Genomic DNA, 125,905 nt, shown 5'->3' with positions numbered 1-125,905 from the left:
CTGTACCTGAGAGGCCAGCCTTCCCTCTAGAGAAGACCTGCTCAGGGTGCCAGGCAGAGGAGTGCAGTTCCAAGGTTGTGGCCTTTTCTTCCCACCCTTATTAGCCTGGAGCTGCTTGCAGTTTTGTGACGCCCCCTCTTTCCCCTTCCACTGGCTGACACCCCCAAGCCCTGCCCAACACACTCTCCAAATTCCAGTCCTCACTTCCAGGAAGCAGCTACAGAGCCCTCAAGGAAGACTAATGTCTACTTTGTGCCGCTCCCTGTGAAGCTATGGACTGGCCTATTATCTGGTTAGGATGTTAAGTTTGGGCTCACAGAGTTTAGCATGATCTGGCTTAGGCCACATGCCAGGTCCACACTCAGGGAATAAATGAAGGCTGTCCACACTGGGCTACTCTGGCAGAACCTACCTGCAGTCCAAGCCTGAATTTCAGATCCCAGGTCGGGTCAGCATCCATCCTGACTTCCTTGGGACGCAGGGGAGTCTCCTCTGGGATGAGGGGAGGTCTTCACCTGAGAACTGGCCGTCTTCATGGCAGATCAGGTCTCCAGACAGGCTTTCGGTAGACGTGTGAATCGGGTACAGGAGTGAGTTGTAGAAAAGGCGGGGGATGGGGGGTGGGGGTGGAGAGATGGCTCAGAGGTTAAGAGCATTGCCTGCTCTTCCAAAGGTCTTGAGTTCAATTCCCAGCAACCACATGGTGGCTCACAACCATCTGTAATGGGGGTCTGGTGCCCTCTTCTGGCCTGCAGGCATGCACACAAACAGAATATTGTATACATAATTATTATTTTCTTATTTAACAAAATAAGAAAAGACTGAGGGAACCTACCTGGGATTTATGTCACCCTGTCTCCTCACAGGGTGTAGGCCCAGTAGCTACACTCTGCTGGCAACTGCCATTAGCAAATAGTCCAAGACCAAGGCCACCAGGCATGAGGGAAGAGATACCTAATAGCAGACCAGCTCTGGCTTCTCTTCCTTCTAGGCCCAGGGAGTTGGGGCAGGGACTAGACTCACTTGGATCTCTCTGTAACATAAAGGAACAGGTATGTAGCAGTCTTAGGTTATTTCCACTCTTCTCTTTATGTTTTATTAGGAAAACTTCCCATGTACTGTCCAAAAAGAGAGCAAATAGTATTGGGGTTCTCCTTGTGATCATTACCTAGCTTTAACTCATGGCCGGTCTTCCTCCTTCACGTAGTGTATGCATCTTAAAGCTTGTCAGTCTTCACGTTTAGATGAGTGGATTCTCACTTGAATTTTTTCACTTATTTATTTGTATGTGTATATAGCAAGTGTAACACAATTCTAATTGGTCTTAATAATAAAAACTGGAGTTGGGTATTAAGGGGTGAAAGTTGAGAGATCAGAGACGCAGTGCAGCCAGCCACTAGAGAGACCTTTTACCTCTACTGAATCCTGAGACCAAAAGGGCAATGCTGGCCTCAGACTGCCTCCCCAGACTGCTGCCTCAGCCTGCAATGAACTTCTCCTGTCTCTTCCAGCGGGATCCCAAGTGCTGGAACCAGCTTTCTGTGAGCTGTTTCTGTTAAAGACTGGATGGATTTCATGGAGCCCAGGGCGGCCTAGAACGAACAGATCCACCTGCATCCCAAGTCCTGGGATTAAAGGTGTGTGCCACCACTGCTGGCCTCTAGTGGCTTAGCTCAGCACTCTGATCTCCAGGGAAGCTTTATTTATTAAAACACAAACAAATTATCATTACAAGTAAATGTGGGACTATGGACACTTTCCCAATCAAAACTCAGAAAGGTGGGGAGATGCAACCAGACCTGGAAGCCTACAGGGACTGCAGACAGACAACTCTTAATACAAAATGGTTATTACACTGCCCCTCCGACCTGGAGAAGGTCGGAGACTTCAGAGTGAGAAACCTTCCAATTCTTAGCGAGCACAGCATCATCTTTGTTCTTTCCTCTTCTGCGTTTTCCTACCTCCTGGAAACTTTGATCGATGTCCACTGGACATACCAGACAGGGAGACTCCCAGAAGGCATGAAGGGCTCTTCTCCCAGGCCTCCTTCACAGAGGATTACTGAACTACCCTTCTCCTCACAGCCCATGAATAATCCCCAAGGAGAATTGGTGTGTGGGTCCCTCTAAACACTCCTTTCTTCTTCGTCACATTTCCCTTAGCCAACTGATGCCCTTAGCCAGCCCAGTTGGGCTGGGAGATAGAAATGAACGTAAAACATGAGAAGTGGGCTTTCCCAGTGTTTGGAATGTCACTGGGAACAAAGCCTTACCTAATTATTCTCGGTCTTGGTACCTTTGCTCCCCAGAAGACATTTGGCAATATCTTAAGACATTTTAGGTTGCAGGTGCTTGGAATTCCCACTGTCACCTAGTGCAGAGAGACCAGTGGTATTGCTGTGACCTGCAGTGCAAGACAGGCCCAGACAACAAGGAGTTGCACGGCTAGGAATGCAGGCAGCGCTGAAGTTGTTAAGCCCTGTACTGACCGAAGGGATAAGTCTCTAGTGGGGAACTTCTAAGCATCTTTCCAGGTCACTAAACCGAGGATGGCAGAGAGAAATCTTCTGGACCATCACATTGGGTTTATACACATAACAGAGCAAAAAAGGATGCTCTTTGCCATAGTAAACAGCTTATTTTTTTTTAATTAATAAATGACGATTCCATGTTTCTGGCCAAAGTGACTCTTTTTAAAAATATTTATTTATTTGTTTGTTTGTTTGTTTATTTATTATGTATATAATATTTTGTCCGCGTGTATGCCTGCAGGCTAGAAGAGGGCACCAGACCTCATTGCAGATGGTTGTGAGCCACCATGTGGTTGTTAGGAATTGAACTCAGGACCTTTGGAAGAGCAAGGCAATGCTCTTAACCACTGAGCCATCTCTCCAGCCCAGTAGATAGCCTTGTAGTTAGCACTAAATCTAAGAGTAAAGGAGTTCATTTAAGTGGGGGACTTGTTTTGATACTAGAAAGCATAAAAGCTGAAAAGGGAAAAGTGGAGGAAATTTCAATAAATTAACAGACCACAAATCGAAACAATCTACCTCAAGGCCCAGCACTACTGCTCTTGGGTATATACCCAAAAGACACTCAATTATACCACAAGGACATGTGCTCAGCCATGTTTATAGCAGCATTATTTGTCATAGCCAGAACCTGGAAACAACCTAGATGCCTCTCAGCTGAAGAATGGATAAAGAAAATGTGGTACATTTACACAAAGGAGTACTACATAGAGGTAAAAAATAATGACATCTTGAAATTTGCAGGCAAATGGGTGGATCTAGAAAAAAACATATTGAAGCTGGGCGGTGGTGGCGCACGCCTTAATTCCAACACTCAGGAGGCAGAGGCAGGCAGATCACTTGAGTTCGAGGCCAACCTGGTCTACAAGAGCTAGTTCCAGGACAGGCTCCAAAGCTACAGAGAAACCCTGTCTCGAAAAAATAGAAAAAAAATATTGAGTAAGGTAACCCAGACCCAGAAAGACAAATATAATATATTCTCACTCATAAGTGGTTTTTAGACATAAAGCAAAGAAAAACCAGCCTATAATCCACAACCCTAGAGAACCCAAGCAACAAAGCGAACCCTAAGAGAGAGACATACATGGATCTACATAGGAAGGAGAAAAAGACAAGATCTCCTGAGTAAATTGGGAGCGTGGGGATCATGGAAGAGGGGAGAAGGGGAGAAGGGGAGAAGGGGAGAAGGGAATAAGGGAGGGGAGTGAAGAAAAACATATAGCTCAATAAAAACAATAAAAAATACCACAAATCAATGTGCTATCTGAGGAAGTCAAGGCGTTTGATGTTTTCCAGTGCACATGCCTCTCTGTCAAAGATAAACCTTGGATCCTAGCCAAGATCTGCAGAGTGGGTCAACAAGTAGTGACCATTAAGTTGGGCATGGAAGCATACATCTGTAACTTTAGCACTTGGAGGATGAGGCAGGAGGATCACGAATTTGAGAGCAGTGTGGGCCCCATGGTGAGTATCTCAGAAACAAAACAAAAACAGTAATCACTAGTCACTGAAGTCACTGAGATAAATTAACCTGTTGCTTGTCCTCGGAGAACTCGTGAAATGACCTACACACATGTAGGCACGTGCATGTAAACACAGGTGCACATGTGGGCCAGTTCGTTAACAGGAAACATCAGGAGGTGTTGAGCTAGGCTTTCCTTGGAAGTGTGGAGGAGACAGTGATTCCTTCTAGTCTTCTGTCTCTGGGATAAAGAGGCAGGACGAGCTGTCAATCCAATGCCCACCCCCTGCAGACCCTAAAGGTTCACTTCCCAGATAGCCACTGCATAGTTTATGACCATACTAACCGTTGGTGGGTGGCTGGCATGGGGCGGGGAAGGCAGCCCCTTACTTAAGGGATGGTTTGGGAGCTGTGGGAGAGGCAACAGGAAGCCCTTGGAAGTGGATCTTTCTGAGACAAGGTAAAAAAAAAAAAATGTCCCTGACATGCCAGATGAGAGTCTAATCTTCTGGAAGTCAGGAAGGCAGCCTCAGACTTGGGAAACAACTCACCTCAACCGTGGGTGGCCCTGAGGCCTTCCATCTCCCATGTCTCCAGCACAGGGTAGATGTAGACAGGGACAGGGCCTTTGTAATGAGGCAGCCTGACACACCACTCATAGAGATTCACCTGCCTCTAAGGGATGCACCACTATGCCCAGCTTAAAAGTGCCTTTCAAAGACAAACAGTCTAAAAACAAAAATGGAGCCGGATTGTGGCGGTGCACGCCTTTTATCCCAGCACTCGGGAAGCAGAAGAAGGTGGATCCCTTGTGAATTCGAGGCCAGCCTGGTCTACAAAAGGCATTCCAAGACAGCCAGAACTGTTACACAAAGAAGCCTTGCCTAGAAAAAAACGAAACAAAACAAAACCAATGAATAAACAAACAAATAAAAATTTGTTTGAAGCGAAAGAGTGATGCCTATAATATGATAAGTCGCACTTAGGATTTTTTAAAGTTTTTTTTTTTTTTTTGTAAATACATGTGAACTGGCATGGTGTACATATCTGTAATCACAGCACTTGAGAGGCCGAGGCAGGAGGATCATGAATTCAAGGCCAGCCTGAGTTATAAAGCAAGTTTAGGTTGGCTATATGTTGAAACCCTGTCTCAATATACAACACCACAAAACATGTAAGTCTAAAAGATACACAGAAAGAGATGGAATGGATAAACAAGCCACAGTGGGTTCCTCTGGGCCGGGGAAAGAAAGAAATGGAACAACAGAAAGCTTTTGCTGTTTTAGGTACTTCTGCCCTGCTGGGAAACTATACCATGACAACAATGTATCTGCAGTCCCAGCACTTGGAAAGCTGAGGCAGGAGCACTACTGTGAGTTCCAGGATAGCATAGGCTACAGAAGGATCCCCTGGTTTGGGAGGGAAAGTGTGTGTGTGTGTGTGTGTGTGTGTGTAATATTTGAAATGGGGCTCTGACCAAAGTATAGTCCTCAATACCTTTTTTTCACAACAGGTTTGCCCTGGCCCATTCCAGATCCCTAAGACTATGGTCTCCAAGCCAAGCCACTCTTGGACTCTGTCAGGACTTGCCAGAGTCACCACGCTCTTCAGACCAGACTTTCTCACAGAGTTCTTGAGAGGAAAACTATTTGTCAGGCTGCCTTAAGCCAGTACTCGGGTTTCAGGCTCAGTTAGCAAACAGAAGAGGCAGGGAGGAGTTAGCTTCTCAGAACCTCACAGATCAAACAGCCAGGGCACCTGGGCAGCTTGCCTGTAGGACACTAGTTTAGGGGCTCGATTCAAGGGAGAATGGAGTTTCTTCTAAGGGTAGCTGGGGATGTGGAGGGGTGGGACCAGTTCAGAGACACACAGACAAGGAGACAGCGCCTCACGAGCTGATGGATCCATGGGCTTTGTGTGGGAATGACTGAGCCCCTCCTGGAGGTCTGGTTCCCTAGGAATCTACGGCTGGTCTGTCTCAGAAGGTAAAGGGCAGGAGGCCACCTCAGAGGAGAAGCTTTTTGAATTCTGCTTATCACTGCTGCCGTCTGGCTCTGAGACTTCAGAGAACTGGGTTCTTGTTTTGGAGGGTCACTTTCTTCATCTGAAAAATGAAGAAAGAGCCAGCCTCCCCCTTCTTACAGGAGGTTTCATGAACGTGTGTTAAGGCACATGTCCAACAGCTTAGCTAGCAGGTGGAACCCTGGTCCACAGGCTCTTGTTTTAAGGATGAGGGGAGGCGGACCCTCTTCTTTGTCTGGTAAACCCCTTGTTCTTCAAGATCCATCTGCTATGCCAGGGCACCATTTGAAATGTGTCCCTCCTCCTGCCTCCCTCAGGGTCCCCCAGCCCTTGCTTTTTATCTGTGCCCCCAGAGTCCTTATCTCACCGTATTTCAACTGCTTGTTCTGCAGACCCAGCTCTTCCCATGAGCTTCTGTGGGTGCTCAGGTCTGTGTTTGCAGGTCTGCGGTACAGAGAACACTTATATCTGGTGCTGCCGGAGAGAGGGTATGTGAGCACACCGGGGCACCGGGGCTGCCTTCCACAGGGCTCAAGCTTGGCTATCACTGGTTATCACCAGCAAACTGTGCAGAGCTTGAACCATGTGAAAGGCTCTCCTACGACTCCTCCCACCTCCTATTTTGGGGTCTGAGCATCTGAGGTTTCAAACTTGTCTGCTTACTACCTGATGCTTGCATCTCTCTCCGATTGCTGGGTTAGGTGGAGAGGAAGGTTTTGGAGAAAAACACATCCCCGGTGAAGTAGCCTCTTCTCCCTTCTAGGACAGTGTGCCCACCTTTCTTGCCCTGGATACTAGCATGGGCACAGCTCTTGCTCTCTCCCAGTGTCTGCCATCCCTGCCTGTCCCTGGGCTCTTAGTCTGTGCCCACAGAGCTCTGCCTGGCCCCCACGCCCACATTACCTCTGGTGCCCACATTCCTGCAACCCTGTGACCACAACAGGGGACATTACACATTCCTGACCTAGCAGCCAATGGTGTCAAAAAGAACAGAATGTCCTAGGACCTGGCCCAGCCCCCTGCTTCACCTGGGTCCCTCCCAGACCTGGACAGAGCCAGGTAGGTGGGGTGAAGAGTTCAGAGGGAAGAGGATGGAAAGAATACTGTGGGACCAACCGGTACTCCCAGTTTTGGGGGACCCCTTCTCCTTTTCCTCTGGGATCCTGGCTGTGAGGCTGACCTGGAATGACCTTCCTTGAGAGACCCAAAACAGAAGAGATCTTAGTTTCTGGAAGTCCACTTAAGTTTCTTTCCCCTGGCTATCTTGCCTGACAGGAGAGTCCCTGTGGCTCCCTCCTTTTCCTCCTCCTCCGTCCTCCCTCAGCTCTTTGCCCAGTCCTCCTGTCTGTCTCTCCACCTTCCTTGTTCTGGTGTCCCCACCTATACACAGTCATCCTCCTTCCGCTTTTGCCTTCCTGGCTTTTGTGTGTAGAATTCTTCCTCCCTTCTCAGGTTCTCTAAACCTCACCAGTCTCTATCCCTGGTCTCCTTGCCAGTCAGTTCCCCCATCAATCACTGACCCAAACTCTTAAGCAGGTCCCCGATTCACCTGTACCCAAGAGCCCTGCCCTCCCCGCCCCCCCCCACCGGGAGAGCTCCCAGGTCAGACTCCTCCTCCGACCCTCCCCCGGCGAAGCTCACCTTTAATTGAGATGCTAATGAGGCTTCTGCGGTTCCCATCCCTGGCTGACGGGCGGGCGGGCTCCAGGGCCAGGCACTGCACCTGTCAGGTGAGAGGGTGGAGAGGCTCGGCTGCCAGATTCAACTGGAAAGGAACCAGTCACTGCCCAGCCACACCTGGGAGCTGGGATCCGGAGGCAGCTCAGGCCTCCTGCAGCCCTGCGGTTCCCGAGGCAGTGGAGGAGGTAGCAGGAGGCTGGAGGCCAGGGCTCGAGAAGAGGGCCCAGCAGGAGATAGGGAAGGCAGGGGAGGAAGTGAGGCAGGCTCAGAGAACCTGCCACAGAGAGGGAGACCCAAAGAGAAGCAGGAGGCAGCTGGGCCAAGAGGGCGTCAGAGCTGGAGCCAGTCACACAGTCAGGGAGGTAAAGGGCAAGAGGGAGAGGCTGCTAAGCCAGGCATTGTGCCTGCTGTGGAGACCCAGGAGGCGCTAGCGGGCAAGCGAAGGTGGCTGAGAGGCTCTGTGGCCAGACAAGCTCAGTGCTGCCTGGTTGGCCCGAACTCCAGAAGGTCAGCTGGCTCCTGGAAAGGTGGAGGAGGGTGGGAGGACGGGGGGAGAGTGGCCTCAGCGTGGGATGCGGGCACGGTCAGGGGCCGCCCCGTTCTGCCTTCATGCTGATGATGCTGGAACGCACCAGAGCCCCGAGCTCAACCTTGACCTAGACCCTCACCTCCCCAATTCACCTAAGGGCTCCATGGAGGGCGACAAGTGCAAGGGGCAAGACCCTTGTCCTCTTCAGTCCATGCAAGAGCTGGGGAAGGGAGCCAAGCGGGAAGAGCAGGGGCTGGGCCCCGAACCCTCGGCGCCCCCACAGCCCAGCGAGGAGGAGGAGGCGCTGATCGAGTTCCACCGCTCCTACCGAGAGCTCTTCCAGTTTTTCTGCAACAACACCACCATCCACGGCGCCATCCGCCTGGTATGCTCCAAGCACAACCGCATGAAGACGGCCTTCTGGGCAGTGCTGTGGCTCTGCACCTTCGGCGTCATGTACTGGCAGTTCGCCTTGCTGTTCGAAGAGTATTTCAGCTACCCGGTCAGCCTCAACATCAATCTCAATTCAGACAAGCTGGTCTTCCCTGCTGTCACCGTCTGCACCCTTAATCCCTACAGGTCAGTCAGCCCCGTGCTGTCTTCGGGGCGCCGTGGGTTTATGTTGCGGTGTGTGTGTGGGGGGGGGGGGGGCTCAGTGGTACAACACATGCTTAGCATGCCCAAGGCCCAGAGTTCCACCCTCGGCAGCACAAAAGCAAGCCAGTCCCACAATAAACAAGAATGGTGATGGAGGAGAGAGGCCGGCGAGCTGAGCGGAGGTCCAGGTCTTGAAGGTGCTGTGGAGGTGGATAAGATCTTCGTGTAGAAGGAAGGTTTGCTGTACTGGGGAATGAGTAGGTAATATGTGGGGTGAAGGGTAGGGGAGTGGGATGGGGAAGTCTGGTTGTCACATGTCCTCCAAGTCCCTGGCTGATGTATGCAGGTGAGCCACGTCCTGGTGCCTTAGCCTCCTGCCCAGGGCTTTGGTGTGTTCTGAAGTTTGGGGTTTCATCGGAGCTCTTTGCCAGGTTGGGTCTGGAAACTGGACTGTTAACCATGGGGAAGAGAGGCGGGCAGGGCTGGGCACTTCTACATACCATTTGAACCCACTGTTAAACCAGATGCGGTGCTGGGCACCAGGCGGGAGAGGCTTGGTGATAATCCAGCGACCTTTATGGAGGGCCAGGTGCTGCCCTAGCTACTGGAGACAGAAAGCTAAAACAGGGTGGGGGAGGCAGGAGTGTAAACAAACGCTGAGCGCTCCGTGATTAGCGCTATAAAAACCGAGCCTGACTGCCTTCAAGGAGTGTGAGGTCTCTTACAAGTGTTTGAATGAGGGTGAACGGGTGTGAGCACACATGTCAGGAATGCAGGCAATTATGGAAGGCTGGGATTGGTCACACGCTGCTGCGGGTGGAGGCTCCCTCAGGTAGCCTGTCAGGCCCAGAGTTGGGTCATGGATTAAGAAAGGCTGGGAAGTCCTGTCCTGGAGAGACAAAACTGCCCCCATATAATGAACACAGTAGGAGTCACTAAGCTGAACAGGACCGGCTGCTAGAAGTCCTCTGCAGTCTCCCGTGTCATTCGCGAAGACGTGGGACGGGACGGTATTATCCTCGTTTTACATATAGGGAACTGAGGCCAGGAGAGACAAATCAACAGTCATCGATACTGACACAGTCCTGATCATCCTGTTAGTTTGGTCCCCAAACTCGGCCTTGTCTTATACTCAAGAAGAGAGACTTGGAATAAGCGAAGCTTCCCATCACTTGTTCGCCTTCATTTCAAGTCTTGGTTGTTCCTTCCCTTAGTCTCCTTTGTCCATCGGGCCTTCTGAGCTCTTTTCACCTTAGGCCGGGCAGGGTGAGGGACAGAACAGGCAGAAAGTACTGGCAGGGGAGGGGCCAGGGCCTGGAAGTTGGTTGGAGACACTCAGTAAATATTTGTGAGCACAAAGATGAGGAGATATGGAGAAGGCCAGGGTGAGCCTGTGAAGGTCTACATATTTTCTAAGATTCTGCTGGGTGCTTGGCCCTGGACAGGCCAGGAGAAAACCCCAGGGAGTGGACACATGCTGCCCCAGTCTGGGGAGCAGTTGTCCTTACAGAAAATGTCCCGCTTACTGGAAGGTGACTGCAGGGGGAGGAGGGAGAGGACACACAGAAGGGAAGGAGGGTCGAGGAGAGGACTCCCAAATACAGGAGGAAACTGAAGACCTACTATGTGCCCAATTCAGTGTTGGGCGATGTTTTAAACACTAGCTCCTTAATTCCACAAAGTCTAGCGAGGTGGGCATTTTTATGTGTTTCCTTTGTTGCTTTCTTTTATTTTTCTCTAAAGACAAGATTTCAATACAGCCCAGGTTGGCCTTGAACTCCTGGGATATTAGGGCACTTGCTACCACACCTGTGTTGTTTCCAGTTTTTGGATGAAGATGAAATCCTTAGCTCCACAGCTGTGTAGCTGATAATGAAGAGAAATGGCAGTGGCAATACTGTCCACACAGACTTATCCAGATGGTTTTCCAGATGGACCTAAACTAGGATGAAATCTTAGTAAACGGGCCAGGTATGGTAGCTTACGCCTTTGACCCCAACACTCTGGAGGCAGAGGAGGCAGATCTCTGTGAGCTACAGGCCCACCAGAGCTACATAGTGTTGTTAGCTGTCCCCAAAGGCAGGCTGAAGGTATGTAGGTGATTTCTGCTCAGCTGCCCTGCCCACCTACCCAAGTGCCTGACCTTGAAGAAAAGAAATATTATTAAATGGCTTAATCCTCACAACAGATTTGGGAACTCTATACCCTTATCGCCTCCATGTTATAGGTGAAGAAACAGAGTTATACTCAGACAGGAAGTGGCGAAACTGGGATGCAAAGTCGTTTCCACCTAAGAGCTAGCGCCTCTCTGGATAGCAGTCAAGTCCCAGCTCAAGTGTGACGTCAAAGCTCCCTCTCACATGACAGCAAGCCTTCCCAAGGTGGGGTGGCTGGTAGGATCCCAGAAGGAAGAGCAGCAGAAAGAAGGGGACTCCCGGCTAGGAGTGCAGGGGAGGGAATCCAGGGCCGGTGAGAGGAACAGAGGCAGCAGACAGGGCTGGGGCAGCCTTGTGCTGGCCGACCTGAGTGTGAATCATGGCTGTTGGCTGGGATGAGGGGATGATAGGAAGAAGAAGGCAGTCACCAGAGAGAGCCTGGAGTGGAGCAGACACAGTAGGGTGTCCATCTGCTGAGGGACACAGCTGAGCTGGCAGAGAATCTAAGAAGGTGGCCCTGGCTGCTGGGCTGTGCTGGCTCTCAACTCTAGTCACTAGGGGAGTGCCAGTCACCTCCACATGCATGGGAGACCGAACCCACAAACATAAGGCACTTGGGGCTAGATCTAAGGAAGAATTTATCCAGGCCTGGTTAAATTTATCCAAGCCAGTGATTCTGTGATTGGGAAATAAAGACAGGAGAATCAGGAGTCCTTGGTTAAGCCTGGGTACAGCTTAAGTTTGAGGCTGTATCCTGTGGGATCCTGTGCCAACAACAACAACAAAATAAAACCAAGGAAGAACCTAAACAGTGAAGACCATGGTCTCTCTCTTCTGGAGAGAGCAGAGCAAGGGGCTTGGCATCAAGAGTGGCCTAAGAGAGGGCCATTTCCTCAGAGAGCCACAGAAGGAGGTGGGGCTCTCAATTGCTAAGCCACCCTTGACCTGCACTCTTTTCAGTCTAGACGGCAGGCTTTATTCAAGTGTCTGGCAGGGAGAGCCCAGACTGAGGCCCGGGTTGGCCAATGCTCAGGCCCTTCTGTCTGGCACTCTGGCACTGGGGCCGGAGTGGTTCAGGGCAAGAGCTCCAGCATAGGCAAAGGTGTGTGTGTGTGTGTGTGTGTGTGTGTGTGCGCGTGCGTGCACGGGTGGGGGCTCAAGTGTCATGGTGCCAGTTCTCTCCTTTTTACCTGGGTTTATCTGGGTGATTTGGCTTGCCAGCAAGCCATCTCACTGGCCCCTGTCAAGCTTCCTGAATAAAAAGGGCTCCAAGAACCTAAAAGTAAAAAGAAGCTAAAAGCCAGCAGCTGTTGAGAGGAATGAGAATCAGAATCTAGGTCTTTAGTATCTTTTGGGCCTTTGTTACAACCATGGCAGGTGAGTGGCGGACATACTCCCTTGTGACGTCACTTATCTCTAATAGTGAATAACCATGGTAATAAAATACCAACTGCAGTTGCATAGTCCCCACCAAGAGTGGTCCTTAGTCCTTTCCACTGGGAAGAGAGACTCTTTGCCATCTACTTCAATGACAAGGAGAACACTCATTGTATTGCTGAGGAAAAAGTTTTATGAGTTGTTATTTTGGGAACTGATTATCCATAAAAGACGCCTTAGGTCACTAGGGATTCGACTCTATGTAGCCTCGGCCAGCTCATTAAAATGTGGAATTCTACATAGCATCATTCTGACAGCCTAAGGGAGACTGCAGTTAGGGTTTGTTATGGCCAACTCTTCCTAAAGAAAAAATGGATCCTGTTGCCGAGAGGCAACAACAGTCCTGTTCTGAGGCCAGAAGAGCTCAGCGTACCCATCTGTCTAAGCATGGCACCCGCATTCACCACCCTGGCAGTCCTTACCCTCCACAGTTCGTGGGCACCTTTGGCTCTTAAGTCACCATCGCTGGGACTGAATTCCATGTGTGTTCTCAGAGCTCAGAACCCACTCATGAGGGAGAAGGGCTACTTGTTGGACATCTACATGTGAATGTATTGGGGTACAAGCTGGGGCTGTAGGGTCTGTGTGTGTGCCCCTTACCATTGTTCAGAGATACAAGCCGGGGCTGTAGGATCTGTGTGTGTGCCCCTTACCATTGTTCAGAGATACAAGCCGGGGCTGTAGGATCTGTGTGTGTGCCCCTTAGCATTGTTCAGAGATACAAGCCGGGGCTGTAGGATCTGTGTGTGTGCCCCTTAGCATTGTTCAGAGATACAAGCTGAGGCTGTAGGGTCTGTGTGTGCCCCTTAGCATTGTTCAGATATAAGCCAGGGCTGTAGTGTCTCTGTGTGTGCCCCCTTATTATTGTCCAGAGCTGCTCGGGAGACCAGGGCCTGGAAAAGTGATTAGAGAAACTCAAGACTTTCCTGGATGAAGCAGAGAGTAGGGCTAAGCACAGGGGCACACACCACCAAGGAAGGAGACGGGTTTGTCTCTTGTTCTCAGCTCTACAAGTATTCCAGAACGCCTACTGGGAATGCTTTAGAGGTTCCTGGGTGGGTGTTTGGGAGCCTTTTAAATATATCAGAGATGCAGGAGTAGACATAGATGGGAAAATAGGTGGGCCAGTCCCAACCTCTCAGGATTCCTGTATCCTGCCAGCCTGTCCTTTTCAAGAAGGAGAGTCAGAGGGGAGGGGAGGCTAGCTTCAGAGAAAGGAGATGCTGATGGTCAATTCTGAACACTTCTTAGCCAGGAGTAGTGGGAAAAAATCAGGGACTGTGGAAACCAACAAGCCTGGGTTTGAAGCTTAGCATCAATATTTCCTGGATGAGTGACCCTAAGATAGTTGCCTATGGCTGGGTCTCGGTTTCCTGAGTCGTGGAATGAAGATAGTAAGGTCTGGTAGAATTGGAGTAGGGAGTTCACCCACCTCCCACAGGTGGGTTGCCTGACAGACAGACAGACAGACAGGAGTGAGGGCAATAAGCATGGCCCAGGAAGGAAGTCAAGGTTACATGGGGTAGGTCATCTCGAGAACATCCCATCAGAAGTGTCTTGACTTCTTTGTCTAGCCCCTGGTCTCAGGACAAGTCCTGAGTGCTTACTGTGCTTTGACTAGTGCCCGTCCAAAGCTCGGAATCCTGTCACACAAACGTCTTGTGACAAGATGTTAGAAAGGTGGGTGACATGGGAATGCTATGGAGAGGAGTGTCCTTGGGGAGGGAGAGATTCCTGCATGGAACTTGACGCGGGTGCAGGATCAAGGGTTGGGAGACCAGACTGCTGGGGTGTGTGTTCATAGGCACCCAGTCCAGAAGAGGCCAGAGGAAGCCGACTGATATGGGCTCAGTGGGGAAGAGTTTGGTGAAGACAGAGAAGTGGTAACATACTGATGAGGAAGAGGGAGATGAAGGCGGTGACCTGTATCACAGAAATAATCCCAGCAGAGCTGGGGACCTGGATTCTTCCTGTATGACACTTCCCTGGGCTCCTGCTTGTCTTCCCCAGGTCTGGCCATCTTCACTTTGTGTCCCTGAGCATTCCCTCATTTCATCTTTCCAGAACTTTCTGTGTCCATTCTACAGACAGGCAGCCAAGGCTGGGAATCACAGACGTCAGATTCCTTACCCAACATTATATAGCTGGGACATCAGTGTGCCCTTCCAGCAGGGGGCAGTGTGTGTGTGTGTGTGTGTGTGTGTGTGTGTGTATGTGCTCTAGTGGTCTTTATGGGACAGAATAGAGGACACCCACGTCTGGGACACGTTCTGACTCATGTCTTGGCCATTTTATCTTGGAAAAGGGCATCACGATGGTATTAGCTCAGATCATCATGCAGTATATGTAATGGTTGTGCCTGGCTCCTCAAAAGTGCTCATGTGAGCCGGCACAGCCATTCTTAAAATCATCAACGCCATTTCAGTCTCTCAGAAGGCCTTGGGCACGCACCTTGGATCTGAGCTCTGTTTTCTCCTGAGAAGGGATATGGGGCTGGGTACAAAAAGGAGGATGACTAGGGTTCAGCCAGCTGGACTTTCAGGATGAAAACAGAGCCCAAAGGAGAGGACTGGGAGACTTTAAACTGAACGGTGGTACATTCGGACCATGGATGAGCTTTTAAATAGCCTGGGCTGCAGGTGTGGCTCAGTGGTGGTGGACAGAGGCAGTGCCCAGCATTTATGAGGTCCTGGGTTTGATCCCGGGCACCATAGAGCAAACAAAAGAAAACGGTATTTGTGTATGATCGCGCGTCTCTGGCAGTAGCAGGCCATTTCACTAGTGCAGGAAGTTTGTTTCCTTTCTTTTCTTTTTGAGACACAGTTTCTCTTCTCACAGCCCTGGCTGTCCTGGCACTGGCTCTGTAGACCAGGCTGGCCTCAAACTCAAAGATCCTCCTGCCTTTGTTTCCTGAGTGCTGGATTAAAGGAGTGTACCGCCACACTTGATTCTTGAATTTTTTCTTTAAGTGACATTTAATAGTCAAGATATTGGACATTTCCAGTCAATTTCTCTTTTACATATATTATGTATGTTGTTTTTTGAGACAACGTCTTACTATGTAGGCCTGACTGACCTGGAAATCACTATGTACATCAGGTTGACCTAGAACTCGAAGATCTGCCTGCCGCTATCTTCCCAACACTGGGATTAAAGATGTATGCCACCATGTCTGGCACAGTAAATATTTTAAAATTATTACTATTACTATACTTTAAGTGTATAAGTGGTTTTGCTTGAATGTACGTCTTGGCACCATGAGCATGCAGTGCCCATGAAGACTAAAAGAGGATCAATAGCCTGGAACTGGAGTTAAAGATGGTTGTGAGCCACCATGTGGGTACTGAGAATTGAACCCAGGTCCTCTGAAAGAGCAGCCAGTGCTCTTACCCTCTTGAGACATTTCTCCAGCCCCCTTTACAGTAAATATTAAACCCAGGTAGTGTAAATCCTCCAGCTTTTTTCTTTTCCACAGTTGTTTTGGCCACAGCAGGTTCTTTACAAACAAGCATTGTCCTTGCATGTACCTGTAAGCTCAGCTGCTCCTGAGGCTAAGGCAGGAGGATTCCAAATTGGAGGTCAGCCTGAGCTGACTCTGCGTTTTCATAGACCTTCGAACCATCTTCCACTTACTTTTAAAATGTTTGCTGAATTCGGGGTCTGGATTGTATGGACTCTGAAGATCAAGTTGGGAGACCCGGTGACATCTAATGCATGAGCAGCTGTGTGATTCCTTATGTTTGAACTCTTGGTCTTTAACAGGGTTTCAGTGTGCTCTGTAGTGGAAGAAAGCTAGCTTATCTTTTTTTTTTGAATCAGATTTACTCCTAAGTTTATCAGATTTATTTAAAATTCTATTTTTAAAAATGTTTTTATTTATGTGAATATGCACATGTCTGTGAGTGTATGCCACATGTGTGAATGTGGTTGGGGGCCAGAAGAGGGAGTCAGATTTCCCTGGAACTCCAGTTACAGGGGTTGTGAGCTCTCAATTGTGGGTGCTGAGAACTGAACTCAGGTTCTGGAAGCACATGAGTATCCTTAATTGCAGAGCCAATCTCCAGCCCCAGCGTGCTGTTATTTTCATTTTCTATTTCTTTCTTGCTATTTAGAAATACAATCAATATTTGTGTATTGATTTTGCATCCTGCAGCCTGGTTTAATTTGCCATCTGTGTTTTGTTTTGTAGACTGTCATTCTAAGGCCAGCTATGTGGATGTCCCCCATGCAGATAATAAGATGGCCAGTACTGGGAATGAGGAATGTAGGGATTTATATGGGACAGTGTTTGGGTCCATTCCAAATCTCATTAAAGCGAAGCCTCTGGAGAAGGGAAGGGTGGGTACTACATTTGGTATTTTTACAGCAGTTCAGGGAGATTCTGAAAGTGCATTTGCTGAGAAGTCTGGATTTGAAGACACAGTTGACAGGCACTTCCGAAGGCCACCTTCCCCAAAGGGGATGGGGCAGGATGACCTGAGCTGCCAGGCTAAGGAAGTGAAGAGCCCCTACCCATCCCGGGCAACAGGTAGCAACAAAGTCCTGGCCTAGGCTTCCACTGCGAACACATCTGTTTATACACTTACTCCCAGACAGTTCTCGAGCCATCAGAGCAATCACTGATTCCTTCCGCTTTTGGAGAAAACCATGGCCCAGCCGCGGGCCACCCCTAGATCGACCTCCTCCCCATTGGCCATTTCAGATACACTGAAATTAAAGAGGAGCTGGAAGAACTGGATCGCATCACGGAACAGACGCTCTTTGAACTATACAAATACAACTACTCCTACACTGTCAAGGCTGGGGCCCGCCATCGCAGCACCCGCAACCTCAGGAGTACTCTTCCGTACCCCTTGCAGCGACTATACGCACCGCCTCTGCCCAACCCAGCCCGCTCGGCACGCAGCTCGTCTTCCAGTGTGCGCGACAACAACCCCCAAGTGGACAGGAAGGACTGGAAGATCGGCTTCCAACTGGTAAGCCCCGCCCCTCGGTCCAGGGCCCGCCCACGCGCTCACCCGGCCCAATGGCCCCGCCCACTCTGTCAGACCGAGAGTAGTACAAATGGATGGATGGATGGATGGATGGATGGATGGATGGATGGATGGATGGATGGATGGATGGATGGATGATGGATGAATGGATGGATGGATGGATAGATGGATGGATGGATGGACGCAAAAAACGAACGCTACAGCCACCTGTGCCACTCTGCTGGCAGCTTATGTGGCAAGGGATAAGTGGCGGGAAGTAAAGTCTGTTGAAGAAAATATACATTTCTAAATTCTAGTCCTTATTGATGGGACTCATTTGAGACCCTCTGGTGACAGAACGGAGAACTGAGGTTCTTCAAGCCTGTAACAGAGAGCAAGTAAATTAGACCCCTTAGTAAAATGAGATGTGTGTGTGTGTGTGTAACCCAGGTCCTTGCCTATATTTAACAAGGGCTCTTCCCCTGAGCTACATCCCCAGACCCTAAACTTGTAGACTAAAGGAGGAAAGGGGAGAGGGTCAGCGAGTGAAGGAGAAGGGGAGGCCCTGGAGAGACGGGCTGGACTACCAGCATACGGGAGATCTAGGTCATCTCTATTGTGGAAACAAACCTTTTGATTCCCGAGTTTTCACACCAGTGAGAGGGGAGAATTCTTGCTTCTCTTTCTGCCTGGTTGTGTAAAGAAGCTTCAGTGAGACCCTGCCTACGACTGCCTGGGTCCTGCGTTCCTCTGGTCAACTCTCCTACGGGCGACTGTGTTTCTCCCTTTCTATTGTACCTACACCCTGTTCCCTAGACCTGCTCATCAGCCCTCGGGACACCTCACCTCTCTCTATCTTTGAACTTGGTGGCTCCCTGATGGGCACTGACATTCCGATCTCTGTGTGCAGTGCAACCAGAACAAATCAGACTGCTTCTACCAGACGTACTCATCCGGGGTGGATGCAGTGAGGGAGTGGTACCGCTTCCATTACATCAACATTCTATCCAGACTGCCCGACACCTTGCCATCCCTAGAGGAAGAAGCCTTGGGCAACTTCATCTTCACTTGCCGCTTCAACCAGGCCCCCTGCGACCAGGCGTGAGTAAACCCTGGTGGCTCAGTTCTTCCTGGGGCCTCCTGAGGGCTCAGGAAATGCTTGCTGGCTAGGTGAGGGAAGACACGAGATGGGCAACCCACAAGCCCTAGTCAGAGGCCCGAGTCTATGCCCAGCAGGTCCCCTGTAGACAGCAGTGTGCTGAGATCTGTGGGCTGAAGGTCTCAACCCGGGTCCCCTTTGTGCTTCCGTCTCTCGGCCTGGTGACTCTCTCGTTTCACACCATTCTTCAGAACCTTTTCTTTGTAAAGGGAAACAAATCAAAACACAAGAAAGGAGGTTTATTCAATAAACGTTTCTGTGTGGCCACGTGCCAGACTCTATTGTAGGCATGTGGGGTATAGTTCATACATACATACATACATACATACATACATACATACAGTCCTTGCCCTCTTGGCGTTTTTACTCAAGTGATGTGAAGGCAATGACGCTAATACCTATTTTAAGAGTGGCATCCATTGTGTGAGGTGGCAGATGTGAGGGCCCTTTATACGCTCCAGGGCATGCTGGGGTCAGCCCTCTTGCACCTAAGCAGGAGAAGCGACATGCCCGAGGCACAGGCTGTCCTAAGGATTTCCACACCCCACTGTCCCTCGGGGATTTCTGTTAGGACCCCTGTCAGAGTGTCCTTCCAAAGAGGTCACGGTCAATTATCCAGCTCTCTGAGAGCTGGCAGGAGGTGCAAGTAAGGGGGTTTCTTTCTGTCACCTCTGCCTCCTACTCCTGCTTCACCTCTGTTCCTTGGTGTGCAAGGGCTTTCTCCTGCGTGGCTGAGGAAGGGCGCTGAAGCAATAGCTCTACTCTGCAGGGGGCCTTCCCTCCCGCGTCACCAGAGCAGCAGCAGGGCCAGGTGTCACCTGCCCCATGCACTCACGTGCACCTGCCCCATGCGCGCTCACGTGCGTCCATACCTGTCTGTACTTTCTGTTTGTCTAAGGATGAAAACCAGCAGCTGGGGAGTGAGGCCGCTAAGCCTGGGCCAGCCACACCTGTCACCAAGCCTTCCTGGCGCCTTCCACCTGGAGTTTTTGTCCCTGTCCTCTGCCTTTGTCCACTCCAAGCTCTTGCCTCCCTTCCCAGCGAGCCCACAGTTCATCTTTGTCTTGGCATGCAGGTTCCTTCCTCAGCTTAGAGTCCTATCCTTTCTCAGCAGGACTGTTGAAACAACCCTGCAAGCTGTCTGACCTTCTGCCTCCACGTCCTCCTCCCTCCGTTCTTCCCAGGAAGTCTTTGCCCATTTCTCTTGCTGGAACAGAATACTACATACTGAGTGACTTGTGAAGAAAGACGTCCGTCCATTTCTTACAGTACTAGAGGGTGGGAAGTCCAAGAGCCTGGTGCCGGAACCTGACTGAGGCTCCCACAGCGTGACAGAGCTAAAGAGGAAGGGAAAGTGAGCATGTGAAAGAGAAAGCAGGAAGGGACCCCACTAAATACTATCCCAGTCTTACAATAGCTAACCCTCCCTTGAACTCGATCCATTTATGAGGGTTCACCCCGTGACCCTATCTCTTCCTATTGGATCCCATCTCCAACACATTGGGAAGTCATTTCCCAAAACAAGAATGGAGATGCACCTTTGAATCATAGCAGGGAGCTTGACTTTGTTATATTAACTATTACAGTCAGTCCTGTGCAGAGTCCTCTGAAGAAGGGGCTGGAGAGATGGCTCAGCAGTTGAGAGCACTGGCTGCTTTTGCAGAGGACCTGGGCTCTGTTTCTAGCACCCACATGCAGCTCACAGCTGTCCAGAGCTCCAGTTCCATGGGATTCGGCACCCTCTTCTGGTCTCCACAGATACCAGTCATGCATATGGTATACAGATACACTGCAAGCAGGCAAAGCATTCATATACATACCATCAATACAATACAACCCTCTGCAGTTCCTGTGGCCTTGCGAGGCTAACTGAACTTTCTTAGCACGGCCTTCTGGACCCTTCTCTTCTCCTTCTTCCCCTCTTTTGTTTTCCTTTTTTTTTTCTTCTGGCTTTGTTGTTGTTGTTGCTCTGAAGATTGAGCCCAGGGCCCTCACAACATGCAGGCAAGCACTCAGTATCACTGAGCTACATCCTCAGACACAATCTTTTCCTTCATGACATGTAGTAAGAGTCTTTCTTTCCATACGTACAGTTTAGTGGTTTTAAAATATCTTTAGAGTTGTGCAAACATTGCCACTGTCTAAGTTTAGAGCCTTTTTCCCACTTACCAACAAGAAACCCGTTTACCCATTAGCATTTCCCCATTCCATCTAATTCAAGCCCTGGGAGCCACTAAACTGCTTCCTGTCTCCATGGGCTGCTCTTTTGGGCATTTCATACAAGGAACAGGGATGTAGTTCAGTGGTAGATTTATTGCCTAGCATGTATTAGGTACATATATATAGCATGTGTCAGAACTCATGTATGAGCAAATAATGCCGTGTTGTATAGACATAGCACAACCTTGTGATATGGGACACACCTGCTCTTTGGCCCTTATGAATGACACTGACCTGTATGTGCCTGAGTGAAGTTGCACACTGATAGTGTTTTAGTTTCCCCTGGATGCACGTAGGAGTGGCGTCCTGGGTCACATCACTGTTTCACCCTCAGAAGCACTGCTGGACTTGTGTACAGGGACACACTTCTTTATCAGCAAATCCTGAGGGATCTAAATTCCCCACGCCTGCCACCTGTTATTGTCTATCTTAAAAAACAAACAACAACAAATTGCCTTTAGTTATTTGTATATGTGCATGTGTGTGAACAGAGGACAATTTCAGGGAGTTGGTTTTCTCAACCTTAGGGCGACAAGCTTGGCAGCAAGCACCTTGGCCACCTGAGCCATCTTGCCAGCCCTTGTTCTCTTTTTTCCTTTAGGCAATTTGATGAATCTCTGGCACCTTAATGGGAAGCTAATACAGTTCTTACTAAGTATTAAGACTTTAACTTAGCCCTCAGTGCCCTTTTTTTTGAGCCTTTTTTTCTTTTGGACAAGGTCTCAGTCTTCTCCCAGGCTGATCTCGAGCCTCATGCTAGCACTGGGATTACAGAGCGTACTGCCACAGCTGGATGGGCTTTGTTCTTTAAAATTGGTTTATTGTGCCGGGCGGTGGTGGCGCACGCCTTTAATCCCAGCACTCGGGAGGCAGAGGCAGGCGGATCTCTGTGAGTTCGAGACCAGCCTGGTCTACAAGAGCTAGTTCCAGGACAGGAACCAAAACCACAGAGAAACCCTGTCTCGAAAAACCAAAAAAAAAAAAAAATTGGTTTATTGCATTTGTGTATGTAAGAAAGAGACTGTCCGTGGGAAATATGGCCAGCTCAGGGCCACATGACCAAAGCCACACTTACCTCTGGTCAGTGTCCTTTCTTACTTCTCTACTGGTCTCTTGTCCCGTTCCCACTGCTATCTCCAGACAGCAGGACGTAGGTCTGCTCTCCCCACATAGCTCTTGGAACCTGTGATTTGCTGTCAATCTGTGTTTCTACCATGGCAGCAGGGCCTGTGTGCTTTTCTTCTTGTTTCCCAGGCCTGTTTTAGACCATCTTTGGACCCAATAATCTGATATATGCAGGTGCACTGAAGCCTCTGGAAAACACGGCTTCCTTTCTTCCCTGTGTTCCGAACGTCTTCCCTGTGCTCCGTGCTCGCTGTGGGCTTCACCCCCTCCTCTAATGCTGTTTTCCTCCATCTCTCCATTTCTCTCATGAACGCACTCAGTAACTAAGCATTAGTGAACTCCCGTGTTGTCTGCATGCCAGCAACCATGTATCTGACCCCAGAATAAGACAAAAATGAAGAGGTGTGGTTCCTGCCCTCACGGACGTCACAACCTGAATGGAGAACCAAGATTTAGATGCCGAGAAGTTAGGAGCACTGTAGATGTCTTAATATAACACAGGAGGACACAAGGAACCAAGCAGTAAGATCAGAGGAGGAGAAGCTGGGCTCTCAAGGAGATGCCCAGGCCCATCCTCACTGTGCAGCCTTGGAATCCCCACCAGCTGGGAGGGAATGTGGGGGTTCACTCTATGTAACAGGTAGAACCAGTGGATCTAATGGGGCATCATGGGCGGATCTTAAACATAAAGCTTAGGAGACTTGTTTTGATTTTTAGAAAAAGATAAAATAAGATCTATAATACACAAGATCACTTATATAATTCCCGGGTCAGCCATACTGTCGGTGTGGCCTGTCTTGTGTGATGTATTTGAGGCTGTTGGCCGGAGTGACCGAGGGAGCATGGCCGACCTCCCAGGGTTGTGTGGACACACAGGAGATGACAGGAAACAGATGCTCTTGAAAGTCTGGGGGGGCAGGATGATTTCTTCTCCCTCACCTCACGCTCCGCTCACCCCCTGTACTCCCCTCTCTGATCCTGTCGTCCTCGCTCTCTTACCCATCAGGAATTACTCTCACTTCCACCACCCCATGTACGGGAACTGCTATACTTTCAACAACAAGAACAACTCCGATCTCTGGATGTCCTCCATGCCTGGAGTCAACAATGGTGAGCAGCTCCTGTCCCCACTTTGCCCTTCCGGCCAACCTGCCCCATTCATGTTTACTCTCCCTGGGCTTATGATCTAGAGATGCTGGGTACCTTCTCGGTCCCCCCTTGATATGCCCCTCACTATTCTGGAAGGGTCTGCCTGTCCTTTCTCCCAAAGGACAAAGCCCCCTCCCCCATAGCCCATTCTAGGCATGGAAGGAATTCTGTGCTTTAAGCCTGGCCCAGGATCCAACTCTGGGTTCCCAAGTCTACCTGAGGGGCTTACAGGCCTTGTTCCACCAGGAGATATAGGGCTCTGCAAGGGTGAGGGGGTGGGTCTCCATCCCCAACTCTTCTTCTACTGCATCCTCAGGTCTGTCTCTGACACTGCGCACAGAGCAGAACGACTTCATCCCCCTGCTGTCTACAGTGACAGGGGCCAGGGTGATGGTGCACGGGCAGGATGAGCCTGCCTTTATGGATGACGGTGGCTTCAATGTGAGGCCTGGTGTGGAGACCTCCATCAGCATGAGGAAGGCAAGGATGCTCTGACTGGGAACCTGGGAGGAGGGCCTCACTGGCGGGAGGAAGATGGGAAATGAGAGGTGGACTTGGTAGCCAGGAGACCGAAGGGGGGTCACGTGAGTAGTTTCACGATGTGGAGGTCTTCAGGAGCGGAACTGGATGGAGGGGCTAAGCAAGGGGGCCTGGGAAACAAGGCTTTGAGGAGACCCCCATTGCTAAGGAGGGTTCAAGACATCCTTAGGATTCCAGAGAATGCTTTGGACCCATGCACAGGCTAGAAAATAGTACCAGGAGGGGTGTTTGGGGGTGTTGGGGCATGCTTTGAGATGGGGAGGCTGACGGGTTGCTGGCAGGGTGTGAGTTAGTAGTTGAGATTGAGGGAAGACTGAAAAGCCAGGGCTGTGCCCCCTCACCAGTGCTCTCTTGACATCCACGGGTTCACAGGAAGCCTTGGACAGCCTTGGAGGTAACTATGGTGACTGTACTGAGAATGGCAGCGATGTCCCTGTCAAGAACCTTTACCCTTCCAAGTACACGCAGCAGGTACACAGAGCCTGCTGCAGCCATTGGGGGCTGCACAGTGGTCAGCAGGGTGGAGGGATGGAGCAGAAAGGGCCCTGGTGGAACAGTGGTTCAAAGGGCTCAGCCTTCCTGCACTTGGGGCAGGGTGAGGTTGGGCCAGGCCTGAAGCCTCTTGCCCCTCCCTTCCTTCCAGGTCTGCATCCACTCCTGCTTCCAGGAGAACATGATCAGGGAGTGTGGCTGTGCTTACATCTTCTACCCTAAGCCCAAGGATGTAGAGTTCTGTGACTACCGGAAGCAGAGCTCTTGGGGTGAGCTGGGGAGCCCCTGCCCTGTCCACTGCTCACCTCCACTTCCCTATGTGCCTGGCTCCCGGAGCCCTTGTCCGGGATGGCTCCCTCCCACCTGCCCTATTTTCCACCTCCTTCCTTCCTGCCATGGGCTTTTGTGCCTGTGTGAAGGGATTGTCCTTTTTAAAAAATAACCTGCAGCAGAAGGAAGGAAGTGTGTGTGCCTAATGAGCTCTCCGGCAGCCCCTTCATTCTTGGGATGCTCAACAGGGGTGGGGGAGTGGGATGGGGTTAGGTAGAGCACCCAACAACTCCCTGGGGCCCAGGAAGAAATTATTAGGAGTCCTGTGCTTCCATCTCATCTCTTGGTGCTTTAGAAACTATCTGTTCTATCCTTTCAGCATTCCAGTGATGCAATTTGTGAGTGTTTTTTTAAATTAATCTTCCTTTCTTTTTTCCTCCCTCTCTCCCTCCCTCTTTCCTTGTTCCTTCCTCCCTGCACACCTGTGTGTGTGTGTATAAGGGGGCGGTGCTCACAGATTCAACCCCGATCAGGCGCAGGGCCTTTGCCCACTGAGCCACCTCTCCCCCAGGCGTGTAATTTATAAATCAAATGCACATTCCTTTGTTAGAGAATGTTTTTACCTGGAGCAGGGCACAACCAAACAAGTTGGAGAGCTCTGGCATGTCCTGCTTATCCGGCCATTGTTTCGGACACACCCTTTTCCTTTCCACTGTGGCAGAGCTACGCTAGAATGCAGGGAGAAAGATGTCCTACCAGGACACTGTGGATGGCAGGAGTTCCTCATGTTCCTGATCTGTGTGCTCTCATCTGCACAGACACTTGTCCTTCAGACGCTCCTCCAGGGCCCCTTTAACCTCTTCACCCAGGGACCCCTTAGCCCCTCCCAGGGGCCCCTCTAACCCCTCCTCCCAGGGCCCCCTCTAACCCCCTCCTCCCAGGAGTCCCTTTAACCCCTTCTTCCAGGGGCCCCTTAGCCCCTCCCAGGGGCCCCTCTAACCCCCTCCTCCCAGGGGCTCCTCTAACCCCCTTCTTCCAGGGGCCCCTTAGCCTTTCCTCCCAGGGGCCCCTCTAACTCTTCGTCCCAGGGTCCTCTCTAACCCCTCCTCTTAGGGACCCCGTTAACTCCTCCTCCCAGGGGCCTCTTAGCCCCTCCTTCCAGGGACCCTTTTAACATCTCCTTCCAGGGACCCCTCTAACCCCTCCTCCCAGGGGCCCCTTAGCCCCTCCTCCAGGGGCCCCTTAGCCCCTCCTCCCAGGGGCCCCTCTAACCATCACCCCAGCTTTACATACCCAGCTCTCTAGCAGGGTGAGAAAGGGAGGAAGTGGGCCACAGCCGTTGTTGGAGGGGACAAGGCACTAGCAGCCGTGGGCACGTGGAGGACTCTCTGGAGTTGTTCCACCTCGGGCCTAGTCCCACCTGCCTGCTTTCTTGCCTTGGATTGCTTCTGACAGGACTTTTCCTGTCACTTCTCTTGTTAGGGTAGTTTCCTGCTCCTGCTCCTGCCCCTTGCCCCCAGCTTTCTGATCCGGTTTCCTGCCCCCTTGCCCCACCCCTGCCCTCTGCCTCTTGCCCCCTGCCTCCTGCTCCTTGCCCCTTGCTTCCAGTCTCTGCCCTCACAATCTTGGAGGGAACTCAGAGGCTACTTGGTATCAGCTTCTTTCTCAGATGGGTAGGCGGAAGCCTCGAGAGCAGGGAGGACATGAGTCCCAGATGAACAGGGCAGTGGGTGGCCCACTTGGTAGGCCCTCTTCTATTTCCCTGCCTGCTTTCCAGCAATTCTTTCCAAGTTCTTTGTCTTGTTTTTGTTGAGACGGGGTTTCTATGTAGCCCTGGCTATCTTAGAACTCACTGGGTAGACCAGGCTGGCCTTAAACTCACAGAGATCCACTTGCCTCTCTCTGGGATTAAGTGCTAGGATTAAAGGCATATGCCACCCCCACCGGCCTATGTTCATTTATTTATTTATTTATTTATTTATTTATTTATTTATTTATTTATTTATTTGCTTACTTACTTACTTACTTACTTACTTACTTACTAGGATGGGGTCTTGATACATAGCTCGGCTGTCTTGGAACTAACTATATAGACCAGGCTGGCCTTGAACTCAGAGATCTGCCTGCCTCTCCCTTCTAAAGCTGGGATTAAAAGTATGTTCCACCACTGTCTGTCTCAATAATTCTCTTAAGATTAAAAATGCTTGGAGCTCCTCAATCCCATTGGAGGGCCCCACGCCCCATTCTTCTCCTCTTTTTCATCTTGTTTTACTGAGGTAATTTGCGTCTTAGAGTTTACTCACTCAAACTATAAGGTTTTAGTTAAATACAGTTGCCGTTTTTGGTGTTGGGCTTTAATTCTGGTTCCATGATCACCACCAATTTTAGAATTCTTAAAATCATTCCCAAAGAAACTTTGTACCTATGAGTAGTTCCCCAGGTTTCCCAGCCCCCAATGCCAGCTGCTGGGAAGTCACTAGCCCAGGTGTTGAACATTTCATGTCGATGGAGTCATGAGCATATGACCTTTGCCCCGGCTTCTTTCACGTAACATGCTTCCAGGGTCCAACCATGCTAACACGCACGCATTGTGATAGAGTAGTCTCCTGTTGCAGTTATAATACTTTTGTTTGTTGAGACAGAATCTCATCCTGTAGCCCGGGCTGGCTTCAGCTTTACAGCAATCCTCCTGCCTGAGGCTCATGAGTGCTGGGATGACCGGTGTGGACCACTGTTCCCAGCTGGTTGTACATCTTGTTTATCCACGTAGCCAGTCGACAGATATTTCGGTTGTTTCTAATTTGGAGCTTTGTGACTAATACTGCCGTGAACATCTGTGTCCTTGTCCTCGTGTGGGCTTACGTTCCCAGTTCTCTCCTTCCGCACCTAGGAGAACAGCTGGGCTCATGTTAGTTGCTTAGCCTTTCTGAGGGACTGCCATACTTTTGGAGGTGGCTGCACCATCTCGTATTCCCAGCAGGAGTAAATGATTGTCCCAGTAGCCCTTGCTGGCAGTTTTGTTTAGAACAACTTTCCTAATGTGTGTAAAATTGTATCTCATTGTGGTTTAACCCCTTTATTATGCAATCCCCATTTTCTCTGACTTTAATTTTTGTGCCTTTTGAACACATATTTCTGTGGCTGTCCCCTGTCCCCAGCTTAGCTTAATTTCATAAACAGTTTTGTGTGGTCGCCCCTCCTGAGGCGCCGTTGAAATGCTCTTGTTGTAAAGTGGGTGCCCACGGTGTGGAAGGCTCTGTGTGTGGAGAAGGGAGAGATGCCCTCAGAAAACAGGCTCTTCTTTGCACCCACAGGCTACTGCTACTATAAGCTGCAGGGCGCCTTCTCCTTGGACAGCCTGGGCTGTTTCTCCAAGTGCCGGAAGCCATGCAGGTAAGGGTCCTTCCCCAGTGTGGGCTGGGCAGGGACTGCTTGGCTGGGTAGGATGGAGGTAGCTAACAGAACCCCACTCCTTCAGTGAGCCCTTTAATCTGTTCACAGTGTGACCAATTACAAGCTCTCTGCTGGCTACTCACGATGGCCGTCCGTGAAGTCCCAGGTAAAGTGGGGGAGAGGAGGGATGGATGTGCATGTGAACATAGTTGCACACACGTGCAAATGTGCATGTATAACATAGTGGGCCTCTGAGAATTATACATGCTGTTATATATGAGTGATGGCATCCATCCCTGAAAACCTGAGAGGTACAGGGGTGTCCATCCCTGAAAACCTGAGGGGTACAGGGGTGACCTCCTTGCCACCTCCACCCCCATTTTTTTTTCCAGGATTGGATCTTCCAGATGCTGTCCTTGCAGAACAATTACACGATCAACAACAAAAGGTCAGGCCTGCTCCAGAGCTCCTGGGCAGGATCCTTGGGGAGGAAAGGTGGTTCTGATGGGGGTATTGGGAAGAGGGCCTTTGGAATTAATCCTCCAGCATTTCTTCCCACTCTCTCCCCCTTCCCAAAGAAATGGAGTTGCTAAACTCAACATCTACTTCAAGGAACTGAACTATAAAACGAATTCGGAGTCTCCCTCTGTCACGGTAGGGCCTGCCTTAGTTAGGAAGCCTGGGTCTCCTGGGGGTTTGGCAGGGTAGCTCTGAGGAAGGATGAGGGGTTGCCTTTGTGGGGTCAGAAGGGTTTGTGCTGGAGAGGTAGAAGATAAGGAAAAGGAAGTTGAGTCTAGGATAAGGTGAGATCATCAGAGAGAGGGATCTGGGGTGTGAGGTCTGGTAGTGGGAGGCACGCACGTGTGACAGACAGCTGGGAAAAGGCCTCTGAGATGCACCCCAGTTTCTGCAGGGCTCATGATCACTTTTTTTCTGTGGGGAATGATAAGCAGGAGCTGCCCCTGCACTGTGGGGAGACCCATTTGGGCCCCGGGTGCACAGGGAAATGGCTTGGTAAGGATGCGGGTGCTTCTTTCTCTCGGCAGATGGTCAGCCTCCTGTCCAACCTGGGCAGCCAGTGGAGCCTGTGGTTTGGCTCCTCTGTGCTGTCTGTGGTGGAGATGGCGGAGCTCATCTTCGACCTCCTGGTCATCACAGTCCTCATGCTGCTGCACAGGTTTCGAAGTCGGTACTGGTCTCCAGGACGAGGGGCCAGGGGGGCCAGGGAAGTGGCCTCCACCCCAGCTTCCTCCTTCCCCTCCCGTTTCTGTCCCCACCCTACATCTCCACTGCCTTCTTTGCCCCAGCAGGGCACAGACCCTTCCCTGGCCCTGACGGCCCCACCGCCTGCATATGCCACCCTAGGCCCCCGTGCCCATCCACTGGACTCCGCAGTGCCTGGCCCTTCTGCCTGCGCTCTGGGGGAGCCCTGAGAGAGCAGAATGCCAGTACTCCTGGGTAAACTGAAGAATATCTCCACTTCAGTGGCACTGTCCACAGCTGCCCAATTGTCTTTGGTGTGCCTGAGGGAGTGGGCTAAGTAAGGGGCCCAGGAAGCTGTCCATAGAAGGGCTAATGAGCTGCTCTGAGCTGCCGGGCTCCTTTTTCTGAACACTGCTTTCTGCACAAGCTCAGACAAGTCTCCTTTTCCCTTGGATCAGCCAAGCCAGACTTGGAGCTTTGACAAGGAACTTTCCTGGGAAACGACCAAGGAACAAATATAAACAAGGCGCAGAAAAGCAGCCACAGGTTTCCTACCCCATGACCAGAGATTGGCCTGGCCTCACCGCTTTCAGAGACACAGATGTCTGCTCCCCCTCTTGAACTTGGGTGGGGAACCCCACCCAAAAGCCCCCTTTGTTAGTTCTTTGGCAAGTCCCCTTTCCCGACTCCCCACTGGGGGCTAGAGTAAGACGTGTGTAGTAAAGGTTTGACCATTCGCCTTCATTTCCAAGACTCTTGTCTCGTTCGATACACTGTACCCCAGGGCCTCTGCACTGGGCCCTTCACAGTTGTTTGTCTTAGTTATTTTCTCAGCCTTGACACTTCCTCTACCATCTCTGAGAGAACTTCTATGCATCCCTTAGGCCGCTGTGCAAAGACACCATTTCTTTTGTGACCTCTTACCCTATCCTGTCTCTGCCAGGATTATCCCCACTCCCTTTGCTCCATAGTGCACTATATTATGTGTTCACATTCTTTTGTATCTGCCTCCCTGAATAGACCATGGACTCCTTGTGGCCAGGGCCGAGTTTTGCTCATTTTTGTATCCTTGAGGTCGAGCCCAGTATCTCACTTGGAGCAGGCAGACAGGTACCCAATAAATCCTTGTTACATAAAACAATGTCTGCAGAGCCGGATGGGGCCCCATGAAATGGGCAGGGAGCTAATGCAAGCCCCAGAGGCACTGTCTAGTTTTTGGGAGGCCCTAGAGTGGAGGGGAGGGCACAGACAGCCATGCCAAACTTGTCATTGTTCCACGTCATCCAGAAGGCTTTCCTTTAGACTCCACCCAGCTGTGATGTAACCTCTGCCACCCTCCTCCCCATCACTGCCCTGGTGGTACCAGACTCCACCCAGCTGTGATGTAACCTCTGCCACCCTCCTCCCCATCACTGCCCTGGTGGTGGAGGAGGATGAGACCCAGACCAGTTCTTCCAGAATTTCAGAGCCTTGAGTAGTCTTCTTTATTCATAGCAAGAGGGGCAGAGGGAACCCTCCTCCCTTCAGTAAAGAGAAACTGGGGAATGTCTGAGAGGAACCCTACTTTTCTCATCTGCAGTTCCTCTGCCCAGCCAATCATCAGAGCTGAGAACCAAAAGCGACCCTGTCTTGTTGCGTTGTGGAATAAGATTTGGAATTGGTTCCCGTTTTTCCATTCATCACGATTTCTATCCTTAGGAGCCAGAGGAGAAGGGGGGATCTTTTTTCCCCACCTTCAGGGAACCCACTCTGTGGACCAGGCTGGCCTTGAACTCACAGAGATCCACTTGCCTCTGAGTGCTGGGATCAAAGGCGTGAGGGAGAAGGGGATCTTGTAGAAAGAGAAGGAACAGGGACTTTGGTCATGCGTGCCATGTGAAGACATTGACTTCCCTTTCCTAGACTCCTGTAAATGACAGGAAATGATACTGTTTCAACATTGTCCCTGCCGGAGCCTCAGGTGTGGCTGCTCTGGCCTTCTCTCCCTCTCTGTTTGGCCCAGCCTTGCCCTACCCGTCCCTGGTTGGCTCTATTCTGGAGGCTGTAGTCGGTGTAGTCCCCCCCTCCAGCTCCCCCCCGCCCCTGCCCAGCGCCAGGTTCCTCTTATCCACCTGCATTGCCACTCCATGTCCGGTTGTTATCTGGGGTCAGAGCATTAGCGGAAATGGGGGGTTCCATTCTATGCCTGGTCCTCACCAGCCTTGGCAGGTGAAGTGACTTACCCCGGAATGTCACTCTCACAGGACCGCCTGGAACCAGGCTGCTCCCCACTGATTCACCTGGCCTCTCTGTAAGGCTGGGTATTGAATGGCAGGACTGCGGCCAGGGCCCACGTCACAGGGACTTGGAGCCCAGCGCCCTTTGGAATCAGTGTACACATGCATGTGTGGGCGGTAGAGGAGGGTGGGGAGGCTGTTTTCTGAGGCTCTTTCCTTCAGCCTTTGGTCTGCCTTCCCTACCCAACCAGCTCTAGTCCCCTGTTTTGCCCACATCACATTTTCTTTTCTTCCTTCAAAAAGTAGTGTGGGTTTCTTTCTTTGTTTGTTTTAAATCATGTATATGAGTGTGGGTTTCTTTCTTTGTTTTAAATCATGTATATGAGTGTGGGTTTCTTTGTTCGTTTGTTTTAAATCATGTATATGAGTGTTGTACCTGAGTGCATGAATGTGTGCACCACATGTATGCCTGGTGCTCACAGAAGGCAGAAGAGGACTCCAGATCTCTTAGAAGAACTGGAGTTATGGGTGCTTGTGAGCCATTTTTGTGGGTTCTGGGAACTAAACCTGGGTCCTCTCCAAGAGCAACAATTTCTCTGAACCATTGAGCCATCTCCCCAGCTCCTTTTCTTTTTTTTAAAGATTAGTTGGTGGTACACGCCTATAAATCCCAGCACTCGGGAGGCAGAGGCAGGCAGACCTCAGTGAGTTCGAGGCCAGCCTGGCCCTCAGAGCAAGTTCCAGGACAGCTAGAGCTGTTACACAGAGAAACCCTGTCTTAGAAAAACAAAACAAAATAAAACCAACCAAACAAACAAAAAAGATTCACTGTCTTTATTTTATGTGTATAGCTGTCTTGCCTGCATGTATGTCTGTGCGCCCATGCATACTGAGACCAGGAGAGGCTGTCTGATCCCGTGGGACTGGGCTCACTGACAGCTAAAAGCTGCTGTGTAGGTGCTGGGACCCCAGCCCTGATCTTCGCATGAGCAACAAATGCTGGGCTGTCGGCACGTGACAGCAGCCTGGCTTTGGGGTCATTTTCTTACCATTCTATCTCCTCTGAAAACTGGCTGACTTTTCACACCCTCGGGTTCGGGTTCACCGGTTCTTCCCGTCTGGAACCGAGCTGTAGGGAGCACTTTAGTACCGCATTGGCGCAAAGCTTCACCCGTACCCAGGAAAGTCAGCATTCATCCTAAGCCATGAAGGAAAAAATTCCCCTTTTGTGCCGGGCTTGGAGTAATAATGGCTTTGGCAGTTTGCACAGACAATTAAAAGTTCCTTGTAATGTTAAACATGGGACCTTGTTGTTGTTATTATTAATACAAATTATTGATATTGTATGATACTTAACATGTGGCAAACACTTGCTAATACTCCATATGAATCTAACCATATGGGTTTCTGTGGATTTCTTGTCTGTTTTAATGTGTGTGTGTGTGTGTGTGTGCACGTGCTCACGCATGTGCGCACGCACAAGTGCACATGGACGCTGGGGATGGATTTAAGGCCTTGCACTCTGCCACTAAATTGTACCTTGAGGCACCCCCTCCCATTTATTTCTCCTGGCTTATTCACATTGAAAACTGCATGATGGAGGGAAATGGGCCGCCAGCAGTGGGGATACCTCCAGCTGCTCTGGTGGGGGGCTTGTCTTGGGGGTTGCAGAGGAGAGGAGGGGAGGGGAGAGGAAGGGAGAGGAAACATCAGGGTAGGCATGCTGGAGGCTGGAAGTCAGCAGTGGCTCACAGGGAGAAGGGCCAGGAACTCTGGTTTCAAGTCTCCCAGCTCTAGGCCCCCATACCTGGATTCTCATCGCAGGTCTGAGAGTCTGTCTCAGCTGCTGAAGGCAGAAGTGGCACACATAAAGACGGTTACTAGATCTCAAGGGCACAGGAGTGAGCAGTGTTCCAGTGTAGGGGTCACCTGGGAGAAGACCTGCACACATGGGGCTGGCAGAAGGTATCCACTCCTAGGAAGGGCTGGCAGGCAGAAAGTGAGGTTTCACTCGAAGGGGCAGAAAGGACAATGCGGCCTTGTAATGGGAACCAGAATCCGGGTTCTCTGTGCTCTGCCTCCCAGCGTGCAGTGTCATAAGGCTTTTTCCTTACCCCTAAAGCTCCAGGATGTGATACACTATCTCTGGGGTCAGTCCCAATGGATGCATCAGACTATCGAGAGCTGGGTGTGGCCGTGCACACCTGTAATCTCCCCGTGTAGGAGGTGGGAGGATCAGAAGCACAAGGCCAGCCTCAGCAACACAGGGAGTTTGAGGCCAGCCTGGGCTAAATGAAACCCGATTTCCATCAATACAAAATAGTGTGTTTGGGAAAAGGGCCCTGGGAACCCTTCAGAACTGGAAGCATCTTTTTTTCTTTTTGGCCGTGGAACTCACAGAGATCCACCTGCTTCTGCCTCCCGAGTGTTGGGATTAAAGCTGAGCGCCACCACCGCCTGGCTATTGGGGAGCATCTTTACAAACATGGCCTACTGACTCTTCACAGCACCCTATGTGAGGGCAGGCATTTTCACTCTCATTTAATAACTGGGGAGCCAACCAAGGCTTAGGAGGGGGGCTTACACACACACACACACACACACACACACACACACACACACACACAGAGTTGATGGCAGAGTCATGGTGGGCAGCTAGGGAACCTGTCTAAAAGAGAACAGATGAAAGTCAGTGGGAGGGGGCTGAGTGGGTCAGGCCCCAGGCAGAGTAGAAAACTAGATTTGGTTTTCTTTTCATTTAGACGGGTGAAGGACCGAGAAAGTGGGATCAGAGGGAACCCTGGGGTGAAGGGAGGGCCGCTGAGGGACATAGAGTACTCACCACACACTGCCCTCCCTCAACTCCTGCCTGCCATCCCACAGAAAGGCTATCTTCTTCTGTCAGCTTGAGAACAACCTTGGTGTGTCTGTGTGTGTGTGTGTGGGGGGGTGTAAGCTCACCCACCTGAAAAGCAGAGGTGTTTGAACTGGAATTCGGCGAGTTTGACTCTGAAACTCTAGATGTTCCCAGTTCGTCTTAAGTGGGTTTGGGGCGTCAGGCTGTGGGACCCAGGCTACAAAGCGTTAAGAGAACCTTGGCCCTCTCCTCTCTCCTCCTGGTTCCCTCCTCCCTCGCCTCTCCCCAGGCTCTTCCGGTACCCGCTCTTGCAACACCACCCCCGCCACTCTCCCTTCCCCTCCTACCTCCTCGCTCCTCTCAGCTTTAATTTTCTCCGAGTTTTCCGAACTCTGGCTCCTGACGGGGCCTAGTGGGTTCGAGGTCCTGGAGGACCGTGCCCTGATCTCTAACCTACCCTCGACTTCCAGCTGCTCTAACCTGACGCCCCGGCTGCCATTGCCCGGGCCACCTGGTCCGATCGGCTCACTTCATTCACCGGCAGCTGCACTGTCCCCAGCCCCAATGGGGGAGTGAGAGGCCACTGCCGGCCGGACATGGGTCTCCCCACCGTGCCTGGCTTGCTGCTATCACTGGTGAGATGGGAGACAAGAGGGAAGGGTGGCCTGCTGGCGAGGCCTGGCGGGAGTGGGCATGTACTCGGGGCAGGGGCAGGGACTTCTCTGCTTCGGTTCGCCTGTAGGCTTGCTGTGCCTCACCTGGGGCTCCCTGAGAGGTGGAAGGGAGGAGAGAGAGAGAGAGAGAGAGAGAGAGAGAGAGAGAGAGAGAGAGAGAGAGAGAGAGAGAGAGAGAGAGAGAGAGAGAGAGAGATTTGTGGCAAGTCAAGCCCCTAAGCCCCTGGCGGGACAGCCAAGGGGGCTGGCTGGACTTGGGGTGTGTTGGACTGTGGGGAGGCCAGTTGCCAGGCCAGTGGAATTAGGCGGAGCAGTCCTGTTTCTCTGGCAGAAGTTGAATAGCATGGGTCAGGATGTTGGAAGACTGAGTCGAAGAAGGGGTTCAGTTGGTGACACAAATTGGGGATACCGTTCCTGGGAGTGAACCAGGAAACTGGATGAAGCTGGGCAGCCGGGCCCAGACTTCTTCCCTGAGACAGCCTTGGCCTTTTGGCTCCCAGGTTGGCTTCCCAGACAAGAGGTCTCCATTGGCCTAACCCTCCTTAGGTAGATAGCACCTCCTTTACTTTGGCAGTGTATCCTCCAGCCCCCACCCCCCAGACCTAAAAGGCGTCTCACGGTTTCCAATTCCACGGTTCAGATTGGGGAAGTTGGTAGCAGCTTGTTTTCGTCACTGGAAAAATGTCCTTTTCTCTGGCTTCAGCCTTGTTTTCGTGTTTCCTCGGTTTCTCTCTACGTGCTTGTGCTTATAATCTTGTTCTGTGGAGATCCTCAGAGCCGGGGCTCCGTGGCTGTCTGGTGGACAGTGTCTCTGAGTGCTGCCTTCTTCTCCATGCCTCTCCTCTCCTCATTCCTCCTTTCCTGTCAGTCCGCAGCACCTCCTTTTGTAGCTCCTTTCTGTTCATTCCCTTTCTTCTTCTCTTTCTTCTGTCTAAACCAATGTTTCTAGAATCCTGGACTCCCCCAGTCTGTGTGGTCTCATGTCTTTTCATTCCTCCTCTTTGGTCTCCTAATCTCAGCTCATGACTCCTCTCCACCGTCAAGACTGCCCCTTCTGGGCATGCGCCCATCATCCAGCTACCCATCCACTTAGTTCTGTTCTCTGTAGGGCTGATCACCTGGAGGTGAGGCTCAGCACAGCAGCCTGACCTGCGTGAACGTGGGCATTCTCTATTTCCAGAACGGCTCTAGTGATCACTACCTCACAGGTGTTACTTTAAGATGGACTAGATGGATGCCTGTTAAATATTTATTCAATTTATTAACCCTTACTCTGGGTTAGGCCCTACTTTCGGTGCTAGGATTAGAGATGAATGAAGCTCCTGAGGTCAAATTGGCAGGCCTGATGAGGAAGAGTACGCCTCAAAGAGAAAGGGATCATTGAATGCTTGGTGTCTATTTTCTCATCACTGGCGGTGTTCGTCGTCAATGCTCAATGGCAGCCAGTGTTTGATAGAGCAAGAACAGCCTAGATAGGTAGAGGAGCCCTCCTGATCCAGCTGTGGTGGCCCAGGTGGGGATGGGCCACTCTGAGCAGAAGTGGAGCTGAAGATAAGGGACCCCAGAAGGCAGGTGAGGTCTACCTAGGGCTGTGCACTGCCTTGGCAGTACCTAGCGCAGCGCCCATGAGGTGGATGAGTGACAAGGATCCGCTGGGGTCAGGAGGGAGCAGTGTACATGGCCAGGATGTGACAAGGCCAACAAGATTTTGTTACTCTCAAAGAGTTTAACTATAGGAGTCAAAATGACTCTAGAACAATCCAGAGCAACAGACATGTCAAAGCCTTGTGATAGTGTCCTGGAGGCAGAACTGGGGGAGGGGGTGGGCCACAGGCCAAGTGTCTTTGCTTGCTTAAGGGCCCTTGCCTGTCTGCTGGGCTGAGCCTGCCTGCATAGATCTTTTTTGTTTTGCTTTGTTTTGTTTTTCGGGACAGGGTTTCTCTGTGTGACAGCCTTAGCTGTCTTGGAACTAGCTAGCTCTTGTAGACCAGATTTCTTGAACTCACAGAGATCTGCTTGTCTCTGCCTCCCAAGTGCTGGGATTAAAGGCATGTGCCGTCTCTGCCTGGCGCCTTCATAGATCTTTGGCTTACTAAGAGATCTTGGGAGTGTGAGCTATTTCCCACCCATTTTGGCATTTCCAGCACCCATGAGGATCCTGGAACGGAGATTTTGACACTTGACTAATGGCTGAATCAATTAGAGAAGAAGAGATTGGTCAGATGGGACCGGGGAGGGAATGCCACATGGAGAAGAGGACTTGGAACTGGCATCCGAAGCCGGAAAGGAGGGAGGGTGGAGGAGTTGGGAGACTGGGTTGGGGGAATGGAGACCAGCTCTCCAATTTCATGTTGAAGGTGGTAGTTACAGGAGCTGAGCACCTCAGCTCGGGATGGAATGACCAAGCTGAGGGATATGGCAGTGAGAAGGGCACTCTGGGGTGTGTGAGAAAGCACCCGGAGCCAGTCATGATGGCGCGGGCCATCCTAGAATGGGAGATGGAGGTGGGAGATCGGTTCAAGGCCAGTTTCGGCTGCATAGAGAACGTGAGGCCAGCCTGGGCTACATGACATCATGTTGTAAAACATAAAGTGTGCTTAAGGACTCAGGTGGAGGCCTGCTTTCCTCCCTCCCTCTTTCCCTCCCTCCCTCCCTCCCTCCCTCCCTCCCTCCCTCCCTCCCTCCCTCCCTCCCTCCCCCCTTAGCTATGCTCCAAGGGTCCATTCTGTCCAGACTACGTCCCGATCTCTGCCACATGTGCCCAGGGAAGAATCTATCCATGGAAACCATGTTTGAAGCAAGGCCCTGCAGGTGCAGAGGATTCACACCCCTGTAGTACAAGTTGGAGCCTGAATACAGATAAGAAATTATGTAGGTAGCTTCGGTCCCAGCAGAGGTCGGAGGTAGACACATCGCTGAGGCAGAAGGTTGATGTGAGACCTGGGCAACAGAACGAGACCCTGAGACCCCGCTGTGGCATAGAAAAAAGGAAGGCGGTTGCAATAATCAATAGTCCAAGGGTGGGGCACCCAGAGGACACGGAGGGGGTGAAGAGATTATAGGAGAAGGTCCTGACAGGTGACTCTGAGGGCTGTGGCAGCTTACTGGCCAAGTGGAAGTATGCTTGGACTGAGTGGAGCAGTTCTCAGTCTGCGTTCTGGCTGATTCTGGCTGCACGGCTCATCGGCTGGACTCGGAAAGAGAGGTGCTCACGGCAGAAGCACCAATGGGACATGCACAGGAGTGCATGTGTGTGGACGTGGGTGCACCGTCTCCGACGTGGCTCTCGGAGACGCGCGTGTCTGTGGCAGGAGGGTGCGGCTCCCCCAACCTCCTTGAAGGTATCACTGACTCCATCTGGGATGGAAGGCACCTCAATCTGTCCCTCCAGTTTGCAGGCCCGGATCTGGGTGATGTGACCAAGATTCTCTGATCTCTTAGCTCATAGGGTTTGTGGTCTGTATGGTGAGATCATATCTACGCATTTGAAATAACTAGCTTCTGATAAGAGTCCGGAGTAGGTATGAGTAGGTCGTGTTATTCAACGTGAACAGGTGACTGGGTATCTAAAGAGCTTGGGTGGGGAGCATGAGTCATTAGTGGGGGGCTTTGCGGGTGGGTAGGAGGTAGAATCGTGACAGAGTTCTCAGGGGAGGCCTTGCCGATGAGTTCTTCACCCCGCAGGTCTTGACATTAAATGGAACAAACACATTTTAACGTAATGAACACATTAATGCGGGGGAAGGACCAAGCGAGTGGGTCCCCAAAAGGTGGTTGGGTCAAGGTTTGACCACAGGGTCCATCTTGGCTTCTGTGCCCTATTCAACAACCCCAGCACAGGAAGTCACACCTTTGGGCCTCCCAGGCGGAAGCTGAGGGGTAGTTAGAGAGCCTCTGTACCACTCTCTCAAGCCTCTCTTTACAGGTACCCCCAGAGCTTCCTGCCCCCTCTCTGCTCCAGGCAAAGGCATTTGGGCTTGGTTAGGACTTTGGCCTTGGCTCCCCGATTCCGTGGGAACTGAACGCACCCACTCACAATGCAACTGGTAGGAGGGCTAGCGGGTGCTCACACACATAGCGCCCATTCAGAGACCCTGAGGGCCCTGGAACCCTTGGAGCAGGTGGGATATGGTACTGGTTACGTGCCCCTTCCGTCTCTCTTGTTCGTTTGGTTTTGTTCTTCGAGACAGGGTTTCTCTGTGTAGCCCTGGCTGTCCTAAAGTGCTGTAGCTCTGTAAACCATGCTGGCCTCTGAGTGCTGGAATTAAGGCCCGACTCTCTCTATCTCTTCTAGCTTTAAGAGGGCTGCAGGCTTTTCCTCTGTAGCTACTAGGCTATGAAGCCTTACAGCTGGCCCTGTTTCCTAAGGATTGTCTTGGGAGCCCCGAAACCCAATGCAACTGGCCAGAAGCAGGCCGGCTGTGGGAATGTGGTATGGGAGGGAGGGTCGCCTGTTTTTGTTTCTTGCTGGCACTGGGGAGCATCAGGGGGGCTAGCAGAAAAGCCCAGGGAGCAGGGAGCAGGGATCCTGGGGCAGGGTTTATCCACTGAAGACTTGTTGTTTAACTTTGCCGAGGAATCAGGGCAGGTCACAATCTAAAGGAAGGATGTTGGGGGCGGGGCGGGGGGGGCGTCCTCCGGGAGGAGCCTACTGACCTGATGGGGGAAGCCAGGGGTCAGGAAGACTTCCCTTTGGGATGAAATGGAAGAGGGAGGCATTTCCCCGAAATCTGTGGGCCCAGTGGGACAGGGGTCCATTGCCTGGCTCTTTTTAAGGGGCAAAGGATAAAGGGCCCTGAGTGGGGATGGGGGAACGTGGGTGTGGTGGGTGGGAAAGAGAGACTGCTTGCCCTGAAGGGAGGAGATGAGGTTCTACTTGCTGGCTGGCCTTTTCTTTCTGCTGACTCACAACCCTTGTAGAGCTGGGGAAGCTGCAGTTCCCTGTCCACACTGTCCTAGATCCCTCCCTCCCTGGCCTGAGTCACTGGGGCGGAGCTGCTGGGAAAAGATTTCCCTTTCCCGGATTTGTCTTAACCCCAAGAGTTCTGGAGAGGGAGGGACACGTGACGAGAGACACCGGGCTACTTCTCTGGAGGCTTACCCATCCTCGTGGTGGAGAAGCTTCCCTCCAAGGCTGTTCTTGGCCTGGAGCCGACCTTTACCTCTTCCTGCTCCTGTCTTGGCCGGTTGGCTTTGCGTCAAGTTCTCTGATGGGCTTGGAAGTACCATTGACCTTAGGTGCTACAAACATTGCTTCTTCGGGGAAAGGAACCACACTTTTCATGATTGGGAAGTTCTTATCATAACTAACCCTTCCTGTTGTCACTCTGGAAGCCTCTGCACACCGTATTGGGGGGTGGCGGCCGGGGGGGGGGTGCGCCCCTGCCTGAGAGATTGCAGGTGTGCAATGTGCTTCTGTGTGTGGCTTCTCGGGTCCATCTCTGGCTGAGGCCCAGGCTTCCTGACCCGTGCAGCTGCTGCTGCTGCTGCTGCCGCCACCGCCGCTGCAGTAACACTTCTAGTAACAGCAGCTGGCAGGTTGCACCTCCTTCCAAAAGAGCTGTGGAGGCTGCAGGGCCTTGAAGGCAGCTTGTGCGTCTAGACAGCCACGGTGGCTAGCTCTTCTCTCCTAATGCGATCTGATTGGTCCGTTGCTCCTGCATCTGTAACATGCTTTGATGACGTCCTCTACCTTTGCTGCAGGAGCAGCTCATAGCAGGGGGTGGGGTAGGTATGAAAGGATGAAGGTTGAGGGAAACCCAAAGCTGGGAGAGATCAAAGAGCAAGCTCTAAATTGAAGCTAAGATGACTTATGGCTTGGCTTTCTCCACACTGAAGTTATTTACATACAGGAAAACCATGTAGTTGCTATGAGCTTTGCCAAGGTTATTAAACCAGCCTTCTAGAATGCCCTGCTTGGCCATGGGCTTTGGGATTCCTGGCATATCCTCAGCTCCTGATTTGCTGGTCTTCTTGAGCCAGATGGCCAGTCCTGGCTGACCCTAGTACAGGACCCGCTTGTCTTTGCTTATGCCCAAACCTTCTCTCCATTTGTTCTCGCTAACTTAAGCAGCAGTGTAAATTTAGCTGCAGAAGGCATGGACCGTGGACAGGCTGCTGAGCAAGACTTGAAACAAAGATATAGAACTCTGAATCCCGAGCATGTGGCTCAGAGCATGTGTGAGGTTCTTGGTTTCATTCCCAGCTACCCCACCTCATCCAGCCCCCACCCCCCATAAATACCCCCATTCATGTACCCCACCCTTTATCTCCCACAAACGCACCCGCTCATGCAAGCAAAAGATCATGCACAGAGCTCTTCCTACACCCAGGAATGCTGCTTGCAAGAACATCATCCGCCTGTGTCCCCATCTGATTTTGCATACATATGCACCCAGGTGTGGGTTCATATCCTTGTGTGTCTGTGTGCATGGAGGTCAGAGTTCAACCTCAGGGGTTTTCCTCAGAGAGCATTCACCTTGTGTTCTGAGACAGGATCTCTCACTGGGACCGACCGGTTGCTGATTCAGCTAGGCAAGCCTGGCCAGAGAGCTTCTGGGATGTGCTTGTATCCTCCCCGTCCCTGGGATTGCTGTACCCGGCTCTATGTGGGTGATGGGGGTTGATGCCAACTCCTCATGCTTGCACGGCAGGCACTAGCCCGAACCATCTCCATGGCGGCCCTCCCTGCAACTTGATTTTTCCCCCATAGTACTTTTTTTTAGTGTAATGAAATCCAGGAGGCTCCCCTCTGAAGTGTCCACAAACACACACACTCTGAAATCCGCGCCCAGATACAGAAGTGCCAAATGAACTTTAGGACTGTCTGTTGGACGACAGACAAACTACAACTGAAACAGCCAGCTAGCTGTGGATAAAGACACCCCCTGGTAGGCCAGGGGTTAACTCTGAGGTTCTGTGTGAGACCATGAGCTGCAAATACCAACACCTAGTCCTTGAACAGCTTTCTTGTAATCAGCATTGCCAGCTCCCTTAGGGAACTGGCCAGAGTAGAATGCAGTGTGGTGGGGAGGGGGTGAGACCTAATTGCCCAGGGTTATGGAGACAAATGCTAGCAGACAGAGCACTCAGAGACCAAGCAAATCCTCGACTGCTCAGTGGACAGCAACGGATGCGGTTTAAGGGAGAACGTTCCTTAGGACGAACAGGATTTATGGGGGGAGAGTCATCAGTGTGCTGCCTCTATGGCCCCACCCTAACTGTGTTTCCTCCTTCTGATTTTTCCCCCCAGGTGCTCCTGGCTCTGGTGGGGATATACCCCTCAGGGGTCACTGGACGGGTCCCTTCCCTTGGGGAGAGGGAGAAGAGGGATAGTTTGTGTCCCCAGGGAAAGTACCCCCACTCTCAGAATAATTCCATCTGTTGTACCAAGTGCCACAAAGGTAGGAGAGACTGGGGAGCCATCTTCTTGAGCTTTCCTTTTCTTGTTTGGGGTACTCCACAACCTTGGTGGCTGGGAGTTCCCTTCCTCTGCTGCCTTCCCTGGGCTTGGGTTTTGTTCTTCGGTTTTCCACGGCAGCCGAATCCATGCCCCTCTCACAGGGACCCACTTGGTGAATGACTGTCCAGGACCAGGGCAGGAAACAGTCTGCAAGGAGTGTGAAAAGGGCACCTTTACCGCCTCCCAGAATCACCTCAAACAGTGCCTCAGCTGCAAGATATGTCGGAAAGGCAAGCCACGGGAGCGGGAGTCGGGAAGGGCTCAAGAGGGGGGTCTGGTGTGAGAAGGCTCGTGAACACGTGTGTGTGCATGTGGATGTTGATGTTTGTTAGGGGTGAGGATTTGCAGCTGCTTGTGGGTGGAGTGGGAACATGCGTGCACATGCCAGCCTGGGTCTGTGGGCACAGGGGTGTTTATGTGACAGAGACACATGCACACATGGTGGGGACGGGGGTGCGTGTGTGTCAGGATTTGTGTGGGGAAAGAGAGACGAGACTCACGTACCATTTTCTTCCCTTTTCAGAATGGTTCCAGGTGGAGCTATCTTCTTGCAGAGCAGACAAGGACACTGAATGTGGCTGTAGTAAAAACCAGTTCCAGAGTCAAATAAGTAATTCCAAACACTTCAAGTGCCAGAACTGCAGCCTCTGCTTCAATGGCACGGTGAAAATCCCCTGTGAGCACCACTCCCCCAAGTCCAGGCCCTCTCCCTTCCTCAGGAGTAGCCTGCCTCTCAGGCAGAAGGTTTCCATTTCTGTCCTCGCTCCCCATGAGGTAGCATCTTCTCTCCACCCCATTCTCTGGTCTGTGGCTCTGAGCTCCTGTATGGTGACCCTCTCCCTCCCCCTGGTCCACTTTCTTAGTCTTTTTGTCTTCTCTCAGGTAAGGAGAAGCAGAACACTGTGTGTCTCTGCCACGTCGGATTCTACCTGGATGACAAAAATGAGTGTGTCCCTTGCAGTCGGTGAGTATTTGCCAACTGGTTGGGGATCTGGGGTGGAAGAGCAGCTGTGGCTGGATTAGAGGAGGTGCCCTACAACCAGATGAGAGGAAGGCACTCCATCAAGACATCAATAGTCCTTTCTCTTTCTCCAGGACGTTAGGGAGTAGACAACATAGCTTAGCGGCAAAGCGTTTGCAGCAAAAGTCTGACAACCTGAGTTCAATCTCTGGAACCCAAGTAAAGGTGAAAGGAGAGAATTTCAATTCCACAGAGCCATCCTCTGACCTCCACACGTTCCATAGCACGCAAGCCTCTCCAGTGCTGGGCAGTTTTCTCTGTGTACCTTTAGAGTCTATCCCGGAACTCGCCCTGTAGCCCAGGCTGGTCTCAAACTCACAGAGATGCTTGTGCCTCTGCCTCTCAAGGGCAGAGATTAAAGGCCTGTGCCACTAGCGCCAGTCCAGGCGTCTTACTATTGCTGATACCTCGGGTTGGTGCACGTGCCACTCCCCTGTGGTGATTCCTTCCAGCCTCCTTGGCAGACTTCCTCATTCCTATGACTCCATTTGGGCTGCTCTGACACATTTGCTTCCAGAGAAGTGACTCTGAGACTTTCCTAGTTGAACTGACCTGGGGTTAAATTCTAACCTACCCATTTCCTGGCTGGGCCAACGTGGGCAAATTATTAATCTCCACGCCTATGTTTCTTAACCTTTAGAGTAAGGGGGGGTGGGGGTGGAAGTGGGGTTCAGTGCTAGAGCACTAGTCTAGCATCTTTCGAGGCTCTGGGATTGGACCCCAGGGTCATAAAAGCCCCAAGCAGAAAGCTTGACCAACAACCCGTGAAACGGTCTGAACCAAAGCTATTTTCTTTCATTTCCCCCACTCGGTTTCATCTCAGAAGAGCTTGTGTGCCCAATGCCATGTGTTTTTCACCCTGAACTTGCGAGGCAGACAAAAGCCCATTCTCACTTGCCTCTGCCCCCCCCCCCCCCCCCCGGTGTAGTTTTCTCAGCCTGCTCTGCCCTGGGACGGCCTCAACGGAGGGCTCTCGGGCTGCCCCAGTGATAGACGTTCTAAAGCCGCTCAAGCCTGCCGGCCTGTCATCTCCTAAGGCGAATGCTGTAAGTGGCTGGTGTCATCAGAGACAAGCCCTTCAGCTTCTCGTGTGAGTCATCTTTCTGTGGCTTAATCAGGTTAAAGCAAAGAAAGGTTTCTTTTCATAGCTTCATTCAGCTCACGGTGGTCAGTGGTCGGTGGTCAGTGGTTGGCATTGCTGCCTTTGAGCCCGCGAGGCACAGCATTGTGGGGCAAAGGTGCTCACCTTGTAGCAGCTGAGAGGCACAAAGGGTGTGGAGTGGGGTCAAAGGTCAAGTTCCCAGTGACCTAACTTTTACTAGGCCCCATGTCCCAAAATGCTGGGGAATCAAGCTTTCAGCATGTGGACCCTGGCAAGATATTCCAGATCCAAACCTCAGGCCTCTCCGTGCTACAATTCCACCAGTAAACATAGTGCTAAACTCAGTTCACTGACACATGTCGTCTACCAAGCACACACCATGTCAGGGATAAGAACTTGACCCTTAATCCCAAGGGGCAGAGGTGACACGATCTCCATGAGACACTGGGCCATAGAAGTGAAATGGCTTGTTTGTGTCATGGTACCAGTCAGTGACTGGAAGGAGTTTTATTCTAGCCATAACTGCCTTTTTTTTTTTTTTTTTTTTTTTTTTTGGTTTTTCGAGACAGGGTTTCTCTGGTTTTGGAGCCTGTCCTGGAACTAGCTCTGTAAACCAGGCTGGTCTCGAACTCACAGAGATCCGCCTGCCTCTGCCTCCCAAGTGCTGGGATTAAAGGCGTGCGCCACCACCGCCCAGCCTGCCTTTTTTTTTTTTAAGATTTATTTATTTATTATGTATACAACATTCCTTCTATGTATGCTTGCATGCCAGAGGACACCAGATTTCATTACAGATGGTTGTGAGCCACCATGTGGTTGCTGGGAATTGAACTCAGGACTTCTGGAAGAGCAGTCAGTGCTTCTTAACCTCTGAGCCGTCTTTCCAGCCCCCATAACTGCCTTTTAAATTTATTTTTAAAATATTGATTAAGTGCGGAATCCAGGCTCCTGCATGATATTCAAGTGCTCTGCCACGGAGCCACAGTAACCTCAGCCCTGTGACCATTTTATTTTATTACTTACAAAAATTTTTGTTTTGGGGCTGGAGAGATGGCTCAGTGGTTAAGAGCATTGCCTGCTCTTCCAAACGTCCTGAGTTCAATTCCCGGCAACCACATGGTGGCTCACAACCATCTGTAATGAGGTCTGGTGCCCTCTTCTTGCCTGCAGACATACATGCAGACAGATTATTGTATACATAATAAATAAATAAATAAATAAATAAATAAATTTTGTTTTGTTGATTCAGAGTTTCACTGTGTAGCCCTGGCTGTCCTGGGACTCACTGTGTAGGCCAGGCTGACCTTGAACTCTTAGAGATATCTGCCTGCCTCAGTCTCCTGAATGCTGGAATGTGCCACCATGCCTGGCATTTAAAAAGTCCTTTAAAAACGTTATTTATTTTCATTTTATGTGTGTGAGTGTTTTGCCAGCATGTATATATGTGTACCATGTGTATGCCTGGTACCGTCAGAGGCCAGAAGAGGGCATCAGAGCCACTGGAACTGGAGTTACAGATGGTTGTGAGCTGCCATGTGGGACTATGAGGACTTTAAACTTATCAACACAGCCTACTTGCCCTTTCTTCCCCTCTTCCCCTCCTTTCCTCTCTCTATTCTCTCTCTTGACTTGGTCTCCTGTTGCCCAGGCTGACCCTGACCTTGCTGTGTAGCCAAGGGTGACCTCTGGCCATTACCTCCCAAGTGCTGAGACTGCATGCATACACTACCACTGCTTGCTGTCAGTACAGTCTTTCCAAGACCCCTTCAACTTGTAAAACAAAGTGGCTGTATGAGGAACTGTTTCATCCTTCTGCCTCAGTTCTCAAGGCAGGCTAAGTTCCACTGTCTTAAGAGATAGCAGAAACAATCGCAGAGCAAAGAACTTCACCGTCTTTCTAGTTACCAGTATTGCCTCTTTCTTCAGCTGCAAGAACAACATTGAATGTCCGAAAATGTGCCTACCTGAACCTGTCACACACCCTCGGGAACCAGGTGAGGCGCAATGGCCTGGTGTCCATGCTCACCGGCTGATTGGCTGACTCCCTTGCCTCCCTCTCCCTTCCCCAGTCTCTGGTGTGCAGAACACTGAGCATTCTCTACTTTGTCTGCAGGTACCGCAGTGCTGTTGCCCCTGGTCATCCTCCTTGGCCTTTGTCTCTTATTCTTCATCTTCATCAGTTTAATGTGCAGATATCCCGGGTGGAAGCCCCAGGTCTACTCCCACAGTGAGTGCAGTCTGTGGGGAAAGCGGAGCTGGGGAGGGGGTCAGGTGGACAAGGTGGTGGGGGTGAGGCCCTTTGCTCAGGGCTAACAGTCCTGGTTGGTGGGAGGGAAGCCATACTGTATCAGTAATTCTCTTGTCTCTGGGGCCACATAGACCCTGAGGCATGACACCACAAGTCCCCAAGGCCAGGGTTGGGGGAGGTTTGAAAGGGAAGTGAAATTCATGATGCTTTCTTTTTTTTTCTCAGTTTGTGGGAATTCAGCACCTGTCAAAGAGGTGAGAGGAAAAGTACTCCGGCTTCCTGACTCTCCCTTCTCAACTCCCTGACACCTGAATGCTTGCACCGGGGGTGCTGAGCTCCCTTAGTTCCTCCATCCCCCACCCCCTTAAAGGATAAAGAGCCAGAGAGGGCTCTGTTTTCTTTCCCCACTAATGCAATGCCTTCTTTCTTTCAGGTGGAGGTAGAAAGAAATAAGCCCCTAACTCCAGCCCCTGCCCCCGCCTTAAACCCCGCTCCGCACTTCAGCTCTGCCCCAGGCTTCAGTCCTGTCCCCAGTACCCCCAACACCTCCAGCCCCATCTTCTACCCCAGTAACTGGCCCAACTTCAAGGTCGTGCCTCCTGTAAGGGAGGTGGTCCCAACCCAGCGTGCTGACCTCTATGAATCCTTCACCTCCGTGTCAGTCCCCACTCCTATTCAGAAATGGGAAGACTATCCCCACCCGCAGCGACCCGACCGTGAGTTTGGGTTCCCGGAGGCGGGGACATTACTCCTGGAAGGAGTCGGGCAGGGCGGAGGCCAAGATGGCAGGGCTGCTGCTGGAGGCGCACGATCTTTGTCTCCAGTTGCAGACCCAGCGACGTTGTATACGGTGGTGGACTGCGTGTCTCCGTTGCGCTGGAAGGAGTTCATGCGGCTCCTGGGGCTGGGCGAGCACGAGATCCAGCGGCTGGAAATCCAGAACGGGCGCTGCCTGCGCGAGGCTCAGTACAGCATGCTGGAAGCCTGGCGGCAGCGCACGCCACGCCACAAAGCCACGCTGGACGTCCTGTACAGTGTGCTTTGCGACATGGACCTGAAAGGATGCGTGGAGAACATCCGCGAGGCGCTGGGAAGCCCTGCCTCCTACTCAACCGCACCCCGCCTCCCACGGTGAGGCCACAGCCCCTCCTCAAGGGAGGAACTTACAGGACAGTTCCGGCGAGATGCTCTGCTGCCCTGTGGGCCTCCTCCTTGGATGAAAAGGAGGGAGGAGCCTTGAAGGGGCAGGCTCGAGCTGGCAACCGCTTACTCGGTGCTACCTACTTGATGTACATAGCTTTTCTCAGCTAACGAAGATTGTCCCGGAGCCAACCACTTGTTCGGAGCAGCAGTATGTGCCATCTGTCTGCTCCCAGCAGGCGGAGCATGCCAAAAGCCAGAACAGGTGATTGCAAAGGAAAGGGACACCATATCTCATGCCCCACTTGAGATGCACAGGGCCTCCCCCATTTGGTTCCTGCGCCTTTTTCACAGTAGGTAAGCAATATTTGTATCAATTATATCACACTAATGGAAACTCGGCTTTCCTTTGCTCCCTGCCTGGACCAACAAGGCTCAACTGTCTAAGGTAGGGGGGCGAGCACAGAACAACGGGGTCTCCAGCTGGAGCCGTGGTCTCTTGTAAATACACTAAAAGTCTAAAAAAGCCGATCTCTGACCCTTGAAAGAGTGGTTTGTATATTGGAGAGGCTGGGAAGAGCCCAGCACCTAGGAGTAGCATGGAAAATCCAGCCATCCTGCCAGCTAACGGAGACTACACATCACGGTCCCGTGGGTGCCCATGCTTCCCTCCTCCCACCCTCCTCCAGTGTTGACCAAACAGCCATGTTTTGGGGCAGTTTTATGTGGTGCTCAGAGATGTGTCTGTGAGACATGAAAGCACAGTTCTTGACCTCCAGAGTCCACAGAGCCGGAGGTGGGTGCCTGGGTCAGGCTTGGTTTGAAGTGGGTCCTTGAGGTAGAGTCCAGGGGTAGGGTGGTGACCAGCACTCTTGGGGAGACAATTCCTCTAGGAGATGTGTCAAAGGACCTCAGCATTCCTCACACTTCTCTGTAAAGGAAGGAGACGATACATTAGGTCAAGGTCAAGCAACGCGAGTGGGGGTGGGGGACAGTTAAGCTGAGTACCTTCCCCTCCCCTCCCCACTTGGTCTTTGTTCCGCTCTGCCTTCCTTAGAACGAAGGGTCCCCCACTTCATACTGCCCTTTTGTCCCATAGTCGTTTCCTTCCGCACTTACGATGTGGACAGTGGGGTGTCCAGCTGTATGATGTGGGTCCCCCTCATTCTCCGCAGCTGGGCTCGAGTCAACTTCCGGGGCTTGCCATCCCCAGGTTCCGAGGCTCCCTCTATCCTTTGGCTGGCCAGCTCCTCCCTTATCTCCCTGAGCATGTCCTCAGCCTGCAGGGGGCGGGGTCGGAGTCCAGGGGATAGAAGTCCCTCTTCTTCATCTGAGGACTCCCAGGGGCTTTCCCCAGCAGAGTCAGTAGGGGTCGGAGATTGGGGGACTGGGCTCCGCCGTTGCGCCCTGTTTAGAGTTTCTACCACCACATTCCGTGTGGTCAAAGTCTCATCTTCCTCCTCGGACCAGGTTGGGGGTGCTCTCCTGGGCAGACTGCCTCCTCTTAGAATCCCATCTGGCAAGTCTGGGGCACTTCGTCGCTGGGGAGCTTGAGGGTCAGGAGGCTGGGGGCGCAGAGGAACGTCTCGGAGTTCCAGGGTGGAGAAGGTGAGACGAGGGTCCCTACGAAAAGCCTTGGCCCGAAGCCTATTCAGCGGGGTGTGAGGGGTCTTGGGGGAACTTGGAATCAAGGTGCCATAGCCAGAGTCCGAGGTGTCGTCAGGCATGGAAGGAGCATCTTCATCCGTATCTTCAGTCACCACTAGGCGGGGGATGATGCTCAACTCCAAAGTCCTACTGTTAATAGCAGAAAGTCAGACTGAGATAATGAAGATCAAATACAAGCCCAGGAAAGTGTCCCCCGTTACTCCGCTCAGGAATGTCTTCTCCTCCAAACTTATTGTCCTGTCTCTTCACATGACACAGTGTTTTTGCCGCCTCACTGGCTAGAATTGTGCTCTATAAAAGACCTTGGGTACTCACTTCTTTTATGCAACACATATGCTAAAATTGGAATGACACGAGAAGATTATGGTCCCTGTGCAAGGTTCTTGCAATTTATGAAGCTTTCTGTTGTTAAAAAAAAAAAAAAGACAAGACCTTGAACTAGGCTGGGTGTGATCCTTAAAAACAAACAAACAAACAGGGGCTGGAGAGGTGGCTCAGTGGTTAAGAGCACTGACTGCTCTTCCAGAGGACCAGGGTTCAATTCCCACACCCACATGGCAGCTCACAACTGTCTGAAGATCCAGTTGCAGGGGATCTGACACCTTCACACCAATGCACATAAAATAAAGTTAAATAAACCATAAAACATATTTAAAAACACCAAACAAACAGACACGAAGAGTTTGGGTTGCCTCTGAGCTCTTATTCTATCCACAGCACCTAGTTCAGAACTCATGTCAAGCAGTTTGTCTCTTATTTGCTGACTGGATCCTCTGCAAGGGCTGTACCATCCTGGGTGAACCTCTTACACTGGGGATTTGAACTTGCTGTGTCTTGGAAGCGCTGATATTCTGAGAATCCATATCTACCTTCACTCTGCAGCCTGATCCTCACAGGGAGCTCACACGCCACGTTTCTGCTTCCTTTGCCCTGTGCCCACCCTGTCCCACGCATCCCTTCACATGGTGGCTACCAACCTGGTCCACTCCCAGCGGCTGCTCCTGTTCCTGCAGCCACACCAGGTTCTCCAGGGCTGCACTGATTCTCTTCCCTCCTCCCCACCTTGGAGGGTGCACTTGGGTCTTACCTCCCCTCTGCGCTGCTGCTCTGGGAGTCCTCTGGGGAGGGAGTGGAGGGCCTGGTGTTGGGGGACTCCTTGCCCTGGTTGCGATAGAGGGCCAGGAGCTCTCTCTTCTGTTGAACGTACTCCTCAGCCTTCAGCCTCTGCAGAGTGGCCTGGGGAGGGACTTCTGTTATTATGAGCTCATTTACTGCACACTTGCCGTATTCTGGACGCTCTACTAATGGCTTTACCATGGTGCCGTTACCCACTCCAAACACCGCTCTGAGGGACAGGTGTTTACACTTCCTTTCCTACCGAGAAAGGGGAACCAGAAGGCTAGTGATCCCCTTAGGAGTCATTCTTACAGGAAGGGAGCACAGTGCGGCCAAGATGTGGTGGCACCAGGCTGCAGAGCTGGTGCTGGCGGCAACTGGGGTGACAGAAAGTCCCCTCTCCTCCTCTATCATGTGCCTGCTTTTCATGCCTCCAGGGATACCCTTGGAAACTCTCCTTGACTGAGATGAGGTGCTGCCAGGGCTCTGAACCATATTGGTCCTCAGGTTGCTCTTTTGGGCAACCTGAGGCATCTCATCACCTTGGCATCCATCCTGAAGGTGAGAGGAGCAGGAGCATGCTGGTCCTAGACTGAGGACCCTTCTGTCCCTTAGACGGTACGAAAGCAAAGCAGTCCCAATATGGACGAGAAGACGGCACATGTCTGCATTTCTTCTTGGGACCTTTCTTTTCTTTTGGTTTTCCAAGACAAGGTTTCTCTGTAGCTTCGAAGCCTGTCCTGGAACTAACTAGACCAGGCTGGCCTCGAACTCAAGGAGATCCACTTGACTCCACCTCCCAAGTGCTGGGATTTGTTTTTTCTTTTCTTTTTTTCTTTTTTCTTTTGTTTTGTTTTCTTTTGTTTTTGGAGACAGGGTTTCTCTGTAGCTTTGGAGCCTATCCTGGAACTAGCTCTTGTAGACCAGGCTGGCCTCGAACTCAGAGATCTGCCTGCCTCTGCCTCCCGAGTGCTGGGATTAAAGGTGTGCGCCACCACCACCTTGCTCTTGGGAGTTTTCACACAGAATAGAGCAGTGACAGCCGAGAGGTGGCTTCCAGTGCAGCTCCATATGCACGGGCTGCTTTGCCGCACACCATCACCCTACAGTGAGGAAAGCATGGCTGTGAGCTCATCTCACAGCCACAAAGACCAGACTCAGGAGCCGCTACTGGCCAAGGAGGCCACGGAGAGGAGAGCTGGGTGAAGATGCTTCTTAAGTCCTAGTTCAGTGACTGCAGGCTTTGGAAAGGTAGCCTTGAGGGGCCGAGAGTTACACATGAGGATGGTGTTGGGGGAGACAGCAGAGCCTGAGAACGCACAGGGTAGGGGGTAGGAAGAGGTTTGGCATGAGGGTCGGGGGGATGCCAGGGGCAGAATGAGCATCAGTATTCATAGACATGGCTAATAAGATACTCAAAGTGCTTCCTAGCTGGCAAAGAAATGGGCATAGGCTGGGACTGATTCCAGCATTTGGATCATGGTGGAGTCACACGAGGCAGATGGATCTCTGAGTTTGGGGCCAGCCTAGTCTACATAGAGAGTTCCAGGCCAGCCAGAACTATACAGTGAGACCTCATCTCAGAAAGCAAGCAAACAAGAAAGAAAGCAAGCAGGAAGGAAAGAAGGAAGGGGAGGGGAGAAGGAAGGAAGGGTTGTAGCTGGAGTCTTCTATCCCCCCCCCCAGGTATCCCCACCACAGCGACTGCCGAGGGGCTGCATCTGGCATGGAGTAGGGACCTCAAGTGCCCCCCCCCAACCCTATACAAGGTTCTGTTCTGACTGACGCTAGGCTAGCCTGGTGGCTCCCTATTTGTCCTTTCTTGTCAGCCAGGGGAATGTGAGCCAGCAGCGCTGGAGCCCCTAGGCTTCTCCAAAGCTTCTGTAGGAGCATGGGAAGGGCCGGGTCAGGACGAGACATGTTGGAGGAGGGATGAGCAGGCATAGGAAAACATATCAAGTGGGCAGTTCTAACTCTCCTTCTCCTGGCTTCCCAGCCACTGAACCAGAACAGAGGAGAGACCCAAGGGCAGGAAGCTCACACACCAGGCCAGTTCCCATGCCCCTCTTCCCCAGGCTTCATCTCTCAGCTCAGCCTGAAGTGGGAAAGGTATAAACAAAGGAATGGCAATGGGGCCGCACAGCTGACTTGTGATGGGGAGATGCCCCTTGTTCCACAGGCCCCAAGTTTGAGTTTGGGATGGGATGGGATGGGATGTCCAGGACAGGGCTATAGTGTGGAGGGAAAGAATGGGAAGAAAAGGGGAGTCTTTAAGAAACACTCAGAGCCAGCATCCCCTCTAGGCCCGCCCCTGTCCCTCCCCCAGGAAGAGCAGGAGTAGGGAATCCTCAAAGCCTCAGCAGCGGGCTGAGAAGAGCAGTACAAGAGAGAAAGCTAGATAGAGTGTGGGGCCCACGAAGCTGGAGAAAGAGGGGGGCTCCCAAGCAAGATTCCCGTGGAGAATCCACGAGACAGAATGCCTCATCTCTCTGTAGTTCTGCAATCACACACTCTCCCAGCGCCTCTTGCCTCTCTCAGCCATCACACGGGTGCCTTCTTCCAGCTCCGCACCTCCCGCCACGCCTCTCTCCTCTCTTCACCTTCCTTCCTCCTCTGCCTTTCTCTTTTTAGTTTTGTGAAATTAAGTCTTTCTATGCAGCTCAGATTCAGAACTTGATGAATAGCCCAGGTTAGTTCTGAGCTCGTGATCCTCCTGTCTCAGCGCTCTGGGTGCTGGGATTATAGGAGTGCTCAGCCAGCTGCTCAGCCCTTTCTTGTAAGCAGCAGAACAATGACACACATGTGCAGAGCACCATGAAGTGCGGGGTCTCACGTCAAGCCACTGGCTTGCTGGCTCTCACTGAACCGCAGATGATGAAGGCTAGGCTGAAACGGGGAGTAATTTGCCAAGAACACAGGGTGGGCTCTGGACTCTCCACAAGTCTCCCTGCTTAGTCTTCAATTGGCCCCTTTCATTTCTTGGCCTCTACCCCTGAGGGTTCTTTCTGTTCCCCTCATCAGTTCCTTTTCCTCTCCCCACCCCCACCCACAAGCTCATTTTCTGTTAAAGCGTGAGCCACCTCTGAAAACCCTCAAGGACCACACATCGCTAATGTTTCTGCAGGAGAGAAGAAAAACCTGGGCCCTGGGCAGTGGAGGGACCAAGAGATACTCTGTCACCCGAGTGTATGTGTGTATGTGAAATGTGTGTGTCTGTGGGGTGTGTGTTTGTGGTATATATGTATGTATATGCATGATATATGTGTGTAGTGTGTGTGTTTGTGGTGTGTGTGTGATGTGTGTGTGGTATATGTGTTTGTGTATGTATGTGTATGTATGTGTGTGATATGTGTGTATGTGTGTGTATTTGTGGTGTGTGTTTGTGTATGTGTGTGTTTGTGGTATATGTGTGTGTATGTGTGATATATGTGTGTTTGTAGTGTGTGTTTTTTGGTGTATGTATGTGTGTGTATTTGTGGTGGGAGTGTGTTTGTGATATGTATGTGTTTGTGGTATAAGTGTGTTTGTGTATGTGTGTGTTTGTGGGGTGTGTATGTATGCGTGTTATATGTGCGTATGTGTGTGTTTGTAGTGTGTGTGTTTGTGGTGTGTGTGTTTATAATATGTGTGAGTTTGTGGTATGTGTGTATGTGTGTGTTTGTGGTATGTGTGTATGTGTGTGTTTGTGGTATATGTGTGTGTATGTGTATGTGCAATATATGTGTGCAGTGTGTGTTTTTGTGGCATATGTGTGTGTTTGTGGTGTGTGTGTGTGATATGTGTTTGTGGTATGTGTGTATATGTGTGATGTGTGTGTTTGTGGTATATGTGTGTTTGTGTATGTGTGTGGAGTGTGTATGTATGTGCATGATACGTGTGTATGTGTGTGTGTTTGTGGTATATGTGTTTGTGGGGTGCGTGTGTGTGTGAAGACTGATAGTAGTCCATAGGAAGGTGTTCTGGATGATTGCAGTATTTCAGGCTTTGAGTTGCTGGGAGCCTTGCTGTAAGTTTGGTCACAGGGTAGAAGTGACGCTCCTTTGGTCACCCCGCAGAGACTATCGGTACATGAACACCAGTAAGTTTCACTGGCTCCCAGATGTTCCAGAGGGAGAATGTGGGAGAAGGGTTGTGGTGAGCGTGGGAACCAAAGGAAGGGAGAAATTTTAGAGGACCGGGTGATAAAAGAGCGGTCTCAGATGTGGTGATGCAATAAAACTATACACATACGTGCACATACATGTGCCCACCCGCCACACAAACAAATGTACATGTTACTCCCTGCGGCTGAGGATGGAGCTCAGAGGTCAGGTACTTTGCCGAGTAGGAAAGAGCTCTGCCAACCAATAAGACAAAAATACGGAGCCTCTCAAATCTCTGTCTCTCTTTGCCATTCTGCTCCCACAGTGGGTTGACTGGCAGCCTGGAGGAAGCGAGGTCAGAAACCTAACCCTCAGCGGCCATAGATGTGCCCTTAGTCGGGGTAGGGTCTCTGAAGATGTGAAAGGACCTAAGGTGATGATCTCAGGCGGTGCGTTCTGCACTTCCGCTGGATTCTACAGTGTATGTCTGCTGTCTTCATGAGAAAGGGAGGGACATTTGGACATCAGTAGACAGAGGGGAAAGTCAGAGATGGGGAGTTGGGGTGCTGCTCCAAGTCAAGGGTTACTGAAGCCATCAGTGGCTGGGAAGAGTCACAGGCTCTGCCCTAGAACCTGGCAGGAAGCTTAGTTCTGTCAACGCCTTGACTTTGAACTTGTGGCCTCCAAAGGATGAGGAATTCTGTTTCTGGATTGTTTGTTTTGTGTGGAACTGTGGCTCAATAAACTCCAGGGTCTTATTCAAGCTAAGCACACACACACTCTCCCACCGAGCTACACCCTAGCCCGGTTTCAGGTGTTTTAAGCCACTGAATTTGTAGTAACTATTGCAGCTTTACTAATCTCTCTCTTTTAAACTCCTGCTTCTATCACATAGATCTGCCTTCATCACTACCCTGTTTAAAACCTCCACTGGCTCCATATCGTCTATGGGACAAAGTTCAAGTTCTCAGCACGGGCCTATGGCATGACTTCCTGTGCTCACATTTATACACCATGTCCTGGCATTGTCAAACAAACATCCTGTTCTTTCCTGCGTAGGCACATACGGGTGCACCCACCCACACAGTCATGTGCATGCACCACACACATAATACAATACATGAGACACAGACAGACAGACATGCAGGCAGACACACAGACAGACAAACAGACAGACAGACAGACACACATACAGGGTGGCTATGGGAGAAAGTGTGGCAGACAGCCTAAGAGGACATGACATGGTCCTGCATGGTCTCAGCTGAACTCTAGAGTTTGTATAACCTTGAGACAGCCCTGATCCCTGCCTTTAAAGTGAGAGGTGGACCACCTTGATGCCTTCCCAGCTCTGGTTCTCTTGACACATGTAACTGTTTCCTACTTCTGAATCTTTGTATTTGGCACCCCCTCCTTCCTTTGCTCCTCTGACATACTTCTGTGTCTCCCCTGACATACTCCTGTGTCTCCCCTAACTTACTCCTGTGTCTCCCCTGACATACTCCTGTGTCTCCCCCAGTGCTCCATTGTCGGTCTGGAATCATGGCTTCACCCCCTAATCTCCCTCGGCACCATGGCTTTTCCAGCAGACAGGTGGGGCAGAAGGCTTGGCCCCTTTCTCTGTTGCTGTCTTCTGCGTGTTTACTTGGCTATTTGTACTCTGATTACTCTAATGAGCTGCAGTGCAGATTTCCGGAGGGCAGGAATGCTGGGTTCATTCTTTTCCCTGGCACCTAGCCCTAGTGCCTGTCCCCAGAAAGAGCCCCCCTGGTTGCCTGAACAGAAAGAAGATGAAGTTTAGAAATTCACTATTTCATTGTAATCAGACCACTAGGGTGTACCCCAATAGTGAGCTCAGTAGCTGGCTGTGGGCTTTCTTGGATTCTGTCCTTCTCTGGAAGGTACCCAAGTCTGATCAAGTCTGCACCTGCTCTTAGCCCAGCCTCTCTGCCCTCCTTCACCCCTCTGAGCTCCAGGGGCACATGTTCACCCTTCTCCAAGGCAGCCACCTACCTGAGCCTGCAGGGTCTTCTCCAGCCACCGCACACGATCAGTCGAGCTGGGACAGTGCACAGTAAGGGCACTGGAGACACACTGGAATTCAGTGAGGTGGATCAGCAGGAAGCTGTCTGCATGGACAAAAGCCCTGCTGTAAGGACTGGGCCTCATCCCACCCCAATTCCGACCCTCCCTCCTCTGGTAGAAGAGACATACGGGGATCTCGCAGTGGTCGGCACACCAGTTTCTCCAGCATGAGAGGGGGCCGGATGACCTTGGCTCTGTCTGCCCTGCGTTGTGGCTTGGTGACCAGGAGCACGTCAGAAAAGAGGAATAGGTACACATCCAACTGCAGGAGAAAGAGGCAGGGTCAGTCTACCTGGGATCTGGGGATCTGGGGAGGGGGGAGGGGCTGGTTTGGGATCCTGGCTCACTGGCTGATGCCTGTGAACAGAAGCACGAGGGCAAAGCTATGGGGTGCTACAGCTGGGAGGGCATTGCCTTGGTCCGTCTCTTGATTTGTAGGCAGGGAAGAGGGCTGCCTCAAGGTCATATAAACAACTGGTGTGCAGGCAGAATCAGAACCACATCCCTATGCCCAGCCTACCATACTATCTCCCATTGCTGCCTTGTGTGTGTTGTGTGTGTGTCATATGTATGTGACCGTGTGGGTGTTTATACCAGTGTGCCCATGTGCAGAAGAGAGCAGGACGCTGGGTGTCTTGCTCTAGCACTTTCTATTTTATTGCTTTGAGATGCAGTTGACTGGTCATGGAACTCATAGGATCTGCGTGTCCTACCCAACAACCCTGGGGCTACGGATGCAAGCAGCCATGCCCAGCTTTCTTTCTTTCTTTCCATTTATTTTATTTTAGTGTAGGTATGTGCATGTGAATAAAAGTGCCCGTGGAGGCCAGAGGTGTTGGATCATCGCCCCGAGCTGGAGTTATGGGCAGTAGTAAGCCATTTGACAATGGGTGCTGAGAACTGAGCTTGAGTTCTCTGCAAGATCATCAGCAAGTGCAGTCGGGCAGTGGTAGTGCACACCTTTAATCCCAGCACTGGAGAGGCAGAGGCAGGTGGATCTCTATGAGTTCAAGGCCAGTCTGGTCTACACAGTGAGTTCCTGAGCAGCCAGGGCTACACAGAGAAACCCTGTCTTGGAAAAAGAAAGAATGAAAAAAAAAAAAAAAAGACCATCAAGCACCCTTAACAGCCAAGTTGCTTCTGCAGACATAGGCTCAGTTTCTTATGTGAGTGTTAAGGATTCAAACTTAGGTTCTCATGGTTTTAGGTTTGGAGCCCGTATGGTAACCTACAGCTCCTTGACTTTTCTTTGAAAAGTCTTTATTTTTCTATTTGATGTGTATGGAATTTTGCCTTTGCGTATGTGTCCGTATACTACATGTATGCAGTGCCTGGGAGCCCAGAAGAGGTGTCCGGTCCTCGAGCTGGAGTTATAGACAGGTGTGAGCTGCCACATAGGTGCTAGGAACTGAGCGTGGGTCTCTGCAAGAGCAGCAAGTGCCCTCAACTGCTCAGGCACCTCTCCATCTCCAGGTCCTCGTGTCTACAGCAGCGCAATTGCTCTTACCCACAAGCCCCCTCTTCCGGCTTTTCGCCTCTAATCCCGCGTCCTTCCGTGCTCCCCCCCTCCTTCACGTGACTCTCACCTTCCCTTCTCGCCCTTCCTTCACGCGCACGGGTCCTTCCAACAGTAGCTGCCTGGTGTGCTCAGGGGCGACCCCTAGTATAGGAGTCATGAGATCCAGGGTGGAAAACGGTCGCAGGTTCTAAGGGACCACAGAGGAAACAGGAAGGGGATCAGGACACCATGCAGGTGTGCCTCCCCATCCCAACCTAGGGTGGCTTCTTGTGCTGCCACCAGCCCATTCTTTCTGTACCTGGAGCCACAGCAAACACCCCAGTGTCCCCTCTTTTCTCTCCTCATTTACCCTTGGGACAGGCACTCAGTGATAGCACTCAGGTACAGAATGTGTTGGCCTCTGTCCTCTCCTAGCCAGGCTTCTCCTTCATCTACTTTCCTGGAACCTGGAGACCCTTTCCTCACCTTCTCCACCTCCTCGTTGGAGGGCTCGAGCACCTCATAGGGTCCAATGCGCTGGGCTGCAGCCACCAAGCTCTCCAGCTCTTCACCCTGGCGGACCTGCCCGTTTATATGTCGCAGGAAGGACTCCACAGCTGCAATCTTGGGATGGGAGAAACAGAAGGAGGCACAGCTGAGCCCAGCTTGCCCACCCAGCGGCAGTCACAGCAACTAAAATAGCCTTAGTCAGTCAGCACTGTGTGAGGAATGAGACCTCAGTGATCTCCGGAGAGAGCTCTTACCCCCCCCCCCCACCTTCTCCCCCACAAGGGTGGTAGCCTCACCTGAGTACCTACCATGGCATTCAGGGCCTCTTGGGCTCGGGGCTCGGGGCTTCTCTTGAGCACAGCCTGCAGCAATAGTGGGTACTTGGTGACGCGCTGGTGGGGTTTGATGAGTAAGTCACCAAGCGTCTGCCTTCCGGAGCGCTTGTGTTTCTCGCACCACTGTGGGGAGAGGGGGAGGGGGGAGAGCTCAGGAGCCTGCTGCGACCCTCCCGCCTGCACCTCCAGGGACTGCCTATGCCTTGCACCCAGATGAAGCCTGGCCTGGCTGTGTCATTGAACCCCTCCAGCCTCCATGTTCCATGGCGCCCCACCTGCACGAAAGTGTGGAACAAGGGGTTCGTGTCTTGCTGCTCCCGAGCGTAAGCCATGGTCTGCTTCACTCGCAGGCAGTACTGGACGTACGGCTGGAACCGCTGGCCAAACTGGAGGAACAGATATTGGTTAGGCTGAAGCGGGTCATTAATTGACCCTGGCTGTCGAGCATGGCTGCAGGCTGAGGAGAGAGCCCCACACAACCCCCAAATGAAGCCCCTGCCAGTCTCCACCTCCCAGGAAGCCTCCTGACAGGCCCCTCATTTTGTGTTCCCGAGAAGAACGGACACCCTGAGAGGAAGGCCCTGGCTACCCCTGGAGTTCATTCTGCCCGCGGCACTGGCTCTGTCTGTCCCCCTGGACTCACTCTCCTGCCATCAATAATTCAACCTGACTGTTTTCAGGACGCTGGGGCTCCTATTTCTGTGACCTAAAAGTTGTCCAGAGGCCCTGCTCTGAAGGAAGGAGGTGCCAAAGGTTCCCAGGAAACTGCGCCCCTCCTCCCTGCTTTGTATCCCATCCCAACGTTTCCTGCCGGCCCAGTAACACTGTAACACTGTGGAAGAAAGACCAGACCCAGGCCCAGCTCTCCCTCTCTTACCTCTCCACATTCAATGCCCCTGTGATATTTCACTAACCCCTCCTGCCCCCACCTTAGTGCCCCTCCCAGGCATCTTCTTACATAGGTGCCATTCTTTAAGAGACATTTAAAAATTTTTATTTTATATTGTGTGCATGAGTGTTTCATGTATGTGTGTGCGTGCCATTTGCATATCGGGTTCTCTCAGAGGTTAGGTCAAGTCCTCTTGAATCAGAGCTGTGAGCTACCTTGAAGGTCCTGGGAACCAAACCCAGGTCCTCTGCAAGGCCAGTCAGTGTTCTTAACTGCTGAGATACCTCGCCGGCCCTTTGGGCCTCATTCTTGCACTTAGCTATTTGCTGATGGGTCTCAAAGGAATAATTAATATTTTATAGCTGCTAAGAAGTGCACACTTGTTATTATAGCACCTGGGAAGTTAAGGCAGGAAGATCTTGAATTTGAGGCTAGCCTGGGCAACATTGCCAGACCCTGCCTTAAAAAAAAAAAAGAGAAGAGAGAAAAGAAAAAAGGAAAGCAATACAGCTGATGAGAGCACACCCCTCCACCCCCAATGTTTCATGTCATAAGGGACTCCAGAAAGCAAAGAACCTTTGAAACCGGTCCCACTTGTGGGATGGAATGAAGGAGATGAGGTTGTATTTTGGAGTTGGAATTGTGCCCTGCAGATCCTTTTGGGCTGACTTCATCCTGCTTTTTCTGGGTATCCCCATACTCACTGTCAGGAAACCATTTTGTAAGCTGACAGGGTCCAGAGGCTGGCCAGAGGTTCGAGTCTCTTCCAGGACGGGTTGCAGAACTTCCTCCCAAAAGCTCCGGTGGGCTCTAATCAGCTTGGGGACGGTTCCAAACAGGGTCTCAGCTGACACCTGGAGGAATGAGTAGGACTTAGTACCAGACCTTTGTTGGGTCACAGTCAGGAAGGGACAGGACTTTCAGCTTTAGTGACAGGGTTGGGGCAAAAGGGAAGAGCCTGACAATGGCCTGGAAGACCCTAGGTGGTCGCTCAACCGCTGTGGTGCCAGAGAAGGTAGGGGTCTACTGCCTGATGGGGGTCTAATGCAAATGGGAAGTGTAGGGGAATCAGGGGTGTCCCCAAAAATGGGGCTGTGGAATTCGCTGTGGCCCCGTCCCCTATCCCCCCACCCTGCACGTTCCCACTCACGTCAGTCAGTAGCCCCACTCGCTGTAAATTCAGCAGCCCAGCTGCCAGGAGCTAGAGGCAGGGAGGAGGACAGGGGCTCAGCACCTGGTCTCCCTTCTCCAGGCTTTCCCCAACCCCACCATCTTCTCTTTCCGATGATGGAGAAGATCTGAAATCAGGGCTTGGAATCTTGCCCCGCCCCCGTCCCCCATCCCAGTCCTTCTGCTCTGGGAGAAGGTCGATAATACTAAGGACCCAGGTAGTGAGGAGATGAGGTTGAAGCTGAAGGTGGCTCACATCAGTCATGATCTTGAGCTTCCTCAAGAAGATCAGCTCCGTGGTCAGGAGCTCCCACAGTGCCTCCTGCTGGTGGCAAAGCTCCCGGTTCATCTCCTGAGGGGGACAGTGCTGGTTCACTTGGGGAATGCTGATAAGAGTAGGTGCCATTTGTTAAGTGCTAGATCCGGGCTTCTGGTCCCTCTCCACAGGACCTTCTAATCCTAACCAACCCTCTAGTTTGTAGTAGCATCACCCCCATTTTCCATATGAAGCAAGTGAGGCTTGAGGAGGTCCTCCACCATAACCAAGACTTCACTAGTTGAGGGCAGAGCTGGGATTTCAACAAGATCTCTAGAAGCTTTCCCCTCTAGATGCCGTATCCCAAGGCCTTTGCTTTTCCCAGGGCAGATGTGAGATGCATGTATGCATGTGTGTATGCATGTGTGGAGGAGGGTCTGATGTGCTCTGGAGACAGACCATTTCAAACCCACCTTGTGTCCAAGCACCAGCTCCTTCCAGGACTTTTCCATGGTCAGGCCACTGTCACCTCCATCTCCTATCTCCCAGTATCTCCGGTCCTCGGGTGGTAGACGGGGCATCCCAAACATGCTGAAAGTGTGCAGTCTCACCTCCAGCTCATGGGCCCTGGTGACTTCCTGGGAGAGCAGAGAAGGTGATCAGCCTGGTACATCCCCAACATTTGGTGCCCAGGCTCCAGAAAGGCTGTGTGTGCACACATGCACATATATGTGTGCCTGGCATGGCATGAATAGGGTCGTTATTACCCAGGAAATGAAATTACACTTTTGTCTGCAAGAAGGTCCCTGGGTAGAGAGGTTTAAGGGAACCTCCCTGGCCAGAATGACACCTTCTAGAGGTTTCCTCACTCAGAACAGAGTAAGAGTCCTGTTTTTCAGAGTGGTCTTTAAGATTTGATTTTCTTTGTTCAAAAAGTAAAAGAAAAAGAAAGAAAGAGAAAAAAGAAAAAAAACTGTTTTGGGTTGAGCTGTAAATTAAATCCAGTGCCTTCTGCACTAGGCAAGCCCTCTACCGCTGAGATATACACCCCAGACTGAGGAACCTTCAAGTAAGGACCAGGACTAGACTTAAGAAAGCATGGACTCGGGTAACAATGACATATAATGGATGCGTTTTTGTTTGTTTTTAGATGGGGACTCACTATGCAGTTCAAGCTAACCTTGAACCTACAACCCTTCTGCCTCAGCCTCCTGCGTGCTGAGACTATAAATGTGCATCATAAGGCTTGGATTTAACTGGAGATATTTATGAAGCATCACACCTTAAAGTTTATATTTGCTTTTGGTACCGAACAATGTGGGAAACAAATAATTAATTCTAAACCTCACTCTACCCTTAAGTAGGCATGGAGGAAGAAGTAGGGTTTCCTGGGGTGAAGGCTGGCAGGGAAAGTAGGCATGAATAGATTATGTCCGGTTCACACATTATCTGGTAATTTCCAAAAGCTGGGAGTTTAATATTAATAATTTATCCTAGCTTGGTGGTGGTGGAGAGCACAGCTTTAATGGGCACTCAGGAGGCAGAAGCAGGCAGATCTCTGTGAGTTCGAGGCTAACCTGGTCTATAGAGCTAGTTCCAGGATAGCCAAGGCTGTTACACAGTGAAGCCCTATCTTAAAAAAAACAACCAAACAAGCAAACAAGTAAACAAAGTTTAGGCTCATGGGGCCCAGCACATCGGTTGCATACAGAGCTGGTTCTTTGGAGGCCTCTGCACAGAGCTGTGCCTGTCGGAATTCTCGAAGGTGCTTGTGATCAGAGGCTCCCTGCCAGCGCTCGGTTCATGGAGTTTCTGGTCTTGGCTGTCTCTGGAGGCCATCATGGCTGGGGTTTTGAGACAGAAGTAAAGAGGATCCTTACCTTAAGTTTGGGGGAGTGAGGTGGGCCAAGTCCAAAGTGGCTTCCGTGCCTCTTCTCTGACTCCGGTTCCCGAAGCGTCAGAGGAGATGGGCCTCGGGTCTGGCCAGAGCCCTTGGCAAAAGGGACATGGAGGCGTCGGCGACTAGGGTCCTGGGGAAAGAGGAGGCAGGGGAAGTTCTGGGAGTACCAGAAATACTAGAGAGGCAGATGGCCCGAGCTTGGCTCTGGACATGATCCCTTGCTCCTGCAAGGCGGGCTGGCTCACTACTCTCATCCAACCAGTTTGGTGTGAGCTGCTGCTGCTTTGAGTCACAGTGGCTGCTGCCAGGCAGGGCAAGTTCAGCTGGGCAAGGGCAGGCCTGCCTGGTTCCTGAGGGAACCCGGAGGTAGAAGCTGAGGCCTCCTGCAGAGCAGACACACAGGCACACACATGCCTGGGCTCTGCTGTGAGTATCCAGCTCCAGCCCACCCAGCCATCCACAATACCCTCCATGCCAAGGGCTCACAGGAGTGGTGAACGATATAGGCTGTGTTCTGACTTCATTCCTTTGTGGACAGCTAGCCTCCCTCACACGCACACGCACACGTGAACGGGAGTTCACAAGGATGCAGCCTCCTCCCTAGGGACTGCAGCTAGTGTCCTGTGCCACTGGGAGTTGCTGTCCTTCTGTGTTAGAGGTTGGATGAAGCCTTAGCCACAAGTCTCCTCCCAAGGCAGGCCTGGTCACATTCCTTGTCTGCCTTGGCCTGAATTACCCCACATACTTCCTAGTGTCCCTTTCCACCTTCTCCCTGGGAGCGTCCCCATCTCCAGGGGCGGGATCCTCCAGGGAGGCAGGGAATGCCCCCAGCCAGAAGTGGACCTGCTCTTAAGGAAGCACAGAGGGCTGAAACAGCCTAGGCCCTGGCTTTCACACCCCTTACCTCCGCTAGGCTGGGAAGTGGGCCAGACAGGTGGAGCCAGGGGCGGGACCAAGGCAACTCTCTCCACTCCCTCCTCCCTGTGAGAACGGGGCACCCTGAACCTTTGCTCTTCTTCAGTCCTGACTCAGGAAGCTTTTGACTCCTCCCAACTCCTCACAAGTAGAGCCTGAGAAATGTCTTTCCCACTGCACTAGTAACTCAGAAATGCCTTCCAACCCTTCCTCTATGGGTGTGGCTCCATTGCGCTCCTGCCTCTGTCACTCTGTTGTCTGGGGCTGGGTGTGAAGTCCTGGGATCCCAGCCCAGGCATGGCCCTCCTCTCCCAGCAACCCCGGAAAGCAGAGGAGGTTAAGGGACAAGAATAGAGCAGCCTGTGAAACTATAAGGGGACAGACTTCAAAGCCTTTGTGTCCTCCCTCCTGCCCCACCCAGGTCACCTTCCGGGCACAGGCAGACTTACCAATACAGGGCCTCCTCTGGGATAGATATTCCCAGCAGGGCTCTGGGCAGAAGTCGAATGTCGGCCCCCATAAGTCTCAATTCGGGAAGCAACCAGACCTTGGAGGGGGCCCTCATTTGGAGGACCGAGGGCTTGCATTACTTCTATCCTGGGTTACCCCCAGAGAATCATAGCGCCAATGCCCGGGAGAAAGGGGGTTCCCGTTTCTGCAAGACAGAAAGCCCAGACTGGGTTAGTGAGGAATGTCTCCACGGGTCAGAGGACAAGGAAAGACAAGAGGACAGAGTCGGGAAGAAGAGGGTCAGATGGTGACCACTTGGGGGCGAGGTGAGGGGGTGCATTAGCTATAAGCTGGTGGGGGGAGGGCAGGTCCAGGTGCATGCTGAGTAGGAACATCTGTCTCACATTTGGGAAATATTCCCACTTTAGCCTCAAAGGATGCTGTAGTCATGAGAGCAGCTGGGAGCAAGGGTCACAGAAAATCTCTAGCGCTCTAAATAGCCCCAGGTAGAAGGCGTCCTCTTGCACCTAGATACACACAGTCTCTTTCCTGTGCTACCTTTGACAACGCAGCACGAACTCCACAGACGGGAAGAGGTGGGACCGACTAGGGACAGCCAGGTGGGTCTCCCATGTTGGAACAGACTATGGGCTAAGGATGGCTTTTATTTGAGACGGTGTGTGTGTGTGTGTGTGTGTGTGTGTGTGTGTCTCATTACGTAACCCACACTGGCCTGGAACACACATTTTAACGCAGGCTAGGCTGCCTTTCAACCCGGGTTTCCCCTGCCTCAGTTTCTAGAGTGCTGTGATCACAGACATATTTCATCGTGCTTGGCAGCTTTTACATTTTTAAACAGTAGAGCAAAGTAGAAGGAAAGATGTTTGGGGCAACACACACAGGTCTCATTCCACGAGCTATAGCTAGTTTGACCACGGCATAGGAGCCACCTTTACTGGACGGCCTGCTGGCTCGTGGTTGCTTCCTTCTCTTAGTTGCACTGAGATCCAATAGGCCAGAGAAGTTACATTCCTTTTTTTTTCTGTCCCTTTACTGAAAAGTCTGCACGCCCCTTACCTGGACCCCCACGGCCACGCACACGCTGGTGAAGTTGGGAGAACTGTCAGACAGGGTCGTTAGAGGCGAGCCTAGCAGCAGCAGCAGCAGCGCTCTGGTCTCCTACGAATGTCAGTCTTTCCCAGCCTCTGAGGACACCACCATGGAGCTGGAAGTCAGACGCAGGACTCCACCCCTCCTTCCTAAACCTGGATGGAAGACCCATCCCTTCCAGTAGGCAGGGCCTGGAGGGAAGAGGCCCTTAATGGGAGTTGGGCTCAAGAACACATTACAGGGGCAGGTTTCCCACCAACTGGGCCTCGTTGGCCCCTCCATTTCTCTTCCCTGAGTGTCTTTGACTTAGGCACAGAGGAGATTGCTCATTCTGTCTCCCAACCCCGCGACCAACAGTCCTGCCCCTGAGGTCAGCCCCCCTCCTTACTATCCCTTCCCACTTCCACCTTCTCCATCCTTTCCCAGCCCCAGCTCCCCACCCCCTCCTTCTTCTTAGGCCCTGCGACCCTGTCCCAAGCTCCCGGTTCCCCGCCCGCCGAGCCCCCGCCCTCCCAGCTCTCACCTGTGCGCGCAGGTGTCCCGGCTTCCACTGTCCTTGATGCCTGCTAGGGCCGATGGGGCTCAGGGTCGTTGTCAGTCTCCTCGGCGATGGCAGTCCCTCTATCCCAGCCTGAGACTGGGACCGAGCGGCCCGAGGGACCGGGCAGCACGGGGCCGGGAGGAGAGGCGAAGGTGGAGGCAGAGGGGCGGGACACGGGCTGGCACCTCCCCCTCCCTGCGGGCCGTGCTGCGCCGCGGTCTTGGTCACCCGGGAGGGGAGGACTTGGAGCCGAACTCTCGGGACACAGTCACCAACCACCCCAGGACCAGGAGCTCTCAGGTCGTGGTGTGCGCCCTCTTCCTTTCTTTTGCCCCTAAACTTGCCAGTCATCTGTCACCTGGTCGAGGTTTGGGGCTGGAACCTGTTCCACCCGCGGGCCACCAGCGCGCCCTCTCTTCCCGGTCAGATCCCTGCCAGGCGCCAGGGTAATGAAGGGTAAATGAGAGGTTGGGTGCCGCTAGGCGGAGGTGATGAGGGTAATGACCGAGGGACTTGTGGCAGGTACCCCTCCCTTCTTTGCGCCCCTGTCCTTCTTGCCTATCCTAGACCGTTAACCAGAGAGGGGAGCCAGCCTGGAATCAGGAAGGGCGTAGGCTTGGGGAGCTTCGGCACCTTAGCTGTCCTCTGGCCCTGGAGTCCAAAGTGTAGCCCTTATCTCCAGCGGGCCTGCTGGCCGGGTGTAAGGTTCTGTGGACTTTGCTTTTGATTTAGGGAGGGATCAGGGGTCGGGTTGAGCCTATCCCCAACTCCGCTTTCATTACCTAAGCCTAGAGGGAGGGGGCATACCAGGTGGGGGCATCCTCCCACCGCACTGCTCCAGGGTGGACCAGCGTGGTTTTCCTAAGAACTACACAGACTGAACAGATTCTCGAAAGTGGCATTGCGCCCCTGTGAAAGGCTTTTTCACATCCGTGAGTCATGCCACTCAGTCTGAGGAAAAGACTGGGTGTTTGAAATAAGAGGCATCCCGTGGCTCTGTCGGGGACACGAGCAGGTCTGAGGCCCAACTTTGGCATCTTCCTCCTGTCAATCAACTGGACGGGGTTTGACACAACCTCTTACCACACAAAGCATCCTCCAGTCCATGAAACTCCCTGTGTTCAGTGCGAAAAGTGCTTGCTCTAATTCTCACTGTCTCCCATGGCTCCTTTCAGTCTGGAGAGGCATCTTTACCATTGGTTGTTTGAATCTCTGTGCCTGTTCTCAGAGATAGATTTGCCCTCCGGTGTCCCTTTTCGGATTATGATGTTGTGAGGGCTCTGGACCTCTGGTTGCCTCCATCCTGCCTCCCACCGCCCCGCTGATCTAATGGGCCAGCTGTGTGCACTGGGGGCGAGGGGTTGGATGAGATTAGGACTAGCATTTGTCTGTTCCTAGCATTCACACTGGGGGAGGGCAGGAAGAGGAGGGAGAAGAGGAAGACAGATCCAGGCCTGGCAAGAGTAGCCATGAGGGAGAGAGAGAGAGAGCTAATGAACCAGGTGGTGATGATTACTGGCCATCTTAAACGACACCCCAGAGACAGTTGAGGGTTCCCAGCGGCTCCTCCCTCTGTTTCCCAGATGGAGATGGGAGGAGGAGGAAGAGGGAAATTGGAATTGAGAAGGTACCAGCGACAGTCCTGGACCTGCGTCTCCCTAGGGTGAGCTGGTGATGTCTCCCATAGACCCAGGGAGAGTTAATCTTCGCTACCCTCAAGGCTGAGGTCCCACCTCCATCTGCCAGTGCCGCAGGGCCTGTATCCTGCCTCCCTGGGAGGAGAGGTTCCCAGACACAGCTAAAGACAGAGGTGTGGCCAGCCACAGGTGTGTGGGCAGGTGGACTCTCCGGCTCTCTTGTTCTCATTCCTTCTGTTCTGGCTCCTCCGTCTGGCTGTTCTTTCTACAACTACCCCCCTTTCTACAAGCTTTTCTGTGCTGCGAGGATAGACTCCTGAGGCAGGCTGAGAAGGGAACGCAACCCGAGGAATGGAATAGGCCCCTCATTCAACTGAAGACTGAGATGCCAGAGGCTGGCCTCTACCGGGAGGGGTTGGGGGGTTACTGGTCTGAACAGAGGGGAGCTCCTGGATTCTCTTCCTTTTCGGCTTCCTTAGAAGTCCCTGGTCCCCACAGCATGAAGCACATTCCTTTCCATGCCGTGGTCCCAATGCTCTTCATCGGGCCCTCTGCTTGACCCCACAGCTGTTGAGGTGTCCTTCTAGGATCCGAGCTTGGAGAATCCAATGACTCCTTCCTAAAGGTAACTTTTGGGCCTGGTGGTGGGTCTTGGGGTTGGCATAAAAGCCTCAAGAGGCAGGAAGGTCCAGAAAATGAGCTTGAGCCTTGAGTCCTACCCAGTCCACATCTCTAGGGAGAGGCGGGCCGTCTGAGTTAATGAGGTGCTCCTAGAAGTTACCAGCAGCAGGGGGCAGCAAACGGGGAGCTTATGTCTCTAAAGGGTAGGGGAAAGACTGGGGACTTGAGTGGGTGATGGCAGATCATGGGAGACAATGCATACAAGGTGGCCAGGTCACTGTGGCCTGCTACTGCTTTACACTAACACTGGGGCCTCCTGTTTTCTCTGTCTGCTTTCCTCCTGAACACGGGGGGGGGGGGGGGGGGAGGGGGATGAATGACAGAATGCCAGACTCAAGGGAATTCCAGACTTGTGGGGAGACGGATGGGCAGACAGAACACTGAGAAAGGAAGACGCAGAAGTCACGAGCCAGGAACCATGCCCGTACATTAGAGGGACCAGTTCTTACATAGGGGAGGCAAGGAAGGATTCCTGGAGGAATTGATGAGACCACAGTGCTGTCCAGAGTGAGCTGCTGCTGGGGCCCCGTGGAGGACATTCCTGAAACAAAGAGTGAGCAGAGACCCAGTGGTGTGGATGAGCATGCTCTAGCCTGGCGCTGAGAGTGGTGGAGGACTCTTGTCCCAGCTGCCTAAGAGGCCGGAGAGGAAGCACTCTGTGAACCCCCAGCATTTGGAGTCTGTTTGTGCAGCACAGTGAGACCCTGGCACAAAACCCAGCAAACAAGCAAACAGGATGGCTTGGGAGATGACCCGAGTTTGATCCTCAGAACCCACCTCATGGAAAGAAAGATTCTGACCTCCACACACACATAATTGTAAACATAAAAAAATAAAAAAGGGAACAAGCAAACTTGGCCAGGGGTGTGGCTCAGTTGGTAGAGTGCTTGCCTGCCATGCACGAGGCTCTGAGTTCGATCCCTGGCACTAGTATAAACTGGGCATGGTGGCATATGCCTCTTATTCCAGCACTGGAATATCAGAGGTTCAATGTTATCCTGGGCTACATGAGACTTTTGTCTAAACAAACAAAGAAGACTATGGAAAGGGAAGGCTTCCCAAAGACTCCAGAGTCTGCTTTGATGGCTCGCTGGGAACATGCAGCCTTCCAAGCCGACCATCTCTGGTGGTGCTGACTTGAGGGGGCAAACCCTCTTTCTCCTGGCGTTCGAGGGCCTCCTCATTGGATCCCAGTTACAGTCTCCACTTTTCTTCCGCTTCTCCCTGTGTGTCAGCTTCCTTGAATCTGCCTTAGCTTTCCTGAAGCTTTTGCTCAAAGTCTCCCTCAATGGTACCCAAAGCATCCCCCATCCACACTCATAACCTCTTAACCCCTCTCAGGTCCAGCACTCGTTTCTCACCCCACTGACTCAGGTCACCGCTCACTGTGTTTCTTCAAAAGCGCTGCTGTTTTCTTAGTCTAGCACGTAGCTACTGTATATGCGTCTCAGCCCTTCACTAAATGCCCCTGAAGCAGAGACAGCCCCTTGCATAGAACTTGGTACTAGCCTGGCATCAGCATTTGGTGAATTGACTGAACTGACTTGCCAGAAGATCCAGAACATTCCATTTGGGGGATACTTGCCGACATTGTCACCTCTCGGTCCCTGTCTGTCTGTTAGATAGTTGGTATTTGAATGGTTTCACAGTGCCACCCCTGGTTTAGGGCTATCCCCTTCAGGGGCGGGCTGCGCAGGGTTCTGTGGATGGGCGTGGCTCAGCAGGAAAGGGGTTAAGCTCTTCTGCTCTGTGTGAAGATGTCTGTCAGTTCTAGTGCTGGAGGAAGCCTGGGGCACTGTGGGAATGTGAGACCTCGGCTGAGGGCACAGGGTGATAGAGGAAGTAAGAAAAGGAGGAACAGGGGTCCTCAGAGGCAGGGTCACTGTGGGGTTTCCCCAGGGCCGATCTTGGAGTAGGGTGTCTGATATTCAGGCCTGTTCTCTGACTGGGCCTTCCTCTGTCTTTGACCTGTAGCCCCCAGAAGTCTTCAAAAATTTCACCCAGACTAGGAAAGATTTTATGTCTCAGGATCCCAGCAAGTCCTTACCGGTGAGACTCGGGGTTACTGTACAAATCCCTTCACCTGTGGAATGCTCCCGACACCCCCCTGCTTCCAGTGAGGAAGCTGCAGACATAGGAAAACAAACAAACAAACAAACAAACAAACAAACAAACAAACAAACAAACAAACAGCAGCAGCAGCAACAATAACAAAACCCAAAGAACATCAGCAGTGCCTTCTCCCTAGTTGCTGCTGCTCTGTTTTCTCTCTGCCCTGTTACATCTGGGGACCACCAGGCTGCCCCTAGTGGCGTCTCCTGGAAATGACGATTGATTTGTTTGGGTTCTGGGGGACAGGAGTGGACAACTTGCTCTTTTGGAGGAGACTCACAAGGCCTTGTATTCTAAGGTCTGCCTGACATCGCTGAAGAGGGCCCCTGAGTTGGCCTAACAACCTGCGAGGTTTCTCCCGGTCTGTCCTGGAAGATACAGGTGTGAGATCCGATACACACATGAGATCACCTCCTTAGGGCTCCTTCCTCCAAGTGCTTCAGTCTGTGCTGACTCTGGCTCTCCTAGGTGTCTGCAGCCTTAGGGTGTCCCCAAAGCCCATGAGAGTGGGAAGGTTAATATTCCACGTTAGTCCTTGCAAAAGCTTTCATAGCTAGGCAGCCTTTCCCCAACCACGGTCAATTTCCATCAGTCCTAGTCCTTGTCACTTAGTCAAAGGCCACAGGCCTGACTTCTGGTGTGTGTGTCTCAAGGCTCACTTGCCAAGGCAGCTGACCGTCCCAACCCTTCTCATTCCGCCACTTTTTGTTCAGCCCAGCTCTAAATTCTTATTTCCAATTTAATTGGACAGCCCTGGCTTTCAGGAAGTTTTTCTCATCTCTGCCCTGCATTTGTCTGGCTTAAGTCTAATGTCCTCACACTCTGGGGAATCCCTTCTCATCAGAGACTTTCCTATGAGTAAGCTAAGACACATATCATTCTGTGAGCTCTGATTCTCCAGAAGGTTCTTGCACCTTCCTTCAGAGACCCAGTCCTCAGTGGACTACATGTGGGCTGGCACCGAGGCCCCAGGCACCACCCTCTGGCAGGAACTGTTGTTGGGGACCCCGAAACCATCACTTCATTCCTTCCTCAACCTTCCTAGTGAGGTGGGCACTGTTGGTCTTTTTCCATTTGGCATCAGCCGATGCCAAGCTGAGCTTCAGACATGAGCTGACCTGGCCGAAGTCACACAGGCAGCGTAGGAAACCCAATGATTCAGTCCTTACACCTAACAAGGTGTTAGTGTGAGCATGGGGTCTGCTCCCAGGCTCCTAACAGGGGACCACAGTGAATATGTGAGACCTGGCTTCCCCTCAGCGTGCTAAACTGACCTCTACTTCAGCTGCCTAAATGTCACTCCCTTACGATCCTTGCTGCTCATGTTTTCATGGGTTTGTTTTTAGAGGGCAAAGGGCCAGGTGTGGCGACTCAAGACCAGCTTGTTGTCTGGGCAGCATAGCAAGTCCTGGTCTGGAGGAAGAGGAGGAGGAGGAAGAAGAAGAAGAGATGCTGCCACAGATGTGGTGGTGAGTGCCCAAATTCCCACACTTGGAAGGCGAAGGTAGGAAGATCAGCAGTTCAAGGTCACGATCAGCTCCGTGGGAAATTTGAGGTGTGTCTGGGTTAATTACAGAATAGACTAGAAGAGGACACAGTCCCAGAGACTCAGGGTCGCCTGCTGTCCTGTGTCAGCGTAGCAGGGTAGCAGGGGCTCCACTTGGTAGGAGGCTCTTTCTCTCTCTCTCTCTCTCTCTCTCTCTCTCTCTCTCTCTCTCCCTCCCTCCCTCCCTCCCTCCCTCCCTCCCTCCCTCCCTCCCTCCCTCTCTCTCTCTCTCTCTCTCTCTCTCTCTCTCTCTCTCTGGTGCTAGGGAGTTAAATCCAGGGCTTTGTAAAATAATTTATTACTGAACTCCACTCCCAGTTCAGGAGTTCAGGAAGCCTTTCACGGGCACTTTACTTTTTGTTTTTGTTTTTGATTACACACACAGAGAGACACAACAGACACACACACACACACACACACACACACACACACACACACACACACACACAGCGCTCTGACAGGTCCTGGAACTCACTGTGTAGACCAGGCTGGCCTTGAACTTACAGAGTTCCGCCTGCCTCGGTTTCCTGAGTGCTGGGATAAAAGGTGTGCACCACCACTGCCCAGCCTCAAAGACACATGGGCTGACTTGTCTCTCTTTATATGTCAGACGAAGATTATAATCACTAAATTTTAGGATCTTTATAATAATAACAGCAATTTTTAAAGCGATTGTGTACACAAGGCACATGTTTTCTTTCATCTAACCCTCGCCAGAACCTTAGGAGCTCAGCTGGTGGAACATTTGCCTGATATGTGTGATATGGGTCCCATCCCCAATACCACAAGAAGCAGGCATGGTGGCACATGCCTGTCATCCCAAGGCACTCAAGAGGTAGAACCAAGAAGATCAGAATAGGTATTATTGTCCTCTACCATGAAGAAATGGGCTCAGCTCAGAAAGGTCACCAAAATTTTCATGATGACAAAGTTAGCAGGAGCCAAAGACATAATTTGAATTCAAATTCATCTCATTCCTCTTATCTGCTCTTGTGTGGGAAATGAATAGGTTGTATGCATAAACGCACCTCTGACCGAGCTAGCTAATTGCTTAGCAGGGCATGGCAGCCCCATACCTGTGTAAACACAGTGCTCTGGAGGTAGAAGCAACAGAATCCAAAGGCAAAGCCAGCTTGGGATACATTATGAGATTCTGTCTGCAAAAACCAACACAAAAACTAGCTACCCAAAGCTTGATGACTTTGCTTCAGCCCTAAGATGCATCCCATCATTCAGAGAAGCAGAAATGTAACTTGCAAGGCTTTCATAAGGAATATTGGTATTTAATAGAGTTTATAAGCCAGGAGCCATGCTGTGTCCTTATAACCCCAGCTACTTGAAAGGATAAGGCAGGAGGGTGGAGAGTTGTAGGTCATGTTGGGCTCTACAGTAAGATCCAAGTCAGTCGGGGGTATATGGCACCACCACAGCTCAATAATCTAATCAGTCAAGAGCGAGATTTTGTGTAGGTGCATTTTGGTTCCCTCGTTGTGGTAGATGGTCCCTGATCTTTCATGACATGTCTGTGCTACTTGGTAGCTTCCTCCCATACTACTCTGGTTTGAACTTGTGATTTGATTGAACCAATAATGTGTCAAAGGAGTGGAAATGTACTGGTTTCCACTTGAAGGCTGGAAGGCTTTTGTGCAGCTAGATGCCAAAGTGGTCTACACTTACAATCCTTATCCCTGCACTTGGGAGACTAAGGCAGGAAGATCATGAATTTGAGGAGAGCCTGAGCTACGCCATGAGATGCCTCCTTCCCAAACAAACCAAACCAAAACCAAACAAAAACCAAAACTAAAGCCAAGAAAAACCCAAAACAAATACCACTAGCTTTGTGCTTTTTCATTCTCTCTCAAAAATCCTCCCACCAGCATAAGGAAGAAGTCAGGAGTACCTTACACAGGGTGAGAGATTTTGAGCCATGAACTCTGTCGCCCTGAGTCCTTCCCGAATGTCTTAGTCACTGTTCTATTGCTGTGAAGAGACTTCACAACCAAGGTAACTCTTATAAAAAAAGTTATGGGATAATCTTTTGTACGCTATAAAGATGTATCTGTTTGACCTCATCTGCCTAAAGCACCTTCTGATTGGTTTAATAAAGAGCTGAATGGCCAATGGCTAATTGAGAGATGAGACTCCTTTAAGAGGCCCTGCTGTGCAGCTGAGCAGCTGAGTGGGGCCTGTGAGTGGGGCCTGTGAGAAGACGAGGTAGAAAAGCCTGCCTCAATGCAGACCCAGCAACTTCCAAGAGCTAGGACAGGTAGGTGCCGGCTCCCTGCCAGTGCCTGCAGGCATGAGGCTAGGCTCTCATGAAAAAGCTAGCAGCTGCTGCAGCCCAGAACCAGTGGGGTAGCTCGCTGGACTGACTAGGGGGAAGTGGAGCCAACCGCCAGCACCATGTGCTAAGCAGAGCCTCAAAGAACAGATGCACAGAGGTTACTTGACTTTTTTTTTTTTTTTTTGAGACAGGGTTTCTCTGTTGTTTTGGAGCCTATCCTGGAACTAGCTCTTGTAGACCAGGCTGGTCTCGAACTCACAGAGATCCGCCTGCCTCTGCCTCCCGAGTGCTGGGATTAAAGGCGTGCGCCACCACCGCCCGGCGTTACTTGACCTTTTAAGGTTTGGCTCAAGCTGGAGATTCTCAGAAACCCAGGCCCAGATTGGTGGCGGGGGAACAATCCTCTGAACAGGTAGGGTATCCTTGAAAATGTGCTTAGGTGCTGAAGAAAGAGAAGAAAATCGAGGGGGCTGAAGAGATGGCTCAGCAGTTAAGAGCACTGACTGCTCTTTCAGAGGCCCCAGGTTCAATTCTTAGCACCCACATGGCAGCTAACAACTGTCTCTAATGCCAAGATCTGACACCCTCAAACAGACATACATGGAGGCAAAATACTGATGCAAATGAAATAAAAGTAAATAAATTATTAAGAAAAGGAAAAAAATCAATATAGACAGTCATTTAAAAATAAAGTTTGAAAATAATAAAGTGAAGCCTTTAAAGAGAGAGTAAAGTAATATAAAAAGAATAATCCAGCCGGGTGGTGGTGGCGCACGCCTTTAATCCCAGCACTCAGGAGGCAGAGGCAGGTGGATCTCTGTGAGTTCGAGACCAGCCTGGTCTACTAGAGTTAGTTACAGGACAGGCTCCAAAACCACAGAGAAACCCAGTCTCGAAAAAAAAAAAAAAAAAAGAATAATCCATAGATTCAATGCAAAATCTTCAGAGAACTCAAAAGAATGGTACTCAACTTCATATGAAAAAGCAAAAAACCCAGGATAGCCAAAACAGCCCTGTACAATAAAAGAACTTCTGGAGGCATCACAATCCCTGACTTCAAGTACTACGTCAGAGTTACAGTACTGGAAACAGCCTGGTATTGGCATAAGAACAGACAGGAGGACCAATGGAACCAAATCGAAGACCCGGATATCAATCCACGCATCTTCAAACACCTGATCTTTGATAAAGAAGCAAAAAATATCAAATGGAAAAAAGAAAGCATATTTAACAAGGTGCTGACATAACTGGATATCAACATGTAGAAGAATGAAAATAGACCCATATCTATCACCATGCACAAAACTCAAGTCCAAATGGATCAAAGACCTCAACATAAAGCCAGCCACACTGAACCTTATAGAAGAGAAAGTGGGAAATACATTTGAACGCACAGGGAACCACTTCCTAAATATAACCCCAGCAGAACAGACACTAAGAGAAACAATTAATAAATGGGACCTCCTGAAACTGAAAAGCTTCTGTAAAGCAAAGGACACAGTCAACAAGACAAAATGACAGCCTACAGAATGGGAAAAGATCTTCACTATCCCCACATCAGACAGAGGTCTGATCTCCAAAATATATAAAGAACTCAAGAAATTAGACACCAAAAGATCACATAATCCAATAAAAAAATGGAGTACAGACCTACTACACAGAGAACTCTCAACAGAGGAATCTAAAATGGCTGAAAGATACTTAAGGAAATGTTCAACATCCTTAGTCATCAGAGAAATTCCATCTTACACCTGTGAGAATGGCCAAGATCAAAACCACTGATGACAACTTATACTGGAGAGGTTGTGGGGAAAAGGGAACATTTCTGCATTGCTGGTGGAAACACAAGCTGGTACAATCCCTTTGGATGTCAGTGTGGCAATTTCTCAGAAAATTAGGAAACAACCTTCCTCAAGACCCAGTAATACCACTTTTGAGTATATATCCAAAGGATGCTCAATCGTGCCACAAGGACATGTGTTCAACTATGTTCGTAGCAGCTTTGTTTGTCATAGCCAGAACCTGGAAACAACCTAAATGCCCCTCGATCGAAGAATGGATAAGGAAAATATGGTACACAATGGAGTACTACACAGCAGAAAAAAATACAGCTTGAATTTTGCAGGAAAAAGGATGGAGCTAGAAAACATTATTTTGAGTGGGGTAATCCAGACACAGAAAGACAATTATTACATGTACTCACTCATAGGTGGTTTTTAAACATAAAGCAAAGAAAGCCAGCCCACAAACCACAATTCCAGAGAACTTAGACAACAATGCGGACACTAAGACAATAAGAGAGAGACTTACATAGATATAATCTACATGGGAAGTAGAAAAAAAAAGAAGTGCACTTGGGAGGCAGAGGCAGGTGAATCTCTGTGAGTTTGAGACCAGCCTGGTATACAAGAGCTAGTTCCAGGACAGGCTCCAAAGCCACAGAGAAACCCTGTCTCAAAACACCAAAAAAAAAAAAAAAAAAAAAAAAAAAAAAAATGACAAGATCTCCTGAGTAAACTGGGAGCAATTAAATTTGTAGTGAGGGTTTAGATGTAGACAGAAATAAGCTTTATTTAGCCTCATGTATTTTAAATAGATAGTGGTTTTCAAACACTTTAGAGAACTATAGAATATGGCATTTAAGATGTTTTAAAAACATAAGGCTTTTCATGGCAGTGAGACATGTCTGCTACTGGCAGCACCAATCGACTTCAGGGAAGATGATGGGCATTGAAGAACCTTTATTTGAAATTTGCTTTCAATGTGGTAAAGTTAGCCACTGGGCAAGAAACTGCCCTTGCCTCAACTGCTGGCAATATGCTATCTAAATAGGATAAGCAGAACACACAGGAAAGTGACTGCAAAACTTTTCCAAGACAAGGTAGACCAGTCCTTCAATGTTCCTGATTCACAGAAAAGTTTGTCACATTGCCCTGTTGCTTTGGGGCTTGTGGTGACCTAGCATATGATGGTTGTAGGGGCTTAAACCACTTCACAACAAGGAAACAAAAGAGAAAGAAGGGAACAGGGTTTGCTCACACATCATAAGAGTGTCCTCCAGGAACCCAAAGACATCCTTCCTACTGGACCAACCTCTGAAAGTTTCTATCACCTTCCAATAGCACCAAGAGTTGTGTGTGGTGGTTCTGCTCTATTCTTTAGGTAATAAAGACAAGAAAAAAGTCTTTTCCTGTTTGGTTGGTGCAATTTTTTGCTAATATACTCCATCTGAGGTTGAATGTGAGGTCATGGCAGCTGCTGATAACAAAAGATGGACAGAGACCCCACTGAGAGGGACAAAGACCTCCTGCCCTAGGCTTCAATAATTTTCTTGGAGAAGGAACATGTCCAGTGATTTATCTTATGTGTGATGCTAAGCAGTCTGTTTAGAGGTCGGATTCTGCTATTTCAAAGGAAATCTAATCTGTTTTGCTGGTTAGGTTTTGTTTGTTTGTTTGTTTGTTTTTGTCATCTTGACACAAACTCAGGTCATCTGGGAAGGCAGACCTTCAGCTGAGAAAATGCCTCTATCAGATTGACCTGTAGGCAAAATTTTGGAGAAAATTATCTTGGTTAATGATTGATGTGGGAGGGTCCAGCCCACTGTGGTTGGTCCCAACCCTGGGAAGGTGGTCTTGGGGTGAATAAGAAAGGTAGCTGAGCAAGCCAGTAAGCAGCGTTCTTCCATGGTCTCTGCTTCAGTTTCTGTCTCTTGGCTCCTGCCTTGAGTTTCTGTCCTGATTTCCCTTCCTGATGGACTGTGAACTGTAAGGTGAAATAGCCCCTTCCCTTCCCAGCTGCTTTTGGCCATGATGTTTATCACAGCAATAGAAAGAAAACGATGCCATTTCTGTGCCTCCACCTCTTCAAAGCAATAGTGTTGACTTTGTACAGTTACAGCAAGAGCCAGATGAGTTAAGATTGTGAGCCCTTAAAATGTTACCCCATGATGTGCAGCTCAGTTGGGGATCTTGATTTGAGTTGACAGCATTAGTGAACAAACGATTATCAATAAATTCCTTACAGAAAAAGAACAAAGAGGCAGAGGCAGGTGGATCTCTGTGAGTTCGAGACCAGCCTGGTCTACAGAGCTAGTTCCAGGACAGGCTCCAAAACCACAGAGAAACCCTGTCTCGAAAAACCAAAAAAAAAAAAAAGAAAAAGAAAAAGAACAAAGCAAGTGTGAAACCCTGAAACCCTTCACTTCCTCCTTCTTGAAGTCATGAAAATCATGCAAATAACAGAGCCAGCTGGGGAGTGAGAAGTGAGAGATGCTGGCCTGGCACTTCCTTTATCACTAGGAAGTTGCCTTAGGGAGGGCTGGAGAGTGCGCTGTAGTGGATCAGCGCAACAGGTTGCTTTTTAAGAATCATGAGTATTATTATTATTATTATTACTATTATTTACATCCTGACCACAGTTTCTTCTCCCTTTTCTCCTCCCAGTCCTTCCCTTCCATCTCCCCTCTGCCCCTGCCACACCTCCTCTGTTTCCCCCCATAAAAAACCTCCCATTGATATCTACCAAATATGGTAGATTATACAGTGCCCTGCCAGTACAGGTACCTCACCTGTGGGTGACAAGGTACCACCATCTTCATCATGGCCTTGCATTTCACTCAAGCATTCTTGGACAATTTAGGAGATAAGGAGATTAATGTCATCATCCCTCCTGCTAGCCAGTCTGTCTGAATCCAGGACGTGCAATGTGGGCCTGAATAGTCTTTGTTTTGTTTTGTTTTTTACACTTTATCCTTAAGCAGAAAATACAATTGCCCTGCTGTGGTAGCATACACCTGTATCCTCAGTACTCAGGAGGCTGGACTAGAAGATCTCAGTGTACTTGTACCCCAAACCAATTGAGGTCTCATCAGACCTTCTAATTTTCATCTCTGGATCCATGAGAAATATACTTGAATGGAAACTGCCTAAATTTGATTGTTATAGCCACGTGTGGAGGTGAACACCTTTGTCCCCAGCACTTAGAGACAAAGGCAGATGGATCTCTGAGTTCAAGGCTAACCTGGTCTACAGAGCAAGCTCCAGGACAATAGAGCTACATAGAGAAACCCTATCTTAAAAAATCTATCTATCTATCTATCTATCTATCTATCTATCTATCTATCTATCTATCACTATATAACTATATAACTATATATATATATATATAACTATATATATATATATTGTAATTACTAGGAGCAGAGACATCCTGTTCAGAGACAGGAGTTGTGTGTACTTTGGTACTAGTGAAGGCTTGAGGGTGTTCTGAGGTTGTTAAGTGCAAGAGAGGTGTGTGCATAGCCCACTGAGCTATCTCCTAAGCTTGCCTGCCTTGGTGGTGCCCATCTATCATCTCAGCATTAGTGAGGCAGAGGCAGGAGGACTGCTGAAAATTCAAAGCCAGCCTGAGCTACAAAAGTTTCCGGTTGATCAGGCTACATTACAAGACCTTGTGTCAAAAAGACACCCCCCAAAACAGACACACACACACACACACACACACACACACACTCAGAAAGAAAGCAACTGTCAGTTTCAAAGGAAACTCCATTTCCCTAAAATTCTGAAAGTCAGAAGGGACAAATGGCTCTCGGCGGTGCCTGTTAGCACACCAAAGTGTGTGCTGGCCTCCAGAGCCCTCAGTATTGCAAGTGCTGCTTACACGTTTCAAAGTCCATCCTGGCTCTGATCTCTTCCCCTCCATCCTAAACTTGCCCAGTTCACAGCTTCCCTTCCCTGGAGCTACTCATTCTCCTAATAACCCTGCTACTTGCTACTTCAGCTATGTTCTCCCTGTCTCCTTCTCTCTCCCTCTCACTCTCTGTGTCCCCTCTTGCTCTCCATCTCTCTACACCCCCCCACCACCTCCCCCCTCTTCCTGCTTCTTTCAAGGTCAGGTCTATTCTGCTGGCCACATTCAATCTACTGTTTTCTCTCTCTGATCTGGACTCTTCCAGATGCCTCTGGCTATTCTCTCCCTCCTGTCTACCATAAAAACCTTCCCCTTAACCATACTATGGAGCAATCAGTCTTGTTGTCAGTTTATATAGCCACTTCTGTTATTCTTTGTCTTTAAAAAATACATTCTGGGGCACGCCTTTAATCCCAGCACTTGGGAGGCAGAGGCAGGCGGATCTCTGTGAGTTCGAGACCAGCCTGGTCTACAAGAGCTAGTTCCAGGACAGGCTCCAAAAAAAAACTACAGAGAAACCCTGTCTCGAAAAACAAAAACAAAAACAAAAACAAAAACAAAAATACATTCTGGCTTTTTTTTTTTAAAGTTTTAAAAGCTGTGTTAGCCAATTTTTCATGATTATAATGTAATACCCAGGACAGACCAACTTTATAAAGAAGTTTATCTTAGTTTATGGTACTGGAGTTGTAGACTGGTTAGCTTTTGTCAGCTTGCCACAAATTAGAGTCATCTGGGAAGAGGAAACCTCAAGTGAGGAACTGCCTCCGTCAGGTTGGCCGGTAGGCACATCTATGGGGCATTTTCTTAATTGCTAATTGGTGTGGAGGACCTAGCCCACTGTGATCAGTGCCACCCTGAGGCAGGTGGGGCCTGCGCTGTACAAGAGAAGTAGTTGAGAAAGCTGGAGGAAGCAGGCTAGTGAGCAGCCTGTCTCTGCTTCAGTTCCTGCCTTGAGCTGCCCTGACTCCCCTCCCCGCTATCTGGAAGTATAAGATAAAACGAAGCCGTTCCTCCCCGGATTGATCTTGGTCATGGTGTGTTCACTGCAACAGAAAGTAAACAAGGGTGGAGGGGTGATTCTCGCTGCCAGAGTCCTGAGACAGCTAGACCATCACAAACCAAGAGGCAGGGAGCCTATGCCCCTCATCTTTGTCACTGCTGTCACCGTGCGGCCACTGAGCTCGTGGGAATCAGAGATCCAGTTCCACCGTGCTGTGGGTGCTGCAATGAAGCAGAAGAAAACTTACACAGACACATACAGCTGAGACCAAAGGAGTCGGGACACCCCAGAATTCTGGCGTTTTCAGAATTACGTTCTGTGTTGAATGTGTTTAAAGTCGAAGTTACATATACATATACATATACACACAGACACACACACACACCTTTCCTATTTGAAATTTGCATATTTTGTTTTGTTTTGGTGCCCTCTATTAAACAAGCAAGAAAACTCCAAGCAAAGGAAACAATAAGGCCCCTGCTGAACCACACCAAAGCAAACAGAATACAAGGCTGGGAGCGGTGGCGCATGCCTAGAATTGCAGCACTTAGGAGGTAGAGGCAGGAGGAGCATTGCAAACTGGAGACCAGCCTGATCTGTGTAGCAAGTTTCAGGCTAGTCTGGGGTACACGCCTGCCCCAGAAATGAACAAACAAACAAATATCTTAGGCCAACAATGAGTGAAGAAGAAGCCCTCAGAATGGGAGGAAATATTTGCCAGCCGTATATCTGATAGAGGAAAATTCTCTAAATAATCAAAGAACTAAGAACAAAAACAGTCAAGAAAAGAAATGACCCACTTAAAACAAGGGCTAGAGATCTAAAGAGAGAATTCTCAGTGGAAGAAAGAAAAATCACTGAACAATAGCTCAAAAAGTGGTTTTCATTATGGTGATTTGAATGAAAATGGCCCCTATAGGCTCATATGTCTCAAAACTCTGCTACTCAGCTAGTGGGAATCTTTGGGAAGGATTAGGAGGTGTGTCCTTGTTGGAGGAGGTGTGGTCTTGTTGGAGGAGGTGTGGTCTTGTTGGAGGAGGTGTGGTCTTGTTGGAGGAGGTGTGTCCTTGTTGGAGGAGGTGTGGTCTTGTTGGAGGAGGTGTGTCCTTGTTGGAGGAGGTGTGTGTCCTTGTTGGAGGAGGTGTGATCTTGTCGGAGGAGGTGTGGTCTTGTCGGAGGAGGTGTGTCCTTGTCGGAGGAGGTGTGATCTTGTCGGAGGAGGTGTGGTCTTGTCGGAGGAGGTGTGTCCTTGTTGGAGGAGGTGTGATCTTGTTGAGGAGGTGTGGTCTTGTCGGAGGAGGTGTGTCCTCGTTGGAGGAGGTGTATCACTAGGGATTGGCTTTGAGGTTCACAAAAGCCCTCACCAGGCCCAGTGCCTTTCTGCCTTCCTGCTGCCTGTGGATAGACTGTTAAGTTCTTAGCCCCATGGCTGCCTGCCACAATGTTCCCTGCCGTGATGATCATTGACTAATCCTCTGAAGCTGTAATCAAGCCTCCAATTAAATCTTTTCCTTTATAGGCGTTGCCTTGGTCATGGTGTCTCTCCACAGCAATAGAACAGCGACTAAGACAATCACTCTTAGTAGTCAGAGAAAGGAAGACTAAAATAACCTTGAGATTTCATTTGATCCCAAAGATCAACAAAACAGCTGACCACAAATCCTGGTGAGGTTGTGGGGAGAGGGAACCCCTCATTCATTGTTGCTGGAAAAGCGAATAGGTGCAGGCACTCTGGAAAGTAGTGTGGAGAGTTCTCAAAGCACTACCAGTAAATCGACATGTGACTCAGCTCTATCACCGCTTGGTAAATACCTAAAGGGTTTGGCACCCTAATCCATAGGTACTTGCTCAGCACATAGTCACCCAGTTCACAGTCGCTTGGAAATCTTCAGCAGGTTAATGGGTAGTAAAAATGAGGCACGCGAACAAAATGGAGTTCTATTCGGCAGCCAAGAGAAAATAAATCATGAAATTTGCCGGCAAATGAATGGACCTAGAAAAGAGTATACTTAAAAAATATAAAAAATAAAAATAAAAGAGTATATTGAGTTGATAGCCCAGATTCAGAAAGACAAACCCTACGTGGTCTGATCTGTGGTTCCTTGCTTCAAATCCTCAGGTATGGGTATACTAAAAGAAATAACCTCAGAAACCAGGTAATAAAAAGACGGTGGAATGGGGGGAGAGAAATAGCAGGATCCAGGTGATATCAAGAGGTAAATGAAACAAATGCGAGGGAGCTTCAGCTGGGGATGGGAGGTCAGTACAGAAGGAGGGGAGATGAGGGACGAATAACACCCATATCTATCTATCTATCTATCTATCTATCTATCTATCTATCTATCTATCTATCCATCCATCTATCTATCCATCTATTATCTATCTATCTATCCATCTATTATCTATCTATCTATCTATCTATCCATCCATCTATCTATCCATCTATTATCTATCTATCTATCCATCTATTATCTATCTATCTATCTATCTATCTATCTATCTATCTATCCATCCATCCATCTATCCATCTATCTATCCATCTATTATCTATCTATCTATCCATCTATTATCTATCTATCATCTATATCTATCTATCTATAATCTATATCTATCTATCTTTCTATCTATTATCTATCTATCTATCTATCTATCTATCTATCTATCTATCTATCAATCATCTATTTATCTATCGATAAGTTATGCTGCTTGGGTTAACAATGCTCTTCACAAAAACCATAGACTAACAAACCCCCTAGTACCAGGCTCAAGAAATCTCCTTTTGAATGGTGGTCAGGGTAGTCCAGGTAACTCCCAAGACAATATAGCTGCCCTTAGTTGCCTCTCAGAGGTTGAAGGTAAGCCCCTACTGCTGGAGACATGGCACACTTCCGGTACAGAACTCAGATTATGTGAGCTGGATTCCATCCGAAACACTCCTTCCTCCAGTCTAACTTTTGCAGTACCAGAAGGTGCTGTGCGAGCTGCCAAGGGAGGGGAGCAACTGAGAGTCCTGTCCAGTGTGACATCTGTTAACCACAACAGTAACCAGCAAGGCAAGCAGGTAAAGGTGGAATGGTGGCCCTCACATGTTACTGGTAACCAGCTGCTGTCTAATTGGACTAAGGACCACTCAGTAAGATGGAACTCTTCTCTGGTCCTGGAAACCTAGCCAGCTTCCTGGGGTTAATAGAGTCATGGATCTCAGAAAAGAATCTCCTTCTGCTGCATTGCTAGATCAGCTAATTCCTAACTACATTCTAAATCATATCCTTACGCCCACAGGTAAGTCTAAGCATCACCTTTTGTCAAAGAAGCTTCTCTTTACAGCAAGTAGAGACCATCACAGAAACCACGACTGGGCACAGTGCAGAGATTAAATGCTCATAGGGAGCTGTCTTAATTAGGGTTTCTATTGCTGCAATGAAACACCACAACCAAGAAGCAATTTGGGGAGGAGAGGGTTGTTTAGCTTACACATTAGCATCACTGTTCATCACTGAAGGAAGTCAGGACAAGAAGTCAGGGCAGGATCCTGGAGGCAGGAGCTGATGCAGAGGCCATGGAGGGGAGCTGCTTACTGGCTTGCTTCCCATGGCTTGCTCAGCCCACCTTCTTATAGAACCAGGACCAGGCCAGGCAGTGGTGGCGCACACCTTTAATCCCAGCACTTGGGAGGCGGAGGCAGAGGCCAGCTGATCTACAGAGCTAGTTCCAGGACAGCGGGCTACACAAGGAAACCCTGTGTCGAAAAATCAAAATAAAACAAACAAAAACCCAGTACCAGCAGCCGAGGGATGGCACCACCCACCGTGGGTTGGGCCCTCCCCATTGATCACTAATCAAGAAAATGCCTTACAGCTGGATCTCATGGAGGCATTTTCTCAACTGAGGCTTCTTCTCTGATGATTCTAGCTTGTGCCACGTTGACGCACAAAGCGAGCCAGTGCAGGAGCCCAGCTCCAATGGATACAAACTACATCACAGCTCCTGCATCTATGGCTCAGGAAACACGAGGGAGTGGGTGGAAAGATTGCAAGAGAATACCAACATGCCTACTGTAAAAGTATCTCATAGGAAAAGCTGCAGAAACACTATCTGAACAATGACTGTATACACATGCTAACACAGAAGGTCCTCCCTAAACAAAGAACTACAGGTAACAAATGACTACAGAGAAAAAGATAATTGGCCTCTGTCGGGGATGAGCCCCCTAATAGGTCAGTTAATACAAAGGGGTCAGTCCTGAAACCATATACACACTGTGAGAGTGAAGTGGGGGGTGGGGGGGAACATGTAAGGACATGAATGGGGGACTTGGGAGGGATTGAAGGGAGGAAAGGAAAGGGGGCAAATGGTACATTTTATATTGAATCTAAAATTGTATAAAAATTTAAAAAAAAACAAACGAGCAACCCTTGTAGGCCACCGCTTGTGGGAGAGCTGGTCCTGCCCCTCAGGGTGGGGATGTGGGGGTTGGGGCGCCGGCAGAGGCTTAGGCTGATCAACTCAGCTACCACCCAAGTCCAGGTCTAGGGCTTTGAGTTGGCCCACCCCAACATCCACCTCATCTCTGAGCGGCTGGATCTCGTGAAGATGCAGGTCCTGAGGATCCATAGCCACAGGATCTCCATGACTCTGGGCAGCAGCAGGGTATTCGAGAGGAGTTCCGCTGAGGGTCCAGTATCTGTGTAACTTTGAGGTAGCTGAAGCCAGACGTCTTGAATCACACTAACGACTCAGTGTTCAGTTCAGCTTTTTGGGCAAAAGGGTGTATTGTGTGACCCACCACAGCTTCCACTGTCACCACGAAGAACGGACATGTGACGGAGAGGTTGGAAAGAAAGAAGAGTGGGGCGGAACAGGTACGGTGTAATTTTCATTTTTCATTTTCTTTTGGGGAGGAGGTTACAAGGGTGGAGGGCAGATACAGGAGGATTGGGAAATGAGGGTGATTGGGGCGCAAAATTCCCAAAGAATCAATCAAGAAAGTAAGATAAAAACAGATAGGTTACTTAGTGTCCTCAGACAAGGCACTCCCGCTCCCAGCCATGGTGGCCGCGATGTGCACCATTGGTAAAAGGTTTAGTTCCGTGTTTGATTTCATATATGGATGACATGCATGCTGGACGTGCTGGACGGAACCATCACGTGCGTTCAGGCAAGTGCCCACTCCCAAACCCATTTCTACCTTTAATTTGTAAAGATTTATTTTATTTTTATTCGTGTGGGTGTTTTGTCTGTCTGTCTGTCTGTCTGTCTGTCTGTCTGTCCGTGCACCATGTAGCGCAGTACAGGGACTGGAAGAGGGAGGTCATCAGATCCTCTGGAGTTTCGGGGTGAGCCACCATGTGGGTGCTGGGAACTGAACCCAAGTCCTCCTCAAGAACAACCAGGGTTCTTCATGTCTGAGCCTTCTCTCTAGTCCCACCCCTACCATTCTTTTATAAAGTGGCAAGCAGAATGGAGCTGGGTCAGATCCACTGTAGCAGGGCTGGTCCAGGAAGATGACTGTATCAGGAGTCCAAGTGCTTCTTGGTGGGTTTCATAGAGCAGCCAGCCTTGGCTTCTCTGCTCCTCCTTCGCGTCTCATGCAGTCCCTGTCTCCCTTCAGCCTGATCTCTGGACCAGTCCATCGGTCCTAGACCAAGAGGCTAAGGGACTGAGCTTAGGGCTGGCAGGATGAGTCTGGGAGCCTAGGAGCTCCATGGAGAGAAGTCTGCTGCTACAGATTGTGTGTGGAAACGATGTTCAGTGTTTTATAAAGTTTCTGGCACTTCAGAGGGTCAGTGAAGGCCCTGACATCTGAACGAAGACGGGCAGCATGGGTAGGTTATGTGAGTCAGGAGCCGGCCAGGGGGTTCAGGGTGTGAGTGATGCCGAGAAGGAAACCAAGAACTGGTGAGCTGGAGGATAGGCCAGAAGTTCAGGGTGGGGGAGCACAGAGTCCCGGGGGTTTCCAGAAAGGAGCCCAGAGGGCTGGACCTGTGCAAGTCATTCACCTGGCTTATTTTCGTGACCTAAGATCTCTACCTGGGAGCTGGGGGCAAGGGGGGGGGGCGCGGTGCGTGGGGGAACAGGGGATAGGGAGAAAGGCAGAGGTGCCTGCCTGGAGGTCCTCAGAGGCTAAACAAAGAAATGCAGGGTCTTATCCTCGCAGGGTTGCCCGGGGAAACTTGTGAGTAAAGAATCCTGTTTATTGTCGTCTGACACACAGTCACCTGTGGTTTCCATGGTTCCGACCAACAACGCAACACAAGTCAATCTCTAGAGGGCGGGTCTGCAGGGTGGGGCATCCTCTCCCTTGTCTGGCTCAGAACTCAGCTGTTTCTCTGCTCAGCGGGATGACGTGGGGAGGGGTAAGGCCTGGATGTCCTTGGGAGGTGAGGCAGAGGCTTGGTGTCTGCGCTTGGGGCTGATCTTGAAACTCTAAACTGCAGTCTCACGCCCTCCACCAAGGTAGGGAGGAATTCAGAGATGCAGACACAGAGAACTCCCAGCAGTGAAGAGTTAGGGCAATTTATGAGCACTGGTCACTTAGAGTTGCTCTCCAAACCAGCGGCAGGGGTGTGGAGGTGAAATGGTGGGGCTGGGGTGGGGAGGGATTGTTCATCTATAAATACATAGCTCTTGGATAGGTTGTTAAGAGCCAAAAAGAAAGGGAAACGACAGCTGGCTTGGTTTTGTTGTTGTTTCTCCCTTAGAGGCAGGGTCTCCCTACTATTCCAGGCTCGCCTGGAACTCACCTATGCTCCACGCTTGTCTTGACCGTGTTATCTTTTGGCCTCAGCCCCAAGAGAGCTTGGCTAGCAGGTCTAGAGTATCTTTTATACACAGATCTGGAGACTGCACAGCCTTCTTATTTATTTATTTGTTTGTTTTTTGGAGACAGGGTTTCTCTGTGGTTTTGGAGCCTGTCCTGGAACTTGCCTTGTAGACCAGGCTGGTCTCGAACTCACAGAGATCCCGCCTGCCTCTGCCTCCCGAGTGCTGGGATTAAAGGTGTGCGCCACCACCTCCTAGCTGCAAAGCCTTTTTATCTCCATGTTTTCATTTGCTTTGTGCAGAGCTTCGTGAAGATGCCAAACCAAGGAATATAGCAATTCATTCTAAAATGAGTAAACTGTTTTTTTGTTTTGTTTGTTTTGTGGGTTTTTTTTTTTTTTTTTTTGATAGTGTCTGTCTGGCTTGGAGCTTCCTGTGTAGACCCGGCTGGCCTTGACCTCTTAGAGAGTTCTGAAATTAAAGGCCTACACCACCACACCCAACACAGTACAGTGATTTGTCCTCAAGTTATTGAACACAATCAAGATGTCTCATGTGTAATTCCAGCGCTCAGGAGGAGGAGGCAGAAGGACCTAGGAAGAGCTCTGCTGTGTGGGGCTACAGCGTGAACTTTGGGCCATCCTCGGCTACACAACGAGCTCACTCTCAAAAAGAAAAAGAGCACAAGGCTGGACATTGGTGTCAAAGAGTTCCAGGTCTGTCAAGGCTGCATCCATAGACAAACCCTGTCTGCAAAGGCCAAAGAAACGAAGTAGCCAAACAAAAGAGCAGAATCTGAACGTTCCAGTTCCTGACTCCTTGCTCCCTCTGCTACATCAGTCTTTCTTTGTAGCCCAGGCTGGCCTCCATCTTCCAGTCTTTCTGCCTTAGAATCCTGACGAGCAGGTTTCCTGTGCTTCCAGATTTGACTTCTATCAGTGTTCCTCAAATATGGGCATTCTTGGTCCTTGTCGTTTTAGTAGGTGTTGTATAAACACAAGTCACCACCGTTGAAAAAGTTATAGCCGGTTGGTGCTCCACACCTATAGTCCTCACACTCGCGGAAAATCCCTGTGAGTTCCGGGGCAGCATAGTCTACACAGAAAGTTCTAGGCTAGCCAGGGCTACACAGATTCTGTCTCTAAAACAAAACAAGAAAACAAACCCCCAAATGAAAGCAACAAAAATAACAAATGCCTACTAAATGAATAAAAAAAATGCTTACCACATCAGTTACTAGTGAAAGAAAACCAAGACATGGGATGTCATTTCATACCTACTGAGATAACAGTTAGATAGCAATGCCGCCTGTCTGAGAATGGGGGGAAATTACAATGCTCCTGCATAAGCTTTTCACAGTGGCAGGATCGTAGCCATGGAGGTTTAGCCTAGGTATGATTATTGCTAATTGGGAACCTGCCCCATGCATTGATGGCGGGAACATAAAATGATTTAGCTGCTGCCGAGAACTACTTAAGGGCTCCACAAAGGGTTAAATGAAGTTCCACCTGGTGGCATATATCAGAGAGCTGAAGACACATTTATACACAAATGTGTATGTGTGGAGTGTGCTCGTAATCCCAGCACTCAGGAGATGGAGGCGGGAAGAACAGAAATCCAAGGTCATTCTTGGCTTAATAATGAGCCAAGGCTAGTCTGAACTATCTAAGACCCTGTCTGAAGAGTTCATCTGATTCCACTTATATAAAATGTCGAGACTAGGCTAAACCATAGAGACAGTAGATAAAACTGTTTCCAGAAGGTGTGAAGGGGAAGGAACAGAGTTGTAGACAAGTTTGGAGTTTCTTTTGGGGTGATAGGAATGTTATGGGATGAGACAGTAGTGGTGATGGCAGTTTGTCGTGGGACAATCCTTTTGTGAAGATGTGTGTCTGCTAAGCCACCTTCTCACTGGTTTAAGAAAGAGCCTAATGACCAAGAGCTAGACAGGAGAGAAGAGATAGGACTTTCCCGGGTAGAGATAGAAACTCTGTGAAGAAGAGAGGTGAGGGGCTGGAGAGATGGTTCAGTGGTTAAGAGCATTGCCTGCTCTTCTAAAGGTCCTGAGTTCAATTCCCAGCAACCACATTTTGTGGCTCACAACCATCTGTAATGAGGTCTGATGCCCTCTTCTGGCCTGCAGGCAAACACTCAGACACTCAGACAGAATATTGCATACATAATAAATAAATTAAAAAGAGAGAGAGGTGGGATTCGCCAGAGATTTGGAGTAAGTCAGATGTGTGGTACCGAGGAGAGGCAATGGGCCACATGGCAGAATGTAGATAAATATGAATGAGTTAATTTAAGTTATAAGAACTAGTTTGGAACAAGCCTAAGCTAAGACCAAGCTTTCATAATTAATAAGAAGTCTCATGTCATTATTTGAGAGCTGGCGGTCCAAAGAAAGACCTGCTACAACGAGTCAGTACAGCGAGTATGCCCAAAGCCACTCGGCCAGCTTTGAGTAACTGCAAGTTTGTACTGTGTGAATCATAGCTCAGTAAAAATGTCAAACAAAACAAACAAAACTCGTGAGAGCCCTTTACCCTCTGGGACGAGCGACTTCATGGGCAGAGGGCGGAAGCAGCTCCCTGTCCCTGTTCCCGTGTCTTGGTGAACACGCTGAAAAGAATGTTTCCTTACTGCCTGTTTTTTGAATCATGGAGAGTTTTCTTTTATTTCCTTCAACACTTCATTGGCCTCAGGTGTGATGATGGTGACTCTGTGGGTTTTGGTGAATTAAATAGAGTTCAAACCGACATCCTAGTGACCGTGATAAGAATAACAGCTAGTATTTATTGGATTTTGAATTATTGAATTCGGGGCTGGGAGCTGGCCCAGTGGTTTAGAACATGTGGTGTTCTTGCAAGAGCTGGGTTTGATTCCCAGCACCCACCTGGCAGCTCACGTCCACCTGCAACTGCGGTTCTGGTGATCCAATCCCTCCTGTGGGGCCAGGGACGCATACTGATGTGTATACATGCAGGCAAAATGTCCATACCTGTAAAATAAATTATTCTAAATTAAAAAAAATTGCCAGGCATGTTGGCATACGCCTTTAATCCCAGCACTCAGAAGGCAGAGGCAGGCGAATCTCTGTGAGTTTGAGGTCAGCCTGGTTTACAGAGTGAGTTCTAGGACAGCCAGGACTACACAGGGAAACCCTGTCTTGAAAATACAAAACAAAACAAAAACAAGAAAGAAAGAAATGAAAAAACAACAAAAACAATTTTTTATTATCTCTACATGAATGTAAACCTACACATGCCTGCTGCCTGTGGGGACCAGAAGGGGGTCAGATTCCCTGGAGCTAGAGTTATGGATGGCTGTGTGTCTCTCTGTGGTTCCTGGCAATTAGACTCGGGTTCTCTGCAAAAGGAGCAAGTGCTCTTAACCGCCAGGCCATCTTTGCAGACTTTATAGAGCAATGGTATATACTACACAATCCTAAATGTGCTGTCTTCCCTGCTCCCACTCAGCGCTGGAGACCCTCATTCAACTCACCCAAGCAAGCTAATGCTCTGCCCTGAGGTGCAGCCCCAGCCTTGTGTGTATTTGCTCACTGGTCTTTACAAAGGCATGCAGCGGAGGTCATCATGTATCACCATCCTGAGTTTCGAAAGGGAACCATCATCCGGAAGCACAGAGAGGGACAGCTACCTTTGTCACAATTTCAGTTTTCTTGTCCTAACATCCCCAAGGCCAGAGTCCTATCAAACTACAGGGTACCATTTCATGCACAAGATAAACTTAGAACCAATTGCTATTGTGTTATGGTAGGGGGGTTAGAGACTGGTGAAACCTGTGTCCACGGAGTGCTTTGCCCTCGTACACACCTTTCCTTCCCATAGCTACTTCAAAATCTGTACGCCAGGGATTCTAGCCAGCCGTGGAGAACCACTCGATGGAGCCACAGGACTTGTTATGCTGTAACATCCATGGAATCATTTGGAGAAACTGTTTTCATGTCCCTTGCTGGCCTAGAACTCCTGTATAGTCCAGGCTGGCCTTGAACCACAGAGATCCTGCCTGTCTGTTTGTGTATCTATTTGCTTTTAGACAAGGTCTCTCTACGTAGCTCTGGCTGTCCGGGAACAACTCACTCTGCAGCCTAGGGTGGCCTAGAGCTCACAGAGATCCACCTGCCTCTGCCTCTTGAAAGCTGCCCTTCCTAAATATCTCTGCTGTAGCTGCTTGTCTGCTTTCTCCGTCACTCACTGACGTCTCCCTGCAGGAGTGACGTCTATGATTTCAGGGAGCAATGAATCACAGACTGAGAATGGAGAGAACACTTGAAAAACAACAACAAGAAGATTTCCTGTTAGTTATTTGTGTCTCTGTGGTGTGGGTGCCCGGGGAGGCCAGAGGAAGCCCGGGATCCCTAGGAGCCGGAAGCACAGGTGGTAGTGAGTCACTTGGTGTGGGTTCAGGGGTTGCCAAGGGTGCCAAGGATCCCAGCATTGCAAGGAACAGAGCTGCTCCTCTGTAAGAACAGAAAATGCTCCTAGCAGCTCTTTCCAGCTGCAGAAATCAGTTCAAAGCATGCAGGAAGTCACACATGTGACAGAAAGATGGGCCAAGGGCTCCAGGCAGCCTAGATGTCCCTGTGCGCATGCCTGCCAGACAAGCGCTCTGCCCTTCGATTGTGTCCTCAGCCCTTGTTTCCCATTTGTTATTTTGAGAGAGGACCTCCTTAAATTGCCCAGGCTGTTCTTGAACTCAGTCTGTAGCCCAAATGAGCCTTGAACTTGCGAACTTCCTGCCTCAGCTTCTCCGGTAGCTGGGACTATTGGCTTGTGGCAATGAGAGTAATAATATTTAGAAATATCATCATTATTTAGCTGGGAATGTATCTCAGTGGTAGAACATGTATTTAGCATTTGCAAGACCCTGGGTTCAATTCCCAAAGTGACAAAGAGGACAGCTATTAAGGGCATAATGGTAGTTCTAACAATTAACCAATTCACACCCCAAATTTGTAGCAATTGGAGGGGCAGAATTTATCCGAAATTCAATGCCTCTAAGAGATGGCTGTGCAGAACATGGTTGAAGGACAGCTGGAGGAACAGACCCATTTGAAGAGTTGAGGGGACACCCAGGATTTAAAAGTATTTTCCCAGACCCGGAAGGCCTGTGCAGTTACCGGAGTCTACCAGAAGGGGGCATTGTGGACCTAGAGATTCTGGCCTTGGACCTCCTGGGTGGATCAGTCTTGGGCTCCAGACTCCCTGCCTCCCTGGACTTTTCTCAGATTAATTTTGTTTCTTTCTGTATATTTGCCTGAGTTTACCATCCTCCCGCCCCAGTCCCCAGGGATTACAGGGTCACCGCATCATGCCTTTTGTTTCTCTGTTGCTGTTTGTTTTTGTTTCTTTGCGTAGCTCTGGTTGGCATGGAACTTGCTCTGTAGACAAGGATGGCCTCGAACTCACGGAGATCTGCCTATCTTTGCCTCCAAAGTGCTGGGATTAAAGGCATAAGCAACCACTGCCTGACTGTGCCGCTACCCAGCCAGGCTTGATTTTTGGTTTTAAACAAACTCTCAAAAGGATTTGTGACGTTGCCTTCCCCCCAAAGCCAAGAACTTTCTGAGACCCAGACACAGAAGGCCCCGATTGATTTAGAGGGGATAAACGCACTTTGTCTTGAGGAGTCCCAAAGCCCAGAAGTGGTGCAGATAGGATTTACTGGTTCAGGATTGTCTGCCGTGTCTGCCTTGTGCCGTGGGGGATTTTGGCATCCGGAGGAATGGTGATGGCCCTGAGGTCTTGTCCAGCAGGCATGAATAAGGTGCAGTAACTTGGAAAGAGGAAGTGAACAGGAACAGAGGGGGCCCAACGGGGATCACACTGAGGACCCAGCCGACTGTGTGACAAAGTGGCTGTCCCGCTCAGAGTAAAGCTCGGAGTCCCGGGGGCACAGCTGGTAGAGTTTGCTGGCCATGCGCTGGGTTCAATTTTCAGCTTGGCATTAAACCCTTAGTGGTGGTACAGGTTTGTCGGCAGGTGGAGGGAGGTCCGGAAGTTCAGGGTCATCCTTGGCTACGTGGTGAGTTTGTGGCCAGCCTGGGCTACATGAGAACCTGTCAGAGAGGAGAGAGAGAGAAGCCAGCCAAAGAGGAAGAGAGGGAGACGGAGAGGGAGATGCCTGCTGCTTGGATGTGCTGCGATTGGAGCCGGGCTGGGAACTGAGGTCAGCAGGATTTCCTAGGCCACTTGAAGAACTCAAATATTATTCTGAGCAAAATGGAAAGCTATTGTAAACTTTAAGCAGAGGAAGGAAATCCACGCTAATTTGTCTTTCTTATTAATTGTGGTCACAGAAACATAACATCAAACTTAAGCAGCCTTCATTTGGGCCTGTGTGCGGTAGGGCATCTCTTTAATTTCAGCATTTGGAGACAGAGGCTGGTAGATCTCCGTGAGTTTGAGCCCAGTCTGGTCTACATAGAAAGTTCCAGGCCAATCAGGGCTACATAGTGAGGGCCTTGTTTCAAAACAAACTGGACTCTCTCTCTCTCTCTCTTTCTCTCTCTCTCTCTCTCTCTCTCTCTCTCTCTTTCTCTCTCTCTCTGTGTGTGTGTGTGTGTGTGCTTGCTTGCTTGCTGGTAGAAGGCAGAGGGCAGAGGGCAGCCTCAGAGGTCGCTCCTGAGGAGGAGCGGTCCACCTTGGGTTTTGAGACAGGATCTCTCAGTGATCTGGGGCTCCTCAACAAGGCAGGGTAGAAAGCCCCAGGGAAGTCACGTAGCTAGTTTTTGTTGTGTGCGTCCTGCGGCTGGACCTTAGGTCCCCAGGCTTCCTCGGCTAGTGTCTTACTGGCTGGCAGTCCTGCCCACCCCAGGCACAGCCTTAGGGGACTGTTCTTTTGTTGTTATTGACAAGGGCTGTAGTTGTAAACAATTCAGTGCCCCACTTTTACACCTCAGTAGCTCATCCCTTCCCACTCCTGCCAATTCCTTTCTTCCAACTAGTCCTCCTCAGACCCTCACATCCGTCCTCCCTCCTTCTCTTCTTCCCTCCCTCCTTCCCTCCCTCCCTGCAGGCCTTCGCAGGTGGCCACAGCTGCCCTTGTTCCCGATTGCATCCTCTGCGTCATATCCAGGAAGCGGTACTCACTTCTCTTCATTCCCATCCCTCTCTTCATCCTTTCTCCAAGATGTTTCCTGGGTCGTAGGAAGGGTGACACAGATGTCCTGTTTGACCGAGCCTTAGTTACTCATTCTTGGCACCTGACCAGTTGTGAGTCCCTGACCCTTGCCCGCAGCTGAGAGAGGCTCTGTTGACCAAAGCCGAGACCTGCATGAGTCTATGGATATAAATGTTCATATTTAGAAGGCATGAAAACCAGGTATGTAAGTCCCCCCCACGGATCAGGCCTCAGATAGAATCATAAACTGGTTTGTGACCTCCGGATATTCATGCCACTAGGACCACAGTGGCCACCTCTTAGCAGGCAGTTCCGTACCGTCCTTTGTGGAGCCCACAGCTGGGTTCCATCATTCACCTCGTTCTACCTTAGCAGCCTGCACAGCACCCTCCTCCGGTACTGTCGATGCTGGCACAAAGGAAGCTTCCAAGTCCACTCCAGGCTGAGTCGCCTGTTTCCTAGATCAAAAGGACATGGTACCTGCAGAAAAAAGGTCTTATTCATCTAGTTCTGGTACCCAAGAGCTGTAGCAATAGCCTGTATTCTATGGGGGCCTCTGGGGACTCCCTAGCCAACACTCATGGTGGACCCTGTGTGCGGCAATGAGATTTTAGTTTGAAAAAAAAATCTAAGACTCTGGGAGACAGCTTAATTATTCTTCAGTACTTACTCACTGGGTGTGGTGACGCGGGCCTGGAATCCCAGCCCTGAGGAGACTGAGGTCAGAGTATTCTGAGTTCAAGGTCATTCCAGGCTGTGTAGTAACAACACAGGGCTCAGAACTGAAAGAAAGTAAACAGTAATACTTCTGTTTAAAGACTTTCTCAAGGCTATGAAGTTTCTAGGAATCTTGTCTGCACTCTCCATCTCTCCTTTCACTCCTGGCAACTGCCATTCTTTTTCTTTCTTTCTTTCTTTTTTTTTTTTTTAATCGAAGCAGTGTTTTTCTGAGGCTTTGGAGCCTGTCCTGGAACAAGCTCTTGTAGACCATACTGGCCTCAAACTCACAGAGATCCGTCTGCCTCTGCCTCCCGAGTGCTGGGATTAAAGGCGTGCGCCACCACTGGCTGGCTGCCATTCTTTTTTCTTTAAATGTTTTTTAAATATATTCTTTTCAAGATTTATTTATTTATTATGTATACAGTATTCTGCCTGTGTGAATGCTTACACACCAGAAGAGGGCACCAGATCTCACTATAGATGGCTGTGAGTCACCATGTGGTTACTGGGAATTGAACTCAGAACCTCTGGAAGAGCAGCCAGGGCTCTTAATCTCTGAGCCATCTCTCCAGCCCCTATATATATATATATTTAATTGTCATATATTAATTACATGGCAATGGGTTTGCTTGTGGCATTTCCATATATGGATGCAATGTTTAGTTTTGTTTTTTAAGATCGCATTCCCCTCCCATTACCTTCTCTTGACCCCCTTCTAGTCCCCTTCCACTTTCCAACTTGCCCCCTTCTATTTTCTTGTCTCTCTCTCTTTTCTTTTTCTTTCTTTTTTTTTTTTTTTTTCTTTTTGCCTGTATTAACTTGACTCCTCTGAGAACCTTACAGAAGTGGAATCACATACAGGACTTGGCTTATGGTAAAGGTGCAAGATTGAATCTTGGTGGGTGGGTCCAAACCACGGTGAGGAAGAGACAAACACTCCCACGCTCCCAGGGCCTCCCTCCTGTAGGCAGACAGGGCACAACATGTCATGCAGACAGAGCTTATGTGGGGAGTTTTATTGGGCGGGGAGAAAGGGAGCATAGAATGGCCTCATAGGAAGAGAAAGAGAGGATAGGGAAAGAGAGAGACAGAGAGATGCAGAGAGGGGAAGAGGAGGAGGAAGAACAGGTAGAAGTAAGTGGAGTTCGGCCACTTAGGGGGACAGGGTATTGCCTGCCATGCATGCAGGGGTGAGGCTGCAGGGTCCCCGAGGGGCGTGGCCAGGTGTGCCCCAATGCTAACTACTTACTATTTCATGGCCAGCTTGTTCACAGAGTGTCTTGTCCTCTGGGTTCATTCATGTTGTAGCATGTATGAGGTGTTCCTTCCCTTTTAAGGCTGAATAGTAATCCATCATGTGTGTGCATACCATGTTGTGTCTAGCCATTCATATGTGCACGGGTACGGGTACTTTTCAGATGTTGTAAGCGGGGCTGATATGAACATACTCATCCAAATAACTCTTTGGGGCCTGACTTTTGACTGTTTTTCATTTTCTTCTTTTTCTTTTTGAGACAGGATAGCCATGACCACCACCCCCATAGTGCTTGAATTTCAGTCTGCATGCCCCCCCTACACCCACTTTTGTTTTTCTTTTCAATGTTTTGGATATTATAATATGGCAATTTGGTTCCATTTTCAAAGGCACAGAATTCCTCTGGCTGGGGTGGAGAGAGATTAGCAGTGAGAATTCAGGGAAGCAAGGCGGGGTGGGGTGGGGGTGGGGGGGTGAGGGTGTTGGTAGAGAAGGGTGGCCAGCCAGCTCTTTTCTGGAGTGCTAGGAAGACATTTGAGAGGTGCTATCAGGTAAGCAGTCTCAAGCACGGAAGGGAGCACCAGCCAGTCTCTAGGAATCACCATGCTAGAGAGGGGCTTCGAGGCCAGAAGGGCTCACGCCAGCTGGAAAAGAAATAGCGTGTGATCCTGGGGGCTGAGGACAGCCTGGAGCTGAGAGCGCAGTGGAGGACGGGACCGCTGAGCGCTGAGCGAGTGACCTGGAAAAGAGAAAGGGGCGTGGTCAGTAGCAAGGGGGCTCACAGTGAAGTCGGCTGGGAAGAGGGCCGGGTGCCCTCTGGGCTGGGAAGAATGAGCCTGCAGGGGGCTAGGACAAGAGCACTTCCAACCCAGAGGCTGCACGGGGGAGGTTGGGGGCGGGGTCTACAGGGAGGAGAGGATGCAGAAGGAAGAAGCTACAGGAGGAAGAGGTTGTTGGGGGGCTTCGAGGAAATGGGCTGCAGGAGGGAGAAGCTGCCAGGAAGGGAGGTGGTTACAAGGAGAGTAGCCACCCATTCTCTCTTTGCCATGCCTCCTTGCTTTGATGTGCTGTTTTCTCAAACCATGAACCAAAATAAACCCTCCTTGAGTTGCATTTCCAGATTCTGTTTTGGCAAGGAGAATAGTGATTACCAAAATGCCAGTGAATTCTTCACAGAAACATAAAAAAAAAAAAAAAAAATCCCCAAAGTCATATGGAATTCTGAAAGACCTCAGACAGTCAACAGTGTGTGTGTAAGCAAAACAGGAAACTTCTTGTAAATCATATTACAAAGGTGTAGTGGTACTGTTCTTAGGGTACCAAGGAGACGCAACAGGAGAAAGGATAGGAGCTTCCAGTAGATGGTACTGAGATTTCCATCCACCAGGGAATGAAACTGATCCTGTCATCACACACACAAATCAGCTCAAAACAGGCATGTGAAGAACCAACCTGCCTCCACATTAGGTTTAAAACCCATCTTATAGTAAAAACAGACAAACTAGGCTCATTCTTGTTTATGAATAAATCTGTTTCTCAAGGATTAAGCTATGTCCCACCTGTGACCTTAACTACAAATGGTTCTGTTCTGCCTGTTCCAGGAACGGCAACCATTTCCTTGTTTAGAAAGGTTACCAACCATCTTGCACCCCTACCTCTGTTTCAAAAGGGTGGTTATAAGTACCTGTTGTTATGACTACCATGCTGTGACCGCCTTGCAGTCATGTCTTTGTTTCAGGAGGTTGTTAGAACTAACTTGTTATATTTATACTCTGCTCCTGTAACTCCTGCCTGTTTTGCCCATTTGGAAACTTTGGAGCTATGAAAGCCTTGTCTTTTTCTTTTTTCTTTTTTAATATTTATTTATTTATTATGTATACAATATTCTGTCTGTGTGTATGCCTGCAGGCCAGAAGAGGGCACCAGATCTCATTACAGATGGTTGTGAGCCACCATGTGGTTGCTGGGAATTGAACGCAGGACCTTTGGAAGACTAGTCAGTGCTCTTAACCGCTGAGCCATCTCTCCAGCCCCAAGCCTTGTCTTTTTCACTAGCAATTCCAACCTCATGAACCCAGCCTTAGGGGAAGGCAGTTCATGTACATGTATAAAAAAGCTTGCTTTAGGGCTGGAGAGATGGCTCAGCGGTTAAGAGCACTGACCACTCTTCCAAAGGATCCGGGTTCAATACCCAGCACCCACTGGCAGCTCACAATGGCCTGCACTCTAAGATTTGACACCTTCACACAGACAAACATGCAGGCAAAACACTAGTGCACATTAAAAAAAAAAAAAAAAAAGCTCGCTTTAATTAATTTGTCCATGATGATTTGAGCCAGCGGTCTTTCCCGTTCATTTTTGGGAGTAACACATGATACAGCTATAAGACCAGAGACTATGGAACCCATTCAAGGCAGCACAGGGAAAAATATTGACATTGGCCCTGGCAATTAATTTTTGATATTATAGCAAAATAAGACAAGGAAAAACCAGATGGTTATCTTTGAGAGTGTGGAGTAAAGGGAACTACTACGTGGAATTGGGGGGCGTGTAGATTGGTGCAGATCTTGTATAAACAAACAAACAAACAAACAAAACAGCACAAAGGTTTCTAAGGACATGATTAGATCCTTCAGACGCCTCCCCACAGGAAATCTCCTCAGCGCGGTTCACTCCAGTGTGCACTGCTGTCCTGCCCACAGCAGCCGAGATATGGAAACAACCGTTGTCCCCTGACAGCAAGGGAATAAAGAAGGGGGCACAAACACACAGTGGAAGATGGTGCAGCCCTGAGGAAGAATGAGATCTGCCATTTGCCACAGCGGAGCCTGGAGGCCACCAGCCAAGCGAAACAAGGCAGACGGAAAGAAAAGCATTGCACGGCCTTGTGTGATCTAAAACCATATTCAAATGTGTGCGCAGAGGACAGACATGGGTTACTGGACGGGGCGGGGGCGGGGAGAGGGGAAAGCTGGGCTGTGTGTGGGCTCTGTGGTAGATGAGAGATTTTAGCTGCTTTCACCACGGAAGTGGGTAACCGTGAGAGATGCCGGACTTGAGGGTTTGTTCCACACAGAAACTTCACCGCACTCGGTCAGCCTGGCACACAGGATGCCTCGACCTTCACTGGGTACCACGCAATTGGTTTTTTGGTTTTAAGATAAGTTTTTACACTGGCCAGGCTAACCCTTGAATTCCTTGTGTAACCAGGGCTGAGCTTGGACTCCTAATTCTCTTGCCTCTGCTTCCCAAGTGCTACATCTACGGTCACGTGCCACTGGTATAGGCAATTATTTTTCAAGACTTTTTCTCTGTAGTTCTGGCTGTCCCGGGACTCACTCTGTAGACCAGGCTGGCCTCGAACTCACAGAAATCCACCTGCTTCTGCCTCCCAAATTCTGGAATAAATGGCATGTACCACCCACCACCCCACCACCACTGGGTCTTTTTTTTGGACAGGTTTCTTTACATACATAGCTTTTGCTGCTGTCCTGAAACTCACTAGACTTACCTTTAACTCATGGAAGTCCATCTGCCTCTGGCTCCTGTTGCAGAGTGGCACACGCCTTTAGTCCCTGACACTTGGGAGGCAGAGGCAGACAGATCGCTATGAGCTGAGAATAGCCTGGTCTACACAGTGAGTTTCAGAGCAGTCATGCCTATGTAGAGAGACCCTGTCTAGAAAAGAAGTTGGTCTGACCAACTTCTAATTCTAATTAAACACCTCTAATTCTGCTACTTGGAAGGCTGAGGCAGAAGGATTGTGAGTTTGAGGACAGCCCGTGCTACATAGCGGGTTCTCTGTCAGCCAGTGCTATGTAGTGGGGCCTTCACTAAAATCGAAAACCAGGGACCACCCAGCCAGTAGAGCATTTGCTTTCTATACACAAGGGCCTGAGCTTAGTCCCCAGGACCAGGAGAGTTTGTAATCCCTGCCCTGGAGAGGGAGAGACAGGAGGATCCTTGAGGCACACGGCCAGGCAATCTAACCTCGTGTGCTCTCAACCAATAAAGGAACCTGTGTCAAAGGAGGTGCTCCCAGGATCCCCACGGCCTCTACCAGATCATACACATACAGATCCCTACTGTAATAGTAAATCTGCCGCCTGGCCGGCACCTTGGTACCCTGTCCCTTTAAGAGCAAGCCCCGCCCACTCCCAATCTCCCCCTTCAGTTGATCTTGCACCGGCCACCTCCACTCCTGGGTGTGTGTGTGTGTGTGTGTGTGTGTGTGTCTCCTTTTTCTGAAGAGGCAGTTTCTGCCTCTCCCTTCTGTTCCTCTTTCTTCTCTTTCTCTGTCCCTCTATCTCTTTCTCTCCCCTTCTCTCTTCCCTTCTTAATCCCCTCACCCTTATACCCTTTCCAATACCCACTAAATAAACTATATCCAAGCTCTCTTCACATTGCATGACATATTTTTTATTCGTCTCCCACCCGCTGCGATCTCCCACCTGCCAGGGGACCTGCCAGGGTCACTGCCATGAATCATAACACCTACTCCCCCCAAATACATGTGTACCTACACATATATGGCAACATACATACACACACACAAAAGCATATTGGAGGCTTCGGGAGTTCAGTGGGAGGACACAAGCACAACATACAACACACAAAAGCCTATCGGGGGACTTGGGAAGTTCAGCAGGAAGACACAAACACAACATACAAACATACAAACACACAAATGCAACATACAAACACACAAACAAAACATACAAACACACAAAAGCATGTCGGTACACTTGAGTTTCAGTGGGAGGACCCAAATTAGAAATCAAGAGTACAAGGCCAAGACTTCAATTGCCTAGTGTGTAAAGAAGTTTCCAGTTTTGCTTACATATTTTGGTGTTGAAAGGAAGAGCTTGTGGGACAGGAACTGGGGATGTACCATGACCATAGATCCAAAATATATGCAAGATTCCAGCTATTAGGGGTGCTCAGTTACTGAATCTTTGTAGATTCTCAGCCATCAGTGTGTGGTCCTCTCCTAGTAAATACGAATCAGTTGCACCCCATTTCCACCTAGGGAAGCTGTGCCTGTCTTTGAGAGCAGTGGGATCCTGTTTGGAGTCCCTAGGGAGCTTCTGAATAGAACTATCACCGCGTGCCAGGCTAGCCTGTGGTTCACCGTTTGGGTGTATGCTTCGGAGCAAGTTAGGAACTTTTTATTACTATATTTTTCTTGACTTCAAACTCATTATGTAGCCGAGGCTGGTTTTCAAATCCTGATCCTCCTGCCTCTACCTCCCCACAAGAGTTCTAGGCAGGGATGGAGGATTGGGGGGGAGTAGGGGGTGGGGAAGGATATGTAACCTTTCTCTGTAGCCTAGACTGGCCTCTAGTGGCCTTTCAGAGAAGGCAAGCATCGCAGTCAAGGGGGAAAGTGCTCCCTCCCCACCGCCTCTGAGGTCTGAGCTCCGTGACTCACACCCACTGAAATTCTCTGCTGTTGACACAGAGAGAGCCTTTTCCTGTTTGTTTTGAAGGCAGTCTCCTCTGGGTTTCACTCACGTGACTGACTCCTTTTTTTTTTCTTGTAAACTAGCCATTCCTTTTTCATGAAACTTAAACTCTTCCCATATCATCTTCTCAAGGATCCAATCCTCCATTTGATTTTATTTATTTTCATTTTTTTGTGTGTGTGGTCTTGACATCCTTTAAGTAATGCAGGCAAGTTAGCGAGACCCCTTCCTAAGATCTTCTCTTGCCTCATAGGTCCCCAGGAATGGGGAAATGGGTCTCACTTCAGGTCTGAAGCTACCCTCTTTCTCTCCCCGCCCCCCATATTTCTCTCTCTCTCTCTCTCTCTCTCTCTCTCTCTCTCTCTCTCTCTCTCTCTCTCTCTCTCTCTCTCTCTCTCTCTCCTCAATAATCCAGGCTTTTGACTGGAGCCCGTGTTGGTTTAGAGTCTCCAATCCTGTCTCAGGCTTGGCTGTAGTGCCGGGGTTATAGGCTCCTTCACTACACCTAACCCTTGCTTTCCTGAAGGCTGCTTAGAGCAGGCTGGCCTCCTTGTGTACAGGAGCACAAATCTATCCCCGAATCTCAAGCCATTCACCCTTCTGGGCACTGGAAATACAGGGGGTAAGAAACCAGTCACCAACCCTATTACATCCTAGAATCAGGGGGTGATAGAGGTGGGTGGAGGGGGAGGGTGGGGTGGGGACAGAGAGGAGTGTTTAGGTTTGTTCTGGATGCCACTGCTACCAGGAGGGTGGGTTAGTGACTCACAGCTGCTGGAGCCTGTGGGTAAATCGAGTGAGTCACGCTATTGCTCAGGGGTGGGGAGAGGTGGAGTGGAATGAAGGGAATCACCGCACGGGAAAGAGTGAGGGCTTGGGGTCTGCGAGTCGGAGTCCTTGAGAAAACAATCTGCTTTTCCTGCTAGCTGAGCTCTCAGTGGGCAATAATCCCACACTCCAAATTATTGTGGAATTCAGTGAAAGTGTTGCTTAAATAATTGAGTGCGCTACAAATGTTGGTGGCGCCATTACTTTAAGTCTTCATTTACTTCTGGAGATAGGCAGGGTAATCGCATCCACTTCCTTCGGTGGTTAAAGGCTTTAAATAATGTATGCCCATGCTCTGCACAGGGTATCGGGTACGTGCTGTCCACGTTCATTAGCTGCGGAGAGGGGTCCTCTGGTTCATCTCCAGGGAACACTTTGCTGTCTCAGGACCAGGAAGAAGAAATGGGCCCATTGTCCCAGACTGAGGGTTGGCAATTGCATGGATTGGGGCCAGGCAAGCAATCCCCCTGCGCCTGGATTGTGAACCTGTTGAGTGCTCATATTTAGTGCCGTGCGTCCACAGCGGAGTAGGAAAAGAAAACCAACTGATAAGAGAGTATTTATGTTTGCCTCCTTCCTTGCTCCTCAAATTCTTCTGAAGAGAAAAAGATTGCGCTTGGAACCGGGGCCCAAGATGCGCTTTCTGATGAGGCCTCCAGGGGGCGCAGGACCCTTCGGGACAGAGCCGCTCTGTGTGGCCGGGGAGGCTGCGGTGGCTCTCGGAGACGGGAGGATGAGTCAGCCTCCCGGGCTTCCGGGCTTGCGGCACAGGTCAGGCCCTCCCTCCCAGCCCGGCCGCGCCCTGCCCGCGGGCTCCCGCCGGGGTAACCCTCCGTTGTTGGGCTACAGCCCTGCACGAAACCAGGCCTTCCCCGAGTCCCCCGCTGGGCCTCTGGGCAGCAGGGTCAACCTTCTGCTGGGTCAGGGATTGCTTCCTCCCCAAGTTCTAGGACTTCAGGGTCCAGGGCGGGAATGGGATGTGCCAGGGCTGGCCTAGAGGAGGAAAACTTAGCAATAGCCAAAAACGTGTGTGTGTGTGTGTGTGTGTGTGTGTGTGTGTGTGTGTGTGTGTGTATGGCTGGCAAGTTCCTCTGGCCAGCCAGTGTTCTTGCCTCTGCTCAAAGTCAAAAAGAGCAGGAGCCCCCGTGGCTCCTAGCTACAGGTTACAGAGCTTGGGTCTGGCTCAGATGCTGTGGTGGTGGTGGGGGCGGTAAATTCAAAGATTTGGTTGAACTTTGGAGGGCCTCATCGGAGACGCTGCTGGGAAAGAGGTAACTTGCTCAAAGGCCCAGGAGCTTAGAGCCTCCCACTCAAGAGGAGCTGGGAAGTACCTAATGTCTAGCGCAGAGCCCTTGAACGTTGTACCTAGTAACGTACATGTTATTAAATGTATGGTTTTAGATATACAATTACAATTAACACCCAGCTCGTATAGATTTCTGTGTATGCATACCCATGTACTTTATAGGGCACCTCTTGCATGCTAGGTATTGTCCCAGTGGCTCTTCAGGTACTAATTATGTCAGGCAGTTTTCACAAGACACTGGGACCTAAGTACTATTATTATTCCCATCTAGTAGCTAGCTGAGGAAGTCGAAGCTCAGAGAAGTTGATTTTGAGCTGGGTGTGGTGATGCATGTCTGTAATCCAAGCGCTTGGGAGGTAGAAAGAGGAGGACCAGTGTAGCAGGCCCCCAGACCTTAGCACAACTGACTCCATGGTGGAAGTGCCGTTCAGGCTGTAAAACTCAGCATGCAGACAGCACCACCTGCCAAAAATAAAACAAAGACCTAATGCATCAAAGTCCGTAGTTGTGGGAAAGTCTCTAAATGTACTAACCTTGCTTTTTGACTTCTGCAGTTCTGCTTTTGGCTAACTCTTCTTGTTGACTGAAGGAAGGCAACCCAGGACAAGGGTTTGTGCTTAAAAGCTTTGTGGCCACGCGGAGATCCTGAACTCCCCAGTGTAGTCACTGGCGGGCTAATAAAGACTTTCTGTTAGCTTAAACTTACGTCCAAACAGTCTTCTCTGGTGAACATCAGGAGTTCAAGACCATTCTCAGTCATGTAGTGAGTTCAAGGCTAGCCTGGGCTACGTGAGACTCTGTCTCCCAAAATTAAAGAAGAAAGGAAGGACCGGCCGGGCGGTGGTGGCGCACGCCTTTAATCCCAGCACTCAGGAGACAGAAGCAGGCAGATCTCTGTGAGTTCGAGACCAGCCTGGTCTATAAGAGCTAGTTCCAGGACAGGCTCCAAAACCACAGAGAAACCCTGTCTTGAAAAACAAAAACAAAAAAAAGAAAGGAAGGACCGAGGGAGGGAGGGGGAGAGAGAGAGAGGGAGAAAGAGAGGGAGATTAAGAATGACTAAGACTAGAGGTCCTTTCCCTAGACCCACCGACTTTAGCACTGAAACTTCCAATACTGGGGGTGGGGGTGGGCAGGGGCTGTCCAGAAATGTGCGGCAGTGTCCACAAAGACCAGAGAGGGCACTGGAGTCCCTGGAACTGGAGCTGCAGTTTTGAGTTGCCATCTGGGGATCGAACCCATGTCATCTGGAAGAGGAAATGTCTGCCGAGCCATCTCTCTAGACAGCTTTTCTGTAGTTTAAAAAGCAGTTCTTTGCGGATCTCTGTGAGTTCGAGACCAGCCTGGTCTACAGAGCTAGTTCCCGGACAGGCTCCAAAGCTACAGAGAAACCCTGTCTCGAAAAACCAAAAAAAAAAAAAAAAAAAAAGCAGTTCTTTGAGAAGCTCTTGTATTTTCATCATACTTGCTGCCCCCTCCCCACTCCTTTCTGGCAACCTCATCTCTATCCACCTAACTTTGGTTGTTTTTTTTTTTTTCCCATCTAGTTCAGCTTGTGTGTCCCATATACTTTTATACTTCTGAACGCATGGCCCTGCACTGGATAGTTGTTGACCTACCAGGGGCATGGTCTTAGAGAGAACGGACTGTCCTTGCCCAGCAACTATCAGCTGTAATAGTTTTTCACTCAGGGGTGGATCTTCCCTGCCATCTCCTCTCTCCACGCGGGATTTTGTCTGGTTCGAGCTTTTGTCGGTCTCGTGCATGCTGTCACAGCCCCTATGAAGTCGTATGTGCAGCTGCCCTGCTGTGGCCGGAAAGCACCATTTCCTTGTAGTCATCCGCCGCCTCTGGCTTTGACAGTCTTCCTGGTCCTTCTTCCTCAATGATTCTTGAGCCTTGGGAGGCAGGGATGTAATACAGATGCCCCCTGTAAGGGCTGAGTTCCTGCACCTTGACTGCTGTAGAAGCTTTCTAAAATATATACATATGCACATATAAAATTAAGTTAAATAGAGTTACCCTAAAGGTGAGCACAAAGCGCCTATTAGACACCACAGACTAACAAATAAAAATCCCGGTGCCAAGAATGGGCCAACTCTTCTGGGGTCATTGGTCAGTGAGGTGCTGAAGTACTGAACCTAAGCATTGCAGACTACTGCACATGGTCTTGGTTACTCTGCAGAATCTGATGATAAGACCGTATTGCTGAGGACACACACACTCTTGGATCACAGAACACGGATAAATCAAGCTGGAATTCACCTGAAGGTTTCATCTGTACCTTTTGCATTCATAGTGCTGGACGGTGTGATACAGTCTGGCAGGAAGAAAGGAATCATCAGTCTTAGCCAACTGTGAACTCTGAGAGCTACCTTAGTGAGACTGGCCTGGCCCAGGTGCCCACCGGTGCAATAGTGGCACTTACGTTATGGAAGCAAGCAACCGGATTTAAGGCCCCCGTCCACAAGATGAAACCATACCTGGTGCTGTTATGGGGGCCAAGAACCCATGGCTAGTAACATTTTAGGTCCTAGGGGAGTACCCGCTGCTATTCTGTTAAATGTACACAGTGTTAAACCGACTCCTGATGACTTAGTCTACATCTGTGCATCGCTCATCCCTAATAGAGACGCTTCTTTCCTTAGTAGATGGTGATTATCACAGAGATCTCCCACCTATTCTGAGTAGATCTGAGGCTCAGGATCTCAACAAGTTTCTCAGTGACTCAAGTAAGCATCTGGAGGCTGAGAAGCCCTGCTCTCTTGCTTGGTTGGTAGCCTGACGTGACCCAGGCACTCTGTACTTTGAAACATATGCTCCAGGGATTTTCATGTTCTGACGTGTCTAGAACTCCCTATCTTCTGATGATAGCGAAGAATTCATTCTTCCAAGAGAGAGCCAGGATCACAGGTGAGAGCTGTCTCTGAATGAATCCTGTCTCTAACGACCTCTTTCAGGCCCAGAGTCAGGGTGCTAGACTTATTGTTAGTAGGCACTACTCTCTCCCTCACCCAGTGCATGTCACTTCTCAAGAGTTCTGGGCAGTTCTCTGTGCTCTCCACTTGAGGCTGTGATCCTCCAATTGTTAGGACTCAGAGCTCTGTTGGCAGCCTACGACTCTCTGTAAACCCTCTTTTTGGTCTATTTTCCAGGAGAACCCATCCTGCCTCTCCTTTGGATTGCATTCCATCCTGGAGTCCAGCTCTGTGGAGCATCTCCCAGCCAGTAGCCTCTCTCACCCACCTCTGGCTACTCTGGTGTATTCCAGATACTAGGTATTAAGCTGGGAATCTTCCTCGCCAATTTAACTAGACTTAGAATCACCTTAAAGATAGGCCTCAGAGTGTGTCTATGAGGGAGTTTCCAGAGAGTTTGAACTGAGGAAGACCCACCCTGGGTGTAAGCACTGCTATCTCCTGGACTGGTGTCCTGGGCTGTAAAGGAGAAATGATTGGAGGAGCCTATTCTGAGCAATGTTTTCTCCATGTTTCTGCACACCGTGAGGCCACACTTTGTCATTCCTTCTCTGCCAAGCGGACTGTACTCACAGGCTGTGTGCTAGAATACACAGGGCTTTCTTCCTCAAGCTGCTTTTTACCAAGTTCTGCCTTTGCTGTAGACCAGGCTGGCCTTGAACTCACAGAGATCCACCTGCCTCTGCCCACTGAGGGTTGGGGCTGGGACTAAAGGCACATGCTTGGCTATCACCAAACTCTTTTGAGCCTCAATTTCCACACCCCTTCCCCCCAAAAGAGGAGAGGTTGAGAAAAGAATGTGCAAGGCTTTGGTGCAGTCAGACTGTGATGGAGCCGAGGCCACTCCTTTGTGAGCGGTCCTTTGTAAGGGACAGCCCCTCCCTGTGCCTACCATTCTAGAGACCACACCTACATCTAAACATTTCTTGAGATTTACGGAACTCAAAACAACGGATGTCAATCAGATAACAGGAGTGTGCTTCCTGTTCTTCCCAGCTCTTTAGCTCAGCAAACAGAGAGCTCCCAAATCTCCCAGCTGTGTAACGTGTGGAAAAGTACCGCGTTAGTCTAAAGAACTGCGGGGTGGAGCTTGGTGACGCATACCTGTAATCCTAGCACTCTGGGAAGCTGAGGCAAAGGTTCCAGTCCAGGCTTGGCTGCAAGACAGGACTGCGTACCACAAAACAAAGCAAAAGCCCTAAATACAAACATACAGACAGCCCAGGGAGGTGGAGACGGAGTCCAATAGTCTGGCAGAAGAGGGGGAAGCAGCAACAGTTAGGAGACCCCACACACTTTCTTCCTTTCCTCCCCTATGAAAGTCTTTTGTGCCTAAGAGTTCCCCAAGATGGAGCTCTGAGGGCCCAAACTCCCTCCATCCTTTAGAGTCTTGGCTCTTGTACAAAACTACTTTCCTCCTAAGTTAAATAGTAAGTGGCTGGGTCGGAGCCCTAGTAGCGGTGACATCAGCATTAGTCGATGATTTGAATTGAACCGGATAAACTTTGAAACTTTACTTTTACTTTTTTTTTCTTTCCTCCTTCTCTTCCTCCTCTTCCTTCTTCTTTTCCTCCTTTGGTTATAGACTCATATATTCCAGGCTAGTCTAAAACTTACCAGATAGTTGAGGCTAGCCTTGAACTTGTGATTCAACACATCTGGCTTATAAAGGGCTGAGGCTCAAACCCAGGGTTTTGTGCATTCTAAACAAGCACTTGATGGAGTGACATCCCCGTCACTCCTTTGTATTAGTCCTCAAGAGGTCAGCAGCTAATACTAAAGTCCGAGACAGTGGTAGGTCCTAGAACCTCGTGTCTCTTCCTCATTGAATTAGGGTATGCTCTTCAGGTGCCCACCGTAGGTGTCCAGTCCAGGGGATTCCAGGCTGTAAGTAAGTCAGGCAAACCATACTGTAAAAGAAGGAGGCTGGGAAAATAACTCAGCAGCAGCATAAAAAAGCGGGGAGGGGGCAGACAGGCATGGTGGTGTAAATTTTTAATCTCAGCATTTGGGAGACAGAGACAGGTGGATCGCCACAAGTTCAAGGCCAGCCTGGCCCACAGACAGTTCCAGGACTGAACACTTAAAATAATGTTGATGATGATATAAATTCAAAGGGAACACTGGATATAAATCGACTGTTGGAAGCTGTGACCGCTTCAGAATTTCAGAGTAAAAACAAAGTAGTATAAATGGCGGGAGAAGAAACACATCGTGCTGAGTAGCCGGAACAGGCGGGATTTGGGGGCAAAGAGGAGACAAGTACTCTGGAGGCAGCATGCTGACCGCAGGAGGAGGCTGAGAGGGAGCGGGGACTGGATGGCTTGGCCCAGCAAGCCTGCCCCAGGCACGCAGGAGGTCTCTGGTCCTAAAGAAATTAGCGGTGGGGAAGAATGGATGGAAATCCCCTTCTATCTGGACCTCTGCTTCAGGACACAGCTTCTTAGGTTACCATGACTGTGTTTAGCCAACCACCAATAAAGGCTGTTTGTTGACAACAAGCTAGGCATGCTAGGTGCCAGGCTGCTTCTCGGAGACGCCACCTCCCTTCTCCCACAATCCTCTCTCCTTTGCACTCCCGGTGCCATCTCACAGTCACATCTCACTGTGTCTCCCCACACTTCCTTCCTGCTTAGAAGGGCCGAGGCTGCCACACCCAAACCTCCATCCATTGTTCTCACAGAAACTCTACTTGGGAAGGAATGCAACAGGGAATTCATCTATTCTGTCCGGGACCAAGCAGGGAGAAAAGAAAGCTGGGAAAGGGTTGGGTGGGTGAGGGAAAAGGGGAACCCCAGCCCTTGAGCTTGGCCCTGGATGGCAGTGCACAGACGTTGCCACGGCAACGGTCAGATGAGCTCCTAGCCTTCCTGCACCCTCACCCAAGGATTCGTGCCTGTTGTCACTTTCCTTCTAATCCCCTCAGGTCCTGTCCGCTGGGGAGTATAATTTTCTTATTTGTGCCTTGACTTCCCAGTCTGATCAGGGAAGTATGGTAGATAGACCGGGATAAAGCCAGCAGGCAACATACCGCCCCATGCGGGCTATCCACCCTTCTCAGCTTAGACTGGCTACAGTAACTTTTCTACATAGTTCCCTTCCCCTCTAGTGTCCACCCCACAGTGGGAGCCCCAGCAGGATTGGCAGGCTTGAGGAGAGTGGGGTGGGCATTGATGCTCCTGTCTCTGACCAGCTGGCTTCATGGCAGGGTTCTTCCTGTTCCTGTCGCTCCTCACTTCCTCTGCCTCAGAGTGGCAGTGCCTCCCTGTTTTTGTCCCTTGCTGTTTCCGTTGCTTCTTCTTACCGCTGCCAACCCCTCTATGATGTGCTCCTCTTGCCCTTTCCAACTCTTCCCGGAACCTTTTCTTAGTTTTCAGGGTAGGGATGGCTTCAGACGTCCTATCCTCGGAATACTTTCTGCTGCTGTGTGATGTCTGCTATAGAGAGTGTCTCAGTACATAGCTAGACACAGCGGAGCTGGCTTGTAATTCTAGCACTTCTGAGGCAAAGGCTGGAAGACCATGAGTTCAAGACCAGCCTGAGCCACGTAGTCTTTATGGTAAGGGCATTTATTTATTTATTTAGTTAGTTAGTTATTTATTTATTTACAGTGCTCTGCCTGCAAATATACTTGCAGGTCACAAGAGGGCGCCAGATCTCATTATGGATGGTTGTGAGTCACCATGTAGTTGCTGGGAACTGAACTCAGAACCTTTGGGAGAGCAGCCACTTACCCACTGAGCCATCTCAGCCATGGTCAGGGCTTATTGCCCCCTTCCTCCGTCCTTCCTCTTTTTGCTGACCTCCCCAACCCCCACCCCGTGTGTGTTCCCTGGTATAATCCAGATCTGTGAGTTTCTTTGTCCAGAGACATGCAGGCCTAAACCCTGAAGAGACTGACAACTGTCTGTGAACACTGCACCCCCTAGTGGGAGGGAGGTCGGTGTAGTCACTCACCTCTCAGCCTCTGCTGTCTCCTGGGATAAGAGGCCTGGGCAGCTGCATCAGTGTGGAGCCTGTGTCTGTACTGCGGGCGTTCATGTCACAGGCCTGTCACAAGAGTAGGGTTCGTTCTGCCTCTGTCTTTGAGACAGGGTCTGTCTTTCTACTTGGCCCTCGCTGTCCTGAAATTCCCTATGCGGAACTCTGCCTCCTGAGTACCGGGATTAAGGGTGTAGCAGGGTAGGTGTCACAAAAGTCTATTGGATAGGTTCTTTTTAAAATTAATTCATTAGGTAATTGATTTTTATTTTATTATTATTATTTGTGAGGGGTGTGTGTGTTATACTGTGTGTTATAGTGCGGACATGGCATGCCACGGCATACGTGTACAATGTTACACTTGTGGAGGCCAGGGGACAGCTTTTGGGAACTGGTCCTCTCCTTCCACCATGGACTCCTGAAATAGATCAAACTCAGTCAGGCTTCTACTTCCGCCCACTGCACCGTCTTGCCAGTGTTCATCCCACAGGTCGAGAATAAGACCACAACCACAATTTTAAGCCAAATTTGAAGCAAGATTTAATTAAATACCAGCTATGCGGATGGACTCTGGCCAGGTCCATCTCTGGGTTTCCTGAACGTGGCTCGGAATCAGGGTTTATATCAGCTTCGGTATTTCCCAGCAGATCCAATTAAGGGCAAGCACTCATCCTGACGTACCTCCAGCCTGCATCCAATCAGGGGCGAGCAGCAATCCTGATGTGTTTCCTGCCTGTGAACTTCCCACCTGCATGTGATCAAGCACATTGGCGCAGAAGGGACAAACAGACTTGTTTATGGGAGTGAAAACGCGTGGCTGATTATCTCGTAAACAACAGCCTCCAGCATTACAGGAACTATGCTCGGGCAAGAGGCTTGCAGGGCAGAGACATTTTTGTTTCACGGATCCCTTAGGCATAGTAATTAAAACTTAAAATGTAACCGACTCTCATGCCAGCCCTTGTTCAGGTTTTAAAATCACTTAGCTTCCCCCCCCCCCCCCATTTATTTTGAGACAGGGCCTTGCTAAGTTCCCTAGGCTGGCCTTGTCTTACTCTAGCCCAGGTAACCCTTGACCTTGTGACTCTCTTGCTAAGCCTCCAAAGTAGCTGGAAGAACCACAGCCATCAGCGTCAATCAGGCCTAGCGGTTGGATGAATCTGTCCACCGCTCTGGAAGGGTTTCTCGGGTGCCTGCCATGTTCCAGGCCCTGTTCCAGAAGATCGGAAGGCAGCAGTTACTAATAAAAACAAATCTGCCGAAGGCTGGAAGATGGTGAGTACTGAAGAAAAATAGAGCCAGCAGGAAGAGGAGATGGAGACGCTGGGACAGGTGTTTCTGGAGGGTAGCCAGGGCTTATTGAGAAGGGGCCATTTCAGCAGCCTGCCAGAGCTGAAGAGTGTGCTCAGAGCTATCCAGAAAGGGAATGATGTTCCCAGAGAAGACGTTCAAGGCAAAGGTCCCGAGGCTGGAGCCCACCTGGCAACAAGAAGGAGCAAGCAGGGGAAAGGTCAGAGTGCTGGGGACCAGGGAGCCAAGAGGAAGTGGTTCGCTGCACCTTCTTGCTTCATTCTCTGGCCCTTTTCTAGGTCTCTTATTTCAGCACCAAGGGCTGCAAGGCCTCGCCACTCTCTGCAGACTGTTGAACAGAGACTGTGTCTACCTTCCTTGCTCTTAGCAGCTAAATTCCCTGCTTTCTGAGTGTAACCTGTTGGAGAGTTATTGACAGGAAGCCAAAGGCTTCTGGTGTACAATATGATGTGTCGCCTTGGGCTTTTCTAAGTGAATCTTTTATAGTAAGCCCTTGTTGCTGGAGTGTTTTTCTTTCTTTCTTTCTTTCTTTCTTTCTTTCTTTCTTTCTTTCTTTCTTTTTTTCTTTCTTTCTTTCCTTTCTTTCTTTTTTTTTTTTTTTTTTTGGTTTTTTCGAGACAGGGTTTCTCTGTGGTTTTGGAGCCTGTCCTGGAACTAGTTCTTGTAGATCAGGCTGGTCTCGAACTCCTAGAGATCTGCCTGCCTCTGCCTCCAAGTGCTGGTATTAAAGGCGTGCGCCACCACTGCCCGGCTGTGTTTTTCTTTTGTTGTTATTTAAAATTTAAAAAAAAAAAAAACTTAATTTTTTTTTTTTTTGGAAAGTTGTGGTGACACACGCCTTTAATCCCCAGCACTTGGGAGGGGAGACAGACTGGTCTCTGAGTTCAAGGCCAGCTTGGTCTACTGGTTTATATAGTGAGTTCCAGTACAGTCAAAACTATGTAGAGAAGGGGGCTGGAGAGATGGCTCAGAGGTTAAGCGCATTGCCTGCTCTTCCAAAGGTCTTGAGTTCAATTCCCAGCAACCACATGGTGGCTCACAACCATCTGTAATGAGGTCTGGTGCCCTCTTCTGGCCTGCAGGCATACACACAGACAGAATATTGTATACATAATAAATAAATAAATTAAAAAAAAAAAACTATGTAGAGAAGCACTCGGGAGGCAGAGGCAGGCGGATCTCTGTGAGTTCGGGACCAGCCTGGTCTACAAAGGAAGTTCCAGGACAGGCTCTAAAGCTACAGAGAAACCCTGTCTCGAAAAAAAACTATGTAGAGAGCCTGTCTAAAAGAAAGAAGGAGGAGGAGGAGGGAGGTTTTGTGTGTTGACATGAAATAATAATGTTATTTTAAAGGAAACCAGAAAATATTCATCTTAGACCAAATATGGGCCCCTGTGACTTGTGGATGGATCAGCGTTTCCTTGAATCACATGCTCCATTGTGGAAGAAGTCACGTGAATTTTGAAAGCAACACAATGGAAGATCATCAGGAATCTAGACACTTATCAGTCTTGTTGATGGGCTCTTCAGGTAAGTGGGTGTGGTGACTTGAATGGACACGCCCTCTCCAGTGGGCTCAGATGTTTGGATACTCGCTCTAAAGTTGGTGGCCCTGTTTGGGTGAGCTGTGGCCTTGCTGGAGGAAGTAAGTCTGTTACTCGGGGCAAGCTTTGAGGTTCCAAACGCATTGCATCATTCCTAGTGTTTTTTCTGCTTCCGGTGCGTGGTTCAAAATGTGAGTTCTCAGCGTCTGCCGTGGCCACCATGTCTGCTGCTTGATGCCATGCTTCCCTGCCACCAGGGACTCTTCCCTCTGGAACTGTAAGCCAAATAGACCTTTCTGTGAGTCACCTCGTTCATGCTATTTCATCAGAGCAAGAGAAAGGCGACCGGCACAGTGGGTTACAGCCCAGAGGAGAAATCTCTATAGGTTCAGATGTTACCTGTAGCTTCTGTATTGGTGGAGCCTAGAGGTCTTCTAGACTTCGGGGTACATTCAGAGAAGTTCAGAGACTATTAGGTTAGATACAAAAATAAAGGTGGGCCATTAAAGGGCTTTTCACCACGTGAGAGAATACAGGAGAGAAAACGATGTAAAGGGTGAAATCTCTGCTTAGGTTTCATCGCTTCCGGGTCTGTGCACGGCGAGATGGGGCATGATGGCACAGAGTGTGAGGCAGAGCACAGCGACTCACTGCATGGAGGACAGAAAGACAGGAAGTGTCCACCGCACCGCGAGACGAACCCTCCAGGATGAGAAGGCCTCCTGACTGTAACACCTGGGACACTGGTTGCGGAGGTCGGTGTGGGTGGTCAGCTAGCTGGCTATTCCCTTCCTTCCTCCCCTCTCTGTGTGATCTGTGCAGCCATCAAAGCAGCACGGATGCTGGAGGAAGACGGCCTGTCCCTAGAGAGGAGATTATCTTCACTTGAGTTGTGGTATTTCTCCTGTAGACCCTCCGAAGAAGTTCTCAAGACAGAGTTTTCAAAGGCTGGTCCTCAGTCACCTACTTTCTCCACCTGGGTCGCACTCTAAAGCTTCAATCACTTCCCCAAAGTGCCACTGTGAGCAGTTCCTGGAAAGAAGCTGTGTCTGCAGAGGTTAATTGGCTGATTATAACTCCAGTGATACCATGAGGCTGGAATGTTGCAGGTCCAGGGTTTAGCTGCCTTTTATTTTTGACTGTCCTATTCTCTAAACAGCCGTTCCTTGCCCGCCTACGTTTCAAACCTAACACCCTCTGATTAACATATAAACAAACCTCTAGTTTCTATTAGTCAAAAGGGCTAAGAATTCCATCAGATAGCATCTCAGGTCTGTAGCTGAGCTGTCTGTATCTTTCTGTGACCCACCTCTCTGCCATTCCCACCAGTGTATCCTGAATTAGGACTTTCTTTACTGTTACTCTGAAACCAATGGTGGAATGCGGAATTTGAGGAACTTGAATCTGTGTTTGCTGGCCACGAGACTCATATCTCACTCCAGAATAAACTGTTTCCTATCTCCTTTGAGGTCAGGGCTGAGTTCTTGCGTCAATACCATCTTAGTGTGAATCTAACAGGCGATTAACCCGCTGGCTTGGAGTCTTTTGGGAGACTCAGTCTCATCCTGATTTTCAGGAAACCTCCAGGAGTAGAGAGCCTAGCTGGAAGGATGCACAGTCCCTCTCTCTGAGGAGCTTTCAAAAGTCAAAACCATCCTTGTGTAACCCCATCTATTCCTTTGCGAACGAACATGGGAATTGAACAATTTTGTCAGGTTTGCAAGGCAAATGCTTTACCCTCTGGGTAACCCTGGGGCTGAGCCCCCCCACCCCCAACACCCTCCCTTCCACAGCCATCCTGTGATGGGAATAGAACCAAGACCTTGGTCACACCAGGCAAACATTCTATTACTGAAATTCCTTCACCCTAAAGCCCTTTTTACATTTTATTTTTGGATGGGGTTTGTGATGGCTAACTTTATGTTTTAAGTTTAAATTACTGTGCTTAAGAGATCTATGAGAGAAAATACCTCTACCCTTTAAGCCCACTTGCCCAGTACTTCAATACTGCCCGCAGAATACTTTCTAGAATGCTGGGGATTATTCGTGTAAGATAACAAACCACGTTTTTGCTTCTGTAAACAAGCTTGGTTGTACCAACCGCACAAGATGTGTGCTTGATCATGCATAGGATGTGTGCTTGCCATAAACATAAGTTTAGCAGTGTTTGATAGAAAAGATTAATATTTAATGTTTCTTGTACTACCAAGCTATACCTCCAGCCCCTCCTTTAAAAAATATTGAGTGTGCATATTTATATGTACATTTGTGTAGAAGACAGAGGACAACCTTGGATATTGTTCCTCAGGAGTTGACATTTATTTATTTATTTATTTTGAGGAAGGTATTTCACTGGCCCAGAGCTCACCCAGTGGGCGAGGCAGGCTAGAGAACTCTTAAGGATTCTGCCCATTCTGCCTGTTTCCATTTCCCCAGTGCTGTGTTAGAAGTCTATGTCACCCTATGAGCTTTTTTACATAGATTCTGGGTATCAAGTTACCAACAGAACTATCATCACAGAGTCCTCCCCCTTAAACCTTATTTGAGAAAATATTACCCAGGCTGGCCTTGAATTTATAGGCCTTCTGCCTCAACCTCCCAAGTAGCTGGGCTGGGCTGCATCACCCCCAGGCGTAGCTCTGACTCTACTCCTCCTTGTTCCCTTTCGCCCAGTCCACTCAGATGAGCATCTTGTTTCCGGAGCACATTGGTATCTGCTGCTCTCTGTGCTTGGAACTTCCTCTTGTGCTATCTGCAGTGAGAAGCCCTCTCCTGCTTTAGTGCCTTGCTCTGGGACCTGCTTTGATGCTCCATTATCACACGGGTAGTCTGGGCCGTCTTTAATTGGCTCTGCTTTTCATCTCATTAATCACCTCCTCACTATGTGAGTTCCTGTGCATTATTATTATTATTATTTTTCTTTTTTTTTTTCTTGAGGTAATGAGGATGAAGCCTGGGGCCTTACACATGCTAGGAAGACCACGCCCTACTGAGCCGCACCCAAGCCCTGTATTATTACTATTAATTAGGTTTCTCATTCTCCTCCATTACCAGATTGCAAGGTGCAGAAGGACAAGGAGCTAGTCTGTGTGGTTCACTAATGTTCCTCCATACCCAGCACGTGACCAGACAAAGACAGACAGTAGGCGCTTAAGAGGGATCTGTTGACTAAAGGAGGGGAAAAAATACATCTCAAAATATAGTTGACACTATGATGACGTCAGAGCTGATCATAATCCAAGGCCAGTCACACTTCACTGGAGGCAGCAGGGACAAGAATTCTCAAGTTCCATGGCCAGTGAAAGAGCTCCAAGCCAATGAAAGGCATTTTCTTAAAGAAAAAGAGTAGCATTTCTGAGGGTGATATCCAAGGTGTCTAGTGTCTACATGCATGCTCACCCATGTTTGCATATACTTGCACACTCATGCACCTACACACATCAACACACATATGCATGCACACACATACACAAACATATATATATATATATATATATATGTACACGACACACTCACATTTACAAAAATAAAGCCAAAACATTTCTGTTTGCACACTGGTTCAGTCAGAATAGGGTGTGCTGTGACTTATGAGCAAAGAGTCTGGATAATAGGTGGGGAAATGAGAACTATGTGACTGTGACATTGAGGGAAGACAGAAAAGGGAACCAGAGGAGAGAAAGAGGGAGGTCTGGGGATACCGCTTTGTGCTAAAACATTTACTTATCATACATGAGAGAGATGGATCAGAGCCCCTATTAGGTACAACCAGTAAGCTGGTTATATGGGGAGCTCATCCGACCCAGTTTCCAGAAGTCTTTATTCCAGCTGGCCAGGACTACACTCAGGCATTCAGTACCCAAGTATAATGCCAAGCATTTAGAGTAAGGGGTTTTAAAAGGCAACAAACCACATCTTGGTATCAAGCTCAGCAGCTGGAAGGGGAGGTTTTGTGCAAGCAAGCAGTTTAACAGAAGCTCAGATAAGTTGGCTGGGGCATCTTGACCTCAGGTACCTAGAGTAGACTTGGGTAATTTTCCACCGGGCTTTCCATCAAGGTGATCAAATTCTAGCTAAACCTAAAATGGTCCCAGAAGGAATGTAAGATGGAGGAACCTTTGCAGTCTTGTCTTGTCCCATTGTCATGCATATTATTTTTTTTAATCCCCTGGGCACTTTGAGGAATTAGGTGCCATGGTTCCCTCGTCAGTGAAGATACGGGGTTTCTATGAAGTTCATCGTCCTGCCTAAAGTCATAGTGTTAACGAATGACATGGGTAAAAGACCTAGGACTTTGATTTGGAATCCCATGTGCTTACTGTGATTTTTTTTGTGTCTCTGTTTTTCTGTGTGTGGATTACCCCAAACTGCCAATGTTTCCACCACTGTTAGAGTTCTGGCAAAGAGAACAGAACAGAGTTGAGGAGAGAGGCAAGGGCTTTTGCATCCAAGTGTTTCTTACTATTGTTATGCCCAGTTCACAGAGGTCCCCCCCCCCCAAACCAACAAGGAGACAGAGTCACGTGTGTAAAAGTCAAGTTTGAATTCAGACTCTCTGTGCATCTGATACACTGGCACAATTAGAGAGCCTTGAGTCAGTTGGGGTGGGCTTTTATAATAGCAGAGGTTGGGGTGAGGGATTTCTAAGGTTCAGGACCCCTGATTGGCTGACATTGGTCTAGGGGTGTCTTGGTGAAGGGGGATGGGTATGCTGGGCTAAGGGACATCAGATGATCCTTTCTACAACAGTTGGAACTTTAGGAATTTCTTTTGGATGGTTTGTTCCTGGGTGGTACCCGAGTGGTCTCACTTGGAACCCACCAAGTATTGCCTCAGGGTAAACTTCTGAGCCCCAGGCCTCTATTGAGTTTGTCATGGCTGGGCCCTATAACTCTGAACCTTCTTTTTTGGAACAAATATCACAGTCTATTGTATGCTGGCCTCTGTTCACGAGAACACATCCAGGAGAGACAGCACCCTGGGGAGGTGAACACAGGCTCCCGAATCCTGGAGTCCTGGGGGTCTTTGTGTACTGCAGTCCCTTTGAGAGAAGTTTTGCAGATTCTGAGCAACTATCTCGAAGGCCGGCTTCTTCCTGTCCCGACCCACAACTGGCTGCTTTTACAGGATTGGGTACCACCCCAAAGGCCACCTTACCACAGACTTACAGAACCATGATACAGCCTTGGTGGCCAGGAACGTGACCAAACAGGAGAGTGGCGGCACACTGGACCTCTGGGCAAAGGCAGAAGCAGGAAGATAACAGAAAAAAGAAATAAAAAGGCCACCTACTAGAAGGATGACTGTCATCAAAGAGTTCTGGGATTCTGATCCCCAATCCCCAGACCTTTATTCTGTGAATCCCTTGAAAAAGTCACCTTATGTTGTATCTCAGTAAGAAACACTTGTCTGGCACACATGAGACCTGAGTTCGATTACCAGCAGCACATACACACAGAAAAGAGGATTTACTCGTTTTAGATCTCAGTTGTGGGGTACCATCATGTGGGGTACCTTCAGTGGTCTGTTGCTTATTCCATCAAGCACTTGTACGCATTTTATATTTACTCTGTCTCTAGTGCTAAGGACGAACCCAGGACCAGCTAGGCAAGTGCCCGCCACTGAGTTGTGTGCCAAGCCTCTGTTTCCAAAGGCCCAGAAGGGAACACGCTGGAATGCCTCCTTCCTTTCCTTCTGGCAGGCTCTCTCCCCAGAGGCAACCGTCTTTACAGATTTTGGAGGCATCCTTCCATCTAAGCAGACACAGACACATTCACATTCTGTTCCATTTTCCCCACTTTGCACAAAACCTTAGCACACTATTCTCAATGTTCGGTGTTTTTTTCCCCTCTTTGTAGTTGTGGAGGATTAATTAACTTTTCCTCTCAGTAAGAGCCGAGCTTGGGATGCTCTCTGGAGCAGGATTGGTCCTCATTCACATTCCTTTGATTCTTCCTGGGAGGGCAGCGGGAGGGCAGCAGAGGCCAGGACCCTTTGGGAGGCTGTGCATTTGTTTCCATGTGTGTCTGCACCTGTGCAACTCCGGGGGCTTCCAGAGAGCTCTGCTGTGACTCCTCTTTAGTCAGCTTTCCATCATTGTAACAAAGACACCTGGAGTGATTAACACAAAGGAGGAAACATTTATTTCGGCTCAGGTTTTTGTAGGTTTCTTCTGAGGTCCAGGTCCTGATGCATTGGGTCTGTAGTGAGACATCGAAGTGGGGGTGTTCACCTTGTGATAGTCAAGAAGCAAAGAGAGAGGAAGAAGAGGATACTGGTTGGGATCCCAATATCCTCTTCAAGGGCCCATCCCCAATGACCTAACTTCCTCCCATTAGGTTCTGCCTCCTAAAGATTCCGTCTTAGCTTCAGGTGTTGGAGACCAAGCCTGTCATCCATAGGCCCTTGGCGGACATCTCAGATCCAGTAGAAAGGCCTGTTCTAGGCGGAGTCTCACTAACAAGCCGCATGGTGACCTTTGCTTTAGTTCCTGCCTCACAATGAGAGATGATAACATTTTCTGGAGGTGTTGAAAGGATGAACTACGGACGTGTTGAGGAGCCGTTTCGTGAGTTCTCAGGCCCTAGGTAGTCACAACCTAAGCCCTGCTCCTGACCTCTGCTCCCGTGATCATTCACAGTTGATAGCAAGTCCCTGCTTCCTGGTGTAAAGAGAAGGCATCCCCAGCTTCCCACCACCCAGGAGGCTGAGGCGGGAGGATTGCCTTGAGTTTGAGGACAGCATGACTACACCATGAGTTCTAGATCAGCCTGAGTTACAGTATGAGATTTGAGAGAACAATAAAAACAAACTGGAGTATGAAATGACAGTTTAATGAGATCTGTCTGCGGAGGCAGGAGGAAGAATGGGAAGATGGCCCTAGAGAAACCAAAGGAAGAAGCCAGCAAACAGATACCTGCGGACGGAGAAACTCTGGTGACCATGTGCCTGAGGCCTCCAGTGCTTTGGGAGGGCAGGAGAGTCTGGATTCCCAAGGATGGCGGGCCCGGTACCTACCTGGGACCCCAGTGACCTCTGTCCCTCATTTGCGGAGTGAGCGGTGTTTTAGTCACTTTTGACTGTTAGACTGTCGCACAATTGCCGTCAGAAGCGTGTGGACACAACAGGAATGTCTCTGAGTGTAAAGATGGGGCTATGTCACCTAGCGGTGGTGTACCCATGAGTCAGTGTACCCCAACCAGCTGAAGGACAGTTAGAGAAACTGTAAGTTGTGTTCTTTTTTGGGGGTGGGAGTTGAAGATGTTCTGAAACTAGCTCTGTAGACCAGACTTGCCTCAAACTCACAGAAATCCTCCTGCCTCTGCCTTCTGAGTACTGGGACTAAAGGTGGGTACCACTGCTGCCCAATTGTACGTTGTATTCTTACCAGAAAAGTTCCTTTCCAGCACAGGGGCTCGAGGGCTGAGGTGTGGCTCAGTGATAGGGAACTTGTCTGGCATGGGTGAAGCAATGGGGTCTCAGCAAAGAAAGCTGCTTGAGAACCACATTGAAGTTGGAAGTGACAAGAATTGGCAAGGTTTCATGTAAAGCGTGTGGTTGATATATCCAGAAGCAGTCTAGATATAACATACCTACTGTGTGATGGGCATAGAGGCTGTGTTTGTCAGAGGTCTGCAAAGGGTAGAGAATAGGAGGTGTGTGGATGGGCATGGGTGAGAGAGAGAGGAAGAAAGAGAGAGAACTGTAGTGGGGGGGTGTAGATGGGCATGGGTGAGAGAGAGACAGAAAGAGAGAGAGAGATGGTGCGGGGGTGGTGGCAATGGTGAACGAGATCTTTTTAAAATTCTTTTTAATTATGTCTCTGTGGGAGTCTGGGCTCATAAGTGCCGTGGCCACGGGATCCGAGGTGTCAGGGTCCCTGGCGCTGGAGTTAGAGAGGCAGTTTGTGGTGTGGATGCTGAGAACTGAACTGGGACCTTGTGGAGAAGCAGCATGTCCCATTAACGGCTGAGCCAGAGAGATTGATTCTTAAGTAATTGAATCTTGTAGTTAGAGTTTTAGTGAGTCCAAACTGCATGTGACCATCAGGACAGAGACCTAGGGAGGGGTCCATGCTGCAGTTCAAGTTTGTCCAGGTTCTGGTCAGTCCTTCAACAGACTGGATTGTGCCCACCCTTATAACCTGCTTTATGCAGAGTATGCAAATCTCAGCGCAAATCTCACCCAACCAAATGTTTGACCAATTGAGGACTGTTGTCCAATACAGATGACTTGTAAAAATCCAGCACTCAGCGGGGGAGGATGGAGAATTTGAGACTAGTCGGGGCTCCACATGGAAACTCTGTCTTTAAAGAAAAAGAAAGAAAGAAAAGAAAACAACTTGACACACATCTTTAATGAAATCTTTAATCCCAGCACTTGGAAGGTGAAGACAGGCAGATCTCTTTGAGTCCAAGGCCCATCTGGTCTACAGAGTGAGTTCCAGGCCAGCCAAGGCTAAAGAGAGGTTCAGTTTCAGGGGTGGGGAGTGGGAGTAGGGGTGAACCTAACCAAAGACTGGGAATATACTCCAGTGGTAGAGGGTTTGCCTGGCATGAGCAAGGCTTTGGATTCGGTCAGTAGCGTGTCAGTTAAGAACAAAACAAAATGAGCCTTCAAGCAGGCACTAGCCTGGGGTCCCCACCCCTCGATGTCTGGTTAAGATTGTCTCTTATCTTTGAGCCCTGCTTTGTGGAAAGTCTCAACACTTCCCCCAGATTTCAGAGGCTCTGTGAGTGTGTAGGGGGCTGCACTTTCTGTCTGGCCCTTGATTTCTACTTCTATCTAGACAACCATCTTAACACTTTCGTCATTCCTATTTGTCAATCCAGCCACTGTCTTCCTTTATTTCAAAATCCACCCCCTCACGACCTCACCCAGAGGCACAAGTGGTGCGCGTGAGCATGTGAATGTATATATGTGTGTGTGTATGTGTGCGTGTGTGTGTATGAAACTTTCCAATGATCTGGCAAGACAGAGTTTTACACTGCAGTGAGCATATCTTGAAAGTGGGTGTTAGATCACAGGCCTTATAAAATGAGAGTGGCCTGGTGTGTCCACAGCTCTGGCTCCTGATTGCTGGGTAGCTATTTCTTTTGTTCCTGTTTCTTGTTTCTTAGAGTCCTCCTGCCAATACCCTAAGCTTCTAGGATGAAATGCTTCCATTTCCATTGGCCGTGAAGTCCCACCCTCTCTTGCCCTGAGTCTCTGTCCTGGCTTTCAGCCTCCTGTTGGGTGCTCATGATAGGTGTCTTCCTGGGGTGCCTTTGGGAGTGTGAAGCCAGAGTCCTCCCACGAGAGATGACATTGGAGGCCATCTTGAACACTGGCCTTCTTAGTGCTGGCCAGGTGAGACAGTCACCTTCGTTTGTTTGACTTGTGGCAGGTGATTTGGTTTTGTGAGGACAGATGCCCAGTCACTTGTGAGGACAGATGTCCAGTCATTTGGGCTGCAGGCACCAGGCTTGACTTCAAACAACTTAATGACACATCTACCTCTGTGATCCACGCGTGCGAAGGGGACACCCTGGACACAGGACAGGAGGGCCTGGTCTGGAGGTTGTACTTGAAGTCTCTGATGGCCACTAGGAAGTCACAGTCCTTCTTCTGCTGGGATAGATGGACTCTTATATTCCAGTCTTTTGCACGGCTGAGGTGTCTGCTCCCTGTTAACGGCACTGGAGGCCAGACATCTGCTATCCTGGAGTTTAGATTCCCAAGCTCTCAAGCCATTGGGTCCCTGAGAGGTGTAGGATGTGTCTCTGTGGCTTAACTAGATACACAGACATGGCTGAAACTCTGACTCCATACCCTCCCACTCCTCCCCTCCCCCTCCCACTGTGGCTATTGAGTGCAGGCAGCATCCTCACAGACTGAGCTCCTGGCAGAGCCCCAGTGCCCCAGACTGCAAGCAAAACCGGAGCTCCTTACATCAGGGCTGCACACTGACCTACAGAAACCCAGTTGTAATCTGACATCCCAGGAAACCAAGGCAGATAAGGGCCAATGTTCTCAGAGGACTGGATTCAATGGCCACAGTAAAGAAGTCTCTCTGCTTTCCTCCTTATGAAAAACTCACCTGAAGCAACCTGACCTTAACCAGTTACTTCCTGTCACTCTTTCTCCCTGTCCTGCCAGGCAAAAAGAGTCACTTTGAGATGGCCCTTTCTTTTCTCATTCCTTCCCGTTACTCAGACTCTCCAAACAAATCATTCTGTTCGATAGGATGAAGTGTGGTCTCATTCTAAAATCTCAAATAAAATCTATTTAAGGTTTTTATATTTGTTGAGTAGTGGTGGCACATGTCTTTAATATCAACACTCAGGAGGCAGAGACAGACAGGAGGATCTCTGTGTGTTTGAGGCCAGCCTGGTTTACAAGAGCTAGTTCCAGGGCAAAAAAACAAACAAACAAACAAAAAAAAACCCAAAAAAACATAATCCCAGCACTTGGGAGGCAGAGGCAGGCGGATCTCTGTGAGTTCGAGACCAGCCTGGTCTACAAGAGCTAGTTCCAGGACAGGCTCCAAAACCACAGAGAAACCCTGTCTCGAAAAACCAAAAAAAAAAAAAAAAAAAAAAAAAAAAACCCAAAAAAACAAAACAAAACACAACCAACCAACCAAACAAACAAAAATACAGGGTTTCTCTGTGCAACTGGCTGTCCTGGGACTCACTTTGTAGACCAGGCTGGCCTCGAACTTCTGCCTGCCTCTGCCACCTGAGTGCTAGGATTAAAGGTGTGCACCACCACTGACAGGTGAAGGCAACTCTTATAAAGAAAATGATTTAATTGGGACTGGCTTATAGTTCAGAGGTTTAGTCCATTGTCATCATGGCAGATGGCATGGTGGCAGACAGGCAGAAACAGCGCTGGAGAAGGCGCTGAGAGTTCTACACCTGCAGGCAGCAGGAAGTGAATGCCACTAGATTTGGCTTGAGCTTCTGATACCTCAAAGTCTACCCCTTAATGACACACTTCCTCCAACAAAGCCACACCTACTCCCACAAGGCCACACCTCCTAATAGTGTCACTCCCTATGAGCCTATGGGGGCCATTTCTTATGCAAACCACCATAATAACCAAATCCAGGGTGAAATATGAAAAGTCAGGACAGTGGTTTCCAAATTGCGAGACAAGGCCCATGGTGACTCATTCAGTTATATTAGTGGGTCGCAATCAACATCTCTAAACAGAAAACAGTGTGATACGTGTATCAAGGGTAAGTATTACATAGTTGTTTCATTTCATGTGCGTGTATGTAGATAGAGTGTTTAAACCTGGTGTATTTGTGTGTTCTGAGCCACATGTCTGGCTGGGTCATAAGATGTTTAAATGCCACCGGCTATGGCAGCGGGTGAAGAGGTAATAGGTGGAAAGGCCAGATCACTGGGAACATATTTTTGGGAGAAAGGACAGGTCTGATGATTTGCTAGGGCTCTGTACATGCTAAGACCATGTTTCCCCTAGGATG

The 125,905-nt window shown here is 49.8% G+C and overlaps 3 protein-coding genes across 3 annotated transcripts; 2 read left to right on the top strand and 1 right to left on the bottom strand.

Moving 5' to 3' along the window:
* Positions 1-8,219: 8,219 nt before the first annotated feature.
* Positions 8,220-31,019, top strand: Scnn1a (sodium channel epithelial 1 subunit alpha). Its single transcript, XM_057770604.1, has 12 exons — positions 8,220-8,802; positions 17,116-17,389; positions 18,297-18,487; positions 22,897-23,000; positions 23,356-23,519; positions 23,952-24,050; positions 24,223-24,340; positions 27,656-27,734; positions 27,843-27,900; positions 28,127-28,182; positions 28,313-28,388; positions 28,781-31,019. Exons 1-12 carry the CDS (start codon positions 8,267-8,269, stop codon positions 29,165-29,167), a joined length of 2,142 nt encoding a protein of 713 aa, XP_057626587.1. The 5' UTR covers positions 8,220-8,266; the 3' UTR covers positions 29,168-31,019.
* A 3,298-nt stretch (positions 31,020-34,317) lies between these two features.
* On the top strand, positions 34,318-49,772 carry Tnfrsf1a (TNF receptor superfamily member 1A). Its single transcript, XM_057786322.1, has 10 exons — positions 34,318-34,645; positions 41,937-42,087; positions 42,248-42,376; positions 42,670-42,822; positions 43,029-43,110; positions 46,196-46,263; positions 46,383-46,496; positions 46,743-46,771; positions 46,951-47,233; positions 47,342-49,772. Exons 1-10 carry the CDS (start codon positions 34,607-34,609, stop codon positions 47,650-47,652), a joined length of 1,359 nt encoding a protein of 452 aa, XP_057642305.1. The 5' UTR covers positions 34,318-34,606; the 3' UTR covers positions 47,653-49,772.
* Positions 48,773-64,665, bottom strand: Plekhg6 (pleckstrin homology and RhoGEF domain containing G6). Its single transcript, XM_057786309.1, has 14 exons — positions 64,528-64,665; positions 63,144-63,293; positions 61,737-61,901; positions 61,264-61,359; positions 60,988-61,038; positions 60,542-60,691; positions 59,224-59,334; positions 58,922-59,071; positions 58,590-58,727; positions 58,192-58,311; positions 56,735-56,867; positions 56,534-56,649; positions 50,413-50,561; positions 48,773-49,451 (listed from the first exon to the last, which is right to left on the bottom strand). The coding sequence occupies exons 1-14, from the start codon at positions 64,663-64,665 to the stop codon at positions 48,773-48,775; spliced, it is 2,346 nt and encodes a 781-aa protein (XP_057642292.1).
* Positions 64,666-125,905: the final 61,240 nt, after the last annotated feature.

The sequence above is a fragment of the Chionomys nivalis genome, chromosome 1, assembly GCF_950005125.1.
Source record: "Chionomys nivalis chromosome 1, mChiNiv1.1, whole genome shotgun sequence".
Classification (NCBI taxonomy): Eukaryota; Metazoa; Chordata; class Mammalia; order Rodentia; family Cricetidae; genus Chionomys; species Chionomys nivalis.
The sequence above is the reverse complement of the archived record's forward strand: the minus strand, read 5'-3'. Positions and strand labels throughout refer to the sequence as shown.

Coding starts and splice junctions, on each gene's coding strand:
- Plekhg6 (XM_057786309.1), bottom strand. CDS start 64,665: ATGCAAGCCCTCGGTCCTCCAAATGAGGGCCCCCTCCAAGGTCTGGTT. Junction 61,039..61,263: donor AGCTCAAGATCATGACTGAT/GTGAGCCACCTT, acceptor CCCTGCCTCTAG/CTCCTGGCAGCTGGGCTGCT. Junction 59,335..60,541: donor TACAAAATGGTTTCCTGACA/GTGAGTATGGGG, acceptor CTGTTCCTCCAG/TTTGGCCAGCGGTTCCAGCC.
- Tnfrsf1a (XM_057786322.1), top strand. CDS start 34,607: ATGGGTCTCCCCACCGTGCCTGGCTTGCTGCTATCACTG. Junction 46,264..46,382: donor CACACACCCTCGGGAACCAG/GTGAGGCGCAAT, acceptor CTTTGTCTGCAG/GTACCGCAGTGCTGTTGCCC. Junction 47,234..47,341: donor CCACCCGCAGCGACCCGACC/GTGAGTTTGGGT, acceptor CTTTGTCTCCAG/TTGCAGACCCAGCGACGTTG.
- Scnn1a (XM_057770604.1), top strand. CDS start 8,267: ATGCGGGCACGGTCAGGGGCCGCCCCGTTCTGCCTTCATGCTGATGAT. Junction 8,803..17,115: donor TGCACCCTTAATCCCTACAG/GTCAGTCAGCCC, acceptor TGGCCATTTCAG/ATACACTGAAATTAAAGAGG. Junction 27,735..27,842: donor AAGTGCCGGAAGCCATGCAG/GTAAGGGTCCTT, acceptor ATCTGTTCACAG/TGTGACCAATTACAAGCTCT.